Source organism: Melopsittacus undulatus, chromosome 7, assembly GCF_012275295.1.
Source record: "Melopsittacus undulatus isolate bMelUnd1 chromosome 7, bMelUnd1.mat.Z, whole genome shotgun sequence".
Lineage (NCBI taxonomy): Eukaryota > Metazoa > Chordata > Aves > Psittaciformes > Psittaculidae > Melopsittacus > Melopsittacus undulatus.
In genome coordinates, this window is record NC_047533.1 from 51,463,728 (window position 1) to 51,607,495 (window position 143,768).

General features: G+C 42.9%; 5 protein-coding genes across 6 annotated transcripts in view; 1 reads left to right on the forward strand and 4 right to left on the reverse strand.

Moving 5' to 3' along the window:
• Positions 1-2,981: 2,981 nt before the first annotated feature.
• DAPP1 (dual adaptor of phosphotyrosine and 3-phosphoinositides 1) lies at positions 2,982-25,126 on the forward strand. The gene is made up of 9 exons (XM_005148654.3): positions 2,982-3,101; positions 11,997-12,119; positions 13,650-13,783; positions 17,978-18,108; positions 20,193-20,240; positions 20,466-20,528; positions 22,350-22,435; positions 22,996-23,083; positions 23,545-25,126. The coding sequence occupies exons 1-9, from the start codon at positions 3,040-3,042 to the stop codon at positions 23,593-23,595; spliced, it is 786 nt and encodes a 261-aa protein (XP_005148711.1). The 5' UTR covers positions 2,982-3,039; the 3' UTR covers positions 23,596-25,126.
• Positions 25,127-26,053: 927 nt separating this feature from the next.
• LAMTOR3 (late endosomal/lysosomal adaptor, MAPK and MTOR activator 3) lies at positions 26,054-30,942 on the reverse strand. Of its 2 annotated transcripts, XM_034064683.1 has the most exons (7): positions 30,830-30,942; positions 30,562-30,609; positions 30,383-30,417; positions 29,655-29,713; positions 28,936-29,069; positions 27,804-27,867; positions 26,054-26,896 (listed from the first exon to the last, which is right to left on the reverse strand). In XM_034064683.1, exons 2-7 carry the CDS (start codon positions 30,568-30,570, stop codon positions 26,823-26,825), a joined length of 375 nt encoding a protein of 124 aa, XP_033920574.1. In that variant the 5' UTR covers positions 30,571-30,609; positions 30,830-30,942; the 3' UTR covers positions 26,054-26,822. The 2 variants fall into 2 exon arrangements, with proteins under 2 accessions (XP_033920574.1, XP_033920575.1); XM_034064684.1 differs by lacking the exon at positions 30,830-30,942 and having other exon boundaries at positions 30,562-30,692.
• A 2,229-nt stretch (positions 30,943-33,171) lies between these two features.
• DNAJB14 (DnaJ heat shock protein family (Hsp40) member B14) lies at positions 33,172-61,931 on the reverse strand. The gene is made up of 8 exons (XM_005148653.4): positions 61,598-61,931; positions 55,518-55,692; positions 44,312-44,457; positions 41,078-41,263; positions 40,574-40,668; positions 39,800-39,909; positions 39,269-39,441; positions 33,172-36,584 (listed from the first exon to the last, which is right to left on the reverse strand). The coding sequence occupies exons 1-8, from the start codon at positions 61,728-61,730 to the stop codon at positions 36,460-36,462; spliced, it is 1,143 nt and encodes a 380-aa protein (XP_005148710.1). The 5' UTR covers positions 61,731-61,931; the 3' UTR covers positions 33,172-36,459.
• A 1,503-nt stretch (positions 61,932-63,434) lies between these two features.
• H2AZ1 (H2A.Z variant histone 1) lies at positions 63,435-65,682 on the reverse strand. Its single transcript, XM_005148652.2, has 5 exons — positions 65,503-65,682; positions 64,993-65,070; positions 64,504-64,617; positions 63,974-64,103; positions 63,435-63,828 (listed from the first exon to the last, which is right to left on the reverse strand). The coding sequence occupies exons 1-5, from the start codon at positions 65,503-65,505 to the stop codon at positions 63,767-63,769; spliced, it is 387 nt and encodes a 128-aa protein (XP_005148709.1). The 5' UTR covers positions 65,506-65,682; the 3' UTR covers positions 63,435-63,766.
• Positions 65,683-108,245: 42,563 nt separating this feature from the next.
• Positions 108,246-143,768, reverse strand: part of EMCN (endomucin) — a 55,697-nt gene continuing 20,174 nt past the window's right edge. The window contains exons 3-12 of the mRNA XM_034065007.1: positions 143,389-143,490; positions 142,973-143,086; positions 135,976-136,122; positions 129,537-129,569; positions 126,445-126,510; positions 124,872-124,967; positions 123,142-123,166; positions 122,106-122,167; positions 111,187-111,249; positions 108,246-109,981 (exon numbers count right to left, since the gene is read on the reverse strand). Coding sequence (XP_033920898.1) covers positions 111,191-111,249; positions 122,106-122,167; positions 123,142-123,166; positions 124,872-124,967; positions 126,445-126,510; positions 129,537-129,569; positions 135,976-136,122; positions 142,973-143,086; positions 143,389-143,490 — 704 coding nt within the window. The 3' untranslated portion in view covers positions 108,246-109,981; positions 111,187-111,190. The remainder of the gene's footprint in view (positions 109,982-111,186; positions 111,250-122,105; positions 122,168-123,141; positions 123,167-124,871; positions 124,968-126,444; positions 126,511-129,536; positions 129,570-135,975; positions 136,123-142,972; positions 143,087-143,388; positions 143,491-143,768) is intronic.

The following is a 143,768-nucleotide window of genomic DNA, read 5'->3' on the forward strand; positions in this document are numbered from 1 at the left end:
ACTCTGTTGTACACAAAACATGTGTTCTGCAGGTGATCACTCTGCTCTAGGGGACACTCTCCTGCTGACTGCAGAGTGAAGCTGTAGGAGCTGGCCAGGGCTCTGCATCACAGTGTGCCTCCTGCTCAGTGCAGTGACAAACCCCATCCTGCAGCTCCAAACCCACAATGAGCTACAAACCCCATCCTGCAGCTCCAAACCCACAATGAGCTACAGCTTCATCTCAACCTGGCCCTCATCCCGATAGAGTTAACAAGGTCTTTGTGATGTTTCTATTCCTTTCCACTTCATTTGGAAGAAATCACTCCCTTTAGGTTTTGTTAGGGTGTTTAGCACCTATCTATAATCTATTTAGATTGTTAGAAGGTGAGGTAAGGCAGTAAAAGGAAAGAAAGTTTCAATTGTTTCCTGCCAAGTTCTGTCAAGTACCTGGAGTTATTTAATTACACTTTTGCAGCTATCATCTCTTCACAAGCTTTTTTAGTTGCATGGCTAACAAATTCTCCTTTATTACATTAATATAACTTGAAACTCAAGTACAAAATTACACCTATCTTAAAAACCAAAACAAAACAGAACAAAACTTTCAAATAGTTATAAGCAATTGTTCTGTAAAAACCTGAAAACCTGGAAGAACCATTAGAATCCTGGGACCTGACCACTTACAAGACACATGATATAATATCTTCTAGCGATGCCTCAATTTCTGGACAAACACAAGCACATTACTGTCTCCCTACAAGACAGCACCTGGTAGTCTGGGAGACCTGGCAGCTGCATTTATTGCACTTTAAAGACTGCTGGTAATTATGGCATTCTCTAATTACCTAGTGTGACACAGAAGATAAGGGATATTTTACATATGTATTGATTGTTATTGGCCTTCCCCTTCTCATTTTGATGGGCAGAATTTTTCTTCTGCTTATTCATGACCTGAATTTAAAACAATAGGGGCTTTGGTGTTTGGTTTGCTGTTGTGGTTTGGGTTTTTTCCATGAGATGGGGCAGTTATTCAAGCAACAATTCTAGACATTTTTTTCTTTTTAAGGGAATCACATTGCTTTATGGTAACTGACAGATGAGAGGAGATGGGAATTAAACAAAACTATCCACTGATTTTCAAAAAGGAGCCTTATTCTGCTGTTCCTTCGAGGATGCTTTATGCTCGCAGCGCTCCGCGCTGAGCAGCAAGCACTAGAGCACTGCTGCTCTCTACAGGTCTGCGCTGCACGGTACTCAAACCAGACACGAAACCCAAGTCCTGCGAAAGATTCGGGAAAGGGAAACCCTGACTCTTATGTTGGCTTTTGGGAAATGCAACCGGTCACTCTGAGCCTTTCCGTCCTGTAGCTCACGTGTGTAAAAAGCCCCAAATCAAGCTGCCTTCATAAAAGGGAAGGATGATCGGTGGTGCACGAGAGTACAATTTCTGCTTTTACTTTTTTTCCTGCAAGTGGGGAGGAAACGCTGCACCCTCAGGTGCAGGGTAAGAGGAACCATCTGCTCCCCGATGGGAACCCTCTCCCACCGCAATACGCTGGTGCACGAAACACGAGGCTAGGAGGGCTGGAAACCAGCTTTGACTCTGCAGTGCTGAACTTTAAAGACAATTTTTGATGCAATTAAATTTCACTAAAATTTGGCCGTGGCCCTTCCTTGTCTGGAATTTTCTTTGTTTTTCTTTCTCTGCTTTTTCTTCTGTAATCCACAGATTTTGTTAACTCCTTTTCTGCCCCTTTCACTAGCACAGACAAACACGATGACCTGGAGTGAGTTCAGCACTGCTGAAAACAAACAGAGCAGTCCTCATAACGGGAGGACAATAGTAAATGAATCTATCCAGCCAACATAAGCAAACCGTGAAGACATAAAAAGCACCTCTTTAACCAAAGGCTGTGGATTTCAGGATCAGGTTACCAGAGACAGTATCAGATCACAGGCTTTCAATAGAGGAAAAGGCAAATTCAGAGGGGTAAAAAAACCCAAACAAAACCAACCAACCAATCAACCAAAAAAGAATAAAAACCAAACAAAAAACCAAACCCGACAAAAACCCCAAACGACCAAACCCAGCTTATTTGGGAAATCTGTTATCTACAACTGAATATTGCTGCTGAGCTGAACAGCCAGGTACAGGAGCAAAGCACCTTGCATACAGGGAAAGCACAGTTAGAAGCTCAAACAGCAGGACAGTGTGATCTGACATATGGAAACTCGGTGAAGGTTTTTCTATCCGTGCGGCTAGAGAAGCTCATCAAAAACTGATTCCTCAGGACCAGAAGGAGCAGCAGGCTTTTAGCAAGCATGTTCTTAATGACTTAGCTCCACACGGAGCATGCCACTCATATCATTGCTTGGGAAAGAGCAAGTAACTGTTCCAGCTTCTTTAAATATCAGTTTTTCTGGAGACAACTTACTTTTGCTAGTGGGTGCCTGATGAAAACTTCAATATATGTGACTAGAAAATAGCATTATGCTATTTATTTATATCTTTTCACTGCCCCAGCAGCAGTACCACACTGCTGGGAGCTGTGCTCAGACGAGCAAGTGACAAACGCCGCAGGACTCTCCGGGTTGGGTGTGGGTACAGGATTTAACACCTCACATTTACAGAATAAATAGATTTCACCTTAATCCAGAAATCTCCACGGATTTCCTTACTGAGAACTCTGGCAATACAGAAGAGGAGCATCCATTGCAAGCGAAAAGTGAATGTACATAGAAGATTTCCAAATCTGAACTTCTGGGCTGTACAGCTTAAACTAATCAGAAGTATGGATTATTCTGGACATAAGGTATTTCCAGTACGGGAGAGACCAGGCGCCACTGGCTATGTGGGGGTTCTGGCTGCCCCTCCTGAGGTAAGAGTCGCTTCGGGTACCGGCTGGGACACTCCTTGTCGGCAAGGCGGGCCGGTCCCCGCCCGGGGAGGTACCGTCCGGCCGCCCCGCCCGTGCACTTCCTCAGCGGCCCGCGGAGGCGGCCGCGGCAGCCGTCGTGCCCCTGCGTGGGGCGCAGGCCAAGAGCCGCGGCGGGACCATGACCCAGAGCCGGGAACCGCGTCCCGCCGCGCCGGTAGACAAGGAGCTGGAGGCGCTGGGGTAAGCGGCCACAGGGGCGGGGCGGCGCGGCGGGGGCCCCTGCGCGAAATGGCGGTCCCCGCCCAACCTCGGGGGCGGCTGAGGGGCGCGGGGGTCCCTGCTTGAAATGGCGTCCGCCCGACGGGCACTGACAGGTGGCAGTTGAAGCTTCTTGACTTTGGTAGTGAGGTGAGGAGTAAGGTAAACTGGGGTTTGTTTTAACGAGCACGTCGGACGGCTCCGTGCATGGTGTGCAGCCTGTCAGAGGAGCTCAACGCCTCATCCCTGTGGTGTGGTTGAGAGGGCGGCAGGCTCTGCGACATTTAACCTCTGTCAGGAAGAGCGCAAGGTTGTGGCATGTCTCTTACCTGTGTCTGAAGGAGGCACCAGGCCTAGAGGTTGTCCTCAGAGCTGCCTGTCCTCCTCCAGCTGCAGACCTGCACCATCCCTTCGTCCATCCCCTTACAGCTTGGTCTGGAGGGCTGCCATCGCAGCCGCAGTACTGGGCCTGGGGAGGCAGCAAGCTGCCCCAGCGCACCTCGGGCTGGGGAGTGAGAGCAGTGGAACGGTTCACAGCCGTTATGAGGACGTCACCCTCACTCACAAACGAAACCCAAGGTGCAAAAAGAAAGGCTCATGGTTGCGACAGACCTCCTTCCCTGTCCGATGTGACTCGCCCGTGTTGCCTGCCAGTTAGTTTTGCTTCTATAGGAGGAAGGCTTGGGTTACGTTTTCACCAGCAGCATTGCTGTAGATGAGAAGAAACGCAAGCTGGAGGAACAGCATGGCTGGTACAGGGAGGGAAGGATCAGTGGCAGCAAAGTGGAGACAACACAGAGGGAAGGCCAGTGGAGACAAAGCAGAAAGGCTCTGGTGTCGCCTCTGCGTTCAGAAAGAATAGATGAAAAAAGTAAAGGTTTTTTGCTTCCTGAGTACTTATGGATGAGAACCAACTCATTTATTTCTGTGATTGACTTAGTGAAGAAATTGGGCTGCAACAATGAGACTTGAAATTACTATCTCCACACTGCTAACATTTTCCCATATTTAGAAGAACCTGTTAATGAAATGCCTGTTACTGAACAGATATAAAATGAAGTCACTTTACAGTGGGACCCAGATTAGTCATTATACACACTTCCTTTACATCTCTAAGATTATGCTCATCGTAAAATAGTATCTATAGGGGAAAGAAAAAAACAAAAAGAGTTGCAGCTCATGTGGGAAGCGGGATCCTCACTTGCCAGACTTTTATTAATTTCCACTATGTGGCTTGAGTTGATTTATGCCAGTAACCTGTGCCTATAAACAGACTTGCTGATTGGCAAGGAGTTTGCCCTCATAGATGATCTGTAGGACTGCAGCCTGATGTGGTGTCTGATGTGGTACCAGTGAGAAGAAAAAGCTACAAATACGCATTTCTTAAAGCTGTAGCTTTTTTATTTCCACTTTGGTGAAAAACCTAAACTTTTCACCCTACCACATTTGAGGGCAGTGTGTTAAGTGCACTAAAGGTAAATAGGCAATGCCAAGTCAAGATTCCCTTCATATCATTAAACAAAGCCCTTTTTACAGCTAATACTAAAGCCACTTTCCCCCCTTTCAAAGAGGAAAAAGAAGGCCTCACACCCTAAACATGCTAGTAGAATAGTCTTGAAGATCTCTTAAGGTAAATACTTTTTAAGCTGTGAGAAGTAGGTATGTGCTCTCCAACCATAACATTAAATTCTCAGCCATCACAAGGGTTTTTACCCTAAACTTAGTCTCCAGTGCTGTCATAGAGTTGAGTTCCCCTTACACTTGACAGAGTATCTAGCACAATCAAGACACAGTTCTGTTGAGGAATATCCATCATTGCCATCATAAAGATCATCAGAGACAAGGGTCACTCAAATGAAGAGCAACTTTGACATTCATGTCCCTTCGGGGGTGGGATTTGAATCAGGTTATTTTTGGGCTTCTGCTTTATTGTACAAGAATCAAAGAGGTTGGAGAAGGTTTGAAGAAGTGTGAAAAGGGAAGGACTTTACTTATAAGAGTGTTTGGGTAATGGGATATCCTCATAGTTTACCAGGTCATCTGGTCATCGAAATGGAAAGTTGACAGCAATAGAGATGGGTGTACAGCATAAATCCTATCTGTCTCACTGCTACGTTTGCAGGACCCGGTGCATGCTGGACTGTTCTAGATTAATGCTCCTGGAATTACACTGAGAATATTGGAGTGCATGAGAACAAAGCAGGAGGGGAGGGGGGTTTTAACATATACAAACTCCATATTTATGTTGCTCCTGCTCTAGAGATATCCCATCAGTCACAAAAATAAAGATCAATAAATGAGAATTAGCCATCCCTGTTACCATCAGGGACAATCACAGTCACTGACAGATCTAGGTATATCTACACCTGTTTGTCGGATTGATTTAGTTTCTCCAAAGCCTCAGTATTTGTAAAGATGGACTTCCTGATCTTTTACATCAGAACAAAAGAAAGCAGAAGTGATGTATTTGGCTTTTATTTAATTTAATTTTATTTTTACTATTTTGTCCAGTCTGGGGGAAGGTGATTGCTTGTATTTATTCAGAGAGTTCAGGAGGTCAAACAACCAAGAGTTCGAAGTGAGAATTTGGATTACTGTCAGCTTCATTGCCAAGATGTTTATAGGTGGAACTACATGCCTAATGAAACAGAAGAGCAAAATCAGAACATGTTGTTAAAAACATGCTAGTTCCTTCATTAACTTAAATCTGCCAAAATACTTAAAAGGGGGTACTGAAATTTATCAAAAGAGCCATAAGCATCTTGGCTTAAAGGAAAACGAAACAGATATTGTGACTCTTCTTTGAAGGTGTCTTTGGCTGTTCTTGGAGTCCACCACCCTTTGTGACTCTTCTTTGAAGGTGTCTTTGGCTGTTCTTGGAGTCCACCACCCTTTCTCCAGTTGCAGTTATTGCTGTTACTGCTTAAAGGACAGCCTGCACATTGCAGTGTGAAACTCCTGTGGCTGATCACGTATGATATGAGTCTGGGGAATTCCACATTGCGGTTTGTGTTACTTGCACAAGAGATGAGAATGTGGAATATCTTGTTATCTGAGTAATTACAGGCTGGTCTCATAACACAGCTTCTGTTCCAGCATAATAGCATAGCTTGGTGACACTGTTTGTCTTTTGGAGGTGAAGAAGAAACAAGTTTCTGTAGACTTTTTCCTTTTGCAGTCTGAGTATTCGTTGTCATCCCGTGCAGCACAGCTTTTATATTCCTCCAGCTTAAGGTTTGACAGTACCATGACAGATGGTATGTAAGACTGAGTGCTTAGTTTTAGTAACAGAAGATATATTGGGCTACAGACTTAGATCAGATGGTGATAAAATTGGGGAATTAAGGAACTTGTATGAATGGGACAGGGCAAATGGTCATTTTTTTTCCTTCATCTGTATTTCTAGTGTAAACAGGGCAAAATTACAACGGCTAAAAAGTAAGCAAAAGAAATGGGTGAAAATCAGAACAAAGGCAGTTGAGAGAAGGGGAAAGAGAAAATGGAAGTGAAAAGCAGAAGCCAAACTAGTGAAAGCCTGCAGTTAGATGAGATAAAATTTAGCGCTGGATACACTGATATTATTTCCTCTTATTTCTATTTTTAAATTATTTTTCCTACAAAGCAGCACCTTTGCATTCCAACAAAGTACTTTACATAGTTGTGTGATTAAGTATTTCAGTGTGACACATTGAAAGAATGTCTAAATAAGTACCACTTTCGGTTGTATGCCAGCTAGAACTTCTGTCTTACGATTCTTGCCCTTTTGTAGGTTCTCTAGAGCTCTGTCAACTCATGCACTATTAAAAACATTGCTAAAACTTCACTTTTACTGGTGTAAAAGAGTCCTTTTTTGCAACTTTGAGAAGGTGGGTAATGCTTCTAGGGTTTCGTATTAGGAAAGAAGTTAAAAGCAAACAAACCCCCCAAACTTGACAGATATGATCCGGAAGTTTGCTGAAATCCAGCATGCAGAGAACTGGGAGCTAGTAAGGCTATTTTGTAGAGTAATTTTTGGAGTGCAGGCAAGTGAAAAGCACTGTGTCCAGCCATAGGAGAACTCTGTGCTTTCCTGCTCACTCCATCAAGTAGTACTGTATTCTACACATTTCACCTAAGAATGGGAAGTGTAAGGAAATTCAACTTATGGTAGGAAATATATTTATAATATATTTATATATAATAATAATAATTTATAATAATAATAATAAAGTACAAAGCCTGGCAACATCTGCCATGACTAAAAAGGCAGCCCAGGGTAAATAAATGTTCTGAATAATACTGAAGTCCTACAGAGAGCAGACCTGGACTATCTCCCCACCAGTGTTGATCTCTGTTCCCTTTCGGAGGTGGACAAGAGAGAATTTGTTACACTGTGTTTCTGCTTTACTCCTGCAGCTCAGGCAGCCAAGGTGCTTTCCATGGGTACAGTTCCCCACCAAGGAGCACAGGAAGTATTTGACCTTCTATGGTAAGGGAGGGAGCTTCTGGGAAGGAATCAGACACAGCTGACTACTGAGAATCTCCTTCCTCCTTCAACAAAGGAACTTTGAATTGCCAGACTCTACAAAAGCAAACCAAGCATCCACAAAGTTTCTAACTCTGTCTAGCCTATATCTGAGAACATAATCTGATAACAATATGAAAATAAGTGTGACCTCTGTCTGCTGCATTTATCTGACAGCTGGGTGTGCCTCAGAGTTACTACACCAGACATTAAAACCAAATGGCAGTCAGAACTTCTAGCTGTTCTCTCTTCTGGCACTAGCTACCTTTCATTTTTATTAGGAAGAAAAGTGAATATTTCTGCTGGGTGGTACACAGTTTGCACATAAGGCTAGCTGAGAAGAGAATTATCCAAGTCATTTGACATTCATCCTTAGGTTAACCATGGGTGAGTGTTTGTATTCCTTGTGTATTCCAGTATTGTTAAAAAGTTAATCCACCTGATGCCAGCTACAGGTTTATTCACCAACCCCTATTTACACAGACAGAAATGTTTTGCAAAATATCCATCTAGTTTCTTTGTGTAAGGGCTGTCTGATCTGCAGGTAATGAAGTTTCATTAACATTTTTCTTTGAAACAACTTGGGTTGTAAAAGAAAAGAACAAGTGAACATTTTGAGGATGATGTTCTTACCTGAAGAGGGAGTTTCCCATCCCAAACATTGCTGTAATATGCTCCTGATCATCACCACTGTGTAGGGAGTTCTGGTCACTGCATTAACTACACAGAGATCTTAGTGCAAGAAGAGATTTTAACACAAGTACGTGTGTTGTGTAGTACTGATGATTAGCATAGCTGCAGTGGTATAGCCAGCAGGTACAGACATGGCTTGCACTGTGGCAACCACTAGCTTATCCTACTTGGGAACCCCACTGCTGACCAGGTGGGCAGACTCAGGGCAAGGCTGTGTGCTCTGATGAGTTTGGTTCCCTGGGGCGCTGCATGTTTCACTTCTCTCCCCTTTCTCTTAACAGCAATGTCAGTAAAGCCCTTCTTCGCTATCACCAGTGCAATCTGATGTAAAGGATAGGCTGATTTCTGAAATTGCTTTGTTTTCCAAAGAGAAGCAAAAGTAATCTCACTAGGGCTGAGTGCTTTCATGGTGCTTTTAAGTGCATCTTAAGACATGCTTTCATGGGCCCAGCAGACTCTTCCAATCCAAAGTGCAGGAAGACTAGCATGGTCCTTCAACAACATGCCCTGGCAACTCAAACAAGCTTACACGTATGGGGTAAGGAGATTTAATGTAACTTAGGACAAAGTTAAGGTAACAAGAATGAATAAATGACAGCAATTAAAAACTTGGAAACTGAGATCACTAGTCAAATTGATGATAAGGAACCCCAAAAAGGAGAGCATGCGGGCTTTTCCTTAGGAGAAATAAAGTAATTGGAACAGAAAAAACTCCCAGAAGTATGTATGCATTTGTGACAGGAAGGCATGGAAGGCCATGGGCACCCAGCAGAAGTGGCTCTGAAGCAAGGAGAGACTTTCCTCTGTTTTTCTACCTGTGTTACTTCAGAGAGATTAGAATAAGGAACCCCAGCCAATTTTCACAGTACTGGATTATTTTTATGATGAATACAAGGCTCTATAAGTTGAGTCAAATAAAGATAGCTTTTGGAAGGACCTTCAGAAACAACCCAGTATGCAAGATACGCACTATGGTTCAAAATTAAATAGTTAAGACAGTTTAGCTTTTTGAAGGACTAGCTTGGGGCTTCAAGCACTGATGAGTGTTTATAAAGCCTTTTGATCTGCTTAATTTCTTGTTTTAAGGTGGCAAGAAGGTACATACAGTATTATATTTTCTGTCAACAGTTTCCTCGTCCCCTAGGTTCTCAGAAGCACCAAAACCTAAGCTAAAGGAGACCTCCCTTTATGTGAAAGATTCCATGTTAGTTTACCTGCAGATTTCAAAGAACTTCCTGAAGGATGTTTTTCTGAACAAAACAAATAGAAGGATCCCCCCTCTGACAAGTACTTACATATAACTGAAGTGTATCTAGTAGTGTCTAACCACAGGGCTGTTTAGATTTCTTTTTAGTCTTACTTACTTGTTTTTGTGTCACCAGGCAGGTTGGACTGGGAGAGCAGTCTGTTTGCATAGGTATGTATTTGTTTAACCCCCTGCTGGTCTGGATGTAAATGCTGAATTTTCCACAGCATTTTTAAACCTTACCTGTGTTCCTGCAAATTTTGAGTGGCCATTTTCAGGGAAAAAAAAGAAAAAGCTATGCATAATACAGTCACTTTGGCACTAAAATCTGTATTCGTCTCACATCCAGTTCTACTTGTTAAGCTGATCGAGAAGAACATGGTAACATTTGAGTGGTTTTTGTCTGAGGCAACATATTTAGGCAAGAAGACTAATGCAACCTTGTCAGCAAATGTTTAAAACTGCACTTTAAAACAATATTTTCCCAGTAAAGTGGGGGGGATTTTGTTGATGGCTTTTGATTGGTTTAATATTCTTTTTCATAGTGGTAAAATTTCATTACTCACTGACTTTTTAGGTGTAATGAAAGAGTAGATTTAAACACAGCATTTTTTTAAACATGAGTGACTTGTATTTTAAAATTGTGGTAGAAGGTTTTTTGGACATAAGGTAACAGTACACTTCCAAGCAGCCTCAAACTGAATACACCTCCTTCATGAGCATGACAATTTACAGATTTTCTCTGTGTATGTTTCTTCTGTACATAAGTGAGAGAAATCGCGTTATAAAATTCCACCCAAAACACAGTGTTGTCCTCTCAGCCAAGTGTGATGAGGATCATATCAGCACGCACATCAGGACAGATCTGACCTTTAGCAGTTACTTACTTGGGCAGTTAATCCCAAAGCAGATTTTGGCTAACAGGTGTTTCAGAGGATGACACCTTCATGTTTAAATATTCATAATTTGATTTTACTATATAGGTGGTCCGCGGACCATTTTCTAGAGCCAAAGCATCTATACCCTGCCTGTTTGAGTTTCACATACATCTTGTCTTCTTCAGGTTTAATAATCTGGAGTCTGTCAAAAAGCAATTTATCGACCAGCTGGCCTTTCAAATAGGCAGCTCTCTAAATCAGTTAAAAACTTAGCACAAGGTGCCCAATTTAGTGGCAACTTATAATGACAAGATTAAGTATAAAGGAGAAAAAGTGTACAAGTACACCTTGTTTCAGGCTAAAGACTGCCCTGATACAAATGTCAGGAAGTGCTGTGATCACACTTCTGCTTTCAGTCAAACTCTATTTCTCTGGCTGAAATGGTAATAGAGTTTAACCATAATACTCTGGGCACACACAGTTTAAAAGGAAGGGAAAGGAGACTGGTCACTGTTCCGCATACAGACAAGGGGTGATGCTTGCACCCTGCAAAACTGTGCCCTGGGTAGAGTATCTCCTCCTCCTTCTGCACTAGAGGTTCTGGTGTGTGTCTATAACTACACAAATATCTTCACACAGCATGTCTTATGGGATAGCACTCCAGCCTCTTATATCTGTGGCTTTTTTTTTTTGTGTGTTCGGTCTTGGGATCATGTCTAATAAGATCCTTTTCTATTGAAAGGAATTGAGTGTTTCTGTTGTGAACCATTCTGGGTGCAAAGAAAGCCATAAACAATATTTCATGATCTTTGCAGGATTTTTTTCCTGTGATTTCCTTGTGGAATTTTTCATATGAAAACCCCAATGAGGTTAGTTTTAACTGATGGTAAATGAGGCAGCTGTTTAGGTCTAGTTTTCCTGCATAGCTCAGACCGTGTGTGGCTGAGCGGCAACAATGGTAAGATTTCCTAAATTTTCCCTCAAATTCTGTTAGTTGTTTTCCCTTCTTCTGTTTGTTCTTCCAAAAAGCTTATCCTTCAAATGAAATTTTAAGCTTAGGCACATTTGGTTAATCACCGATCTTAGTAGTGCAGATGGACTGAGTTGCAGGAAATAGAAAGTCTGGGAGGAGTTTAAGTGTTGCCTGTTTGCCCCAAAAGGGGAAGTATACCAGAGTGTGTATCTGTGTCAGGAAATACAGGTTCTGAAAATAGACAAAGGGTCTTGCATACCCCCCAAATTACATTCACCTTATCAGCATAGACCTGGCTAGTTTGTTGCTCACAAAAGGAGAATTTGCAAGGGTTTTTAGATTACTACAAACAGCAAAGTGTCAGGTTTTTGTATGCAGCTTTGTAGTTAACAAAAGGTAGTTCTCTGAGTGTGCTGAAAGGGGCACAGGTCTGTGTAACCTGCGTGTGCTTGTGAGAAGGGTGGTAACTCAGAATGGTAGCAATAACAGCTACAGTCCTTCCTCTAACTCAGCTCTGTAATGCAGCAGAAGCTGTCAGTTAAGAGCAGAGCAAATGATGCTTTAACCCCTTGTGTCTTCCCAGGTGGTATCATGATAATCTTACCCGGCATGCAGCAGAAGCACTGCTGCTTTCCAACGGGCAGGATGGAAGCTATCTCTTGAGGAAGAGTAATGAAAGGGAAGATCTGTACTCCCTCTCTGTAAGGTAGTGTATGGACCCAAGTGAATTTATCTCATGCCTCATAGCTAGCTGTTTTAAAATCTGCACTTACTCCCATGTTTGTTTGCTTGTCTCATGCATTGAGGTGACCTGCAGTTTTTTCCTAAGGCTCAAACTATTTTAATACATCTTCCTAATGGTGTAATCCTGCTGAATGACATTTTGTTAGAAAGAAAAAAAAACAGATTGGATTGGAAAATGGCACTTATTTTTACAAACTGTGAATTAGTCTTATTGACAAAAAGCATAATTCTGTGGATTTGCTGTAGATACTCAGTCTTCATGATAAAAACATATATGGCAGTTACAGGAGTTAAAGAAACAGCTTACGGGAGTAGAAAAGTTTTATGATGAGAACAGTAGCAAATGTATCAGTTAATGAGTGCTAAATTAGCCAGCTTTAAAAAGGAACTGGTAAATAGAGTACAATTCATTGCAACATTGTATTTCTTATGAAATTGAATGGAAAGATGAAAACCCTGTCATTGCAGAGGAGTCACAGCAGCTATTTGCTGTTGTGGGGCCTCTGTGCATGGCTTGCACGCACTGTGTCTCAGCTGACTGTAGCACAAAACATGCAGGAGGTCAACAGAGGAATGTTCTACGATATCATGAGTACTGTTCAAAGATAAATATTTGTTTAAATACCTGTTTGAAATTATAATATCCTGTGGAAGTGGCAATAAATAATGGAAAAGATGATATAAACCCCTTTCTTCACTATGTTTTCCATACATTTGCTCAATACAATTTCTCCTGAGACAAAATTTTCCCTGGACTATTTTGGATGCTAATAACATTAGCAGAAGTAACTTTTTCACAGGAGAGATACTTGCAGTAAGTGCTTTACTGTCTCCTGAAGTCAAAATAAGTGCCTATCCAGGAAGTGAGGCCTTGCAGACTTCTCTAAATATCATCAGCTTTCATAAACAAGTACTGTTACTTTCTGCACAGACAAAGGACCCTGGTTCATGTTTGACAGTGCCAACCATAGAGGAACTATTTGTCTCAGTACAGAGACAAAATAAACAAATAGGTATCTAAAGTTATTAAATCCCTATTTGGGTGCAGAAAGGAGGCAGCTGATTTTTGAAAGAGAAACAGGCGAGTTTCAATGAGGTTGGGATGCTACCTGCAAAGTGAGACACACACCAAGTAATATAGGTACACCATAAAGACTAAAGTCCAGTAAGGGAACAGTCAGAAGGCTGGAAACCTCATTTGTGAGTCTTTTTATTGATTGCTGCCAGAGTTAATTTAACTTCCTTTGCCTTTCTAGGCTTTCGTCATCTCACATCTGTAAAGCAACAACTGGATTTTTCTTAATAAATCTGAGTCTTAGCTATGTGGAGTGTTAGTGAGGGACAGTAATGATGGTAGCATTGCTGCTAGGACAGTAATTGTCAGCCTGTGATCTGGGCCAGATTTCCTGTAGTGGAAGCTGCTATTTAAGGGTTGCACATGCCAAATGCCTTCAGCATTTATGCATTGACAAATTTTCTTGTTTTATTTTAGGGGAAAAGATTCTGTCAAACACTTCCTTGTTGAACATACAGGAACTTCGTTCAAATTTGGATTTAATGAATTTTCTAGCTTGAAGGAATTAGTCATGCATTTTGCAAATCAGCCTTTAATTGGAAGCGAAACAGGTAAGGAGAGCATATATTGGCATGAGCACATTTGTAGTCATGCTTTGTATAGATTTAGGTAAAGGAACTTCCAGTGTCTTCAAACGTCTGTCAGGGAGCTTCCAATGTCTTCAGTGTCTATCAAATGAATCTCCTGCTGAAGTGTTCCTCTTCAGAGTTCATGACTCTGTTAACCACAGGTATCTTAGATGTTCCTCTTCAAAAACTCTTTCAAGTACTCTGAAGACAAACTACATGTAACTTTATGGCATTTTTGATAACCAGGGATGTGAGCTCCTTTTGATTTCTCAGAGCGAGAAGCAGCATTTCAGAATCTGCATGTACTGGGAGCAACAGAACCTTCTCAAAAAGGGAAAAACTAAAACAGGGTGTTTAGTGAAGAAATAAAAGTCCATCTACGAATTTGAAATCTGGGAAAAAGAATAAATGGGAAAAGGGATTTGAAATTTTTTAGCTATTACTCCACTGTTCTTCATCCAGGGAAGGAGTCTACAGTGATATGTGCCTCTTTCCTTTAGGGAGTGTGGCCTCTATTACCTCTCCCTTTCTGTCTACTGTGGATCAGCCTGTAGTGTTGTTTTTTGTTTTTAAGAAAAAGAGGGAGAAAAGCAGAGGCTTCTTTAGCAGCCAACATGCCATCTAAATTAAGTTGAAAGATAAATCTTGATTCCCACAAGTGAGTTGAACACTACCAGACCAGAATTCACACAGAAGCAGATGCTTATTATAATGATGATGCCAGTTTCAGGTTTAGCTTCAAATGCAGGAATTAGAAAAGGGTCAGTACAAGTTAGTTCCAAAAGCTTCAGTACCCTGTGTATAAAGTGTATGTAAATACCTCATAGAGTAGTACTAATTATATAGACGAGACACAAGTTAAGTGATAGTTGGCAAGTGCAATAACTGTAATAGGTCACACACTGCACTAAGTGCAACATTCTTATAACTCAAGCATTAAATTCAAGGGTTGATTTGCCTTTTTTGTTTTTCCCTGCAAGAAAAATGCACTCAATATAGAATTTGTATCTTTCAAAGCATTCTCTTTTGAAACTACTTTTAAGAGTGGTTCAAATACAAATACAAAGTTCCCACTTGTATTTTTTGTGCCAGTGAGCACAAAGACATGCAGCATACAGGCTTAACCCTGTAAAGGTTTCAGATTACATATAAAACTTGTATTTCCCCATTCCTTCACTGCGTGCATTACAGACTTCAGTGATCAAGGCATTGGTGTTGGGTGATCCCTATGGGCAGGATCACCACTGCTGAATCATGGGCTCACTTGTTGCCTTAAAGATCTCTAATCACATTCAACTGTCTCTGTAAAACCTCTTTAATTTGGATGTGCTACAGAATGAGAAAAGTCATTTGAACATCACATCAAGAAGCCTTCCACCTTACCTTACCATGGATAGCAGTAGAGAGGAAGAGAGACTTAGCATTCAGGCAATGTTCCTTCAAACAGAGGTGTCCAAGGTCTCGTGGGTGGTAGCAAATTTATACTGAAATGGAGGTAGAGGTTCATCAGAGCCCACTCTAAGCCAAGTGTCAGTGTGGCAGAATGGCTGACTCAACACAGGGTCACACAGAAGGTTGGCAGAAGGGCCAGCAGTAGGGTCTGCCATTCAGTGAAAGGCAGTAAGCCACCTGTAGCTCAGGTATTAGTAGAAAGTAGTTGGACCAGTTTTTCTTTTTCCTTGTTATACTTACAAACAATTTTCTATAAAAAAAACCTGTGAGAGCAGGAATGAAAGAGTGAAGCAGGATAGCATTTTTCATCTCCTCCTTGCTTACAGAAGAGATTTTTCAAGGCAGAGACCCATGAGATAGAATACATAATGGTTTCCACTATCTCCAGTTTAAGTTTGTGTCAGTGGAGCTAGTTTAGCCTCTGAGGAGGCACACCAGACTCTCATTGATTGGTACTTGAACATACAGGCCTGTACCCTGCAAAATAGTCCATGGAGTACAGTGGTTCTTTTGTACTGGGTCACCTGCAGGTTTGTGCTTTGGGCCAAACAAACCTTGTCTTCCCACAGCTTCATTCACCATTCCAAATTGCTACATGGACTCACATCTATTTTTCTGCAGTGTAATGTATCCATTTCCTTGTGAACTACAGATAAGTAAAAGGAAATTGTGTTCTGTGAGATGGCTTGCTGAACAGGCAAGCTTTTAAAGCAATATACTATCATATTTCTGCATTTCCGTCTTTATTCAAAGTGACATGGTTAACATAATATTTTTACTTGTTTGCTTTGTCAATTTTTACCTAAATTATTTTGAAAGCATATAAAAATGCTTTATTATTTAAAATAATTAAAAATATTTAAATAAAATAATTAAAACCCCCAAACATTTTTATTAAAAAATAATAAAGTCATTACCCAGACAAAAAAATAAAGTCACTTGAACCTAAATTTCTAACAATGGGACTCATTTTAAATCTTCCTTAGAAATAGGTATCACACACAAACATGCAAGAAGAATCTTGCCACAGTGCAACTTTTACTATTCCTTTTACTATTCCTTTTATACTTCTACCAGATGATGCTGTACAAGTATCTTTTGTGGAGAAAACAGATGGTGAACTTTTTAGAAAACAAATATTGTATAAAATGTTAAATCAGTCCTCCTGGTTCTGCAGCAGGGCTCTTTTATCCAGGGTATAGAGATGATGGTACTCTGATTCTATGGAACAGCTTAAGAGTAGTTTCTGTAGACTGGTAACAGGTGTATTCTCAATTTGATTTTAAATGATAAAGCAATGTTTTTTGTAAGGCCAGAGAGAATGAAACAGATTTTGACTTTTCACCTACTACAAGTTGAATATACCACATTTGCATAGACCACCTGTGCCTGTGAACAGATTTCAGTTGATTACTTCAAGTACAGTTTTCCCCACTTCCGTTTGTAGCCCTTTCCATTGCAAAATATACTTTATTTCATTTTTAGATTACTCAATCACTTGTAGATTTCAAGTCCAAGTTCTTATGAATTCTAGCATCCTTCCTCTTTAAGAGCTGACAATATCAGCATAAGATGCAGATGGAGCAGCACTTGGTACGCTCTGACATTAAAGAGTGAGATTAGATGGTGTAGCAGTTACTTTTTTAAGGAGACTGTTCACTACTGCGTATAGTTTGATAGATTCACTATTGAGAATGCAGCTTTTTACAGGGACTGTGCAGTAAACATGACCTTATTTGGCAACAAAGAATGGCTATAATAATAAAGTTACTATCTAAACCAGTTAACAACAATGCTAATGTGGGCTTACTGTTAGGAAGTCTCTATCCAAAGGTCTGACAGATGAAGGAATGTATGCAGCAAGCAGTGGGTTGTTGGCAAAACCAGGGTAACTGTGATGGCCTCCTATCTAGTCTAGCATCCTGCCTACCCACCCACGCAGCTAGCCTCCTGTGCAGTAAGGGAATTTAATGTGTCAAGTGATTCCCTGCAAGAAGTAGTAAGGTTAAAGGTTGTAAAAAGGTACCATGTATTTACAGTTTTCACAGTTGCATGTAAAGAGGCGTGATAATGTCTGTAGTCACATCCTCCTGAAAGCAGTGAAAGTGCAGGCCATGTGTAGATAAGCATTTCAGCTGTAACTGTGAAATTGTGTTGCAGTTTGATCTATATTACCTAGTTGCTGCTACCATTACCATGTACTGCAGAGTAACTGCTGCTTAGGAGAAGTGAAGAGGTTTTTCAGTCTTGCTTTCAGAGATGTAAGGATAAATAGACTCTCACTGTACAGGGAGGAGGGAATGGATTTAGGCATGGTCCAGTTGTCCAAGGTGTCAAGGACTCTGGGCCACACAAGACAGCTGAGGAAGTGAGACTGGGCAAGTGAATCCAGGAAATGCCCCTCTGCGCTTTGGATGGGTGGATTATTGTAGAAAATACCCCTCACAAAGTCTTAATCATTCAGATGATGGATGGTGGAAATATTTGTCTGGTTTTACGAGTATGGGAGAGTCATTTATAGCATCTGATTGTGTTCTCAAATCGGTGTGGCCTGAGTCCATTCCCATTACAGGAAGTATTGCGTAAATCTTAGGGAAGTTACTAGTTCTTATGCATTTTTTAATTTGGGAAAAGATAAAGTTAATCATTCCTCAAACAGGGAGCTATTGCCAGTTATTTTCTAAGACTGTCTTGCCAGATGACTCCTGCTCTTTTTCTCTCCAGGAACCTTAATTGTATTGAAGCATCCCTACCCACGGGAAGTAGAAGAACCTTCCATTTATGAGTCTGTCCGAGTTCACACAGCCATGCAGACAGGAAGGACAGAAAGTGACCTTGTTCCAAATGCTCCTTCAGTAAGTTGTGTTCAGTAAGAGGGGTGCTTCTCCTGGCCTGAGTTTCATATGATTTTTGGAGTGAGCTATGGAATAACACTGGTAGTTCATCCCTTCATAGGCTTGTAGATACAGGACATTTTTGTTGACCAAGGCAAAACAAACACAGACTCGATAAGTACAGTCCCCTGACAGCTAAAGCCTTTTAGACCTGTCACTGAGATTTTCAGTGAGAAAACACTGTCTACAGTTGACCTAGATAATAAGTCTGACCATCCAAACAAAGAATATATGAAAGGTTTTCATTCCCCTGTTACCTTCCTTTTAGAATGCCAACTTAGCAGCAACTAACTTTATCAGGAATTAAAACCAAAACCAAACCAACCCAACCCACACCACACAAAACAAACACACCACTTCTCACATCTTTCTGACAACACTCATTAGGCTGTATGCAACAGTACACACACCAGGTTGCACAGTAAGCCCTCGATTTGCCCAGCATCCTTTACAGACAGTGGGAAGTCTCTTTCCTCTCCCAGGTGAGAAGAATATGCCAAATAGCAGATTAAAGTAACAGTTAGGGGATTTACCACATTTTGTCTCACTCAGTGAATATGAGGATTAGAGGACAGGAAACAGTCCTGACAGATGTAAACTAATTACTACATGTTATTTTTGCAGGCTTCTTTGTTTCTTAGAATTATTTTGTCCAGTTAGCAATATACAGCCTCCTTCTTAACCAGGAGGAAGAAAAGAGCATCTCTGACTCTTCAAGTCAATTAAAAAGGAACCTTTTGAAAAAAGTATTCAAGAGATGTGCAAGACAGGCAGGGACATATGTGGAAAAGGAAACCCAAAACTGGAGCTCAGTACAAACAAGTTAATCAGGTTATCTAATATGCGGATAGGTACATTACTCGAAAGAGGTATTTTTTGTCATCTTCACACTTGGATTTTATTATTTTAGAATCACCTTGTCTTAAAGCAGGAAGACAGTCTGTATTCTGACTTCTGACAGTCTGTATTCACAGACTTAAACCCAGAAAAGAGGGGTTTGACGGAAGAGCCTCCACCCTTTCAGTCCTACTAGTTCTGAGCACAGTAAAGACCTATATCATGTTAAAAGCTATGCCTTACTGGTGTGAGGAACAAAAGAGCATCTTCATATCTACTTGGGCCACCAAATTCTGAGATATGTGACTCACTTGGACATTAATATAGACTTTAAATGCCTAGTAACTCATATCTAAGTGAGAGAAGTGGTTTCCAGAACAATATTTCTCACAGCTGAGGAAAGTATTTTAGTTACATACTATATTTTTTGGGGAAAAGAGGAAGAGTTACATTAATACAGGTCAGTGAAGTTAATGGAAGAATCACTTCTGATGTATCTCACAACCAGCTGTTCATGGCCGAGTTCCACTTTAACCTCCAAAGAAACGTGACTTCCACATGCAGCCAGTAAAAAGGCAGTATTTTTCCAAGAGCAAGTAGTAACTAGCTTGGCAAGAATTTGTTTTCTAGAGGTGTGCAGTCTCACAAGTAGGCCCCTACACAGAGTTTTAGTATCGGAGAAGTCATAAGGTCCCAGCATCACTCATGGTGGCAGAGAAACAGTTCAAAAAATAAGTTTTCAATAACATATTGAATGTATCAGGTTTTTCCTGTCAAGCATGTGGCTGGCTGAGAGAATGCCCAAGTAAAACACATCAGGAGTGATTTTTGTGGATAATTTCACTCTCAGCTAAACCCCAGGTACTTCTGGTTACAAGACCTACTGAGGCAACCGTCTAACTTTGCCAAATAAACTGTAACTGCAACTGTTTTGCAGTGTTTGGCTGAGAAGATGCAGGGCAGAAGCTTGCTGAAGGAGGCATGGTCTAAGAGATTGCCTTTAGAGCTAGCACAGGCCTGTGTTTAACCTAGCTGTGGATCCAGCCCTGTGCAGGGAGCACAGGAGTGAGGACAGGGCAAGTGGCCATGGGAAGTTTCCCCAAGGACAGGCTGCTTTTCCTTGTTCCAGACATAGGCAGAGAGATGAATGTGGGAAATTAAATGAGAGTGTAGTCTCTAACTCCAATCCCTTCCTTGTTCCTTCACAGCTTGGTACAAAAGAAGGATATTTGATAAAACAAGGCAAAATAGTCAAGGTAAGGAAAAGCTCTTACTCCTTGTTTGCACTCTACAGTCACCCACAGAACCTGGAGACAGTGTGGAGCTGAAATTAGCTCCATGTGCATTCCGCTGCAGAGAGCAACAACAAAGCATGACTGTGAACTAGAGCAAGTCAAAGCTTTAAAGCTTTTTCTTTCCTAAGATGCATTACACTCAATTCTCACAAGACAGTTACTATCTATCCCTTCTTGATCTTTCAGAATTGGAAGACAAGGTGGTTTACACTGCATAGGAATGAACTTAAGTATTTCAAAGACCAGACAGTAAGTAACAAATGCCAGTTCTACTCTTAAAACCTCTTTAGAGGCAGCTGCAGCCTCCTCATATCTCTGGCTTCTTGCATCTGTGTCAAAGCTTCCCATACTGTCAGAGAGGTCAGACCTCTCAAATTAACTTAAGACATCTTGCTGATGACTTCAACAAGTGAAAGCAAGTTTTACAGCTGGAAAACATTTACTGTGCTCTGCAGGCTTACCTACTAGTTAGAGCTGTTATTTACAGTGCATTTTTGGTTGCTTTGTTCAGAGGATTTTGAGCTACCAGCCCAACATGGTTTTCATGGGTAGCTTTGACACAAAACCTGGCAGACAGTATATTAAAATATTTCTGCAAATACTGAGTATATTTTGCACTCCTTGCTTTCATCCTTCTATTTCGAGTGTACCTAGAAAGCCACTGGTTTAAAAACGTCCTCCTTTCTAGCACTCTCACCCCAATTAAGCTGCTGCAGCTGGGAAAAAGAGTTGCATTTGCAGTTCCATTCCATTCTTAAACTGAGTAAAAATAAGAGATACCACTTAGAGTTTCTCCACCCTTACAGTATCTCCTTCATAAACACAGCCTCTGCACCTTTGCCAAGCCCTGTTTAAAGCATCTCACAGATTTTAGCACAACAGCAGACATAACTCCTGCTCACCAAACATTACCATTTATAAATAGCTATATGTTTACAGGGCCTTCCATCAGTTTTCATTTCAGTTTAAGCCAACTTCCGTTAAGTTTCCAGGATAACATTTCAAAGTGCAGCACTCAAAATGCTTGAGTAGCCTTTGTGACTTACCAGGCAAGAAAGTGTCTTTGTCAGGAACATGGCCTCCTCCCAGGCAGCAGCTCCTGTGTCTCCTGGCACTGCCATTTGCTGTGGGGTTGCAGATACCTACAGGTGAGCAACTTGCTGCAGGCCCTGGGATGGCATTTGCTAGCACACCTTAGCAAAAGGGGCTTGCTTCTAGTATAGTGTATAACAGCCACTGAGCCAGAGGAAAGCACAAGGAAAGGTGAGAAAGCAACGGACACCTCCATACACCTGATGAAGAGCCATGGGAAGAGCTAAAGGCATTTGGGTAGAGGGCAACCTCTTCTACTACTTCAGCTGCCTGGGGACATGGCTTATTAGTGGACTTGGCAGTGCTAGATTAACAGTTGGGCAGTCTTAAAGGTTGTTTCCAACCTAAATGATTCTATAACAGTGTAAGGCCAAACAAAATAAGGAAGAACTCTTACACCTAGGAAGGATGAAATCCATAAGGGAGATGGTTTATAGTTACACACAGCCTACATACCTGTACCTGAGCACTGCTAGGTCAGTACTAAGAAACCTCAACATACACACAGTAGTCATACAGCCAAACCCCTCACCTCTGCTGCAAGCACCACCTTAACATTACTTCTGCATTTCTCCCTGCCCAGATTCATCCTTTTAAAGCATTTAGGAGTTAATGATATCTCCAACAGCTGCTAAGACCAGTGACCATCCCCTTGTCTCTGTTAACTGCAGCTGGGAGTGATATCAGATTTGCTGCTGTGTCAGTTACATTATAATGCATCAACCAAACCTTAAGCAGTCTGCATTTAGCTGACACTTTTCTGCAGTAGTGACCTCTGTTGTTTGTTTAGATCTGAACTATGTGGGGTTTTTTATATTGAGCTCAATTCCTGTGATGTTATGTTAGTTTGAGTTGTGTTATTCCTATGCCTGGAAAAACCTAGCATGCTTGTAAAGGTCATGGTGTACTGAAGATGAACCAGCTAGCCTTATTGTCTGCTTCCACACATTCCCATTCTAAAATGATTCTATTTTCAAGGCCACAGAACCGATTCGGGCACTTGACTTAACTGAATGCTCAGCTGTGCAATTTGACTATTCCCAGGAAAGAGTCAATTGTTTCTGGTAAGTTGCTGTACTCCTTCCACCTTGATGGAAAGGTCAGAATAACCAGGGAAGTTTGAAATGTGACAGCTGGGTGCTTCTGAAAGCTCCCTGTCCCGCTATGACCCGGCTCTTTCTCTAATTCAAGAATCTGTTTCTGTCAGCCAGCCCCTGTCAGTCCTGCATGGCTTTGCCACATTACCACTGGAAAAAGCTTTCTTTTTCTTGGCAAGGAGGAAGGGCTCATGTGCAGTGGGCATTTCATTTCCCAGTTCTGTGAGCACGTATAATCATCACATAGACCCATGGAACTTAGGTAGGGGCCAGTTCCCAGGTCAGACATTGCTACCAGTCACACCCAAATGGGGGACTTTTGTCCTTATGGGCCTGGGGCAGCATCTCCTCCAGCTGTAAAGAACTGTAAACAGTTCTTGGCTAACATCCCTCCTGGTGACTGCATGGGAGCACAGCCTCCCCACCCTGTCTAAACTGCTGGTGCAGGCCAGCTGGGTTCAGTTTTAGGAAGAACTTACCAGTAGTTCTAGCAATTTAACAAATGGCCTATAATTGTTTACTTACAGTTTAGTGTTCCCGCTAAGGACATACTACCTGTGTGCAAAAACCGGAGTAGAAGCTGACGAGTGGATTAAAATACTGCGATGGAAACTGGTAAGATGATGTGCAGGTTGCAGTACACCTCAGGCAGCAGTACCCTTGGTACTGCAATCATAAACCCTCAGGATGGTAGCATCCAAGCACTACAGCCCTCAGTATCTGCAAGAAGTGAGTACTTGTTCCCATTTCCAGGCCACCTAGGCTGGGATATGTAGTTTTTGCATAATGTGTATGCCTCCAAACCCACCTAGCTATTTTGGGATGCACTCTTAACACACCTACTCATTAGGAAGAAGAAATTACTTCCATCTTTAAGGATGTCATTGTGTGTATGGTAAACAATATGGAGCATTAGCACAGACCGCTTGTGTTGGGTCATGAAGGGAGCAAGGAGAAGACACTGTAAAAGCTTTGAAAGCATCACTTCCTTAATAATACCAGTATTTGGGTTGGTCATACTCATGTACATCCACATGCATGCAGGCAAACAGTAACAAGTCATATTTCTGTTCTAGTCACAGATACGGAAGCAACTGGAGCAGCGTAACGCCACCCTCAGCTCTTAGCTGCACCTCTCCTGCTTCCTTCCATTGGCAGGAACTGCCTCCTGGGCAAGGAAAGGCATTGCTTACAAGAGGACAGTTTCACATCTCCATTACTCATGGTGGGCACACATGTGTCTGTGTACTCACATGGGGATACTTGCATCCAGCTCTGTGCACAGCAGACTCCTACAGCTGAGTGCTCTCAGGCCATTGAGTCACATGTGGAGACAGCGGCAAAATCAGTGCATTGGTTTGATGTGCATGGTGTGTGCCTGTAACACTCTTAAACAGCTCTTCACTAATCACAGAGGTAGTCACTGTTGAAAACCTCTGTGGTTATTCAGAGCACTCTTGGTAATTTGTTGCAAGCACCATAACAACTTTCCATTAGCAGCACATTCTGTAACCTTGAGCCAGTTATTTAAAACCAATCCTTTCTGGAAACATTAATTACTTCTTTAGCAGGATCTGCTCAGGCTCTAAACCAAAAGAAAAATGACAGAGGTAGTTCCATTGTTGTAAATAGTATCTATATTACAATCCAGAGAATATTTCAAGGTGATGGATGAGTAAACACTTAGTTCTGGTCAAATCTCTTTTTGAGTTACATTTGTACCCCAGTGATGGCTACAAGGTACTATTTGTTTCAGACAGCATCATCCACAGGTAACAGTAGGCAGCAGCACGCAAACACACTTCCAAACTGGGGTTATGAGGAACAGGCACACTTAAAGCAGCTGCTGTGGGACCCTAAAGATGGTGACAGGGCTCTGCAGAAGGCTTTGCCTGTGGCATCTGCCAGCGCTGTGAGTAGCATCATGAGTTGGGCCCCCAACAGCCCTCCTTGGGAATGGGCTGGATTTTATATGTTTTCCTCAGGCAGAGAACTCAAAATGAGGTTCTTTGCAGAATTACAGTTCTGCACTTAGTTCAGAACGGCAGCTTAGCTCAGAACTAAGCGCTGCTTTGTATTAAACAAAAAGCACCACATATACTAAAAATAGAAATTTAGAAGAATCAATCTTCTGTAATAAACTGATGTAAATTCCTATCTACATTTTGAAAGACTCACATGAATTCAATAGTTGCGGCTGCCTAGAGTCAGGAAGTGGAAGCCTCATTCTATGGTGCTGTAGTCAAAATAGCTGTTACATTGTGAAAGCAAAGTTCGACATGCTGGAGGGTCCCAAGAGCAGCTTGGCCTGACCTCAGAACTGACCCAGCAGCAAGATGAGACCCCCTGGACAATCCTGCTCCCCCTGGAGGGCTGGGGAAGGAGGGGCCCATGTACCTGTGCAATAGTCAAGTATCTGCTGGAACAGCATATGCAAACCTCTCCTATCCATGCAAATGCTGTGGGCACAGGGCTTGGTATTGCTCACGCAGCAGGTCAGTGTTCAACAGATGCCTCTAATGTGAGAAGGCTGAAGAGGGGAAAAACAGACTGGAAGAAGAAAGAAAGTACCAATTTGGAGATAGAAATAGCATTTTATTTCAACTTAGAAATGAAAAATATTTGTGAATATTTTTATACAGACTGTTTTCTGAATAAAACATCATTATAAAACTACCAAAGGTCTTCTGTATTCATGCACTGTGGTGTTAAAGCCATGTCCTCCTTTTCCCCTTCAAGAAGCAGTCTAACAAACAGGCATTTCCCGTTCAGTTGAACAGCCTGGATGAGTTGGTGGAAGAGAGGCAGCGTGAGGGGAAGAGAGGGACAATATTCTCCAACAGCATCACTGTTCTGTGACAACAGCTTGGAAAGGAAGCCTGAAGTATATCCCCAAAAGCAGCCTTCCCCTTGTCACACCAAAGGGCTGTGTTACAAAGTATTGAAGACAGTTCAGCACATGGTGTCATGAACTAAAGCCAGTGGTAGAAATGAGGCTGGCAGGCCTAGGAAACATCAAGAGGAGGCCTTAGGTGGAATGCAAATGCTTTTTGCCACAAATATGCACAGACACCCTGGGGCTCAGTTTCCAACTGGTTCTGTGAGAACCAGTGACAGAGAGCTCCCACCAAGAGCTCAGTTTAAATGGAAAAGGGGTTGACCAACAACTTTCGATTTCCAAGAGAGCTTTGAGCCAAAGATTCCCAGTCCTCATTTCCAGCACAGCTGCTCTCCCCATCCTGCCTGATGCTGAATGTGGGCAAGATGTGAACAAGGGGCAGTGACACCCCCTTTCCCAGCCTGAGGCAGAGACCTGCCAAGAGCTCACACTTTGTGCTTGGGTTCAGTGCTACAAGCCTACACCGCAGCCATCACAACGGGGGACACAGGAGGGAATAAAGGGGAGGACTGACCCCAGTGATAGGATCTCTGCATTGGCATAGGATTCTGTATCCTGATCACCCAGCCCAGAGACACGCTGGTTAGTTTTCAGGCTCTAAACTCCTGGGTTTTGTACATTCCCAGTGACAGAAAAGCCGATGTGCTGTGGAGTATTATGGTGCGACAGAAGACTGGACCAGGCTCTGTCATTTAAAAATACTGTATTTATTTATATGTATTTACTTAGGAAACCTAGGGGTAAATGAGCCGAGAGTCGCCAGTGATGAACCCACACAAAGACTATGAGACGAGATCTTCACAACTATATTACACAAAAACCCCATGAAGAAAAATGAGACATTGTTCAGGTGCTTTTATCTGGGCATCAGGAAAACCCCTGAGGCAACAGCTTTCACAGAAATAGCTTTCTTCTCGATGGAAGCAGGATGCAGCTAGCATCCAGATTAGTAGCATTCCCTTGCCAAAAGTCTCACCCCTGTGAGAAAGCTGGGATATTTATTGATTGTACCAACATCACGGCTACTAGTAAACTTGCTCTCACAGTAACTCCTTCAACCACAACTCTGATAACACTGTACAACCAATCTGCCTTCCAACACATAGTAGGACACACCCCAATACCTGCCTGGTTTCCTGTAAAGCAAGAGATCTGTGGATCTGTGGGTTGCTCATGTGAGCCAGTGGCATCAGGCCGATCTGGCAGAGCTAAACTCCATGGGAGCTATTTTGGTGGTCTCTTCAGTACTGCACGATACAAGAAGCATGGCCTAAAGTAACATCCACCTACAACACACTAGTAGATCATTTCAGATTCAGTACTATGTACAATTTACTCTTACTTAGTATACTAAGGAGCTGTGGTATTTCTTCTGAGGTGTGTTATTTAACTGAGGATTATTGAATCTGTCCACTGGGCTGCAGAGGGATGCTGCACTCCGGCTGTACCATCAGGCTAAGAAACTTCAACAACCTGCCTCAGTTCTTCAAACAGGGGTGCGAGCTCCTTCTCTAGACTTAGAATCAGCCCTGGAAAGAGAGGAGAGACACAACAAACATCCCATCAAACCACATAACTGAGAAGCTTCTCGGCAAACATCACCACTCCCTTACCTCCCAAGTCACAGACAGCATGCTCCAAAACACAAAACCTTTCACTTGGGCTGATCACTCCATGGGAACAACAGGGGCACACCCCATGCAGCACAGCTCTCCTGTCCTGCTGCTGGCCTCTACTGTTGCCTCCCTGCTTCCCACAGCTGCCAAAGCCCAAGCAGCTGCACAAGGATTCAATCCCTTTGGCTCACACTCATAAGCCAATGCCCTCATGAGCAAGGCTTGGAGGACTCCCCACCCCACACAACTGAGGGGATGAAGCTACATATGTTACTGCAGAACCCAGTTTGGAAGAGACTGAACAACTGGCTTGTACAGCACAAGCACTACTGATGCAGTGAACATGCTCACACAGCAAGGGTAAGGCTAACCACAGGAGAACTTGTGCTTCTAAATGAACAACTTCAACAAGTCACTTAAAAAGCTATGCATTTTTACTCACACCTTTCATAGAATCACAGAAAGTTTTGGGTTGGAAAGGGCCTTAAAGCTCACCCAGTTCCAACCCCCTGCCATGGGCAGGGACACCTTCCACTAGAGCAGGTTGCTTCAAAGCCCAGTTCAACCTGGCCTTGAACACTGCCAGGGATGGGGCAGCCACAGCTTCTCTGGGCAACCTGTGCCAGGGCCTCAGCACTGTCATAATGAAGAATTTCTTCCTTGTATCTAATCTAAATCTCTCCTTTACAATATGCTGACAAAATTCATAGCAGGAGCAAAGTTAATATACATCAAAGTAAATTCAGGTGATTTGGTTTTAATCATTTAAACATCTGGGCCTTAAAATACCACCATATTTAAAGTACACACGAAGACATACCGGTATTGGCATTGCTGCTAGCAATGAAGCTTACTACCAAAGGCAAGCGGTTGAACTGCACCACCTGGAAGGAGAGAGAACAGTTTTCAGTCAGCAGCTAAGCATGTTGCATGTTGGAGCTCTGACACTTAATACTATCTGAAACAAGCAGCCTCCTCAGCTGAAAACACCAACAGAACTTACACCATGGTACCAGGAGCTCAAAGCCTGGCACTTCCCTTCTCCCCATGCTCTACAGTGTTATCCACCACACTCTCCACAGGGAGCATGAAAGCATTTTTAATTGGTTTAAAATACTGTTCTGTGTACAGCAGTATCTCTACTTCCATTAACAGGGAACTGGAACCTTGAGCACATGAAGCTAGTCACATCAAGAGAATCAAAGGAATGCACTCGACATATGTAAACTAACTCATTCACCATTTTCCAAATGGGCCAGGGTAAGCAGCTGGCCAGTTTACTGCAGTCATAATAAACAGCTCTGAAGACCACTAGGACCTGAGAAGGAGCAGAAACTTGGTAGGGGATGGATTTCAGGACACAAATAACCAGCTTGTAAAAAAAAATGAGAGTGGCATTTCCAAGCTTTCTTATCTCTGAATCACTCTGGCAACAAGATTAGCTATGAAGCAGACTGCATGTGCTTATTAGTTTAGGTATCACTAATTATAAATAAATATTGTTTGTGAAAGAGGATTTAAACCCTTCACAACAGATTGAAGGCTACAGGAGCAGCACCTGCTCCAAATTCCTGACCCCCACCTCTTCAGAAAACTTCACCATTTTCAATCAGGACATCTCAGTTTTGAGTAATACAGGAGAAGCCGAACAAATGGTGGGACAGTTTAGGCTCTGACATTAAGCAGTGTGAGAAATAACATGCAAATTACTTAAAGAGCAGCGAAGTCGAAGTCTGGCAGTGTTTAAACAACCCCCTCTCCCTTGCTAGTGTAGAATCATAAAACGGCTTGGGTTGGAAAAGACCTAAGACCATCCAGTTCCAACCCCCTGCCATGGGCAGGGACACCTTCCACTAGACCAGGCTGCTCAAGGCACTGTCCAACCTGGCCTTGAAAATGTAATGCAGGAGCAGCCTAGGTCACCAAGAACAAACCACACTGAGGTGACTCACCTGGTACGTATTGTAATAGCAGATGATACTTTTGTTTTTAGACAGTCCCAGTTTACTGCCCTGATCTGTGGCAAGGGCAAAGGTGGACAGAAAGCCTGGTCGCAGCGCATGTTCTGGAGCATTATCATTGGCAACTGGAACAAAACAAGACAATTCTTATCACTACAAGGTATGTCTGACTGCATCTCAAGGAGCTAGCTGGCTCAGTCCTCCACTAGAAGTACATCTGATACTGGGAAACATATAACATATCTGATTGTGCTTCCACAATGAGTAGAGGACAATCTTCATCACTTAATATTCAGTACACCATCAGTGCTCCCTATACCCAAGGAACAGGCTTTTCCTTCCCTACATGCAGCTTGTGCTGATGTTATTTGGTTGTGTCCCCCCTGCTGCATGTGCTCATTCCAGCCCTTGAGCTGAGGGAATCTCTGTGGCCTGCAATTACTGAGGCCACAAAGGACCAATTTAAAGAGGTACATAATCAACTACTGAACTGGAAGCCCAATTTAATTCTTTAATTAAAGAAATTAATTTTTATTAAAATTAATTTTATTTATATATATTATATATATATTTATATATATTTATTTATTAAAATTAATTAATAAATTTGGATACTCAGGTACTGGGCACAACCAGGGCAGATTCTGATGTGCTGCTCCACCCTCTGCTGTTCAGTCACGGCATGGGCTGCAGGGAGAAGGTGGAGTTACCTTTAATAACAGGCACTCCGTCTCTGTCTGAAACCACAATCGCATGAAGACCTTCAACGCTGCGAAAAAATGAAGAGATACCATCTTAAAAACAGACTAGTTAGTAGTAAAGATCTTGTTTTCCCTGAACAAACACACAAGGAAGGGGGAAATATGGGAAAGACTGGCACTTTCACTAATGCAGTGTTCCATGGAAAGGGGCTTTTTCTGCATAGTGCAGGTGGGCTCTTGGAGCAGCAAACCAAGAAATATGAAATTAAACGACTAAAAATTCCATGGGACTCCGAGCAACTGGCACTTCCCAAGAGGACCGGTACAACTAACCGAGTTCCCTTAGGCAGGCAGGAGCCTTTTGGTGGTGCCGTCGCCCAGCGAGCACCAATGTCACCCGGCCTCAGACCTGCAGCTGTAGCAAACCTGTCTGACGCTGCCAGTAACCGGTAATTTCGGAGAAGGGAGCTGTCAAGGGTTAGGCAACCGAGTCACGAGGAATGGCTTTTCCATCCACCCCTGGCCCGGGCTGGCCGAGCACACCCCACCGCTTCCCAAAGAGCGAGTGGAAGGCGAAGCTCTCTTCATCCCACCTCACTTGAGGGGCCCAGAGCGTTTACCAGAGCGGCTGTCCCCCTGCCACAGGAGGCACGGTGCGGATGATCGCCTCCCTAAAGCAGAAGCGACCCCGCCGCCAGCCCGTGCTCCGCAGAGCCCGCCGCGCCCCCCGCAGTTACCTCGGCAGCTTCTTGTACAGGAACCTCTTCAGGTCCTGCGGGCAGAGACGGGGCCGCACGTTACTGGTGTCCGCGGAACGCCGCGCTCCGCGCCAGGCCCCGCCACCGCCACCTCCCCCTCCCCGGCCTCCCGCCGCGCCGCAGCCCGCGCCCCAACCACCTCCCGGAGCCGCACTTACGTCGGCCATGGCTGGGGCCCTGCCGGCGCTGCCGCCACCTCCGCGGGCCTGCGAGACGAGAGGGCGCCGGTCACCCACCTCGAAGGAGGGGAGCGGCGCGCGGGCGGGCGCGCCCCCACCCTGAGGCCCGGCCGTCTGCCCCCCCCCGCCCCCCCCGCCTTGGTAGAAACCGCCCCCACCCGCCCCGCGAAGGGAGAGCGGTTGGGCCGAGACCACAGCCGCGCCCCGGGGGTGGGATGGAGGCGCTGCCCTCCCCTCCCTGCCACACCTGTGTGCGCGACCAGCGCTGCTGCTACCCCTGCAGCCGCCGCTTCCCCTTTAAGCTGCTGTCACATGACGGCGCCTCAGCCCTCGCGAACCCGGAAGCGCTTCTCGCCGGCTCTGCACCTCCTGCGCAGGCGCAGTGGGTCAGTGGGGCGGAGAAGTAGAGGGTGGGAGTTGGGAGCTCTTGGCGTTGTGGTGGCCGTGGATGCTCCTTGATATTGGATGTAGTCCATTGAGCCGCCCGCCTGCAGGCTGATAATGTAACAGCTAAAGCGACGAAATAGATCAGGTTCATCCAGCACAAGCGCGGGAGGCCTGTCAGACTGACTATATCACACTCCCACCAACCCGCCAAGGCAAGCGCCGTGTGCTTACCATGGTGGAAGCAACCATTGGATGGCTAGAAGTATACGCTGTGCCCCACGCCACTGCCCGGAACACTATCCTGGGCCTTGGGAAACAGATTTTGTGGCGACATGGCACCCCAGAGAGAATTGAGTCAGACAACAGAACTCATTTCTGGAACATGGAAATTTCTTATAGACACTTGGTCCAAAGAGCATGGCATTGAGTGGGTATATCACATCCCCTACCATGCACCAGCTGCTGGGAAAATCAGACAGTACAGTGGGCTATTGAAAACTACACTGAGAGCAATGGGTGGGGGAACTTTCAAGCATTGGGATACACACTTACCAAAGGCCATCTGGTTGGTCAACACCAGAGGATCTGCCAACAGGGCTGGCACAGCCCAGACAGAACTTTCACATACTGCAGAGGGGGACAAAGTTCCTGTGGTGCACGTGAAGAATTTGCTGGGGAAGACAGTCTGGGTTATTCCTGCTTCAGGTAAAGGCAAACCCACTCATGGGCTGCTTTTGCTCAAGGACCTGGATATACTTGGTGGGTAATGCGGCAAGATGGGAAAGTCCAATGTATACCTCAACGTATAATTCTGGGTGAAAATAGCCCACGAATTATACTCTGTGGTGCCGATTGCTATGCAACACTGTATACTATCACCCCTATGGTGGCTATATACCCATCACTGCACTGTCTCCATCACTTCAGATTCAAGGATCTGAACCTGACTTCCTTTGGAATGCCCTGTCAAGGGTATTACCGTAAAAATCGTACTGATTAATCAGGACTAGCGTCAGTGTGCAACAATGCAACACCACCTCTCCTGCCCTGAAAGGCAGTTAAAACAGATGAACTTAATGGTCATTTTACAGAGATGGTCCATAGACTAGGGAAATGACACCTGTTTGTGTGTGTGTATCAAAAGATAGGAAAGGTGATGGTGTATTGGAAAGTGTGGGACCTGGGCATGATGCAAATGGTATAGAATAAGGGGTGGATACTGTCCTGATTTTGGCTGGGATAGTGTTAATTTTCTTCCTAGCGTGTGGTGCAGTGCTGTGCTCTGGCTTCAGCCTGAGAACAATGCTGATAACACACCAATGTTTTAGTTGTTGCCAAATAGTGCTTACTTTACATCAAGGACTTCTCATTTTCCCATGCTCTGCTAGTGAGGAGGGGCATAGGAAGCCAGCAGGGAGCACAGCCAGGACCCAGCCTGGCCAAAGGAATATTCCACACCATACCACGTCATGCTTGGTACAGAAACTGGGGGGGAGTTGGCTGGGAGACACAGGCCGGGCATCAGTCACCTGATGGTGAGCAACTGTATAGTGCATCAATTGCCTGTTTTGGGGTTTATTCCTCTTTTTGTTGGCTTCCTTTTCATTATAGTTACATTCTTATAATCATATTTTGTTTCCATCCTTAAACTGTTATTTGAACCCAACATGTTTTCCCTTTTTTCCATTTCCCCCCCATCACACCAGGGTGTGTGTGTGTGTGTGAGCAAGTGGCTGTGTGGTACTTAGTTGTCATCTAGGGTTAAACCACAACAAATGGTGTATTTCTTTCCTGTATTTATTACATTTGTATTATGCTCTTGATCACATGCCAAAAATGGCACAGAATCTGACATTTGTTACATGGTATTCTTTCTCCAGGTTTACAAAGGAGCATGGGGAAAGCAGTGCCCAGAGATGAGCAGCACTTCCAAGGTCATACTGAGTTGTTAGTAGACAGGGGATACACCACTGGGGCTTACAACTGCCAGGAATCATGATGACCAAAGTCCCTCTGGTGAAATTGACCGCACTCTGTTAACCCAATAGAGACAACTGGGAAACCAGGACTTTTAGCAGTTACAGCTTCAGGAATTTGTGTAGTAACTGCTTTTTTTTTTTTTTAAACCAAAATATTTGCTTTCACTATTACATTTTCCATCTGCTCTCTTTGACCGATTACAGGAAGAAAGAGTAACAACTGTTTAGTGGATGAATGGAATTTATAGAACAAACAACCTTAGAAAACATATTCTTGCCCTCTCATTTTAATCCTTTTACAGCATTCATTACAAAATTACATTAAAAATGTACATAATTTAAAGTTGTCTCTACTGCCTATTTAAATGCATCTGTTACATTTTAGTGCTATAATGTCCTACTTGTCTTGCAAACTTGTAAAAGAATCAAGACTTTAAAAAAAGGTAAAAAAAAAGTAAAATTAAATCAAATTTAATCTTATTTTACCTGAACAGTTAGAGAACTTGTAGGGAAATGTTCAACAGATGTGAACACTGAACACACTTGTGACTCAGGATGCTCCATAAATAAAACACAGACTGATCGCTATAATCTCCCTTTCTCATTACGGTATGTCAGAGTCATGCCAAAAGTCTTCACTTTCTGCAGGACTTTCCTGCTTGCCCTTGTACAGGAGAAATCAAAAACCCATGCATGTGCTATCTTTAATTCTAGATTAAATATACAGGTAATGTGTAAGTAGAGTAAGGAGTTAATTCTCGGTAGCTAGAAAAGTTCAGGGATTTTTAGTCAGACTGTTCAAAATCAGTTTTGTTTTTCCCCTTTCTTTATGATACCTTAGTTTAATGAGAACTTCACCTTCTGAAGAAAGGTCAAATGAAGATACCCAAGTACTCCACTCTCTTCAGCTGGCATCGTGCTCATAAGAAATTCCATTCTGAAATGTTCAGCAGATTCCTCCTTTTTCATTTTCTAAAGAAAAAAACCTTTAGACTTGAGAAAACAGTAACAATCATGAGGACAGAAACACCTATGTGGAATATTGGAAGAACATTTGCAGGTCAGGTTTAGAGCAGGTTAAACATTATGCTATGGGAAATAACAGTATCCTTTGACATGTCACTGCATATTTCAAAGCGTGCCACATTCAATCTTTTAAATACTAAGTAACTTCCCTGAAAATGGCAATTGCAGTAGGTAATCCAATGAGATGTAGCCATCCGAGTCTTGCTTTTAAAGTACTGGGACACCTGAGCTGCCACAGCCACTGCATCATTCTGGTTTGCTGAGGTACCTACTGATAGTAATCTAACCAGCCTAACACAGCCTAATATTCATCCATTCACCTGCTTCTCAGCTGCAGCAGGAGCAGGGCAGACATAACCCACCCAATTACTACACAATGCTAACAGCATTTCTTTACTCTGACTTCACTGTTCTGATATTTGATGTGTGTGTGGCATATCTGAACTAAAAGATCACTCTGCAAGCTCACACTCACCTGTGAATGGGAAGGCCCGAGTACCTATTAAAGCTTTTGAAATGATTTTCTTCTACTAAGAAGACACAGGAGTACCAGCACGTACTTCGATAGTTTTCATTAGTATAATTACAATACATTCTGGACAGTTACAAAATCTGGGGAATGACGTTTTCTCCATATATTTCTATTGCAGACTTCAAACATGTGTGTGCCTTTCCATTACTTCTGCATGGTTTTCTTACAATCTTAGTAAGGACAGTACAGCAACCCTTTTATTTTCCCATTTTTTAGTGGCTGTTAGTTCTGCTTTGTACCTCAGGCTTTCATGTCCACCCTGAATGCTGGTTTATCTGCTTACTTAAAAGCCTGCAGCTACTCCCTCTCATTTTACACCAATTCAACATTTCCAGTGGGACAGGTAGAAAAGGTATATATGCAAAATGATTTCTGGGTCACTTAGAGCAATAGCATTTAGTGTATCTCTAAAGTCAAGTCCTGCTCTGGATCAGGAGGAATTCCAATGAAGGCAGTCAAGTATTTAAACTTTCAGTTCAGAAAGAGAACTTGGCTCCACATAAACCGACAGCATTGCTCAGACATAGCAGTTTTCTCAGACAAAAAATACTGCCCTTATTAAGAGCCACCTGGCATTCTGGAATACAAGAAAGATTCTCCTGCACAGCCCTGTTAAAATGTAAAAACATCAGCTACTGAACCTAAAAACAGTTTCAACGTGCTTTTGATAAACTTCAAGTACATTGTACTTAGCTGCTTCAAAACACCTCTTTGCATCAGCAGGTGTGGCTACATATAGTTTCCACGTACAGACCAAATGGTACGTTTGCTCACGTCTAGGAAGTCTGTTCAGCAACATTCTGGTCCAGAAAAATGCATACTCTGCCTCTTCTGCCCCAGGACAAGCAATATGGCTCTGACCATAGGAGCCTACTGCAAGCTAGCAAAGCATTTAAATAGTTGGCGGAAGTGTTGAAAGGCACATAGCTTGTCCTTAGCAATGTTTCCCTGTTCTATTTGTGGTACCATTGAGGAATCAGTGTTGGGACCTAGCTTGAAATAAAAAAGAGTAAGAAAATGGAAGCCTGCCAGGAAAAAAAATAGGTTGCCTTTTCTTTTTCTAATTATTTTTTTTAGCTTTAAGATTTTACTATTGCATGTTTTCCTCTACCTTTCCAGTGAAAATTCAGGAAGCTGTGGATGCATGTTAACCATATGCATGGATTTACTACTACTGGAATACCAAATGGTAGAGCTGCTGTAAACTGCTGCAAGTACTAAAAGCAATGCTTATAATGGCCTGTACAGCGTTTGCAAATACTTACTTGGAAAAGAGATTAGTGTAGTTCTTAGGTTTCTCAGCATTGCTTAGAAACACTAAAAAACTACAACAGCTAACTGCTACTCTACACCAGATCAATGTACCCCAACAGATATTTCGGAATATATGCCATTATATTTAAAAATACCAAGTTCCTCTAAGCTGGTAAACCTAGAAGATTTTACATAGAGTTAAGAGATAAAATATTAAAAATTCTTGTTTCAACTCCACACACTTGACATCTGAATAGGAGTGATGTAATCGTACTATTTATTCCATCAGTGAGACAAAATGTTGTATGGAACTAAATTTCTGAGATTTTTTAAATAGAAAGTCATTTAACTCGTATATACACAAAGTGTTCTTTCCACAGATATTTACATGGCAAATATGTTAGAGGAGAACCACTATGACTAAGTCTCTACAAGTATAGCATCCTTTCTGAGCTATTCTCTCTGCTGAAAGAATTCACAGAAGCTTGGAAGTAAAATCTAGACAATTAAAGTTACCTATATTTCACAGTAGGTAAAGAAGCCATTAAATGATATTTCAGCATAAGGTTTCTGGAAACAGCTACACAGTAGAGTTTTACATCCACCCCTCTTTTCCAGCATTCATGGTGAAACTAATCTCTTCTTAATTTACAAGAGACAGAACGGCATACGTAAAAGATGGATGTAGATAAGTGTAGTTCATCCTCCTCGATAGAGGCTGGTCAGCCGTTCTAGTTCTTTGCAGTTGTCCATGGACATGGAGTCTGCTTTCCTTCGGAGACGGTCATCTCGATACACTTTTGCTGCATAAAGTAAGTCTGTTTCTTTGAGGAAAAGAGAGAAAAGTTTTTTTCAGGTTTTAACCTGAAAACCTTGCACACAATACATTCCTTCTCAAAGCTGTGTAAAACACCTTGTGTTTAATCCTTGCCCTTTTCTCCTTCTGTCTATTCTGACTACACCACCCCAACAGCACTGCTACAGCTTCCCTTTGCTGGGCCTTCACAAGCATTTCATCTTGAGTAGAGAAAGTGGTAACAGCCTTCTAGCACCTGCGCATTTCATACAGCAGTATCTGATTAAAAAAACAACAACAAAAAAATCCCCTACTACTTCTTCAGACCTCATAAAACAATACAGATACAGGCCACACTCAGTGATCTTGCATATTATTGACAGCTCTGGTGTCTTCCCTGTGTCCAAGAATCCATTCTCAATGTTAAGCCCATTACTTCAGCTGATGCTGCTTCAGAATACCAGTGTTCAGAGGTATTAATAAAAGAACACTCTGTATTATACTGGTGTTCAATAGCTTGACATTGTTAAGCATTTTAATTGTATAAAATCTTTTTCAACCCTTCAACTCACACTGGATTAGCAAAGCTTTCTTAAATGTCAATCAGTGCTGGAAAGATCTTAACTGTCAAGGAGATCCAACACACAACAGCTATTTTAAAGTCGTAAACCCACAAAATCAGCTGTTTCTATAAATAGAGAAAATCTATTAGGAGCCTCTTACCCAAAATCAATTTGGGTAGTTTTCACAACCTGAGAAATTGCAAGTAGCAAACAACATGACAGTCACCACCTTTAGGTAATTTTTCTTCTTTATACTACGGTCAGATGCTTCTGTAGTCATCACATTTTTCCCTGTAAATATGCATATTATACAGAAGAGTGGGCCTCTCTGCATTGTCCGGGGCTGTTAATGCTTAAAAATGTAAGCATGTCAAGAATAAAGGCTGAAAAATTGGAAAGGTATTCCTTCTTTTCTTTCCCTTCACAGGTGGAAACTGTACATCAACTAAACCTTTTCAAAGATATTCACGCAGTAAATACATTACAGGAGACACAAATGTAACATGCCAGTAAATCTAAGTGTAATGACTAGGTCAGTGAAAGCAAACTATACTTCCAGATCCACACTCTGCTGTAAAAATGTACAAATCATATGTCCTCTTTTTATTTTTTTTGTGCTGGATTATATCTTTTTTTGTTTGTTAACAACCATGTCTCATTTTTGTTAACTATTTTATTATAAGACTACCAATCATTCATCTAGCAACCACCTGGAGATGAAAAACAAAGTATTTGTTTCATGAAAAGTGAACATATTCAAACATTTCAAGATGCTCAAAGGACAATCTAGTTGGAAAAATACAAGTTTTTGGTATTTACTTATGAATTATACCTAAAGCTCTCTAATGATTTCCTGTGTTTGAAAAACCTGGAAAAAATTATTCTCACCAAATCTAGCAGTCTGGGAAATAATCCAAAGTGTTTCCTCCAAAGCACTGGTGTTTCTCTTGCATACATGTGACCCATCAGCACAGTTTTCTGCCCAGCAGGTCTTTCCTGGGTACAACTTGTAAAACTGTAGAGATTTACTTGTGCATAAGCAGCATGTACTCATGAGCAAGGAGCGTAAAATCTCCAGGAAGCATTGGGCCTGCTACGTATGGGCAATGCAATTTGTATTTGTGTACATACAGGCTGAGTGTCCAGAATGCATGTGGTCTTGTTCATGTGACTAGCTCTGATGCCAGGTTGTCTTTTACAACTGGGAGAAACTGAAGGGCCATCTCTGCTGAAAGGAGTGGCATGACTGGACTGCAGAGAGTGAAGTTGTGCAGGAACATGATTTCACTCAAAGAAGAGCATTCTGTTTGATTCTGGTCAGTTTACTGACAATTCATGAATGAGTTTATCCAGTAAGTTATTACTGAGAATTACTGCCTGAAAAGTTGAAACCATCTGGTTTTAACATTGACATAATTTTAGCAGCACTGCTCTCATAGAGCATGAAAAGCTCATTAAATGAGCACAGATAATAGAATAACAGATTAAAACTGATGATGAAATCAATACTATTCAATGCTATTCAGAATTCTTATGCTTTAACACTGAATTCTAGGCTTCTGAAAGAAAATATCTCCTTGTATACTATTAAATTAGATTAGAAAACTAGATGGTAAACTAAAAAACAAACAACCCAAACCAAAACCCAACCATTTTAAGGTCTGATATAGCCAAGGTACCAAGTCCAGGGGGGAAAATTATTCAGCACTGGCAAAACATTAATCACTGATTTGCAGCTTATAAAGTTTAACAGGACACACTGTATGTCCTCGGTCACTGTGAAAAGCGGTGTTTGTATGTACTGTGGTTCCTCCTCCAGAAACATTTATGTAGGTGTTTCCTGTCCTTAGAGCAATTTCTTTCTCATTATCAATTCACTGTAGTCTTTAATCTTCTGAGGAACAGTCACAGATAATAGAGTAGCAAGTTAAAATTGCTGGTGATCTGCAGATGGTTGTTAGGTCACTGAGTAAAGCACAAAAAATAAATGACACTGGGGACCCTTTTAGAAGTGAGAAACAGTAGGGAACTTTATGCTTGCTTTCTCATTAAAACATTTTAATAATACAAGCACTTCATTCTTGCCTGAGGCAATAATTTCTTACAGTAATGCATGATTTCATGAAAATACACATATTGCCAAACTTACTTTGTTGCCTCTCCTTCCAACAGTTATTACGAATATTGGACACATAATCCTCTTCCACACTCTTTTCCACTTTCTGTAATGACTCTCCTTTGTATTCATTTTTAAAGTCCTTGTTGACATAATAAATGACATGCAAGTTTTCTGTCTGCATTTTTATGGTCTGCCCTGTGCTTCTGCAAAAAAGGAGGGATTGGGGAGAAAGAGACTAGATGCTTATTTTATGGGTTTTTACACCACAAGTAACAGATTTTTTACAATATTGCTATTATAGAAGAAGAGCACGTTACTGAATTTGTGATTTCAAGACAAGTAAAGAAATGAACAGCTGCATAATTTGCCAGAGAATAAAAATTACTACATTTACCTGACCATAAAGGTTCTGCTGCTTAAACCCTTGATCTTGAAAAAGCCACATGAGTAAGACTCTTGCTTCTTGTTTAATGGAAGGCTCTCTAAAATGCTTCTAAGTGGGAGAGGCTGATTACAATATCCTCTCTCTGTTTTAAGCTAATGTAATTGAGCATTACTTACGATCTTGGGTATAAGGCGTAAGGAGGGTTAGATACCATCAACTGGCTCAACAAGGAGACAAGGATCAGTACAATAATAGGCATCAGCTGAATGAACATAGAGAAACCTCCCTAAGGAACAAAAGAGATTCAGGTGTTTCATGAAACAGCATCATGTAAACAGATTTGACAAGATTTAATGCTAAGCGTGACTTTCTGCTTTAAACATTAAAAATTGCTAGGCAAACTACAGCTGCAAACACTCTATTGTTATCTTAACTTTCTGATGCATACACAATATTCACAGAGTGCTCAGGCTGCAAGAATTCATGGGTTAGCTTGTAGCCACAAACAGTTACCAAATGAATAGCTCGATTCAGTTACATTCTATGCAATGATTTGGTCTCATCTATACAGTTGTATGTAATTACATAGGACTATATATAATTTGTATTGATGAATATCGAGCCTTAAGTTCAATTCATACCTCAGCCTAAATAAATGTTTAAATGTAGTCAAGGATTAGTGACCAGAACTAGTGGCATACTTAGGCTAATACCACCAGTCACTAGAAAGATAGTGACATACAACAACAGATTTACAAAACCAGGCTATTATCTTCTCAGATTTGCATGTCTATTTACATTAAGTAGTACAACCTGCCAAAGTTTTAAAATAGATAACTGGCAAGCACAGATTCTCTACAATACAGAGCTCCTCTGCAATCACATCACTGAAAGTGAGTACCAGCAAATTTTACAATCCATAGTTTAAAGTCAATGGTGCTTAAACATACATCACCCCTCTCTTCCTCCCTCTCATGTCCACTCTGACGATGTTGATTAGGGTGACTGTAGCCAGCACGACCATTAGAAAATGAATGTACACTACCTAAGGAAAGAAATACCCATACTTAAATCATGTAAAAAACCCAAAAACTATTTAGAGGTCAATACACAAGCATCAACATAAACCACTTATCATTGCTGCACAGTGGCACATAATATAGCTTTAAGATATCTTACAACTTCAAAGTGGTTTAAAATAAATATTTTAAGCTCTAAGACAATTGATTTTCTTATTTCATGTACTGCAGAATCACCATAGTAACCCCAAAGAACAGAATTTGCATTCTGGAGATTTAGCAACACTTAGGGGAAAAACAAACTGTGATGCAGATTAAAGAATTGAGGTTGTAGGCAGGCTAGAGTAATGTTACTGTTTTACAGTATCACAAACTCCAATGCCACTCTGGGGAGTGCCACTGTATCCCAATGATTATACTGATATATACAAATACCTGTTGGAAAGGCCCCTCCAAAAAACATGTTGAATAGATCCTCTGGGGTAATATCTGCCTCACAGCCTCTATGGAAGTTGAATCTGCCGTTGCTAGGGTGATTGCATGTTTGCTCCTCGCTGCCTGTAAGGTCATACTGCTTTCGCTTTTCTGGATTACTCAGCACAGCATACGCGTTTCCAATTTCTGAAACAAGGAATAAAAGACAACTCCCATAAATGAAAGATAAGAGCGATTCCAGCATGAAAATTGCAATTTCAAAGTCAGGAATAGGCAGAGAATTATGTCTTTTACAGTATGTTACAAATCAACTATAGTAGAACAAGGTTCAGAAACATCTCTACTTTTCTTAGCATAGCTTCCACAGTTTCCCACCAACGCCATTCAAAGCCTTTTATCCTGTTGAACTAGGCAGAAGGCAGGAGAGCTTTGTTTCTTTTTCTAGGGGAACACCTACACTTGTGGAAATGTTCTTGCTCACTGCAATTACTAAAAAAGTATCCTGCATTACAATGAGAGCTTTAAAGCTGGGTAACTGCAAAGTTCAGTTTGCTCTAGCAGCCTAGCTTAAAAATATCATGGACTCAGTAGGTTTTCTTTGGTTTCCTTTGGTAAGTGGTGACTTTTCTGAATGCATCAACTTTATTATCTACAAGAGTATTAATGTATTTTTCTGTGTTCTTAAAATATTTTACGAATTACATTAATAACACAACATTTTGCATGATGTAACATACATGCCTGGCAGGAACATGTGTTCTCCTAAGGTTGTCAGTATGATCTCGACTTTTGCAGCGCCTGGCCTGGATGCATGTCCCAATTTATGCTACATTATCACAAATGGGCAACTTCAACTTTGACAGTTGAAAAGGAAAACTGAGTTAGGTGAGCACGGACAGAATCAGTGTGAAAAACCACAAGCTCTGATGGCTTTACAAGCTTTAACCCTAGTTGCTGTGCACAGACATACAGCTCTTGCAGACTGAAGGAAATTCTCTGTTGGCACTCAATGAACAATCTTCACTCAGTAGTCTCTTCATTAAACCTTTCTGCTTTCCTGTCTCCTCTCTCTTCCAGGCTGCTCCAACAAAGGGCTTCTTTTGCAGCCAACCAACACAAGGCACAGGGATTGGTTTTCAGTGTTGAAACGCCATCAAGTCATCAAAATTTTCTGAGAGGTGCAGCACTACAACCTCAACACGTGCAAATAAGGACTATGACTTTGCATAATTACTGTTTTCAACATTATCCAATTGGGAGAAAAAAAGGAAGTTAATGAATCTTAACTATGTGCCTTTTAAGATGCCTTTAGAAATAATATTAGTAATTCCTCTAAATGGAGGAGAAAACACAAAGAAATTAAGCTTGGTAATGTACACTGAGAGCATGATATACACTACTGACACCAAATATTGCTGCAGGGTTCCTCTTGTATCCTCTATTCAGCACAAAGATAAAATTGGTAGTAAAAATCTATATTTTCCCAAGAGTTAAGAATTTAGGGAGACATAAATATGGTGACTGCAGCTAAAGAGAAGACAGCATACTGTCACAGACTATTTGTTATTTGGTTTTAATTAATTAATGATAATTCTCAACAGATGTGATTCAAAGATAATTTTCTTTAAATAAAAGACTTTAAAAAAATAATAAAAAAAAATCCAAACCCCAAACCCCCTAACTGCTCAAAAGTTTCAAAAGAAAGATTTCTGATGAAGTTGGTAAAAGAGATTCCAAGAGATTAAAAGTGAATCCAAGAGATTAAAAGTGATTATATTTGCACAAACTTCTTAATCTGAAATGCACTCTCAGGGAGACCGCTCAATATAAGAGATGAGCTGTACTATGTAGCTTAAGATCTAAGTACCTTGCCTAACATCAAACTCTGTTCTCTAATGTGGCCTTTCCTTAAAACAATGCATTATTATGAAATAATAGCTATTATTGCGAAACTCCTTTTTTCAGCTGGATGTTAGAAACTCATCAGACACATTGAAAGGCAAACTAAACAATAAATTTACTCAGCCATACAAAAAAGATTACAATCATTTCGAAGCAAGAAAAATGCCAAGTTATTTTTAGTCAACAAGACTCCCTACAAAATGTTTTGTTCATTTACTCATTTAGTTAAGAACCAGAAAATGAAATTAAGCTGAAGACATCACACTTGTAAAAAGCGCTAATATTAAACAAAAGATTAAATAATAAGAAACTGATTTCTAACATTTCAAAGGTTATTTAAAATACTATTAACAAAGAAGAATTATTTTACTTGTAGGGCTGGAGTCAATTTTATAACACTTTTTATTTTAGATAAAGCCATCATGTAGCTGCATTAAAATAATCATTAACCATCAACTTTCCTGCTATATTCTGTCCAATTGCCATCTGGAATTGTTAATATATTATAATTACCTCTTAAATTACTTCTGTGTCAGAAGTCTTACCCAGCAGGATTTTTGTTTCTTTTTTTTTTCCCTTCCCAAATTTAAATCTGTTTTGTTTTTTCAAATGTCTGCATGTAAACCTTGCACAGGAAAAAAATAAAATAGATGTACCACAATCATACTATTTGTTTATGCATGATCATTTCTCACACATTCACATTTTTCTTCATCTATGCCTGAGATGAAAATGTACTTTGCCTTAACAAGCTTTTCCTCAGCAATTTCCCTTGTGCAGGGCTAAGATCAGGTCAAGTCAGACTAAATTTTACCTAAAATAGTCAAAGGCAACTGTTAATTAGGCCACGTTTGAACCCAAGTGTTTCTCTGTGGAAAAAGTAGTAAAACTAAATACAAACAAGGAGTTTTAAGGAAAAGGTAACAATGTGGCATGTGAATCAGTAAAACCTGCATTTTGCTGTCAGATATTGCTTTGCTTTTTTTCAGGTTCAAGTAAAGATTTAAGATAGTAAGATATGATTGACTACATTAAGTCAACAACAGTAAAAAAGTGCAAGGGGTTTCACAGATCAAGTATTCACTCACTGTATCTGACAATCTCCTGAAATCGAACCCTACTGCAGAAGCCCACATAATTTATCTATACTTCTAGGCATATGTTAGGACAATAAAGATGAAGTATGTTCTTGGATAAAAATGTCAGTTTAATATTAGGTACGGAACACCACACTGACAATTTTGCAAAGACAAGAGGCCAATGCAGATGAATTTCTGTTCAGCTGACACAGTTTAATCACAAAAGAAATCTGAAGTAAAAAAGGGGTTTTACTTTTAAAAGCCTCTGTTGCTCCAGGTGCATCGTTTTTGTCTGGGTGGAATTTCAAGGCAAGTTTTCTATAAGCCTTCTTTAGATCTTCTTCACCCGCATCCTTTGACACCCCAAGGACTTCATAATAGTTTTTGCATTTCTTTATACTGCAAAAGAAAATGAAGTAAAACATTGTAAACAAAAATCCATTATATGTCTCACTTTCAATATAAAATCTATTTAAAAATCCACTCCAGAAACAAAGAATGGCATTTTTCATAATAAACTCATGGAGCACAACAAATGATCATACTCAAAATTACTTACTATGTACATTTATTTTACTACTTCTACTATAGAATGACTAGAGTTGTAAGAAATTGTTCCAGTTTGCAATTACTGTAGCATTTCCTCATCCCCAATTTATTTGAATATTGATGTTCATAATGCATAAAATGAAGATTCCATATTTATTTGCAGAGCTAGTGGGTAAGAAGGCCTGTTATGACTGTCAACAGCAAATGTTCTCTGGTATGCATGACTTAAAACAAAACAAACAATACCTCCCTTTCTCCAAATAAAAGTCAAGTAACACGATTCAAGCATTCACTTTTAAGGGAAACAAGGCATATGAGAATACCTCTGCTGCTGGGAATGCACCTGGATCTTAACAAGCTTTCTGTAAGTATTTATGTAAGTTCACAGAAACAATAACAGCTTCAGCAATTGCAAATTCATCTTATCTCATATGTTCAATGCAGCTTTATTCAAACACTGAAATATTCTTCCTGTAGGCTGTCTCACCCAGACAGGAAAAGCAAAACCTGGAAATGATGTAATGATTTGGTAGGCTTTACAATACCCAGAAGAGAGAAAGAGCAGTTACAGAGGGCAGAGAGAACATTAATTCTATGTGGGCAGGAAGAACTGACCAAATCAATAAATACAGTTTAAACCTAACTAAGTTACTCAGATAAGGATTCAGAAAATATGGCCAAATCACAAACTTGTATTGCAGAAATGAGACACATTAACATTTGGTGCATACCAAAAGAGAAGGCTCATCCAAGCAAGAAATATAAATTACACCCATAAATACTTTAAAAGCTTTGTGTGAGTCTCTTCATATGGCTGTAACTGTGTCCAGATTCTCTTAAATACATGTATTTCTACATAAATATGGGTTTAGTGTTGCAAAGACTATACACAGGGCAGCCAAGCAGAAAAAGGGGGAAGTAAGCCTCTGGCATTTTCATGAAAGAAGAATGGGTACCCTGTAATTAAGGGAATGCTAGCATCAGAAGTACAACTACATCGTTGTGTGTGGTCCTTCATAGTTCACAGATTGATCAAATCAAGTTTCATGTGAGGGATCTCTTTTCCTGCATTCAAATAACACAAACTTTTGTGGAAGTCTTGGTGTAATGCTCACAAGAGTGCTTCATTGAATGCATGCAGGCAGCTGCCAACACAAATATCCAGTCACATAAATACAGTTCATTATATTGAACTAACATTTAATAAGTTCAGGAAGCTGATAAAGATAACTAAGAAGAACACATCACCAATAAAGAATAGAAAGAAAACAAATTATACTATGAGTACTAGAAACTTTTGTTTGTTCATTTGTTCATTCATTCACAAGAAGAAAAAACTTTGGTACTGTACAGAACCCTTCATCCTTAGCTTCAAGACCTAGATTACTTATGAACTGTAGCAAGAAAATACATTTTTATTTAAAGTGTAACACTATCGAATTAACTTTTATTTCAAGAAACTGTTATCTCGGCATCCCATCTAAGTTCTTCTTTTCAGTAATTCAGTATCTGAATTACCTTTTGTGTACCAGACTCTTCAGAACTTTGGTTGACATAAAATTACGCAGTGAGTCAACAATGTTTAGCAAAGTTACTTTATTAGCAGTAAAACTGCAGTGAACATCTGTTCAAGTGTTTTAACACCCTGCATTCTCAACAACTTTTTCCCCAAATAGTGTATGGCCATTTTTTCATGGAAATAACACACACCTCCCCCCGCCCCAGATCCAAACATGAAAGCATACTTCTTTGCAGAACCTATATGCAATTATTTCACAACTTTAGGATGCAGAGAGGAGAAAAGTGAAAAAAAAAAAATCCAAGAAATGCCAACCTGTTTTCCAACCCCCCAAAACTCACTTTGGCTTTCTCCCATTCACAACCAGTGAAAATCCCACAGTGGGAAACCCCTACTGGAAAAGCAGGAATGGTCAGAATATGTTCAAGTCAGTGTGTGACCAGCTTCTGACACCACAGTCTGCCTAGAGCCAGTGTATCAAACCAGAGCTACTGTTGGTGAGTAATCTTGATGAGAAAGCATAGGGAGAAACCTGCCGTGTGGGTCAGATGGCGCTTGCTCCTCAAAGGGATAAATGCTATCACCCTCCATGCAACAGCTATCCTGAGTCTGCTTCACAAATGAGCTATTTCTCACCGAGAAACAAGCATTCAGTTAAGGTATAACGTATCTCAATTGTCTCTTAGCAAGTCTTTGCTGGTGACTGCTTTGTTAAACAAGACAATCTACAAGTACACAAGCATCACCATTCTAAAGTGTCCGATTTCATATGAAGGTACAATTCAATATTTCAAGCTCATCTTATATCAAATCACCCTCATACCCTGACCTGCTACCCTAGGCTAAATGGCCAGGCTCAAACAAACCTTTGTTAATTTGTGACAGCCACCCCTTCTATTCTCCCTTGTGTGTTCCTGTCAGGATGGGCACACTCACAGCAACACTGCCTGCAGCAGACCTGTAACTGATCTTCCAGATCATTTACACTGCCCTCCTTTCTACCGCACAGGATCAACACAGAGATACTTAACCCCTGTTCACTGTTTAGCCTGTTGTCATCTTCAGATCTCAGCCAAGTGAGTGCTGGCTCTAACAATCCTCAGCTGCAAACGTAAGCTGCTAGTACTTTGTTGAATAGCCTGAGAAGCACTGCTGCATGTGACATTATGACAAATCATGTGGAATATGCATATATGTGTGGTAATTTTGCAGAGTTTAGCAGGACTTTGGATTAGGCAGATCAAGCTTTAAAACTGGAATATATTAAATGATTATATAAATATACAGGGGCCAAAACCCCTACCTAAGCTTAGAATTCTCTGCAGTGACCCTGTGCTATGAAGCTCTTGCGACACTCTGCTATTAGACAAATGTTTTATAACCATTGTTTTGCTATTTCAAGGCAAAAGGCATCTGGACTGTAAGTAGCTAGTACTTAGTTAATACAAAGTTTCCTACAGAGAAGGAGTTAGTGACTTCTGCTAGGAGGTCCCTTACTGAGCACAATTCAGGGCCACCATTACAGGGTAATGGCTCGCTTTTTCAGACAAGTCCATGTGAGTTCTGCACCAAAACTTGTATGGCAGCAACTCTGCACTAAGGATGATGGGACAACCAAAGATGTTTAGAAGGTACTTTTCAATTCAAATTATCAGTGTTTGTGATGAGCTTCTGAGAGGCAAAACTAACACAATACAAACTCAACTTGGTCAGTCTGTTTACAGTAGGACAACTGCATGGGATCACGAGGTCAATCCAGGTCTTACGTGTGCTGTGCAGTCACCATGCTTCTCAAACACTGTTGGCACACACAGCCCACCCCATCAGGGCCTGCCATGCCACATACCCCCTTCACCTTAAAGAGATGAGTATCATGGGCTTCACACAGAGACTCTCAAAGACTTAAGCCCTCTTCCCGCTAACTGCCACTGTCCTGATAATAAATTTCTCTCCAGCTGTTGGAAGCTACTGCCAACCTGACTCTTGTCCCCCAGCAGAAGCAGGCCTTTTTGGACATATTCCCCAACGCTTGTCTCCAGTAAACTCCAGACATCTGACAACCATCACACTGCCAGAATTCCTCACCTGGAGCATCAAACAGTCCTGTGGAGATCTGTCACAGAAGGACAGATGGACAGAAAGAACCATCCCTTTCACACTTATCTTCTATTGCTGGCTACACAACATTGGCCAGCAGAGGCTGGAAAAGATGAAAACCAGTGGAGGCTTTGGAAGTCTGACCATTGATGTTACTTATGGCTTTAACTGCACCTGAACCCCCTGTCCTGCAGCACTCTAAGCATGTACAACTAACTTTCTGAAAGCTGCATTTCAAATTGTTGCTTGCTTGCTTTTGCTGTACTTAAGGCACTATAGTCCCTAGTGCTAATTTTCTTGCACATGCACACTTCTCCATACTAATGTTTCTTTTTAAACTTGCAATTTACCTATCACTTGCTTATTGACTGCCCCTTTTGTACTGAACTGGGTTTTGGGGTTTTTTGTTATTTCTGGCTTATTTGGTGTTTTCACTGTTAATGTATTTGAGGTTTTGTTTTTTTGTGAATTGCGTTTCTTGTGTTTTTCATTCCTGGTTGGATCACTTCTGCATCTGAATTACTATCAATTTCTTTTGTTTGGCTAATTTCTGTCCTTGCTGAATTTTAGTCCCCTGCCAGCACCTTGGCACTGCCCTTCTGGTTAACAGATTTGCTGGCTGATTTAGGAGGGCATGTTGCTGGATGTTCCTGAAATAATACCTGGCTTTTACAGAATAAACTTCTCAAACACCATGAGTGAAAGTGATGGCTAACATTCACCCACAATCTGCTGACAGGGGAGTCTTGCTGTGACTTGCAAAGCTCCACTATGTCAACTTGCAGCTGACAAGCCACCTGCAGTAGAACTGGTCAGCCAGTCAGACCATAGCAAGAGCCAGCTCTGCCTGACGCTGGCTTGTTCCTCATACTCTGATGGCTGAAGGCAGAGGAAGCCCTCCAGGAACTGAAATGCCTGCTCTCACCTGCAGAAATTCTGCAGCTACCACCACTGGCTCTCTTGTGACTACAAAATTATGTGATCCTACTGCTGTGCTTCTTGTTTCACTTTTCAAATCTACAATTCAGATTAGGTCAGCATCGACAGCTTCTATCAGATTAACAAAACCCACTAGAGATGCTTGCATTACTGTATCAAATACCTGCAGTGACGTGTGATCACTAAGTTTTAGTAGGACTAGGTATTCTGAAGGGCCTTCCAAAGCTTTTGTCTATAAACACAAGGGTGGACAAAAAGACAAATACTTCAACCACTATCTCCAAAAGCTTGCAATGGGAGCCACAATTATTTCTCCCAATAGTAATCTGAACTGAGCAGCACAATGAGCAGCAATGTGAATGTTTGTAACAAAGGACTGAGCAAGAGGAAGCTACACTGACTTCTGATCCCAGACGAGCAGAAAACCACAGTAAAATGCAGACCGATTTCTACATGGGTCAAGTTTCCAGTAATGCCAGAGGGCCTGATGCAAATGGCATCTTACAGCTGAATTGAGAATGTGCCAGTCACAGTTTGGATGATGTAAGTGTGGTCTGCAAAAAGTGCTCTAGATTGGGAAGTGGAGGTCACAGTCTTGTCAAGGAACTCAAGCTGGTACCAACATCTCCTTAGTTTCTGTAATGAATGCACCAGAAGCTTCAGATCTCTGTTTTACTGACAGATTTGACACCACATGAGGGTGCTTGTCTTAGTACCTTGCTCTTGAATGTACCTGGTCAGTTTGTTACTCCTGTGTGCATTTCATGAAATACTCAAGGCTGAGCTTCTATCAGCACACACTTCTCCACATTTTGTTTAAGCTTTTATTTTACCTATAAAATGCATAGCTTGAAGGCAGGACCTTTCTGAAGAAGTTCGCCGTATCTTCTGTGCCACTCGTCCATGACAGGCTCTATGACTGTGATTTCTACCTTGACTTTCTCAACCACTCAAATGGCTATTTCAAAAATTCACAGCAGTGCTAGAGCATAATTAGAGGCACACCCTGATTTCTTTTTTGGTTTGGGGTGTTTTTTCTCTCAATTTTAGCATATGTTTTGCTGAATTCACAGAAGTCTCAGCAGAAGGTCTGCAAAAAGTCAGTCACACAAATTCCTTCCAGTCTGATCCATGCAACGTATAGAAACCATTTTTTGTTTACTCCATAAATTCGAATCAAGATGACCTCACTTGGAGTACTGTGTGCAGTTCTGGTGTCCTCAACATAGAAAGGACATGGTACTGTTAGAACAAGTCCAGAGGAGGCCACGAGGATGATCAGGGGACTGGAGCACCTCCCATATGAAGACAGGCTGAGAAAGTTGGGGCTGTTCAGCCTGGAGAAGAGAAGGCTGCATGGAGACCTCATAGCAGCCTTCCAGTATCTGAAGGGGGCCTACAGGGATGCTGGGGAGGGACTATTTATTAGGGACTGTAGTGATAGGACAAGGGGTAACGGGTTGAAACTTAAACAGCAGAGGTTTAGACTGGATATAAGGAAGAAATTCTTTACTGTTAGGGGAGTGAGGTACTGGAATGGGTTGCCCAGGGAGGTTGTGAATGCTCCATTCCTGGCGGTGTTCAAGACCAGGCTGGATGAAGCCTTGAGTGATATGGTTTAGTGTAAGGTGTCCCTGCCCATGGCAGGGGGGTTGGAACTAGATGATCCAATCCTAACTATTGGTCCTTTCCAATCCTAGCTATTCTATGATTCTATGGTGATTATGCTCAACCATTATTGGATGACATTTAATCCTCCTTTACAGGGTTCCTATAGAACTCATGGCTCTATTAATCTGTTTTGGTTCTAGCTCAAAGATCCAAACAAAACTATTCATTCTGAGAGGCAGGCACTGGCAGGGCAGGAAAAGCAGTATTCCACTAGTTTTCACAAAACAGCAATCCAGCTTCATCATAGTACTAATGGCAATTATCTTTTAGATGTCAAAAAGGTAATATGGAACATATGATACAGATTATTTACTAAAAAGGAGACATCAGACACCATATGAATTTTAAGATCGTTTAAAGGAAGACTTTATAAAGTGTATGACCTGTATATGTGCCTGAATTTATTTTTAATCATGTAGGAGACAATAGATAATACACACTTCAAAGGATAAAAAGAAATGGGAAAGATTAATACACAGCAGGGAAATGTTCATTTTTTTAACATCATGCTAGTCCACAAAAAGGGTCTGCACATGTGGTGTGAGTAGGCAGAGATGAACAGAATTTGTCTGAAAGTATGAAGAACTCTGATAACTATAATTCTGATCAGCACTTCATTTGTTTTAAGTGAACTAGAAGAAAAAGTTTTCTTTCTTACACAAATGTTTCATTTCTTTATCTCAGCAAAAGATGCCAATAACCTACATCAAATAGTGAAGGAATTGCTTTAAAGCAAAGATCTCAGAATACAAAGCAAGTTCTCCCTTTTTTGTTGTGCACATGATGCATTCAAGTTTCTGTTGCTCAGACAGCTTTCAATAACCTAGTGACTCCTGGGGCACTAACTCTAAAAAAGACTTAAGTCTACTGTGGGTCCTAACATATTTCTGCTAGTCTCCTGTCAATATCTCTGATATGCAGGTCACTTAAAGTGTTAATGCAACTTGATCCAGCCCCCAGTGACAAGATAAACATCTTTAAGAAAAAAATGCACATACTACAGATGGTATTTTCAAAGCATTTCAATTCCGAAGTAACAAAGTGGTCTGGGGAATCTCATGCTTCAAATTGTCACACTGAAATAGTGCACATCGTTTCCACAAAGAACAGAGCATCACCCAGCACTTATGCAATCAGTGGAAAGATATTGCATCTTATGCTTTTCCCAGTCGAGCCACTTGTTTGCAAGCTCATGTAATGCTCCACAGCAGTATTACAGTAGCTTGCTAGTGATCAACATCCCCTGTGTATGTGCCAAAAATAAAACCAGCACAGAGGTGCTTGGTTGTTCTCATACCTACTCACATTACTAGAGTAACCCTGATGAAAATTAATGCAGTTACATCAGTTACTGTTCTAAGCATGTCTTCACTATGCTTAAACCTATTGTCACAAGCAAATTCAACAGAGCTAGACAATTCCAGTTGTTCTATGATTCTATGATTCTAACAATAATCAGTGATCCAAGTGAGAGAGAGCTGAGAGTCTGTCCCCATGTCCAGCTGCTCACTGAAGCTTATACAGAAAAAGCATTGAAAATGGCATGTGTAGTTAAATCAGGAATGCTTTCTCTCAGTCTATATTCCATTATTAACAGAACCAGAATCGTAGAGGGAAGGATACTTGAGGATAATGACCACTTTTTGAATCATAAGCATACAAAACAACTGTTTGACAGAGTCAAATGCATGACAAAATATAGAATTTATTAAAAAATTAAGATTTCCTACTTTGCTATCTAGAAATTTCTTTCCTTACAGGGGAAAAAAATAAATCAAGCATGAAATACTATTTAAAACCAACCCTTCACACACATTTCTTTACCTACTTCAAAGGTGCCCTGGTTTCAGCTGGGGAAGAATTATTTTTCTTCCTAGTAGCTGATGCAGTGCTGTGTTTTTTGGATTTAGTCTGAGAACAATGCTGGTAACACACCAAGGTTTTAGTTGTTGCCAAGTAGCGCTTACCCTGATCAAGGACGTTTCAGTCTCTCATGCTCTACCAGTGAGAAGGTGTACAAGAAGCTGGGAGGGAACACAGCCTGACCTGAACTAACCAAAGGGGTATTCCATACCACAGCACATCATGCCCAGTATATAAAACATGAGATTTGGACAGGAGGGACAGGATCAGTCAGCTAGTGGTGAGTGACTGTACTGTGCGTCAGTTGTTCTTGAGTTTTCATTCTTCTCTTTCTGTTATCTTCCTTTTCATACAATTATTAGAATAGTATTATTATTACATTTTATTTCAATTATTAAACTGCTCTTATCTCAACCCATGGGGTTTACCTTTTTTCCCCTTTGATTCTCCTCCCTATCCCACCTGGGAGGCAGAGGGATGAGTGAGTGGCTGCATGCTACTTAGCTGCCGGCAGGGGTTAAGCCATAACAAAACATCTGAAAACCATTCCACAGTGATATGGCAGAAGCATATGGTGGTGACAAGCTCTGCTCTCTGAAGAACACCCTCCCCAGAGAGGCATGTTTCATTTAATTGCAAAAGTCTGGGGCCTGACTAAAGCAATAACATATACAGCCTGTCATGTTTCCAACTAGAAAGCTCATTCTCGCTGTGGTTTAAACATAAGCTTTCCCTCAGTTATCATCACTACATGTGCTGTATTTTTCCATTAAATTTTAGCCCACTGTTTGAATTTAATCCTGTTCTCCTTGGCAAGGCGCACGCGTTTGTTAATTCTTAACCATAAATTTTCTAAGTGGTGTGTTGATGTCACTCACTGACAACATGACAAACGTTTCTAAACTTCCAACAAGAACTGGAGACTTGCTCTGTTGATCACTGCAAACCTAACCCAAAATTCAGTCCCTCTCCAAAGGTTTATAAGCTGCTATTAGGTATATAGCACCATTCAAGGATAGTAGCATCATTCAAGCGAAGGTCAAGATTTTGGTTTAACAGCTGATTTTTAAGTTGGATGTAAAACAGAAATAAATATGCGTTGTTATGTAAGCTATTACAATTGCTCAACTGAAATATCTGGGTAGATTTTAAACCCCAAAATTGAATATTCACAAAGCAGCTTGTTGAAATAGGTATTAAGAACCAATGTTGCATCAAGATTATCCTTAATGTGTAACTTCCGCAAATGCCCTTAACTCTGGTTCTGATCTCAGCAAACTGGATTAATTTTATCTGGTACCTAGTGAACTCCTTCAAGGAAGCAATACCCAGCACCATGAAAGTATACTGGGGGAAAAATTCGCTTGACAGCATCATTTTACTCAAGACAAGCTAGACAACACACTTTCTGTTACAACAGAGAAACAAAAAAAAGCAGAACTTGGAGAAAGTCTGATGTCAAAGCAGACTGCAGCTCAGATGGGCATGTCACAGGTGAGTGAATCCTTCCAGGGATACAGCCTTCCTTGTAGCACCTTTCTGAGACTATGTTACATGTCTTAATTTGATCTAAGCCTCATTTTGCAGAGGACTTATTTCTGGGTATTGTATCTCACACTCATGTGCACACACACACACACACACACACACATTTTGCATTCATTTTAACAGTTAGACTTTGAAGGTGGCCAAAAACTACATGCTTATTCAGGTTTTACTTTACATGTGTCACAAAGGGCAATAACATTAATCAAACAGAGAGGATGGTAAATGAAAAACTCTAGTAAGTAATAACACCAAGTGTATAGCCATGCCAGAGACACTGCTTTCTACCTGCCCAAATGCAGAGCTGCAGTATCAACAAAGGAAAGCTACTTTTTTTCCCTCACTGTTAGCACAGCTGAACACATTATTGAACTTCAGAAAAAGATCCCAAGATGGTATCAACTGCAACATACATTTCACATGCATACAAAAAAACAGTCACTATTTTACATTTTGCACAACAGTTCATCCAATCTACGCAAATTAGGAGATAAGGACATTTTGATCTCCCTTCTTTGAGCTCTCTTGAAAATAGCTAGAGTAGGCTTACAGGAAAATACAAATGGGTTTTGATGTGTGCAATGTTAGAGTGGCTGTATACCTATTTCTTTAGCAGAAATCAGAGCAGATATCAATCCATGTTTTTCTCACTCCTACAGCCAACAAGTGTGTAATGATAACATGACTTAAGAGTTATTTGCCTCAGAAGGACATTTCTATTTATCCTTCTTTCTTTTTGCACATCCTCCTTTCCTGATGTCACCCAATCTTAATACTATCATGCTACATGAAGTCTAGACAGAGTTTATATAATGCAACTTTAGACTGTGGGCTTCAGTGGTTCTCAGGTTGTTGCACTTCCAGAATGAAATAGTTTTAACACTCATCTAAGACCAGCTTGTCCAGAAAATAAACATTAAGAGTGAGCACGTATATTGAGCATAAAAATATTCAAGAACAGAAACACTGTCCTGATATTTTCATCACTTCTCCCACTTACTATTAGATCAATTTACTATTTTGAGTATTATCTTTATATAAAGTAACCTTGGTGGTTTAAAAGGAAGAGTATAATTTTTCTCACAGAAAATGACAATGTCTCATACTGTGTTTAACTGCAGCACAACCCTCCTCTTCCTTTTAGGCACAGCTCAGTACTAGTAACCCCTCTCAGCTAAGCTTGATTTTTTTATTGCTTCTTTAGATGCTAGAGCTGAAAGCTAAGTACATAATACACAGAATGAAAAAGCAGTGATGTATTTAAGCAAGGCCATACCTGTATACTCCATCCATTTGGTCTGCAGTGCAGTTTTTTCCACTTTCACCTGCAGAAGATGCATTGTTCTCCTTCATGTTATTGGGCTTACTTTGGTCATTGTTACTGGCTGGTTTTTGGCAGTAAGCACCTCCCCCAGCAGTACTTCCATTCTTCGTAATAGCTTCCAACAAAACTATAAAACAACAGTATATCATAGTATCATTACAGACATTAGAGATTAAGTTAGGGCTTTCGAGTATCTTAAAGGGGAGCCCCACAATTATAAAAGACTAGCTGCTACAACCTACTTTCTTAATGCTCATCACTTTGCACCATAAACCTTTCCGAAGCCAGTCTAGCAACACCTTTTCATGCAGAACTATGAAAAAAATATTTCAAAATTAGTGACTGGACTCCCCTCCACCTCTGCCAAGGTAATTTAATACTGTAAAAAAATTTGTCCAGGTCCTTCATTTCTAGATGGGTTTTAGAGGCACTGAACCCATGCTTTGGGGTGAAAATACCAGAATACCTGAATAAGCAACTGAGGAATATTATTCCTCAGTAAATAGGAACTAATCTAACACTCTAAAGAACCTGCAAATTATTCCATACAGATACCAACCTCACCTCCAGCACATTTCAGTTGCTACATACATACGTATTTGTAATGTAAGCCATTGGTGGCCACAAACCGATGCTCTATATCCCTTCCAGGCAACACCAACTGAAATCCAAGCTACTGTTAAAGTGCCACAGGTAAGTCAGCACCAGCCAGCTACCCCCAGCTCCAATACCTGAATCTTGAAAATCAGCATGCTTTTGCTAGATCCTCTTTGAAATCTTCTTTCCTCCCATGTTCCAACAAGTCTCAAGTCTAGCAATTTAATAAATCAGCATACTCTAAGTCTTCTTTTTCTTTCTGGATATAAGCATGTATCTTGGAAGTATCTGTCTTACCAATAAATCAGAAAGAGTACCATTCTAACCTAAGGGACTGCACATAAAGCATGATGTAGATCAAAGACTATTAAACAGTCTATCTTTCCTGACAAGAGATCCCTTCAGAGCAAGATGACAAACTACACAGTCCAAGTTTGTTTCATAAACTGGGAGTTACTACCTGCAGGAAAAAAATGCCCTAATAAAAATTCCCCCAAAAAAGTCCCACTCACTGTGAAAGCATGTTATAGTTTTATTGTTATAAAAATATTTCCTTTTAGAAACTAGTGAGATGAACCCTGAAGGATTTTCTCTTAAAACTAATCTTAAAATGTCTCCTTTGACTAGCAAGGTCTCTCCTGGAGCAGCAGAAAACTGGGATCATACACATCATAGCTTGTATCTCCCAGAAGCACAGGAAAGAGAAGAAAGCAGAGCTATGTTTAAAAGGAAAACCACCACTTCCCTGAGATGGTCTCTTTAAAACTCTTTCATTGTTTGTTTTTATTTATTAATTCACTTACTACCCACTGGCCACAGCAGCCTGACGTACCATGGCTGAATAGCTACACCCGGACTAAACAAGGAGTCAGTTGACTTGAGTGCCAGCCCTGCGCTCACACCTGCCTCTGCAAGACTCACCAGTTGATCAGATCAGGCTTTTTACTACAAAAATAAAGAAACAATTAACATTTAGATGCCAAGTTGTATACTGAGGGGATGTTTTCACTGAAAATGAAGTGAGGTTCTTGAAAACAGGAAAGCTATAGTGGCATTATGGATTGTAACTGAAGCAGTTATCCGAATATGTGCAATAGTTCATTCTAATATCGTCTGTTACGGTATTTTAGGTTCTGCAAGAAATGAAGGAAGAACTCCAACAAGGTGACTGTGTCTGCAGACTAAGAAGTAATCAAGAAGAGAGATTTGCACAGACAGTGCCCTGAGAATGAAGCTTTTTCTGTCTGAATGTGCCTTTTTTTTTCTATCCTGTGATGTTTGGTATTTAATAATAGTATCACGTGGGATCATATTGAACATGTGACCCTGACTTACCCTCTAGCAAAACTGTCAAGTAAGTGTTATTTCAAATCCTGCCTTTATATTGGCTTTGCTTTAGAAATTCCCCATCCCTACAGTAATGCTCATACCAAATCAGTAAGAGATAATGGTAGAAACACAGGTATAGACAATGGTTTGCATTTTTAACACCCAATGTCTCTTCACAGCATGTTTAGCTGGTCTTTTCATTAATTAGTTTAGCTGCACTACACTTTCAACATCACTGCTTCCTAATCACCTCGGAGCTCTCATCCACACAATGGAGCTTCACTGCTGAGAGGACAATGCAGCATGCTTGCAAAAAAATAATAAAAAAAATCAAAACCTTAAGTGTTAACTTTTAAAATAGCAGGACACAGAATATACAAACATGCTATTGTTCTACACTGAAAAAGAAAACCATACAAACGGTCTGGGGCCATTGTTTTCTTCAAATAAAAGATACAGTTCAGATATTCAGAAACATTGTTTTGACTCTTCTGTGAACTGCTGGTGGTAAAACCACTGCTGGAACTGCAGTCCTAGCAGTGTGTTAAAGAAAACTTTCACTGTGCATTTAGGTGTTTAAAACTAGGACATACAAGGAACCAAAGACTTATTTTGTTAGCAGGTAAGACAACGAATCTTATCTCCAGTGTGTCTGAAGGCTCTCTTGTGTGTACTGTTACCTGCTGCTGAATGAAAGATCCTTGCACTGCATTTGATTCCATTATGCATTGAACATGACCCCCACTTTGACTAATGGAAGAACCATTTAATTCAGAATTCGTACTAATGCAGCAGCCTGAAAAACTAAGCTCACATACTCCTACAGAGTTTGGGCTTTAAAAGCAGTATCAGAAATAGTCCAAGAAAATTTTCAGCAGCACTGAAAAATAAAGTTGTCCTTCATATAATTTTCTGCTTTCAACTCCAAACAGAATGACACCTAAGCTTAAAAAGATCTTCTCCTTTATTATCTTTAAATCAATTCTTACTTTTTTATCCAGTCAAACAACTAGTTTCCACTCAGTTGCAAGATGGATCATTAGCAAAACCCATAATCAAGCAATGTTTTGAATTGTAAAACAATTTTCTAGCAAAGTGACATCAACATGACCACTGCTACTATGAAGTCATTAGCTAAATATCATTAAATAAGCACTGACCTTACATTACACTATTAAAGCCTTAAAATAGCACTGCTGCAGTCAGCGTATTTCAGACAGAAGCTTTGTTTAGCAAACTAAACTACACTGATAACTGAACTAGTGCTGAACACACTAAATGCAAATGCCACCAAAACCAAACCACACATGGTATTGTTTTAGAGACAACAGTTAAAACCTACTCTCTGTCCTTTTATAACCTGCCATAACATCAGGAGGAAAAAGCATCAGTAAAAGATTCAGTGCTACCATTCTCTCTGCTTTTATCACTGATGGAAGATCAGTTGTGAAAGGGTGGGCAATTGTTCTCAAAGTGATATTAAAAGGTACAACATATGAAGGATCTGTGACTTTGGTGAGAAATTGGTATGAACTACCTTCTAACACATACCCCAGAGAGAAAGTAAGCAAGTGCAGTGACAACTGGGGCTGCACCATACTGTCCTATCACCATACAACTCCAAAACATTATGACTGTAAATTAAGAATCTGTGTTAGAACCAAAACCTTAATTGTTTCCTTCTCCCTGGTATATGCTATGACACATTTTTAATTATCTGAATCATGAAATATTGTTTCCTTTCTCCACTGCTTAATTTATCTAAAACCCAACAGTGATATAAGAAAACAGTAATTTCATTTTCTCTTAGTCAGTGTAAAATGCCAGTTCTAATTTATTGCACACCTTCCAGTGTGGAAAAGAGGACATTCTGTGTCCTTGCAGCTTACTGGACTTTTAACAGGGCTATTTAAGTGCCTCGGGAACTTGGGGGTGGGGAATCAATGAGTTGGTATTGTTCTGGGAGGAAATGGGATGAGTTGAAAAGAACTATCAACCTCCACAGCTAGAAAACTGAAGCACAAGTTTACAGAATCCCCTAATTTCTAAGTACCCAGTTCAAATCAGGCCTAGGGCCTGCTTTTTTTTTTTCAGTGGTATTAGGGCATCTGCAATTCTCATTAGCTTCAGATGGAGCTTTAAATGCCCACCAGTTCCATAAACCAGGCCCTTGTTTCAAGCTGAATATCTGAAAAATGAAGCACAATTAGGCATCACTAATGGAAACTGAGTGAAGTGACTTAACGTCAGAGAAATACTGTGAAGCATCTAGTTTCAGTACACAGTTCCCCAGATTATAGTCTACTACCTTAACCACAAGGCCATCTTCTCACCAGATGTACACCTCATTTGTGACACACTTTGCTAATAACCACAGTGAATAAAACAAGTGTCCTACAGACAATAGCCTAATTAGCTATCTATTTCTTGCACTGAATACTTTACAATAGTGGTTATGTAGAAGCAGCCCCACTTAAAAGGAAAAAAAAAACAAAACAACCGACAAACACAAATGCTCAAAACATAAATCAGTTGGAGATTTTTCTTTCTGGAAAAATCCAGAAAACTACTGTAACTCTTATCTTGGAGGTATAAAATGATAAAGCTATGTGAAGCAAACACAGCTATTCGCTGTCTTTGGTGGAAGAAGCTGGATTGAAAGCCTTGGCCTTCCTGCCTCCTGCTTCCAAAAAGCTGAAATTATTTCCACGCATATCATCTTCTCAAGCAGCAGAAATTTAGGGGAATGTAGCACACTTCTGCTTGGTTTTCTTTCAGAAAGGTATGTAATGTGGCAAGAACATAAACAGTACCATGGTCTTGATCTAAAGGAATGGTTACCTTCCTCCAGGTGATTTACCAGCAACATCCATCCTGTCTTGCAGGAGAGAAAAAGACACCCCAAAAATCTATACTACAAAAAACAAAAGCACCCATGAGACTTTTGTTTATTGTCTGCATAGAAGTAGTTGGGAGATAAAGGTCAGAAAACGCTCCACTGAATCTGCTCACCTAACTTAAAGGCTTTACTACAGAATAAAATACAGCAAAGAACACTTCCAGCCAGAATTTCACCCCAAAGACATGTTCCAAAAATAGTAAATGCTGAGGCCTTTAGGTCATTATAGAGCAATGAGTCTGTCGTGTTCCTTCCATGGTGTAGACAATGAGAACCAGAAGGCAACAAGTCACTGCTGCATTCAAAGGACTTTCGAGCTGAGTTCTGACACTATGTAACAGAACTCCAAGACAAGTAACAGCTTTGTATACACTGAAATCCTGCTACTGTTCCTTTTAAAAAATAATTTCTAAAAACCTTTTGCTAGGCAGATAATCATGTGTCAAGTTTCAGCACAGAAGTGCCTGGAGAGCCAATAAAGTCATGGGGGGGGGAGCCACCTATCCCATTTTCTCTAGGTAAGTTGAATGTGTGCACAATTCCTACGTAGTTACTGTACAACGAGAAACGAAACAAGAAGTAAACGAGAGGATGAAGACATGCCCAGTCTGGAGCTGCAGTTCTTACTGCAAACCGTTAGCTAGGATTAATTCACAGTGACAGAAGAGACGCCAGCCTAGCCTGTCTCGGACCGGGGCCTGAGCTGTCCTGCTGTTCATCGGGTTTAAACAGAGTCTACGTGGCTATGCTAATATTGATGGCCAAAGGGAGAGGGGAATGCATGCGAGGGCTTGGGCAGGCCCAGAACGAGCCCTTTTGGCGAGGAGGGAGCTAGCCCCAGTTTCCCCCCCCCCCCCCCCCCACCGCCGCCGCCTGACGCCAGAGCCGTGCATTAGCGGTGGAAATCCACCTGCCCTGAGCGCTCCTCCCGGGCACGTTAAGCACCACTTCAGCCTTTTTCCCCAAGCCTGAGCCCCCAGCCCAGGCTGCTCTGGGGACAGCGCCGGCCACGCACAGAGGACGCGCGTGAAGGGTCCCCTCGCCTCAGCCTTAGGTGGCTGCCGCGCAGGTTAACGTCTCCCTAGGGTGAGGAGACACCCTCCATCCCCCTCCCTCCTGCCGTCGCTGCAGTTCCCCCTCCTCCCGGTGGAACAGGGCAGCGGGAGAGGGGAGGAGGGGCGGCCGCGAAAACAGGGCCGAGCTTCACCTCGGGCCGTCTCAGTCGGGTACAGCTTCTGGGCCTTGCCGAGGAAGCGGAGAGCACGGTCACGGTTGCCGGCCTCCAACGCCTCCCGCGCGATCCCGATGCACTTCTCGGCCTCGTCCCGGTTCCCCTCCATCGGCTTTTCCTTCCGCCGCCTCCGCCCGCCGCAGCGCAGAGAGAAGGGGCCTGAAGCCAGAGCGGAGCCGGGCGGAGCAGAGAAAAGAGAGGAGCGGAGAGGGCAGGAGTGCGGGCGGGGACTCCCCTCACTCCGCAAGGCTCATCCCGCCGCGCCACTCCGCGCCGGCGGTACCCGCAGCCCCAGCGCGGCGCTCGGCCCCGGCAGCCAGCCCGGCCCGCCGCCTGCTTCCGGGACGCTACCGCGCATGCGCCTCCTCGCGAGCTCGGGGGCTCCCCGCCCGTCCCACCGTCGGCCCCGGGGCCCTATCAGGAGCCCTATGGAGCATCTACGCTGCAGCCAGCAGCAGGCTTATCCTTGTCGGGAGCGCTGTCGCCCATCCGCACGTCTGCGGGGCCCCACTGCTGCCCGGCCGCAGCCTGCGGGAGCCGTCTAGGATGGAAAAGTACCGGGCGGGTGGCCGTGGACTATCGCTGCACTGCGGCCTAGGGAGCACAGCACCGCCGGTCTGCTGCAGCCTTTGTGGAGCCCGAGAGCTGTAGTTCTTTAATTACCTATGCTTGAAGGGGCCAGCTAGCACCTTGTAACGGCTGCCTATTATTAGCAACATCAATCACACCCGTTGCTGCAATGAAAGCATTCGAGCGCTGCCCCAGTGAAGCACCACAGCTCCAGGGGACAAATGCAGCTAATATGTCTAACCAAGACCTGCAATCTAGGTCAACACTTTTCAGCTACAGTGCTGCAGCATAGAGTATTACTTGAAAGGGGTTAGGGAAGCAATATAACCTGTTTAGCATCCTCATTTTAAGTATTTTACTGCTGGAAGAGCAGTTGTGGAAAGCAGAGCTTGCTGCCCTCAGGTACAGGAGCTGTTCTCTACAGCACCTCTTGCCCCATAAAAAGGATGAGGTTTTCCCCACTGCAGTCACATGCAGACCCTCTCTGTGAGAACTGGATTTACAGAGAGCTGGAGAACCTACAGATGTGTCCACCCCCCTTTATTCTACTGCTATGATGGATGCTACTGTATAGCAGAAACCATGACTTCAACACACCCTCCTTAAACTTTAGCCCCATAGTTTAAACACTCACCACTAGCAGGTGCTCCAAACAGCAACCACGCGCTTTCCAGCTCAGACTGCAGTAGAGGTAAAGCTGACCTGTGGGAAATGCCACACCAGGACAGAGCTATTTGCTTCCCTGGGAGCAGGTTTTGGACTCTGCCTCAAAGTTTATATGAGCCAGGAAGGGCTGCTGCAGTACAGCCTTTGCTTTTATGCATGTCTCTCTATGGTTTTCTACAAGAAATAGTGCGAGAAGTCCAGCTCTACCATAAAGAACATCAGCTGAAGTTGAGGATTTTCACCATCCATCCAGCTTACCTTCTTCCCCCTCCATGACAAAGCTCTTCACTATGCAGGCTGGCATCAAGTAAACTGGCCTTAAAGTAGCATCAACCTGACATCTGCCCTACTAGAGGCACTTCTTACTCTGCACAGCAGGCTCAGCTGGCAATAGTGTAACTTGGCAGGATGAAACCTGGGTGCCTTCCACTGAATGGCATTTCCCAAGTGCAACATTCCAGGACTGTTTCCACACCCAAAGTACAGCTGCCAGGACCACCAGAGTTGCATATTCTTCAAGCAACTCAGAGCTGTGTAGTTGAGACCAAGTATTTTTCAGTTAGTGGACAAGAGACAGGTCTTGACATAACATTTATTGAATATTTCCACTCTAGTGGATGAAAAGTCTGTACAAAACCAAACATTTCCTTTACTTAAACCAATCTATAACCAGTCAGCTCAATCAGAACTCACTACAAATACAATAGCTTCTTTGAAGCCATGGTAACACTTAAATACGGTTAAGACTTCAATGCAGAAATTTGGTTTGTTAGAGAGCTCAAGGGAGCTTCAGTTTTCAAAGTTACAAAAAGGCAAAATTGTGTTTCACAGATACAGTCCACTGGAATCACCAACACTGGACAATTAAGTACTTAAGAGTCCTGAGATAACAAGGAATCCTGGTATCCTTTAGACAGTTTTCTGTTGTCCTTTCTTTCCAATGAGAGACTTATGGATATGCGGTATTACACCTAAGAAACAGTAACAATTGAGACCATGTTATTTCTCAGTTTTCCTAAACTCTGCTCTTCAAGCAAGCAACAGCATTAACCAACCTCTAGATTGGTAAGAGGTCTTGCCACCCAACCCATCACAAACAGCAAGAGATTTACATACCACCACCAGCAATTGTTGCCTTAATGAGAGAATCCAATTCCTCATCTCCTCTAATCGCAAGCTGCAAGTGGCGGGGAGTGATACGTTTTACCTTCAAGTCTTTGGATGCATTTCCTGCCAGCTCCAGAACCTGAGGACAAGACAACTTTAAACTCAGTTACACAAACCAAAGTGAGAGCAACTGCATGGCCAAGTACACTGGCAAGACCACCAAGATGGCAAACAATGCCTTTTTCAAAAGGGTTCCTCCTTTAGAGCTCTGCATTTAGTTTTCCAAGAATAGACTAAGCTTTACAACAGACACAAGTATACTGGCACAATTTGTAGAATACTTCACCCTTCCATCTTTCCTGCAAGTCAGTGATTTGAGCTTCAAGAAATGCAGCACAAGGTTTAAGTGCATCCACTTAAGACTGTCTCAAAGCAAGGAGTTCATAGCCCAGTCCAAACTGGCAAAAACACAGGAGGCTCTGATCATTATGCCATTTTGGAGTTGACCAACTTGCTTGCATCCACTGCAGGAACCTTACCTCAGCTGTCAAGTACTCCAGGATTGCAGCACTATACACAGCAGCTGTGGCTCCTACACGTCCATGGCTGGTAGTCCTAGACTTCAGATGCCTATGGATGCGGCCAACAGGGAACTGGAAAATAACAGAAGTATGAACAGGCTATGACAAAGAAGACAGAAAAAGAAAACCACATGCTGGGCAACAGAACCCTAGTGGCAGAAGTACAGGCTACACTTGAGAATCCAACTTAGGACACGGTATGCCAAGTTTACATCACAATTCTAACCACTAACAGTACAACCACAACGAAGTTTTCTTCCCTCCTGGACAGATCTGTAAAATATCTAAAAATAAGCCAAACCAGACATCAACCTCAAGGATTAAACAGACCCTCACACCATTACGGACAACCAAGAGACAGACTGTAGAAGTCTCACATGGTACAACCAACCAAGACACGGAAGGCTGATCTGACTTTCCCTAATGCATGCCCCAGTCCCTGCTCACCTGCAGTCCAGCCCGCTGAGAACGGGACACTGCTTTGGTCTTGGTCTTTCCAGAGTCCTTCCCAGCTTTACCACCAGCCTGGCAACGAGAAGAGGCCTGTAAAAACGGCTGCGCCAACCCCACTATCCCCATTTCCCCCGAGGAACCATACCTGACGGCACCACCTTACCGCGCATGCGCGCCCCTCCTCCTCTCTCTCCCCCTCCCACTCCGTCCTTCTCCACCGCGGGGAAGGACGCGCGCCACCAAGGCGCGTGCGCGTCGCCCGCTACACCTAGCGGCAGACGGCCTCCCGGGCGCATGCGCAGCTGCCACTCCCTCTCCCCGGCGCCACCAGTGCGCGTGAGACCCCCCCACTTTCGCCTCCCCCCCTCCCGCCCGCGCTCCCCTCCGTCGCACGCACTCCCACCTCACACCAAAGGGCGCAATGAACCTTGATCCCTGTCCCTTCTTCTACATCCCCCCTCCCACACTAGCGCGGCCCGCTCGGGTGGTCCCGCGGCTCCTCACCATCGCGAACCAGAGGGCAGGGCAGCGCCGCGCAGGGGCTGATAGAAGACGAGAGCGTCCCTCACTGACGGAGCCCGAGCGACAACAGTGACCTACCCCGACCCGCCGCGATTCAAACTGCGCCCGCTCCCGCCTTCCCCCGGCGCTTTATAACCGCCTAGCGTCCCTGCATCCGGGTACCACAGCCTCGCCTCTAGCCAATCGCTGCGGGCAGGGGCGGGCTGCTCTCCCCAGCGACAACCAATGGCGATGCGGGGTGGTGCCAGTCTGGTGGTGCGGAGTGCGCCAAAGGCCCCGCCTCTATTTAAAGGGACAGGCGTCTCGGGAAGTGAGGGGGTTTGATTCCCGGGGGGAAGGGGGGGATGTGTGCGCAAGAGACTATCGAGGTTGTCTGCTCAGCGCTTCCTCAAACTCCGGCCACCCTTCGCCGTTATTTCGGGGAGATGGAGGCACAGACCCTGCAGGTCCCGACATAGGAAGCTCCCCCGCTGCGGCGGTGCTGCCTGGGTTGGCATGGGGCGCTCCCCACTGAGGAGCCTGCCGCCAGCGATCGGGGCATTGGGGGGGGGAGCTTTCGAGCGTGCGGGGCGGCAGGGTCCCTTCACGAGTCTCCGGCAGCGGGTCTTGCCCTCTGAGAGCTGGAGTCTGATGGAAATGAAATAGAATAAAAACCGCGTGTACCTGGAGGGGGCCGCGGCCCTGCCCGCAGGCCGCAGTACTGGCCTTCAGCCAGCCGCTCCTGCCGAGCCACCACTCGCTTCCCCCAAACTGAGGCGTGAGACCCCGGCTCTACCGGCCTCGCCACGCCCAGGAAGGGGAGAGAACCGTCTATCTGCTGGGATCAGCAGTGGGAAGCGTGGTTGCGTGCAGGCTTCGAGCGACCCAAGGCATTTGTGAGGGGTTGTTTATTGCTGGGTGCCATTCCTTGCACCTAGCCTTGCTCTGTCTATCCTTCTACTCCTCTTGATGTAGATTCACTTTTAACTTTATTGGGGAAGGTTGAAACCTTCCCCAGTAAATTGACTTAGTGCACAAAGCATCTCAGAAGCAGCCTCAAGGAGATTACATCCCGGTCTCGGGATGAGGAGCTATTGCACTGCATTAGCGAAGACACGAGGCTGCCCAGTGCCGTTTAAGGGTGAAGTTGCAATTACTCTTCATGGTGCTGGGGGTGGGGAAGTGCCGGCGTGGCCAACAACTCCACACGGCTGCACTGGTTTTTATTTTTGCCTCCGTGTTATGCAAGAGACACATGATTAGCAAGGGCAGCTCTGCCTCAGACCCATTTGTCTCGGTGGATATTTAACACACTATCGGTAAAATCTGTTCATCACGAAGCTGGTTCCAACTGTAACATTTAATTAATGCAGGGCAGATGTCCTTAGCTTGAGCACTTCAAATCCCTGCCTGTATTTCCCTGAAATGAAGCCCCACATGGCATTTTCAATACAGCATCATTATTTCTACTTAAGAATAAAGTAGCCTATATATTTAACCTCAGTTGACCCACCTCGTTCAACTCCAAAAAAGTAGCAATTCATTGTACTCCTCCTTACCATTCATTGTAACTTCTCTGTTATCTGTGAGATACCCCATTCATCTGTGAGTATGCAATATGCTCAGGGAGAAACTCTGGCCCTTCAATGGCTGAGTACCTCTTTAGTAGTAAAACTCTGTCACGCAATTTACCAATCTAATCACAAAACTACCACTCAGTAGGCATTCATGTATGTATTTCTCTGATATCAAAGGGTCCTAAGCATGATGAGTACTCTTACAGACAGACATTTAGCGGGAAATAGAGCTGAGGGCATAAAGTTTTCGTGAGGATACTCTCCTTACCATACCTTTCCCACTTTCTTCAGGTCTGCAACAAGCAAAATAGAGTGCCAAGATGGGAGGGTATGTGCTTGTCCCTAGAGCTGCCCTTCAAGGTCTTTCCAGCTGTTCACTGAAATAGGAAGGATTTAAAACTTTGTGTCTCTTCTGCTCCTAAAGCTGACCCCAAATATTTGGTGTCCTGCTTACAAAAGAGCTTTTGCTCCAGCCTCCAGGAAGCCTAAGGCCACGTCATCAATGCCTTCAACACTAGAGCTTCAGTTTGTACATTTTGCCCTAGCTTCAGGGAGACCTGCTTCCAGGCACATAGAGAGTGAGGCAGGACTAGACTGAGAACAGACACTCCTACATGCAGGAATCTGGTGGTTTGTTTTTATGTAACTGTCTGGTGGCTCTATTTGAAGCATTAGTTGTTTATGCTTTCCTTCAGTGAACAAAAAGATAATAGAGTTTGGATTTATTTTTTTACAGTTTAAAAGTAAAACTCAAGGTTTTACAGAAGCCTGTTGAAGTTAAGATTTCATTAATCTTGCCATTTAAAAAAAATATTTCTATCCAAAATACTTACAGCAAGGACCCATTTTGGTTATTTTTCCTACAGGGAAGAGAAGCCAAACTGCAGGTTACAGGCTCTCTGGGGACAGCATTTGAGATGTAGGAGGAGAAAACCGGTTTTTTTTTTTCTCCCTGATTTCTGTCCACAGAAGGGCTAGGAAGTGAAACAGAAAGGCCTCGTGTCAGGTGAAGATAGTCCCTGCCACAGAAGTTCCTTGCTTCCCACACAAGCTTCCCCAACAGCTTGCTTTGCCTGCATGCTTTCAGCTACTCATGGCTCCCTACACCTGGGAGGTTAGGCAAGGCAGTCTAACACTGAAGGTTATGCTAATGCAAGGATGTATATTTACCAAACAGATCATGTCAGGTAGGGTACATGAAACTAGCCCCAGATCATCCTACGCTAGCTAACAAGCTTCTAAGAAGCACAACCTGCCCCCTGATATTTAAAGAGAGAAATTTAACTTAGGAACACCAGGAACAACCCCAACCCCAAAGGAACTTCAGATGCAGCTGTAAGCACAAATAACCTCAATCCCACCAAGGGAGTACTTACCACCACAGTCACCCTAATGAAACCAGTACCCCAAGCCTACCCCCAAGTGTCTTATTCAGTTTTTATAATGTAACCACCTCATGGGAGAGAAGAAAGACACACATCAAGGGACTCAGAGCAGAGTAATTGGCTTTTATTGGTCCAGTTAACGTTAATAGGTCCTTTTAAGGTGAAAAACTCCTCTAAAAGGAAAGGTTATGGGGAACCCGGTGAGGGAAGACTCAGTCATGCAGTGTGTCTAGAAGGGGAATTGCTGATACTTGTGCAATAGTGTTCATGCCCTGTTGTCTCAGTGCTGAGGTGTGCTGGGGCATCTTTTTATTATCTCTGAAGGCCAAAGGGGGAAGAGCTTTGCATATTTTACCCAGCCCTTGTGTATTAGTATTAAGTTTTTCTGATGCACCTTATTACAAGATATATTTGTACTAAACCATTGTCTGTGTTACGTATTCTGTGACTGACCTCCTCTTGCTGTAGAGCATCACACACAATCCAGCAGACAAGCTGCTGATATGGTGCCCTGGACAGCAGGCGCTTCACACCTACCCTGTGAAGCTGGATGGCTGTGCTGGTGGTATGTAGGCCAGCTCTAACTGAGTGCTGTGTCTAGCTGTAGCAGGATTTGTGCAGGTCCTCACTGAGAGGCAGTCAGCTCTGCAGCAGGAGCTACTGGGTAAAGATTACCTCACATTTGGAGCAGAGAGTTGTAGCTAAGGACATTTGATCACCTGGCTATGTTCTCAGGGCATGTTTTTCAACATGTGTTAGGAGCACTGGGATGTAGTGCCACTAGCCTTTCTACTCTGTCTACTACTTAATACAATTTCCGTGGAGACTAACACTAATTTTCACTTGCCTCCAAAATATAGAGATTCTGTAAGGCAGGGACCATTTCTCACCCCTCACTATTAGGTTATGAACACAGTATTATTTGGTCTCTCACAAAGTTTTAGTTTCTGCAGAAGTGGCAGTGATCATCTTCCATTAGTAGACTAATGGATGAATCGTTTCCAGAAAGCTCTTTGTATCGCATCCCTCAGGGAACTTTGCAGTTTCTGGATCCTGAACAAGTTTATGTGGGAGCTAGATGCCTAGGTGCTTAGCCCTGCCATGATATTCCTGGGATACAAGTTTGAGTATCTGGGGAACTTTAAAGCCACACAGGAGAAGGCATTTGAGGAATTTAACTTTTTAGGTGACAGTTACTCAGAGATAGCTTAATTTTTAGTATGCTGGTTTTAGTCAGAGGTTTTAGTGTGTCTAAATTTGACCTAACACCCCCTTAGGTGAGTAATTTAGTTTGCTGGGTTTTTAAGTTTGTAATCACCACTTATGTTCATTTAGGCTCTGTTTTTTGTGGTGAGATCAGTTACAAATGGCTTGTATTTGCCCCTGGGGTCCTCTCCCTTTGCAGAGAGCTTCCCTGCTGCCCTTTTGCAGGACCTCTATCAAATAACAGGATTCTGCTCAGTTGGATCTCTCTGCTGGCTGCTGTGTTTGGCTTCAGGAAAATCATACCCTCTCTGGTTTCATGGTTGTGTTGTATGCAGTGACGAATGGATGCAACTGTTCGGTTTAACAGATACTTTTATTAATCTGATATCTGGAAACAGCTTTGCATGTCTCTCTAATAGATCTGCAGAGAACATTTGCTTACTGATTTCAGAGAGTCTTGGATTGCCCTCATATCTATGGTGGTGTTCTCACAGAATCGTACATTTTTGTATCAGCTATTAATAGTGTCATAATGTCTAGTCTGAATAGATTTTTATCTTGTTCCTGTTTAGCCAGCTGTGAAAAGAAACTATAGCTAGTTAGGCAAAATGAAACAAGAGTCTGTCAGAGATAGTGCTAGCCAGAACGTCTTACCCTCATCCTTCCTATCATCTAATGCAGAAACTTACCTTTCCCCACTCTCTTGTTGTTGCTATATACCTAAGTCCTCCCTCTTCGCCCTATTTGAGCTCCATTTAGGATAGTAACTGAAGTAATATTTACACAGTTTTGTGTGGTGCTATAAAGCCATATGCTTTATAGTTGGAGTACCTGCTCCAACTGCGTTCAAGTTGAGGAACTCTTGGGGTGGATCTGTTTTGCCATGTGATACCTCTGCCCAGAGGCCACTGTGACTAAACAAGCTTGTACCAGTTGTAGCATTTGGTTATACTAATCTCTTTTCCTAAGAAAGCAACCTGGAAAAAACTTTTGGGCTAATTGCTTTTTATTTCACTATCACTCCCAGACTAAGCCTGCATTGTAAACAGTCTACATCTGATGTAGTGATGGCACTGTCTTTGATTTGAACGGGTAGGGTGCTATGAGCATGTCTTATTTCAGTTCATTCTGTCAATAATATGCATAACATAATTCTTTCAATAAGTGTGTGCTTCTTCAGTCAGTCTGCTTACTAAAAGGTTTAAGTTAATTTGGAACAAAGAGGAGCAGACATTAAAAATCAAATGAGGGAAGACGAACCCAGTGTTTCACATCTGGCTTTCAGTGCAATCCTTTGAAAAGAAAATACTTTCTTCTCTTTGTGGGACTTCAGTCTAGTCACCAGCTCTCCCAAACAGTGACTTTGTTCTATTAACTCTTCACACCCACAGCCACCCATTCTTCTTCCAGCACTTGACAGCTACCTTTCAATCGATGTGGAGTATCTGAGCGCTTCTATCCCTGACCATGCCAATGCACCAAGGAGGGAAAGAAACGGTGTTATTAGAGAAATCCTTTATGTGAAAAAAGAAACGTGACAAAAGTAGTGTTTGCCTGAATGTGGCCAGTTCCATGTTTTCAGTTAAAATACTCCTTTGCAGGAGCTGGAAGTGATTCTTCACAACTTGTTTCATGAAGATGAAAGGGAAAATAGAAATGCTATCTGCCCCTTGGAAGAACAGAGAGAAAATTCACTGGGGTTCTTGCTCTTTCCTTGCCAAAGTTATTGCAGGTAGCAATGGCATAGTCCTCAATTAATAACTCATAATTAATAATAACATGTTCTTGGGTTTAATCCTCTGTAACAAAGAACTGCAAGTACTGAGAAAAGTACCAATTTCACTGAGCTAGTCAAGGTATCAGTACGAATATAAATATTACCAATATGCCTTTATAACAGTGATAAGAATAACTCAGGAGCTCACTTCTGCCAGAGTTTGGGATTGCAGCTATGGGGTGTCTTATTCCCAAAAAGAATGATTGCTTGAGAGGTTGTTTTTTTTTTTATTTTTTATTGGTTGGTTTTTTCCCCTTTATCTTTAAATTCTAATAATTGTAGCTAAAAAAAAAAAGAAAAAAGGGCATCTTTCACCATCTTTCATCTTTTCCTTGCTCCTTGCTGCAGTGAAGATCCTTCTCTTCTGATCTGGGTTTGTTTTGGAAATCTCTAAGTTATTTTAGTTTCCTTATTGCAGAGGTTTGCACTTGGAAGCAGTTGATCCTGCAGTACAACTGTTAATGTCCAATTAAATTTCATATACTGTGAAAATGGTTTGCTCTTTGACCAGAAGCATGAAGATAGATCTCTTCAACCTTAACGGGCCTGTGATTGAACAAATAGAACTGGCCCAATGGTGGCAGCATAACATAAGAAATAAAAGATGACAGTATGAAAGGTTTCCTCTTCAGTAAGGTTTTTAGGCTGAGTCATCACCACCAAAGAGGTATCCTTGTTCCTTGGGCATGGGGTTGCCTTTAAAACCAAAGCACAGCACTTATCCTGTTGTAAAATTGGAAAACATTTTATCTGTTACTGTCAGGCAGTCAGGCAAGATGAATGCTTCACATGGGAGGGAAGGACCTCATCTGATGGCCATCCAGTTAAGGTCCTCTGCTAGAACTTCAGAGTTGGAAAGGTAAGATGCATTAGGGATCTTGTGTTAAGGAGAGATGTTTTCTTAGATGTGAAAGCAAAATGGGATTTTGTGTCTGAAAGTCACTAGGTGGAGTTACTGCAGATGAACAGAAGTGTGTTTATACAGCTATGAAATGACTATCAAACAAATAAACTCTTTTCTAGCTTAAAAAAAAAATAAAATCCCATCCTGTTGAATTCTTTGGGGCTTCTGCATGTTCTGATAATTTCTTGATTATACATCATTGCACCACTTCTAATTTTCTCACCTGGGGTTGGGCCTGTGTGTTCTTGTGTTTGTCCAAAATCCAACAAATCAGCCCCCACGTGCCCATGGACGTCATTCAATTGAGGTAAGATACTGAACATTTGTAGCACAGAGAATTTACGAATGTGTGAACACTAAAAACAGAAACAAAACCACATCAGTGGTTTGAAAGGGTTTTGGCAGGAGCATCTTCTTCTTTTCTATGACTCTGAGAGGGGATGCATATCCATCCCTCTTATCTTGGTGAAGCAGCTGGGCTACTGCAACCACAAATCAGGAGCAAAACTAAGAGATGGTGACAGGGAAGCCTTTGTCCAGCCAGTGGCAGTGCCAGTTGAGACAGGGAGCAGACCAGGTTAAAATAAGGCGCTCAGACCTCCTGTAGGAGGGAGAGATGCGGGACAGGAAGCCTGCAGTGTGGCAGCGACGAGAGGAAAGAAGCAGTGCTGATACCTGCCGGGCAAATCCTTCTCCAGGGAGTGGGAACTCCCATTCCCCCAGCTTGGTGTGGAGCAGATGGGAGGTAAGTGTGGGATGGGCTCAGGGTGGGAGCACTGGCACTGGGGTGTCTGGGCACACCAGGATGCAATGCTGGCTCCTTGAAGCCAAGGTGGGTCAAAGCCACAGGGAGCTGTTTGCACACAGTAGCCTCTCAAATATGAGTCTTGCAATGCCTTTCTCAGCACCATGACCTTGCCCAGATGTGGTTGCAATGTCACCAGAACCTCTGCAGAGTCCCACCAGCATGGAGAATACAACGCAGGACTCAACCATATTGTTGGAATGCAGACTTTGGGAAGTGGGGACTTTTACTAGTGCACAGTAATGTGGCATCTGCCAGCACAATCGTTATGGGTGGGATTTTTAGGCATCCCCCTTGATCACCGTTTTGATCCTGATTATTTGGCTTTGGCACATGGGTGATGGTGCAGGCAAGATGCCAAAGCTGCTCCAGGAAACTTAATATGCGTATGCATATTAAATACTCATACGCAGGCTGCTTTGACTCCCTAACTGCTTGTTCAGCATAGCTCAATCCATACCTCTGGGCTTCCTCTTGCTTTAGAGCAGCCCCAATGATACAAGGTCTGAAACATGCAAAGCAGTTTCAGAATGAGTCACTATAGAAGAGAAGGGTGGAATGAACAACCGGGTCCATCAGCAAAGATGGTTTCAGGCCAGCAGTCCACTTCCCTCCCCTGCATGGGGCAATGCAACAAGCCCTCCACATTCATGCATTTGAGGCAGACTAATGCTTATTGCTCAGCTTGGATGTCTGAGGAGCTCTTGGTTTGGGGACTGCTGGTACACTGTGCTTTCAGTCCCTGGTGCTGGCCTTTGAAAGATCTTACTTGCTGCATCTGACAGTGGCTACACAAGTGCAAAAGTAAAAGCCTCTCTGCAAAACCCAGCTTGGGGCAAAAAGCAGACATCCAGCAGCTCCTGGACCACCCATCTTGCGGGAGCCAGACACAGTGTCACCACAGCAGTGAGGGCAGGGGCTGCCAGCAACAGATGTCTGATCATCACAGACATAGCCATGGAGAGGTAATGTCCCACAGGGAGCATTCACACCAGGATGTAGACCCATGACAGTGGTGTATGGTCATAGCCTGGCTGTAGAGGTTTCCCCTGTGACCTATAGCACCTTTCCCACCAATTTCTCTCCCCCTTTCATTTAGAAACAGACTGTAATTTGCTGTTATATGTACTAGGTGCAGCAGATCTGCTATAGAAACAGCTGCTCCCAAAACCCACATTTCTCACTCCTTTCCTGAGTCTTCAGGTAGCCTCGCATAGAGCATAAAGATGCCACCAATGTGAGCATCTTTCAGTTCCCAAAGCTGCACTCATAAAAACACCAGCAGCATTGTGCACCCTATCTCCTGTAACCTTCTGTAACATTCCCTGACATATTCCAGCCCCAGCCACTGCAAAAGTGACAAAATAGCACAGTGACAGCATTAGGCAGCACATGGTCACTGTGTGAAACGAGTCTCTTACTCAGCAGCCTTTGCTCTGCTTCAGAAATGCTGCCCTTCACCAGAGGTCTGCATTCAGCTTTGCCTGAGCTGGACCTTATCATCAGCCATGTCTCCAGCAAAAAGCACTTACTATATTTCTAGCCATCATAATCTTTTTCAGAAGTATCATTTCCTCATCTTAAATGAGAGCAAAAGCATTCAGCACTAACCAGATTGATCTGTGAATTGTACTTCCTCTTGAACTTGCTATTGGCTTACAGGGATTTACATACCCATCAGTGCTTTCAGGCTCCACAGGTCCCCGTTGCATTACAAGAGAGCTATTTTTTGTTAAAACATCTGGGAATCATTCCTGTTTAAGCAATGGCATTGTATGGGCTAAATTTTGGGATCCTTAAGCAGAACATCAAGTCTTTCCTACATCCCTAAGCTCATCAACCAGGAAATCAAACATAGGGCATTTGCATGTCATTATTGCTTACTTATTTTATCTGCTTAGCCTAATTAGCTAACTAGGCTCATTCAGTCCTCAGCATTCAGTAATCCTTGTTAGAGATGGGCTTGAACTATGACCTGGGTTCCAATTAGGAGATAACAAGCTCTTGGCAACCTGTTGCCTCCTGTGGTTGCTTCAGCTGATTGTGATGTGTGTGGGTGCAGGAGCCCCCACCAGCACCACACCACCTCTGCCCTCCAGCTCTACACACAGCTGAGAAGCAGATCAGGACCTAAATCTGCCTTTTGCTTGGTAATAGTCTGCACATACAACATGTGCCATACCCCCCAGTGAAGGGGAGTTGGCTTTTGCACTCATATGTATCAGTCACATCAAACCACCTATAGCAGCCAGAGGAGCCCTTGGCTGTTAAAGCTTTTGTGTTTTGTCATCCTTTTCAGCTGCTTCTTGTTCTCTTGGCTCATTCCAAGCATGGCATGGTGACAAACCTACATACACACTATAGCCACTATTCACAAGTATCTGTAGCAATAAATTATGGCCAGATGAAAAAGTGCTTCTTCTATGACAGCCGTGGTCACCTGGCTGGGCCTCAGGTCTTGTTTCCTACTTGGCCATTGAAATGGGGATGTTTGTGTCTGCTCTGGTCCTGCATCTGCAAGAGGGGGACAGTGGTGAGCAGAGAGCCTGCAGGCTCTTCAGCACATCCCTGTGAACATCAGACCCAAGCACAGGGTCACACTGAGAAACCTGTTCATCACTTCCCTCTGGTGTTGTTTTCAAAGACCCATGTCTTCATTCCACAATTGTACCTGACCTCCATCTCCCTAGGCAATAGGAAAGAGTTTTACCTTCTGTAGTGCTGGTGCCATTGGTGAGATGTGCTGTTTTCCCCTATGGGGAGGCAAAGGGCTTTGGTAAATTGCAAGGGCAGGAGGCTTTGTGTAGGACTTCTACAGCCTTTTCCTAACCCTGCTCTTCTTTCCCCAGTCAGGGATCTCTGACCCTGCCAAGATGCAGTTGATCCTCTCACTGGAAGCTAATAGCTAGCTCACTGAATGAAGAAAATACGATTTGGCACCAGAAAGCAAACAGTCCAATTCTGGTCTCCCATCTTTGTTTCCCTCCTGGTGCAGTACATCAGACTTTTTGCTGATTTATACCTTGGATTGAAGAAGTGTTTCAGATCCAAGGTTATTCTCCTTTCAGGTGTGGATGTTGGTGATGTGTCCTCACTGTAACACAGAGTGAAAAAGGGATGTTCACAAAAGAGTGTTCACATCTGTATGGCGATGCTGCAGTTGGCAATGGGCAGCAGGGGACTTGAGGACCTGGCTGCCCAGGGAATGAAGCTCCTTCTGACAAGCCTCCTTGATGAATTGCCTGTAAAAACCTGGTGGCACCTTATGATTTTTTCTTTTTCTTCAAGAGGATCACTAGAACATGAAATGATTGTAATTTCCTTTGCTGAGCAAAGGAAAGCAGAGCTTAAAAGGGGATATAACTCAGGTCAGCTGCTTGCTGAAGTTGGCGGTGGTGCTTTTTCTGCTGGCTTCAGTGGATGCTGGAACCAGCTCTATCAAAGGCAACTTTGATTTTCTGTAGTTGTGTGAATCTTTCTCCCATTTCTCTGTGGGGAATAGCTTCAGGAGGCTTCAGAGCTCGGATTAAATCTTTGCTGAAGCTGGTCCTCAGCTTCTTTTTCTCCTTGCATCACAACTGCTCCTCTCTTCTACAGTTGGCAGCTGTAATCACTGCTGGCCTCCTCCTGCTCTACATCCCACTGTGCTATGAGGACTTCCATTTCCATGTAGCTCATGTGTACGCTCGGCTGGGGTACCCCAATGCCCAGCACATCCTGGGACAGAGGTACTTGCAAGGTAATATTTCTGAAGCTGTGGCTAACTTGCTGCTAGCATATGCATGGGTATAAGCCAGAAGCACAATGTGGCTCTGCGCTGTGTGGTACACCACCACACTGCTGGGTTTCAGGCATTGTACTTTATATTCTAACTGTAACTTTGCTCCTTGTCTCATACCCAGGAGCTGGAGTGGAAAAAAACGAGGTCATGGCTATGCACTGGTTCAGGTGAGGTGCAAAAAACCCCCAAACCCAACTCCTGCCATGGGAAATTGCCTTCTCCTGGGGAAAGGCTACTGTGATGAGGGGGGAGGAAATAGAGCTGGCAGTGCTTTGAGGAGAGACCTGTGCTGAGCTGTCCTGTGCTGGGTGAGGGAGCTGTGTGGGGCAGCAGCAGGGGGACCAGGAGATCCTGACTTTTCACTGGGGGTCAGATGCTTTACTTTGCTTTCCCCATCTGCTATTACTGCTTCTTTAATCAGCATGAGGAAAGTAAGTATATTGGTGGTGAGAGTGCAGAAGGTTGCTGGTGCTGCTGTACAGCCTTTTGGGGAGGCTTGAGCCACAGAGTCAGCCACAGGGAGAAATGCTCAGGCACAGGAGGGGAGAGGGCTAGGAGCTGATGAGACAACGTAAAACCAAACTACAGCAGCGTATTCATTTCCTGCTCTCAGCACATGCTCTCAAGAGGTTTCTGCCACGTAAGCAAGACAGCCATGCCCAGCGTGAGCATTTGCTGTGGTACCTGCTGTGGTTACAGTTGTGGTGGGAGCCTGGGCTTGCATCCTCCTGCTCCTGCTGAGAAACAGGAAGGATGAAGGATGTGGAAAGTTACTGCGCCACCCAGAAAGTGAGAGGAGAGGTGGGGCATGCTAGATGTTTCCTCTGTGCCTGCTCAAGGTGTACAACAGCATCAAGCTGCGGGAGTTTCAGGGCTGAAACTTCAGTGTGCCTTTGACAGTAGAAGTTGTGAACCAAGAAGGTGTCTTTAAGGACATCCATGTTAGACAAATGCTCAAACTTTGGTATGTTTCTGAATAAGGATGTTTCCCAAATCAGAGCCTGAAAATTTTAACGGGGTTGCATTTCAGGACACTGATTTATACATGTCTTTTTCCTTCTTTGCTCTTACCTTGCTTCAGAACATTCAAACTCAGGTTTTCTTCTTCTGTTCTTTCTCTTACCACTTTCTTTGCTCCTGTCTTCTCCCATGTAGGCGGGCTGCGGGGCAGGGCCATCCCCACTCCTCCTTCAACCTGGCTGTGGGGGCACTCAGAAATATGACTGTGGCACTTGAAGAAGGGTAACCTGAACTATTCCTCTTCCTTTCCATTACAGCTGCATTCCTAGCTCCTCCTGGGGAGGAGGGAAACCTAGTGCTGTAGGTACTCCATACATGAAGCTATTCCAGCATTTCTGATGCCTTCTCCTTATGTTGTCAGTAATGCAGCCCTGTCTGTGGCAAGCAAACTCAAAGACCAAACAGTTGGCCCAATGAAATTTTAAGAATTAGGTGACATGGTACCTAAAATACCTGTGGTCTGATTACATATGCATTTCCATTGGTGGTTTCCGAGCTGAGGCAAGGGAGAAGACCCATACTGGTATATAGAGAGATATTGAAGCCATATGTAAATTTTCTGCTGCAAAGACCTGTCTTTCTTTTTTGGGGAGCCTCCTTTTACTCTTCTTCCTGTCCAGTGAGGTCAGTGAGAAGTTCCCAGCAAGGCCCATAGCCAAAGAAAACTTGCCCTGTGCTTTGTATGAGCGTGGTGACTCATCCTGAGGCTAAGTGACGCTAAAACAACCAATGGGTTCCCATCATGGTGAAACACAGACTTTTTGTTGTTTGTTTCTTAATTGTTTTATTTTTTTTATATTTACTCCATGTATTAAAATTGAGGTTGAAGGGAGCAGTCTTAAGCTAACTGAGACTAAGAAAACCCAGTGTCTGTGCAAACCCTTGAGTCAAAGCCATGGCGTTTCATTTCAATCTCTGCTGCACATCATGTGAAGAAGCAGACTCACGTACTGAGTGGTAAAACCAGTATGTCTTTCAAGAGCTCCAAATGCATCTCTACTAAGACAAAAAAATCACCAAGCCCAAAACATACATACTCAGACCACAAGGAAAACCAGACAGAAAACCAGATCATTCACAGATGCTTTCAGACCCAGTAGCTGTGGTACTCTTATAAAAGCCTGGGTAAATAAAATTTAGCAAGAGATTAATCAAACCTCCTCCTAGCTTTTCCTGATGAAGGTTTCATGTCCTTCAGGGAAGTGGAGAAACTCCTCAGTGTGGCAGCAGCCCATGGGCTCCAAGAAGCTCAACAGCTTTTGGAACACATCCTCAAGAGCAGAAACCTTCCCTGAACAACTCCTGCAACACTGATGCTTGTCCAGCCTTGCTGCCTTCTGCACTTAGCAACCCCACTTTCTCCTTGCTGAGGGTCTCGCCTTCAGGCATTTGAGTCATTCATTGGACGTTACATCTGCTTTGCACTGCATCTCTGTGGTCAGATCTGTGCAACGATGTGTTTCGGTTCCTTCTTATTTTGCTTCCTGTCTCACCACTTCTGAACAGCACTGGAAAGGTGGGGTGGAGGAGACAGAGAGCCTTCAGAGTTACAATGGTGATGGGCATACAAATGACACTGAAAAAGCACCACTAGTGTCACACCAACAGATCCAATAATACTAAATTAGATCCAAATATTGATTTGAGCTCAATGCGATGTTGCTTGTGCATTTGTGCCTTGTGGATTTCATGCTCTGCTTATGCATTGCAATAAGTGATCACAACTGAGGCTTTATCACTGTAAATCAGCATGACATGCATGCATGATGTAATTCATAATAGAAATAACAGTGATTTAATATAAAATATAAATAATGCCCTCACTTAATAGCTATTGTTCTTTACCAACGTTACCACTGCCATGCCAGTTTCAGGGAAAAGTAATTCAATTTAATGGAAACTGCCTTCATTTTCAGGGTGGTCTCAGTTTAAAACCACAGTGGGAGCAGTTGCATTTCACGGGAAGTGCACTCACTAAACAAGATCCATAGCATTCTGTAAGCAATAAAACTGTTTCCCAGGGCTGCTTTTGTTGGTGTGCAATCTCTTTTGTTTTCTTACCATAATTATCCATCTCACTTGTTGCATCACATGAGGCTCTGTGCTTCCACTGACTGCAAAGGGCCACACTGGTGAGCCCAAGACCCAGGGGCTGCTGCTGAGGGAGCAAATGGGACTACAAGCCCATGGCAGAGGCCAGGCTTTGGTTTCCAATAATTTCTTATGCACTGTGATTTATAGACAAAAGCATGGAGGGTTTTGCTTAGGCTCCTATGTCTGCATCCTGTTGTGGGTGAGAGCCTCACCATCTTTTTAGGGCAATGCTGGCAACCCCTGTGGGGCACCCCCCAGGCACAACATGCCAGCACACAGCACCCTGAGGGCCTGTTAACAGATGTTAAGCAAGGGATGGTCAGGCTTTGCCTCTGCGCTGCCTGGCTGTCAGCTCCTTGGGGCCAGCTCTGCTTCTTGCTCCCAAGAGGAGAGGACAGAGCAGAGGAGACCTGGGGCTGGATGTCCTCCTGCCTCCCCCATCTTGTTCCTGGCACCCCCTGCTGCAGACCGGTGCTGTCTGTTGGCAGTGCAGCTGCCTGCTCCCCCTGCCTGCTTTCCTCCTCTCTCTTTCCCTTCTGCGCTCCCTCCTACGCATCCCTTTATTAAACCTGGTACCACAAGACCCACAGCAGAGCAAAGCACCAGGCGAGTTTCTCTCTTCCCTCCCCCTCAAGCAGAAAAGCAAGACAGTATTTGCCAATTCCAAAAGGAGCTTATTTCCATGGCCTCTGCAGCGGCTGTGGACTGGGGCCTTGAGCCAGGGCCCTTCACAGGAGGAGATTATTTCCCTTGACATGAGGCTAACACTGCATCATGTCTCATACCTTCTTTTTTTCTTATGCAGTAAAAACACATGAGCTGTAACTCCTGATTTGGGAACTAGACCTATGCTATATGTCACATATATAGAGACACACACCAGTTAAGTGCACTGGGCATCCTTTCCAGGGCTGTGGTACCCTCCTTTTTGTGCCTGCGAATAGGAAACCTTGTATTTAACCCCACAAACCAGCATTCACGAGACTAATGGTGTGAGGAGCTGTCCCAAAATCCCCACTGAAATCCGGACCCATGGTGTCTGCTGCCGCCTCTCCTCTACCCCCAAGTCATACTCCTTGCTTTCTCCACCCTCCCTACCCACGGCGGCCAGTGTCAGAGGGGTATACAAGCACGGTCAGGGAGAGCTGTACCAACCTATTGCCCCCAGAAATAGGTGATGGCTGAATTCACACCCCTTTCCCATTGCCATCGGCTCCAGGATGATGCTGTTAGCTGCCCAGGTGCAGTGTATGGCACTATCCTAGCAAGCACCATGTGTACTAACCTGGGTATTTGAGTAGGGAATATCCTGAGGCCCCAGTGAGCATGGTCATCGTATTTCCCTGGACCTTTTTCTGTCCCCCCATCAAAGCAAGTGAGGTAGGTTTGTGTGGACTGATTGATTTTCCCACCTGAACCTTGTCATTACCGTGCAGCAAAATGGGCACTGACACTGACTGTGAGACTTCTCAGCTACGAGGCAACAAGTCAGCCTACATATTCATGCTGCCTTCACTTCAATGGCAAGGTGTAACATCAGCACGTTACTAATTTTGCCTGTTCTTTTGTTCACTTTCTCAGAAAAATCTCATTTGGAATATGACGTTTTCTCTTTATCTCAGCTGTAACTTCCTTCACATGGTCTGATACAAGAGGAGACCAGCCATCCAGTGCTTTCCACATGAATGTCTCCCATCCTAAGTGCTGTCTGTACAATTTCCCCTGCATTTCCTTTCAGTCCAATCCCACAAAACATGTTTTTGCAGTTGATGGCCGTGGGTACGCGCATTCTCATTCCTCCTTCCTTTTGTCCCTTTTCCTTCACCAACCTGCCTCGCCAGGGCTATGCCAGTTCCCAGTGGATGCAGACACCCCCTCCCCTCCCAGCAGACAACCCCCAGTTGTGGGGCACTGGTTCCATGTGGTGCCGGCTGGACCTCCCTGGCAGCTGCCAGCCCTCTCCTCCTTGGCACTGCCTGAACACAAGCAATTAGAAGGATTTTCTTTCCCAAAACACAGCTCTAATTATAATCTAATTCAGCTTATTTGAAGTACATTTTGGTAGCATTTCCACTATGCAAATATCAATTTATTATCCTCACATTATGTTTTGACTACAGTTTTGTTGCTAATTGGAGGCAATTTAACTGCTTTAAAAAACCCCATCCTTGCCTCTCCATGCACCCTTACTTCCTTGCAAACCACCCAGAACAAGACATGTAGCACAGAGTCAATGATGAAAACCTGCAGTTATCAGCTCCATTTTCATCACTCTAATTGACTTTCATTATGTTAGAAGCCACTTAGAAAGCACAGATATTTCTGATTTAGTTGGGTTTGGGGATGGAGGTGTGAAAGAGAAGAGGGTGACTTACTCCGACTGCATTTCTAACATTTTTCTGCCTAAACTTCGGGTGGGTTTGGTGTGGCCACCCACTCCAAGTAACCAGCCGTGCTGTTGGATTTGGCTGTGGAGGAAAAAGTAGAATGATGTTAATGCTGGTCTGGGAAAGATGACACATTTCTGTGATAAGAGGGAGGAAAGCTGACCCCAGGGATTAGGGATAAACCCCTCCCTAAACCAGGCTGCAGTATTTATGTGTCCTGCTTGGCTCCAGGAAAACTGGGGCAAAACTCCATGAAGGCAGCTGTTCCCATCAGGCCTGGCTGAGTGCAATAGGGGGACTATGGGTTTTGGTCATGGAGGCTGTCCAGCTGGGTGTGGGCCTTAAAAGCTGGGCAGCAGAGATTTTGGGGGGGGGAAAGAAGCGAGGGAAGGCGTGTGGGAATAGGGACCAGGCCGTGGGAGTTTATGTAGGGTTGAGCGCCTGCCTATCTGTCACTGATGTCCTTAAAAATCCCCACAGGATTATTTCTCCCAGTGCCTTTTGCAGCAATCATGACTTCTAACTACTTTTATTCTGCAGACTTTTCCATTGGGCAAGGTAGATGTGTCTGTGATGCTACCATTGTTCAGGGTATGAAGGGATCTTACACACTACAGAGGTGTCAGAAAGTATCTCCAGGGGTGTCCCTATTTGACATGGCTGCTGTGTTTTCTGACTGTAAAAATGTTGTTTTACCAAAATTGTTGAGGAGCTCTCAGAGCTTCCCAGAAAGATGACTTTTCTTTTGGCAGGGGGAAGAGAGCGTTACTGCCTGTAATGAAAGCCCATTGGAACGATCAAACCCATAGACGGCTAAAGAAGCTGTGCAGCTCCGGCTTTGAAGCATGTGCTTCAGCAGCAGATGAAGCCCATTAGGGGTCCCCAGTGGACTTTCAAAAGCTTTGTAGGGAGAAAAAGAAAACCACAAAAACCTGAATCCTGCCTGAATTTCTCTATAATATAAATCCCAATACCCCACCCACCCACTTACCAGGCGAGCTCTGTTGATACCAGGGGCGAAACAACAGCATTCATGCTCTGATGTAAAGCGAAGACAGCAGCTGCCACACTGTGCCTACAGAAACCTGGGGCTCTAGAGAGGGCCTTTTCTTCCTGCCCAAAGTCAAGGTTCAGAGCTTTCTGTTGTGTTTTGTTCTTAATTGCAAGTGCTGTTGCAGTGCGAAGGGTTCTTTTTGTTTTGCTGCTTCTCCCCCCCTTTAATTTATTTTCCTAAGGAGACATTATCTTTTATTTGCAGGGCAAATTCAGTGTTCCTGTAATGGAGACTTAATGGCTATGAGCAGGCATAGGGGAAGCTCTGCCGCACGGTGCCAGACTTCCTCTGGCTGGTGAGAAGCCAGGCTATTCTCATTGGAGCTGGATTAGGCAGCTTATTTGCACTTGTACCTGTCAGATATCTTAAGCGTGTCCCGAGTCCCACTGCACAAAATGCCAGGGGTCCTTCACTGGTGCCACAATGGGAGCATGGCTCAACCTCTTGTTCAGCCACGTGAGGAGGTGGGTGCAAGAACAAACCACTGGTGTCTATTCTGGATAGAAGCTAGCGAAGCTCTTCCCAGCCAAGCTCAGCACTGGTGGTACTGTGAACAGTGCCCCTTCTTTCCTTATCACTCCAGTGAAAGATCAGTGAACGTACCAGGCCAGCATATTGCCAAACCCCAGAAGACCTCACTGCTGCCCAAGGCTGTTCAGTAGGCAGGGTCAGGCAATTTCAGAGCATCATACACAGATCCCACAAGATCAGCATTTTGTGAAAGGCACAGGGCCTTACAAAAGGCCTCCACATATTGAGAACCCTGCTTAAAGCCCCTGGGTATGGCACTGGTATAGCTCAGGGCACTGGGAAAGGAGGAGATTTTACTTGCAGCACGGACAGCTTCAAGAAAGCTGTTCTGCTATGTATCCCACTACTGAATAGCAGCACTTTAAATTAAGGAGACCCCCAGAAAGGGGAGACATGGATGAATTTGTCTTCCTGAGGTAAAATGAGTGCTTTGAAACAAATGTCCAATAAGAGCCTGACAGCACTTTAAAGGGCTGTCATTTCACTGTCCCACAGCTGACAGCTCTGTAATTCAGCTCGTGGATGTTATTACGTACGATAACCCACGTTGCTTCCCCTCATAGACTAAAAAGGGATGAGTACTGTAATATTGTATCTTCAGTGTATTAAGAATTCCTTAATGCAAGATGAACACTGCATTTTTGCTTGGTCAGCGTTCTACATGGTGCGCTTTCTGGCAGCTGCTCCCAGCAGGGTTTAGGACCTTTTGCAAACACCATCTCTGCCACACAGTGGATAGTGCTGGAATAGAGCTTAGCAACCCATCCACTTTGTTTGCAAACCCATTTTTTAATAATGAAGTGTCAGAGCCCTGAAACTACTGAAGGACATCCAGAGGCTGGATGCAGTGGTATTAAAGGTGGGTATCAGCCCTCACAGTCAGCCTGTGAATAACCCCTCAGCACAAGGCTGAGCGGTGCTGTGGTGAAGAGGATGCCAGCAGTGTGGTGTTAGTCCCAGCACAGCATCACATCCCCACAATACAAACCCAGTCTTATAGCCACAGCTTAGAAGAAAGGTGGTGATGAAGAGTGAATCAGTTTGTAGAGTGAGCAGCCTCCCTTAAAAATCAGCAATCCCAGTGCCTATTCTTATTTTTGCTATGGGCTGCCATCCAAATACCCACATGTCCCTGCCCAGAGGAGGTCATCCAGTTTCAAGGTTACCATTAAGATGGGATGAGAAGGAAGGAATTGGAGGAGATGCAGGAGCAGCCATAGCAGTGACTTCTCACGAATGACATGCCATCGAGGTTTCTGTAAGATGAGCTCTAGGTTTGTAAGCTACAAAGCTCTGAGTGTTGTGTTGACGCAATCAGGATAAAAGTGGTGCCTTAAATTTTTGTTTTCATCAGCATTAATTTTTCATACTTCAGTCAATCAGAACTTAATACACAAAACTGGATCACATCCCAATAGCAGCTTCTAATTCCTGTGAAAAGTTCCCCAATTGTCCAAAATCATAACTGTGAAAATATTCCATGCTTACACAAGTCATTACCCAAATGCATGTGATCCTGGTCCTCCACTGAAACGCACTCAAAACTCCACCAATTTCACTGGCCGGGGAAGAACCAAGGAGAGGCAGCATGCACTATATAAAGATTTCCAACATGAGAACTGTCTCCCAGAGTGATCCAAGCGTGTCTCTATCCTCCTTTTTGGGGAATTATGCCAATATTTCATGGACTATAAATGTAAATCCTTACAGAAAGCCATGATCCTATTTGTTATTTTTCTGCCTTAAGCCTAATAAAAGAAAAGAGGCAGGAAGAGCTACAAAAGTAAGAGACCTTAAGAGATCTATGCAGCAGCAAGGCATGACCATAAAGCAAGACCATGGTGTGTCCTGCGTCAGGAGCCTTCATTTTGTGTTGTGAGACTCCAAGGAGCTGGAACAGAGGCAGAACCACAAGTGTGGAAAATAAGAGCCATATAAAACACCATGTCCATGAGATGAGAGCACCTTCCTGCATTGTATCAGTCATTGCTTTGGCAAGATGGCTCCAAGCAGGAGAGCGCGTTATCAGTAACGGAGCAGAAGACAAATGATGTTTGCAATACCTCATCACACCGAGGGCTAACAGCACAGTAAAACATCAATGTGGCATTATTAGCTCCAAGACATAACTGCGTGTCAAATTGCGCGGCGCCTGCTAAGGATTAAGCATCTCAATAAAGTCATCCCCTTACACAAAGTCACTACAGCAGTCATTACCAACCGCACCACTGAAAAGCAGCACAAGATACAGCAAGCTAAAGCAGCAGTGCTGCAGCAGCAGCTAGCCTTGGGGATAAGGATTTCCCCACTGGGAGCACTGGGCTCCTTACTGCAAGGAACTTTTATTCTCCTTGAGTTGCTCCAACAGCTTGAGTCCAGAGTTCACAGCACTTTATAAACCTCCAAGACAAAATAAAAGTCCATCCTCAGAGGATGGTGTTATAATCCTATTAAGCCAGACAGTGTCATGTATGGGGTGAGGAGCCAACAGTACTAGTCTTACACAGTGAAGAGGCAACTTGCAGGGAAGGACCTGATGGCATTTGGGGTGCTTGAAATCAGATGCCCCCTTAAAGACCAGCTGTATGTGTTGGTTAGGCAGAAGTCCTGCTAAACTCCCCAGGAAAACAAGCCATGCACAAGGCACACAGCTTGTCCTGGAACATCGCAATTGAGCCATCCTTGGCCGAGCGCCAGGCATGATGAAGAGATATTTAATTGATTTTGAGATGGAAGCCAAACATGAGATCCAGAATAGCTCTGAGTGCTGCCTGTGTACTCACACATTGCTGCTGGCCCACAGTCCTCACAAGTACACTCCTGGCTCCAGCACTGGCTGGATCTGCTATGGACCTTTTTGTGAATCTGATTTTCCTTCCCCAAAATCACAGTAGTCAGTGAGAAGCACTGGTTATGTACGTCAGCTGTCACATCAGCTACAATGAGGGGGCAAACTGCTGAATTTACTGTCTGCACATGCATCACGTGTGTGCAGGCAGATGCATGTACCTATTGCTGAAAGTTTCACTGGGACGTGGATGCTTTTCCCTGTTGAGGAGCAACATACACGAGAAACCTCAGGTTCCCATCACCTGAGTGAGCTGATGGAAACCAAGCACTCGGGATCTGAAAAATCCATCCCTGCACTCTCCCCTGCCACGAGTGACTGAGCTTGCTGTATGCCCTTAAGAAGGTCAGCTCCAAAGTTTTCCGGTTGATCATTTTCCCTAGTAGCCCCATCCATAGAGGCAGTCCCAGTCCTGCCCTATCGGTCATATTTTCACTGCCAACCATAGAGATGACTTCCCAAAATGCTGCTTTATAATTGTGTGGACCCAGCATTGCATCTTAGTGATATAAACACAACTCTATTTCTCATGCATCTGAGGTTTATCCTTTTCGAAGAGCACTGTGGGATGGAGAGGCTGCCGGATTGAGACCTGGAGAAAGCCCCAGCACAGGGAGAAAGAAACAAGACCTTCAACATGGGAAAAGGTAAACTGTAGCTCTTTTCCCACATGTTTACTATGCTTGCCTTCAATATGGGGTTCATAAGAGGCATTGAAATACAGCCACGTTATAGCTCAAAGTAAGTCCAGGAAGGGAATGAAGTTGTGCCTTAGGAAAAGGAAAATGCCTGGATGCAGGCTGAAAACTGGAGGCGAAATTATCCCACGGCTGGGGTACAGCAGCTGGTGGCATTCAGAAGAATTAGATGAATTGGGATGAAAGCCTCCACCTTTTGCTACCACACAGCCAATGCTTCTCCCCATAAAGTGACCGTTTAATTAAGGAGTCAGCTCAACAAAATTAGAACAAATGCTGCCAGAGCTCAAGGCTGACCAGATACCTTTTGCTGCCAATTTTCCTCCAAAATGAATAGCTGGCCATCATGGTCTCCGCTGTGGCTGGCTCTTGCCTGGCTCTCCTCCATTTGCCACTCACATCGGCATGGCTGACTGCCTTAAAAAGAGCAAATCAGCCAGTTTCCCCCTCTCCCATATGACTCATCCAGCACAATGCTGGTTGATCCTTATTTGTTTCACAAAATGCCTGTGTGCTGGTGTCCAAGTTATCACCAACAGGGTGTTTATGAAATACTTTAGGCAAAATGTCAGTGGCTTTGCCCAACCTCTGATAAATATCTGCTTCAGATGAACTGAATCCAGCAGGCTTTGCCCCAGAGTCCCAATACAGTAATGCACTTAAGTCCATGCTTAAATTATTTCCTATTAAATGATATTATAAAGTGGGATGAACAACTAAGCTGGGGCCTTGGGTCTCTGGCATATTCAGTAATTGCCAGGCTGTTTGCCCGAAGCCTGGGCAAACAAAACTGTGTTAGCAAGCCTAACATAACTCACTTCTCTAGAAGCAGGGGTAAAACCCAGGTGCACCCATTTTCCTTCTTGTATGAGGTGGGAACCAGATCAGTAAGTAGTTTCCTGAATCCATTTGCAGGATATGGTTTAGGTTGTTTTTTTTTTTTTTTCCCTACATGTAACAGTTGGAAAACTGTAGAATGGAAATCCTCTTGTGGATGCTCCAGCATTTAGAGAAAGCTGACTAAAATGTATTCCCATCACCCAAAGGGTAAGTGCTTGGCTTAGGGAAAGTGCAGAGGGGTGGAGGACAGGCTCCATGGCCACCAAGGACCAGCACACCATTGTCAGTGCTAGCAGAGTCAAACAGGGTACTTTCCTGAACACCTTTACAACTGGCTGTGCAACGGGAGCAAGTTCAAACCCCATGTTCAGAGACTGTCAGGTTTGCAGTCTGATAGTCTGTAAGTCCCACTGAATAGCTAATAAAATTCAAACCAAAGAACAGACTCCTGTTCGTTAAGTAAATATGGTGCTGCTGCAATGTGTTTCTATGCAAACTTTGCTGGAGCAGTGACAAGTTGTCACTCAGATGTGAGTACAACGATCCCACAGATCGCTGGGTGTTTTGCCCATATATAATGATAGCACCTACCTTTGCTGTCCTCATGCTCACTTATAGAAATGGCTTGCCTGGAAGTTGGCAAATACTCAGCTATCCAGCAGTATCAGCCCATCACTACCTTATAAATGGGTAGCTCACATTGTGCAAAATTTATTTTCAGCTATTTCGTCTGCATTTATCTTGTCTCCTGAGCATGGGAATTTGCATCTCTCTCTATGCCTCACCATCATAGCTCTAGCAGTCCAGTCACCTGGACAAATAGTGGGAGCACACTGCAGCAGATGAGCAGAGCTAAATCCATCCCCAGCAGCATCTGGTGTAAACTCCTCCTGGAAACTCCTCTCAGAGCTTTCTCGATCTGACTTATTAAGTCTAAAAAACCATGGTCCCCCTATGCCTGCTTCAGCACTAACACTAAACAGGGACAGTCCTCACAAGCAGCAGGTCTGCGCAGTGACTCACTACAGAAGGACCTGGGAATTTTGGGAGCTGCCCTGATGCAATCAGATTAAATAATCCTTGTGAGATTTAAACATCTTAAAATCATTATGGACACATAAACATCAGAGATCAACAATACATCCACTGATATCCTGTTGCCTCCTCCTAGATAACAAAAAGGGCAGTTTTCAATGTAACAGGAGCCCAGTGTGCAGCTGGGGTGGCAGCAGCATGTATGAATGAGATACACTTCCTATAGCATATTGCAGGAACCATTATTAGATTTTCATAATTCCCAGCTGTGTATGTCCCCCTGCAGCCCTGTGACTCCCGTCCCTGCTCTAGGAGGCCAGAGAGGATGAACAACAGCCATCAGTGCCTTGGCCCTTGCCATGGGAGACACACACAATTTGCTCTGACCACCAACTGCAGCCCATGGCAAAACACATCCATTTTTTTTTTCCTTAGGTGAAGGAACAGACTCCCAAAGGGTTTATCTTTCCTTTTATTTTGTATTTATTCAGTAAAGAGGCGGAGGGTACTTGTGCTGGTGAGAGCAAGGGGAAGCAGATTAAGGTGGAGGGTAAGACAGCAGGAGACTAAATTTTCTAAGCCTCAGCAGACATCACTAAGGTGATTACAATGATGCCTCCCCTCACTAAGTGCAACAGCACATCTACAGAATGGGAAGAATCTTTAGACTATCTACCTTTGAATAAAAGGTGCTGAATGAAGCCTGTGCTTTTTACTGCTCCCTAAAACCCAGCCTGAATGTGTAATTTAAGCAAGTCAGAGGATGATGTTAATGCCCATGGCCATGAAGACAGCGCCTGGCTGCCCAACAGCCCATGCTTTCTGGCAACAGAAATCCAGACTGTGTCTGTAAAGGTGACACAGCAATGACTGAAACTGCAGAAGGGCTTTGGCCACAGGCAAGGGGAGGGTATCCAAACATGTATTGCATCTGCTGCTGCTGCTAGTCCTAAACCCACCAGCCCCTGCCCATGAGTCATGCCTTTATGTGACCTCAATGGGTTTTGCTGTGCTATTTCTTGGTGTTGCAGGAGTTGCTTACAAGACCTGGGCATCCCATCGTGCTGAAAACCAGCCCTTTGCCTTCCATTCCTGCCCTGCTGCTTGGGGAAGCACAAGCTTCCACAAGGTGTGACCATAGCTTGGCCTTGCTGACACCACTGTCCTGATTTGTTTGTAGGGGTTTTGGTTGGTTTTGGGGTTAGTTTTTTTTTTTGGTTATACATAGGCAAGGAAACATTCAACCTACAGTAGGTATCAAGGGAAAAGTTTCTTTAAGACTGTAGGTCTAAAGAAGAAGTGATAAGGAGGAAGGGAAAGATAAGTGCACACTGTGGTTTTCTTGCACACACATCCTGTTGAAGTCACATTATTTAGACGGTGTTTAAACTCCCCTGATGTGAAGCATTCTGTTGTCTCATATTAGGTTCCTGACTCATGAGTGGGGCCAAGACCTGCTTTAGGAATAGAAGAATACAATGACACTGAAATACCCGTGTGGTATTTACAGATTAGGGAAAGAGAAAAGACTTTAGTGCCTGGTGCTGCCTGAACCTCAGTGGAAACATGGGGAAGTGGCACAATGTGTGGGGGACAGAGAGCTGGCTTTGCTTACTTCATGGGGACAAATGTCCCGCATGGCACACCTTGTCTTTCCACTCATCCCTCTTGCTATCCTCATACAATTCAGGATGTCAAGCAACATATACAAATACCTCAAGCCTAGATAATCAGTGCCCAGATTGCACTTGAAATGTTTGAAGAATCACCCCTACCTATAGGATCGAGGAGCATGGTATCTCAGGTGTTCAGTTCCCTTATTGAAGATGAAACAGCCTTCCCAGTATCCCAGCCAGCCATGGGGCTGCATCACAGAAAGCCCTTGTCATCAGTGATGCAATTATTCTTCATGCACATTGGACTGAGCTCTTTCAAACCTTTTTCTTTCACATTAATGATCTTCTGGAGGAGGTGGGGGTAGGGAGAGTAAAGGAAATGGAGCTTACCAACCTGAGGTCCCACAGACTGACATGGTATCTCGAGTGACGGGAGCAGTAGGGAGATGCAACCTGTATGTTCTCCATCTGCATGAGCATCCCCTTGCCTCAGCCACCTCCACTGTGAGGCTTGTGTAGAAAATGGGTAATGGGAAGCTGGCATCTTCAGTGAGAGCTGCTGGCCTTGCATCACGCAGGTCTGCATGCTTGGAGAGGTGAAGCGCATTGCAGAGACATCTGGATCCAAACTCACCTTGGAAAGCCAGGATGAAAAAAATTGCAATTTAATAAATTTAATAAATCTTATATTTAAAAGCTGCTGGGATGTTTTTTTTTTGTGGGTTCTTTTTTTTTTTTACTTGTTTGTTTTGTTTTTTTCCCATGTCTGGGAAGAATACTACCTGTGTTGAAGCTGGGAGGACGCAGCACCAGAGTTGGTGCTGCAGTGCAGTGCAGCGCAGCTCTCTCCAGTGCATATGGTACCAAACACCTTTTTTTCTTCCCAGAATCTGTCTCACTTGATTCATGGGGTGGCTTTACAGGGATTGAAGACTAAACTTGCCAGGGGTCTGCAAAAGGCTGTTGTGATTGTGCAGATACTCACCTTTCAGCACAAGTCATCTGTTCACATGCAACATCTGTCAGAGGCATCAGCAACTGACACATCCACACCTTCTTTCCCATGAGTACATCTGGTGAAGGACCTCTGCAAGCAAATCCCTTTTGTTTCCTTCTTTCTGGTGCCCCATGGGCAAGGACCACCATATCTTACTCTCTCAAGAGAATGAGGAAATCAATTTGGGCTGAAGAAGTAGATGGAGGGCTGCTACATCCCAGTAGCCAGCTCAAATGACAGGATTTGTTTCTCACTTCACAACATGCAGGTGCGTCATACTGGTTTCTGCTCTCCCATACCATGCATGCTAATGTACTTCAGAGTGAAGAAGGCTCATCCAAGCTTACCATCACTCTGATAGCTGCAGTCTTCACAATCTCAAGTAATTACCATTGCCAAGGGCTTCTAAGAGCTCAGCATGAGGACTGCCAAAGCCACGGTGCTACACAGCAGTCCTCCTCCCCTCCAAACCCTCTCTGATGGGCTTTTGTGTGTCTGACCCCAAGCACTGCCAGGGGAATGGGGAGGATGAGGTTGATTCCCAATACCTGGTAAAGAGCTTCAACATCCTTTCTTCTGCTTTGAGGCTGTAGCACTAAGGCACTGTTTTGTCCTGTTTGTTGCAGCATGTCGCAATTCCACCATTCATGGAGCGGCTCATTAAGGGAGGAGTTGTGGTTCCCGCTGACTGGGGCTATGATGCACATCCTTGATGGCAAGCAGGATTTCACATTGCAGATAACCTACACTGGAAACCAAAACCGTAACCTTTAGTCTCAACACAGACTATCTCATTTCTTGTATCTAAGGGTAGGGCTATGCCAGCAAACAACTGCCATTGTGAAACTAGAAGGATGAGGATGGTGGAGGAGGTTAGCAACACATGACAGTGCAGGAGATCCAACCTCTGCAAGAGGTACCACACTTGAAGACACTGCTCAGCATTAAAACCATTGTGAGTGCAAAACTCACTTGCACTTGGGGAAATAGGACATTTTTGTGTAGCTTGAACTGCGGCTTAGCTGTGACTCTTTCCCAGCAGGAAAAACCAAAAGGAAATTGACAGATAATTCAAAAACTGAAGAGAGAAATAAAAGCAGCCACCAGCCTGGGTGTTGGGACTGAACTGCTATCTTGAGCTGCTAACAGAGAAGCTCCAGGGAGGCTCTGGGAAAAGCCTGTAGGGGAAAGGCCAAATTACTGTTACTCCCTGGTGAAGCTGACGGATGGATGCCAAGGGCAAAGCCACAGGCTTCCATCCTGCTTCAGGAGCTGCCTTGCACTTAGTCAGGTCCCTGAGCTGTGCCAGGGCAAGCTGTAGGGTAAGGGAAACCCACCCTGAGGGCATCCCTCTGACACTGCCTCCCCAGCACTGTGTCCCTCCATCCCCAGGAAGCACCACATTACAGGTTTGCAGAGCCCTCCCACTGCCACCAGCACAGTATGCTGAAGCTAACCCATCTCTGAAGTATGCTTTATTGAGCTGCGCTTCATCTGATTAAACTAATTATTACACCAGGCTTAATGAAGTCATTTGCCTCTTCACTTTATTATGGCCATTATTAAGTATTTACCTTCTCTAGGTGCAAGAGGTTCACCTGGAAAGTCCACAGCTTGTGTGAAGTGAAGGCTGTAGCTGGTGCTGAGAGTATCCCTGTGCCAGCCCTGAGATGTAGGCAGGGGCTGTGCTATTGTGGGCAAGACTGTCATCGTCCTGGGTGTAGTGCTCAGGATCCATCTGCACACATTTCCACAGTGTCCTGCTGGAATAACTGCAGCCACTAAGCAGTAAAACCACTTTCAGGAGAAAAAAAAATGAAGAGTCCATGGGGATTCACAACTGTATTACAAAGAAATGAGCTCCCTCCCAGAAAATAATGTTGAAAGTTATACATTTTTAGGAAAATAAACATTTGTTTTACCTGCCTCTTGGAAAGAGTGGAAAAAAGAAATTTTTAGGCAAACAATTACATTACTATTTACATAAAACATATGTAGGTATTTGCTCTACAATGTGTCAGGTGAAGAATGAATAGGCTGTAGCCACCAATAAAACAGAATACCAGAGATGAATGCCAAAAATCCTGCTAAGTGTCCTGGCCTAGCACAGACCCAGGACAGGGAAGAGGCCACCCTGCTGCTATCCCCTTGGAAATGGTTTATGTTAGGAGGGGGTTCTCTCCTCAGTGAAGCCTCTGTGGACAGAGCCAGGCGGAGCAGCTCACCTAATCACAAGCATGGGTTTGCTTCTCTTGAATTGAAAACCAGCTTTGCCACCAGCTCAGCCATAGCCACGTGGAGCACGATGCTCCTGTTACTTATGTTATAGTTTTTAAAGGCAACCACAGTGATTTACTTGTGATTTACTGCCAACAGCAGTCTGCCAAGTTTCCATGCATGACTGTGGTCCTGGGAACAGCAGCGATGGGCAAAAAGACCCAAGGAATCAAAGCTGGGAGGTTGTACCTTGTTTTGTTTAATTTGCTTGTTTATGTGGTGGTGTTTTGTTGTTCTTTTATTAACAAAACTTCTGAATTTGTGGCCAAATCACCTGCATACAGCAGCAAACCTGAACCCCTCTCTCCACATCACTGGGCTCAGGGTATGCAGCTAGTTGTGATGAAAAGTGAGCTTTCAGGAGGCCTTGTTTATCTAATGCTTTCCTCTCTAAGAACAAAAAACATTTCTGATGTTCTGCTGGAGTCTGTTGAAGTATTTAAGAGGTTGAAGTCATCGACCACAGTTTCTGTCAGTACATTCAAAGCAGGTTATGGTCTTTCTGTATGAAGTGTTGCACTGCTGAATTATGACAGATGCTGATACCTTTGGGAGCAATAAAAATAACTCCAGTATGCAACAGAAAATGAATTATAATTCACAATAATTCTTGGTAGAAAACATACATTTTTAATTATAATCATAACCACTTTTGATTCTGAGATAAAAGTGGTTACCATAGTGACCCAATCCTTAAAGATAATTTTGCCCAGCGCTGTATGAAATGCTGTGTGATACCTGCCTTCACAGAAAGCAGCTTACAGAATCAGTTTTCCAAGTGTTAGGCCTTGGGTATGAAAAAGCAATGTAGGCTACATGGAAAAATTGCTCCCTTTTGGTTCTGTCTCAGGAGCCCTATACACACATTTACCTGCAAGTACCCTCACAGACGTTGTCTCGGATTTGGTGCAAGCTACCAATCTTGCTCAGCTTTCAAGCCCATGTAGAGTCTGCAGAATTGCAAACCCCTGTTGAGAATCAGAAAAAATAGAGAGAGGAAAATCAGAGACATGTTTGTCCTGCAGAACAAGCCATCCACTGCTGCCTGCCATCAGGGGGTTAAAAAATCCCTGGGTTTACATACTTTGAACTGTCTTAATATGTATTTCTGCAATAGGCCATTTACCACTACTTCTGTGTGAAGATTTAGGGATCTAAAACATACTCTGGGAAGTTACATACTCTGAAGGGGAAACATACTCTGAAGTTACAATATTGCTATAGTCAAGCAAAGGCATGTTTTGATGCACAAAGTGAAATGCAATCCTCAGTGAGACTAGTACAAATTACTAGTCAATAATATAATCTTCTGGGGACTTCTTTTGGTAATCCCTGTGTATCTCCCTGTACCCCTCATGTGGATTTAGACAGACTGGTCTGCATGATTGCATTGGGAATTCTCCCTGACCCAAGCCATGGGGAATCTGGGTGTCATGCTCCCTCCCGTCAATAACCAACCATGTGTTCTTGGCAGTAGTGAGGGTGATGCAGCCCTCTTTCACTTGGGTCCCTCAGTAGCGAAACCAACTTACCTGTTGGCAGGCCCCTGAGGACAGTCACAGCCATAGTCATGGGGCTCAAGGACTGGGCTAGTCACTGGGTCTCTGCTGCCTCATGGACTCCAGTTGCTTGCCTACAAACAGCTTGAAATCATTTTGGTTATTGAAGATAGTGAATCAGGGGGAGGCAGCACTGACCCAACTGGGGTGGAAAGTGAAATATTCTCATGTCACTGTGAGTTTCTTGCCATCAGTGATAGCCCTGCAACAGGCTACTTTGCTATGCAACGTTACATTTACCCTTCTTTAATTACTTTATGACACTTTCTCTGACCCCCAGGGTACCCCTGATTTAGGAGCATACGAAGGTGACAACCCCTGGTTAGTGAACCATGGGCTTCTCACTTTCTGAAGTGTTTTCTCCTGCCAAAAAGATCTCGCTGAACCTTAGCCACCATATGAAAACCCTGAATGCTGTAGCTGCAGGTGATTAATGTACCAAGCCAGCTCAATCTGGGTTTATTTTAGTCTGTTACTTTTAATTAACCTCTTACTTCTGGAAATTAACAGATGCAAACTTCTTCCCAAAACAGTATGAGGAGGTGGTGTTCCAGAGGTGTTACACTTTGCTTCAAAAGCTGTCCCTCATGGGAGGAGATAAAACAGGTATGTGGCCTTTTCAGCTTCCCTGTAAAGTGCAGAGAAGATGCAGGAGGGTTTTCTCCTTCCCACCACTGAGTGATGAATATTTCCAATGGTGTCTTTAATTACAAATTGTTGGCCCTTACAATAAGCGTCTCCCAGTCCCCTGCTGTGATTGTCAAGCAGCGATGAGGAAGATCAAGCCTGATCACCTTGAAATGCCCGACTTACTAAAATCTGTCCCTCCTTTTCCGCAGTGCTCCCTCCTCCTTTGCTCCTGATACCACACTCCTGCTTGAAGCCACCCAGTCTTGCCCCAAAATACAAGCGGAGCTGAGTCCTCTTGGCCAACCTCAGATGTCTCTGGAGTGTGCATGGACTGAGTCCCGGCTTTAACACCTGGGATGTTTCAAACTCCAGTAAATCCATTTGTGCTTTGTCTCAGCTGATGCCTTTTTGCTTTCCAAACATGTTGGGTCCAAAGGGCAGAGGTTTGGGTAAGAAAAATCCTAAAGGAGATTTGATGCTTGGTATAAAAATCCTAAGGTGCTAGGGCAATTCCATGTATATATTTAATACATGAATAATTAAGTACCTCATAGCAGTCTCCAGGCACTGAATACGAGAAATGAAGGATGTGAATATGACAACTGAAATGAGCCTTCGCTTCAGTTCCCAGATACAGGACTGAAGAAAATGTCAGAGTCATCACCACCCATCCTTAAACACTCAATATTCTGCCAATTGACTAAAAGCAATGGGAGCAGTAACAGAGACATTTGTAACAAATGATCCTCCCCATGTACAGCATGAGCTGAAAATATCCTTTAACTGGATGAATCCTCCCCACACCCAACAGCACAGACCAAGGGCTGAGGAGCATCCCTGCATCTCACAGGGCTGAGACAGGGTCACTGCCACCCTCAGGAGCCACAGCCCATCCCCCTGAGCGCAGGTCTGGTGGCAGATGGTGAGAAGGTAAACTGAACTTCAGCTTTATCTTAATTACACTTTGTTTTCACTGCACCACCTCTTAATCCACACCCCATTTCATAGCAGAGCAGGGCCTTGGGAGGAAGGAAAGGTGCTGCCCCAGGAGCAGAGCAAGCCTTGTCCCTGTTGTGAAACATGGGCAGAGGAACAGCTGAACAGCTGAAGTCTTCAGAGACTCGAAATAAGGATTTAAACTGTTAGCTTTTCTGCAGTTAGGGAAAAAACAAAAAATCAAACTCTTCAATTTCCTTTTAATTGCTATTTACTAGGGATAAAATTAAAGCAGTCTCACTTAAATCAGCTAAAACACTCTGAGAGAGTTCTCAGCAACAAGCTAACATACAGGAGGGGTGATAAGGATGGGTTTCCTTTTTTGTTTTTAAGGGGTTTGGGGCTGGTTTTTTTTTTTGTTTTGTTTGTTTGTTTGTTTGTTTGTTTTTTTCAGTTACCAAACTAAAATCTGCATGTTCATAAAGCATGAGCTCTTCCACAAGCCAAATCCTTACCCTGAGGCCAGGACTGCCAGCTCCTGTGAAGATTCTTCCCTTCTAAAAAGCCTGTAAGCTTAAGGGCAATCACAAGAATACAGCCATATAAACTGGTGCTCAACACTTAAGGCTGAAAAACAGAGGAAACTTTAATTACTGGAGCAAAGACCTTAAGCAACATGTCAGTGAGCACACCTTCACTGTTATCATTATCATTGCTATCATCTTCCATCACCATATACCTTTCCCACAGAAAACACAAGTTGTTTCCAGAGGGAGTGAGGGTCCGTCAGCAGCTGCCAGACCCAGGGTGCTGATGTGGGCTGGCAGAAAGCATCCCTGTCAGTCACAGAGAGGTACATGGCACTTCAACAGCCGGCAGCATCTACCTGTCCATCGTTTTGGAAGAAAGCACTATGATGAAAGCACAGGTCTTGCCACTGCTGAAACACCCTTCCCTGGTGGGAACCCTGCATATGTCCCCAGTACCACCCTGATAACACCCCTCAGCACAGCTCACATGTCCCACAGCAGGGGGAAAGCTGCTGCCTCTTCAGAGCTGTTTTACCCATTAAACTCCTGCTGTGGCTCCCAAAAGCACCTGCAGGTTTATGTGCCTCTTGGTCCAGCTGTGAGACAAGCTGAAGTAGTAGCCCCTCTACCTTGCCACTCCAGCAGCATCCAGATGCTCTCTGGGATGGTGAGAAAAACTGTTCACATGAGTTGCTCAAGCAGGGAACACAGCTGGGGGAATAAAAATAAAAGAAAGGAATTGTAGATATTCCTTTCTCAGTAAGGATCCTGCTTCCAGAAGACAGGCAAAGTCGTATTTCCTTTTCAACCAAGAGCGCAGCAAAAACTCCAGCTTAAAATGAAATTAATTTCACACCCATGAGACAGCTGTGGTGTGAAACGCAGGTTGAGAGCTACTTCCTCAGAGCATCTCCCAGGTGAAACGGCATAAGAAAAAATAAAACAACAAAGCCCCACCAACAAACAGTTGGGTGGAAACAAGACAGCAAACTCTCGTAGGGAAGGAAAGCAAAAGATGAATTCATTATGGTTTAGGTTAGCATGTTATTGTGAATACAGATAACTGTTACCTAGCTCATTTCACATCTGTGTTATGAGGAAACTATGGTGAAATGGATGAAAGTAATGCTTTAATCAAACCCTATTGTCTTTGGAAGATTATCTGCACGGCAGTAGGTTTATAAATGGCTGTTAGGGAACAGAAATGGTTTCTTTGTGTACAGAAAAGCTCAGTGTGCCTGGCTGAAATTCTCAGTTAAGGGAGTTCAGCTCCTATAATCACACATCTGCTCCACTCTCTCTGCCCCAGGGCTGAACTTCATTAACACTTCGGGCTGTATCCCTTCTTCCACAGCAAGGCATCAAATCCCTCTGGAAAAACTGAGACCTCTTGATGAGTCTTTTCACCATCATGTTCCTATCCAGAACTAACTCAAGGCAAATTCAAAGCCCTCCCTTCCCTCCTCCACATCTGCTGAATAAACAGCCTGAAAAGGTAACATCTCCATCCTCCTGCAGTAGGATTTTCAGGCAGGTACAAGCTTTTTTCCAAGGGAGATTGAGGTTCAGAGTGAGGGCTGTGCTTGCAGAGCTGGAAGCCCTTGTGGTCTGAACACCATCCAGCAGCTCAGGAACCAGCTGACGTCCTGGGTGAAGACAGAGGATGGATATCTCTTCCCACAGGAATGATACTTTTTTCTTTTCTTTTTTTTTTTTCTTATAAGCAGGTTTAGAGATCTCTTAAGAGAGCACATTCAGGATACTGTTGTTATTTCTGATTGCAGACCCAGAGCAATGGGCCTGCTTGCAGATAAACAGCTCACTGAGCAATGCATTAACTCCTGTGTTTTGTTGTACACCATGTTAGAAGGAACTTTGGATTCCTTCACAGATGTGCTGGCAGAAGGTTGCCTTCCACTTAAGCCTAAGCCTAACCTTGAGGCTTTGATGGAAGTGAATGCAGACAGAAACACAGTTAGCAGCTCCTGCCCAGGAGGATGGCCAGCACAGCAAAAGCTGTTCCCATTTTGGAGCTATCTCCAAGGCTGCTTGGCACAGAAACCAGGCCTGGAAAATCACTGCTGTGGGTTCATCAGCACACTGGGCTGCTCACTGGTCCTCCCTGCTTTGTGGTGCCTCATGGAAACCACGCTTGCTACTTGCACTCCAGCATCACACCAGTGTTAGGGTGGCAAACAAGGGAGGGTTGTGCCACTCTGCTGCTTTTGCAAAGGCTAATGGAATTCCTTGCTGGTGTTTCCTCTCAATGAGAGCGTATGTGCTAGGCATCCCCATTGTTCATGTTGTAGAGTCTTTTCTAATGACCTGCAGGAGCAGCTCATGGGCCAGGAGAACCTGAATTCACCTACCTGCAACACCAACCAAACCAAACAGCACTGTTTTTACAGCCCTGCACAGCCAACAGTACATACAGTGATATGAATGTCAACCTTCTGATGGTCTCTGCCTGCAAAGATGAAATACTGCTGGCAGCACAGGCAGTGCATGACAAAGGGCAAAGATTGTTATGCTTCCTTGTTAAAGTCTCACAAAGTAATAGTCAAGAGGGATGTGAGTTGTTGAAGTATCTGTCCTGGTTTGAGCAGTAGCACTAATTTTTTCAGCTGCCATCCATACCTTGAAGGCATTTCGAGGAAGCTGTACAGCAGGTAGCTGGAAGCAATGCTGGCTACAGTCAGAGAAACAGCTGTTGTTCCTGCAGTGTGGTGGAACAAAGGCAAGAAGCTGTTGGGCTGTTGAGTGTCTAGAAATCTGCTTGGGTTTGGTACAGAAAAGACACCCCAGTGTAACCAGAGGTGATGTTCTTGTGGAGCATTACCTTCCTATGCAGGTATTAAAGTCCATTATGAAAAGGCCAAACCAGCTTTTGCTTCGTAACGTTCTGCTGGGGTCCCACATGAGCCCAGCGCTCCCTGTATGGGTGCGAATATGTGTGGGACACTGAGCTGCTTTTGTACTGCTCCTTCTGCAGGGGAAGTTCATGTCCATTTCCCAGAGCACAAAGCTAAACCGCTTCAGCTTTCCTAATGACCTGAGCTCCCCTGCTGCACCAGCTTCAGTGCCAGCACCCAGGCCTGTGCCTTGCTGCCAGCACGCCATTGCTGGGAGCCAGTCTGGTCTGTGATAAAACCACTGTGGTGCCGTGTCCTCCCTCCCCACCGCCTGCTGGGAAACAGCAGGGTGGCTGGTCTGTGACTGTCAAAAATAAAAGCAGAGGTTACTGAACCCAAATCCTTTGTGCCGTGATTCAGAGGCTGGCCAGAGGAACTGCTAACATGGCAAGACAGTGATAGCTAAACTCCTTTTGAGGGTAAAAGAGAGCAGAAAGGGGCAGGCAAGGCACAGTATCCATTTAACCCAGATCATCATGACCCATCCTACTTTGTCTGAAGTTCTCCTGTTTCCAGCACCCTCCTGCACATTTGCAGAAGCAAAGGCAATGCCTCAACAAGAGTTGCATCAGAACCACACCAAAAATGCCAGCAGCTAAACCCAGATACACATAGCAAATAAATACCAGGGTCCCCACACAGTGCACTTCTGCGCTGTGGGACCCATACTCTCTCCCTGTAGTGCCTCTTTGTCTCTGGGCTCATTTTAGCAGGGAAGTCAATGCCATATTTTCCAGTTAAACCAGCCCAGGACTGCCTCATGTCCTGGTAACCTCTTTATCTGTATGAAGTGTCTGAGGTTAATTTTCTCCCTTACATACCTGGTATTTTGTGTCACTTCAGAGTATTGCTTAACACAACACACATAATTAAGAAAATTAACCTGTCCAAGAGCTGAGAGCTGACATGCTGCAGGCTCACCTGTCAGGGGCTTTGGGCTATCGTTACCAAATGACACAGGGACATGCTTTCTCAATGCAGGTGCACAGAGGCTGTCAGAAACCACTTCATTATTAGCTCTCTCAAAGGCGAGGGAAGACTTGCACCAGAAGGTTGCCCTGTTTCTCTGGCACTTTGTTACGTTGTGCTGGAAATTGCAAATCAGCTTAACAAAAAATAGTCCAGTTTTAATTAATACGGGAGATGAGCACAAATGGCACAGGAGCTTCTTGGTGGTGTGGGTCTTATCTCATATTGGTTCTTGCCTCAGCAAACAGGGCACTGATGATTGGAGGTGGTGAGAGGCAGCTCAGGCAGGTGATGCAACAAGTTTGTCTGCCAAGTATTTCTGGTAAGACCTCTGCTGGCAAATAGCATCAGGTGAGATGCTATTGCCCCACCATGTGGGGTGAGCCATTTGGAGGGGAAAAGCTAACATTATCCCAATATTATCCTCCAAAAGATGGCCAGCAGTTGTAACATCCCTTGATTTCCATTTCACTTGCAGGACTTCAGGACTGAAATGTGTTTTCCTGGGCATTAAACCTGCCAAGCAAAGCAGGAGCAGGTTTAATATTACATGTGCCTTGGTGAGCTGCTGCCCCTGTTCACACCACAGACACACACCATGCTTTGGCAGTGTAATGTGCTTGTGCTCTCATTTCCCCCCTCCTCAGTAACACAGGGATACTATCACTAATATTCAATTACAAAGCAGACTCAGGTATTAAGGTGCTGCATTTGCAAGGGAGCTTTGAAAGCCTAGAAATTGTTTTATCCATAATAGTTAGGGTTTTGTCTTCCCTGAACACCAGCTCGAGTACCTGGAACTCTCACACCAGTAATCATGTCCATTAATTTTTCCTTAGTTTGCTCCATCAGGTATCCTGTTTATATTCTACACTAATTCCTGCTGTTTCCAAAACCCTTGGGCAGAATAGCTAATTTTATATGTCAGACACAGCTCTGGAAAATAAAAACCATATGCGCCTAATGAGTGAGGCTCAGCTATAGTTAGTGCATTGCCTTTGAATTGCAGCTGAATCCTAATGATCATGTTCCCAAAACTGGCTCAGTAAGCCAGCTGGATAGGTGATCTCATTTAATGAAAAAAGGAATATTTAAAATCAAATATTTCTGGATCGAGAAGTCGCCTTCCTCCTGCAATCCACAGCAACCCTCTGAAAGGTGTGGTTTGTCACATAAGTCTTTTGCAAGGGCAAGAAAACAGGGGTCCTTCTCTCCCCTTTGCAAATCACACCTCTGCCTTGCAAGCCTCCTGCCCTTCTGTCCTTCTGAGGGGCTGAGATATTATCAGATGACCTGGTGTAGCTCAGGAAAACACATCAGGCCACAGGCTCTGGTTTTATTCTACCAGAGGATGCACGAGTATGTAAATACACACCCATTTGCCCCAAGGCAACCCTGCTGACTATTTATGTGTCAGGATTTCTCCTCTTCCTTTTAACAATCTGTGTAAGGACAGAAAGCTGAGTGTGTGGTCAGATTGTCATGTACCTGACCCAGTCCTGCTGTGCCGAGATGGCCGGCAGTGAGTAAAGCCACCTTGAGAAAGGCAGGACTCTATTTCCCAGCCTACAAATGGCACTGAGATGACTTCTGTGCAGGTTTCTTCATCCTCCAAGCAGTGCATGGTTCAGATCCCACCTGCAGGCACAGGGAAACTGTTTCTTGGAAACTTCAAAGGCCCAGACCAGTGAGACAGTGCATTTGCACTGTTCATTAATCAAAAGCCATCCCGTACCTTTGCTCCTAAGACTGCTTGAAGGAGGAGATGAACTCCCTGCCCCCTGCTGCTCCTTCAACATTGCTCCACTTTGAGGAACAGAAATCTACCGCCTTCCTTCCCTCTGCCATGCTCCTTCACATGCGACTGCTTCAAGCCAGCAAAGCTTCAAAAACTACTAAAATGCTTTTTAAAATAAGTTTAAAAAACAATGAGCTTTGGGAAATCATTTGAAGGGCAAACGCCGTTCCAGATTGCATCCCTTACAGGTTTCAAGGCTGGGTACAATAAGCAAACAGTTGGGCTTCAAACTTTTAACATCAAGTTTAAAATGGAGCCTTTAACTGTATTTTGTAAGCACAGACCTGGGTGATAGCTGTGTGGAGAGGGCCAGATGGTGCCTGTCCCGCATAGCTCTTCTAGGTATGTACACAGATGCTTTCACAGCTGTGCAAGGGCAGTGAGTACAGCCTGGAGAGGTGCAGGTGCCTCCTCCCTTGTAGTGCTGTGATTTATTCAAAGAGGGCAAAGGCGGAGCAGCCGAAAGCAGCAGCACCTCTCTAAAGAGAAGAAACACAGCTACAGGATGATAACAGTTTTTTTCCCTGACCTGCTGTAGTTGCTCAGTGAGACACACCACCCCTATGCACCAGGGACCAGGCACAGAGATGTGCTCAAATACTGCACAACCCCCCAGCAAAACCCTCCTCCTAGTGCTCAGCCTTCCTGCTTCTGAGCTAGCAGCCAAGCCTGAGCACATCCAGCTTTCTGGAGGATAGAAGACATCCCAAAGCCTCCATATCCAAGATGAAGGTGCAAACCAGCCCCAGCAATAAGAAACCTACCTGGGAGGGAGGGAGGGAGGAGAGAATAGGGATGAATTTCCTTGGTGATCACACAGTGGCAGCACCTGAAAGAAATTGTTGGGGTGATAGGAACACATGTGCCTCAGGGTCAGCTCCCCTGTGGGGTGCTTCTCCTAGCCCCTTTACCAAGCACACTATTGTCACAAGAGCGTGAAACCTTGCTGTGGCTTATAAAGCCCCCAGCTTTATCAACACAAAAGGAGCAGCCTGGTTCCAGGTCCCATTTTACCTCCATCTCCTGGAGGTCCAGGCCAGGCTCCTCAAGCAGAGTGTTAAACACCATAATGTTAAATCATCACTGTCCATGTCTGCAGATAATGCCCACAGATTTTGGGATGCAAGAGAGGGACCTGGGAAGGATGCAGGAAGCAAGCCCATGGAGTTCAGGATAGCTGAGCTGCCATGGGCAGCTACACTGAGTCTGTACCTACAGGTTGCTTTCCTTCCCAATCCTGCTGCGAGCAGGGGCTCTGGCTAAATTGGGGAGAGCATTTACAGCTTCCTGCAGCTCACCTTTGGGATTTGACCTGCATGTCCGGGCAGCCCCAGTGCTCAGCCCTCTCTGTGCAGAGCAGCTGTATGTACCTGCAATCACCTGCCCTTTGCATTGTGTGTGTGTTTCATTTAACAGAAGAGAGCTGTTAAATCCCAGGTGAAATGCCTCCCTGTAATCACTTTTCTGATAGCAGCAGCTCCTTGCCGAGCTCCCTGGCACCAAGTCTTTGGGAAGGTGTGTGTGGGGTTCATGAAAATAAGACTGAAAGTACCTGAGTGTGATCAAAGTGCCTGGCTTGGGGTGCATCCTGACCCACAGCAAACAATCTGAGAGCTGAAGGTCGGAGACAGTTTTGTCTCTCCCTTGGGCTTTCCTTGGGATGGATGCAAGTAGCAGAGTTAAGCTCTGGCTCTGAACTCCCCCCAGCTGTGCTGGTTTCATTTGCCATACCCTTCCTCATGCTTCCTCCTCACTTCACCAGCTAAATTCAGGCAAGGGGCTCGTATGCATAAAACCTGTCGAAAATAAAACTTACAAGAGCTAGAAGAGGCTTGAAGTGCAAAGCCGGCAGCCCCTGAAGAGCTGCAGGGACCATCCAATCCATCTGGTGCTCCTGAGTGCACAGCAAACAGGCTTTTGACCAGTTCATACCATGGCGCATGCGAAACGCTCAATTATGGTTGCTTAGAAAAGCCAGATGATCTCCTGGAGCCGGGGACTGACAGCCAGGCCGTCTCCGCAGCGTTCTGCACGGCTGAGTTTGTGCTGGCTTATTCTGTGCTGCTCCGTGCTGCCTGTAATTGCATTGCATTTTAATTGTTTAGCATCGTCAGAACTTCAGCCCCGGGGGCAGCGGAGGTGGTGAGAACTCAACACATCAAATTGCTACCCAAAGAGCAAGCAGACAAAAAGCAGAGTGGGGAGGGAGAGGGGGAGACAAATGAGCCACATTCATTAGAAGAATAGCAACCCTGACCCGGGGAAGTGTCCTACTGATTTAATAAGAAAGCTGAAAGTTGTTAATAATAATGAAGAGCACAATAACACAGTTCCTTTTCTATCAGAAAGCACTTCATCTGGAAAGAATTAATGTGCTGTGGAAAGCAGAGATGGAAACCAGCAAAGTGCTCCTTGCCCACACAGCCCTGCTTTCCCTTCCAGCTTTATTGAGTGGGTTGTTGGTGGGGATGAGTGCTGTAGTGGCACTGTTTAGTGCTGTTCCCTTGAGTGTTGTGATGTGGCCCCAAAATCTGGCATCTCCACCACAGAAGCCCTGCCATGAGAGGCAGTGAGGCACGCTTCCCCACAAGCAGGCTTGCCTTTCACCCACAAGATGCTGCAGGTTCAAATTCCTAGGGCAGGTTTTGAAGGAAAGAACCCTTTGCAGGCTGTCCCATTCCCAGCTGTAGCACTGCAGTAGCTTTGACCTCAAATGTCAGACTCTGTGCAGAACCTGGAGCTGCTAAATGACCTTAGGATACAACAGATCTTTCCAGGGAACACATATGCAATGTGGAAGCCACAGGAGGAAGAGTGGCAGGCTGCTTGTGGGTCTTTCTCCTGGCAACCTGCAAAGCCATGGGCGGATGAGATCTCAGAATCATAGAATGGTTTGGGTTGGAAGAGACCTTTAAAGGTCATCGAGTTCAACCCTCAAGATGAAGGCAAACAGAGACATCAACAGGCATAGCTGGCACTGCCAGCAATGAAGATGCTGGTGGTAGCAGAGAAGTTTCTGTCCTCGGCCACAGTGCAGTCTGGTAGGGAAGTGCCTCTGCCTCAGGTCTTCACCCAGGGGAGTGTGCACGGTAGACACAAAGGAGCTGAGAAGATCCTTCAGCTGTCTATGCTGACTATTCTGAAGGTATTGGCATTTCACGTCAGCTGCATTCACCAGGGTTAATTAAAGCCTGTGTCTTATAGATTGCCCTCAGCCATAAACTGAAAAGCTGCCTCAGTTGGCAATCAATAGAGTAACCTTTAAGCTCATTTATTTTATTAGATATAGAGTCCTAATTTGAAGAGATTGAGGAACCATAATTAATGGTGTCAGAGAGGTCCTGAGATGTATGTTTAAAGCTTCCCAAGGAAATCACTTTGCCCATAGGTGCAGTGCTGGAATTGCCTGGTGCACCAGAGCACAGCAGTGAGGCTGGGGATGCTCCAGTGGGTGAGCCCGAGGAAACAGTCTAGCACCACAGAAATCCAACAGCAATTAAATAACCAGCACACTGTACTTCTCCCTCACCCCAAAACAGAACGGCAGGCTGTGAACAGCAGCATTGCCACCAAGGGGCACAGCAGAAAAGCCAGATTCTAGGGTCAGCAGACGGCTGCTGGCAACTGAGGTGTTGCAGAGATGCTGCAAACACCATCCCCATCCCAAGCCAGAGAGACTTAAGTGCTTTGTGCCTCTCTTTGAGTCTACTGTATGCTGGTGTGCAGTGAAATGGTTTTTCCCTCTTCAGTGGGGTGGATTCACTCCAAAACTACAAAAGCCTTTGAGGGTTTTGGAAGGTGCAGTATTTGGACCAGGTGTTGCTTCCTGTTGCAGCAGCCTGCCATGGGCAGTGCGGCTTTCCCACATCGAGCTGATGGCCCCAAGGAATATATTTTATTTGAACACCTTTATGAGCAGTGCCATAAGTAGCTGGTGCCAAAAGGTCTGTCTTCCTAGCATTTAATCTAAATCTACCCTCTTTCATCTTGAAGACATTATCCCTTGTCCTGATCAAATAGTGATAATAATGATAATGATCAAAGTAGAAGCTTTTTTCTAGTATTTATTTTCTTATGTGAGTCAAACAAGGTGCTTGATTCAGCATCTTAGAATAGAAAGCCAAAAAGCCAATAGTCAACACACTGTACCATACCTGTTTTTTTGCTTGGTTGGTTGTTTTCTTTAGTGCCCACTCTCACAAGCCAGACACTTTGAGACACATTTCCCAGCCTTCCAATAAGAGCTGGGTTGTCTGCCATGTCCCTTGTCATGAAGAGCCCACACATCTTCCCCTATTTTGTTCTTCAGTCTTCCACTACCAAGATTTGCAACAAGCCCTGCTCTCTCCCCATCAACTCCTGTAACAAGGAGGAGATTTCTGTATTCTACCTGCCTTCTGCACTGTCTCATGCTCCCCCTGCCACCACCATGCCCAGAATATCCAATGGCTGCTCTCTAGGCTCACTGTAAAGAGCTCAGCTCACTCTGTGCTACAGGAATGGACAGTAATGAACGATAGTTGTATTGGATATGGGTAATTAATTGCATTTCTACAAAGAGAAAAAGAAGAGCCACTTAATAAAGAGAATAACTTTTAATAGGCAATTAATTTTTTCTTTCCCTTGGCACATCGTGGTAATTTCAGAACAAATTTTGCACAAACATATCTATATATATTTCACAATCTTTGTTTTTATGGGTTTTTTTGTTTGTTTTTCTGGTGTCCTTCCAGTGTGATGCAACATGCTACAAATGACTTTTTTGATTTTTGCTATCAACATGAAAATCCACAATGATTGCTTTTTTTCATAGGAAACTTCAGCAGTCAGGAATCTGAATAGTTGTAGATGCCAACTTGTGTATTTTAGATGGCCTGACCTCCTCAAAGTAGGCATCCAAGACTCCTCTGCTCCTGAGCAACCCAAGTGATCCAGGAATACCTGAATGAACCACATAAATTCAGCTGCAGCATGAGGACACTTGCTGGTTCCCCATCCTTCATAGAGCTTCATCTAAAGTTTCTCTTGGAGCCACTAAGACAGAGGATTATTAGACCCATCAAAGTGGAAATCAGAGCAACCGTCAAGCACAGGGAAATGAACACTTTTCAGCTTTGTGTATAAACATGGAATAACAAATCTGCTCAATCTCTTACCACACTGCCAGGTAGGCTTTATTATTTCAGAAAGGGGAATTGAAGAGAGAAGTTCCTCAAAAGCATTGGATCACAGGCATCAAAACTTAGATCATTGTCCTGGCTCTTGGTCCTGCACTTACACTACCAGTTATCTTCTTTCCATTTGCCTATTGAACAATAGAGTTTTGGCATACTACCAGAGTCAGTGGATGAAGATTAAGCAGATGCTCACAGTAATATAATTTTCAAACATTTATAGTTTTAGAAAAGTAGGATACATGCAGGTAGAAGCACTACTTGATATTTTTGAATTGCCAGCTCAGTACAAATTAAAGGAGTCTGTAATTAGCGCTTGAAACACTCTTCAAACTTCCAGAACTATTAAAAAACCGGCAGGAATCCCATGCATTACTCAGAACAGGGGGGAGAATGTTCATCTGTAAAACTGCTTATCTTGCTGGTCCCTATCGTGCACCCCAGGCTATATAGGAGTCATATTTATAGCACACATAACACAATTAGCCAAGGAACAGGTGAAAATAGACTATGCTGCCTGCTACATTACAAGGATCATACTCAGTAATTTACAGAGCTTCAAAGCACCTCAGTGCAAGGTATATTTCCCCCTTCACAGAATAAAGCACGCACTTCAGCATTTCACTCAGGCATCCCATCCTGTAAACATTTATGACAAACAAAATGTGTGCTACAGTGAGGAGTCTCATGGAAATCACTGAACTAATTTTCATAGTGGCAATTTGCCCAGTACTGCTTCAAGGGTCAGGCCCTGTTTGTAGTTTGCTACATACAATTGAAAGAACCCTATCTCCATAAGAAGTTCAACAAAGTATGCTAACATATTTCTTCCTGTATGTGCAGAAAACATTTTTAGTAACTGCTATGCAAACACCACCAGATTTTTACATTCCCTTCAACCTTCTTGAAAGTTTTCCTGCTTTTAGTATATATGAAAACAATAAATACACGATATACCAGTTATTAAGCCATCAAAAAATTACGTGTCATTCCAGAATGAAAAAGAGGCACTTGAGATTTAGCAGTCAAGAGCTGGTCATTAATGCAAATGTCCTGCACGGTAAAAAGCTTCAGCTGCTCCACATTTCCTGCAACTTTGGTGAGATGTTCCTGCATATTGTGATAAACAAGGTTGCTTCACTCTGAAACGACAATGGTATCTCAAGTTTATTATTCCAGGTAAGGTTGTTCAGGAAGAGTAAACTGAAATAAGGAGTAAATCCACTGTCTGGGACGTTGTTCTGCATCTGCAAAAACAGAACCACCTCTGAGTTTTCAGTAATGCAGGCAAAACTGCACTCTGCTGCTCTAGTTCAAGGGACAAACAAGGTTATTTTGTCCTTACTGTTGGCATCAGGAAAGCTCCTTTTGTACATCCTGGGGGAAATGAGGACAGGCCAAAACCATTCAAACTTGCTTTGCAAAAGGATCTCTCCACATTTCTGGTTAACCAGATCTCTCTCAGCAGAAGGCAATGGACGTGTTCTGGAGGAGCTTCATCTTACAACAGTGGTGGAAGGCTTGTCAATGTTTGAGTCCAGCATAGCTGCCTCTGTCTAGTCTATCTCACATACGCTGTGACACCCAGTTCCTGAGGCCTTTCTTCTCCTCTACCTCCCTAAACTACCCTGGTCACACAGGCATTTCCCACAGCCACTTCCTTCTCCCACTGTCAGCAAATGATCCCATTTGCCCACAGATGAGAGAAGCAGCTCCATAAGAGTGGAGATTGTGGTGCCTGAGAAAGCTTCATACATGAAGGCCCACATCACAAACCGTGGGTTTCAGAGGAGCTTGGAGAGAGTCTCTGCCCTCACACATACTGCCCAACACTTGCCAGTTTTGCATGTTAGCCACAAAGGATTTCAAGCCATAATAAAATACCTCAATGAAAGTGCTTGCTTTTGCATGATGTGGAGCAGACACAGATTTGTCATGAAACCAAAGGAGCTGAACTCTTCTGGATATCATGTTCCTTTTTTTTTATAGGCAGCACTCTTTAAAAGTCTCTTACTTCTCACACAAACAAAATGAATATTCACCTAGGAAATTACAGTCAGAAATGCTGAGCGGCTAAAGCCAAATGCTATGCCTATAAAAATCTTCCTCAGTGAGGTTGCAGCTTCTTCAGTCCCTCCATTTACCTGGCACTCTCTTTGTGATGCTGTGTTCAAGCTAAACTTTGTTTAAGCTGTTGCTCCTTGAGGATGCTGCCAGCTGAAGTCATTGCTGGTTTTGTTTTGCATTTTTAACCCTTTTGTTTAGTTACATGGCACAATACTGAAATTGTTAGTGAGATTAACAAACACTAATGTTGCAAGACATAAGACAAAAGCCATAAGCTTACGTGTTTATTGTTGAGATGTGAAGAGTTGCCGAGTTTTATTCTTCCCATGAGATGAGTGCTCGCCTAAGAAACAGAAAATACATTTGCATCAGTTAAACATGCAAAGACAAAAGGACAAATGAGGCCCGCATCACTGACACACCACTGACCACTGCACAAATCGGCAGTCTCCTTGTCAGAGTGACTTAACCAGCAAAAACTGTCCACAAAATAGATTTTTACTACTCCCTCTGTGGTTTATAGCTTATTTTCCCTATGATTTGCTCTCATAGGGTGGGTTACTGCCACAAAGTATTTCCAAGGCAGGTCACAAGGGCTTAGAAAAGGCATCAGACTTTAGTTAATGTCTAACTATGATTAGGACATTAAATTATAAAGAGATACAACTATAAAATTATTTTCTGCTGATATCACTGACAGCAGCTCAGTTCCTCCAGAGAAGGAAAATGAACTTTTAACATGTTCAGTCAGGGATTACAGACAGGTCTCACTCCTCCTTCCCTGGAGAACCAGAGCTGCTACCAGCAGGTATAGGCAGAAAAATAAGCCTCCAGATGAGAATGTGTTTACAGTTTTCCTGTTTCCAAATGTGTGTCCAGGAACAGCAGCGGAGTTTCCTTCTGGCAGAGATCCATACATGAACAGGGAATGGTATCCCCAGACTGGACAGAGCCCCGTGGAAACAGGGAGATGAGAGTCTAGTAAAAGCAACTGGATAAAAACTTGCATATGATCTATCGCCTGGGGTTAAAAACTGTAATATAAATTAGGATTATAATAAATTCACTGATTAGGCATTTAAATAATTAGCACTCAAATTAAATAGTTGTGCCCCTGAAGAAAATAGCAGAGACTCATCAGTGGTTTTCACATAGCTTTTCCTGGCAGCAAAAAAAGAGAGCTCTTTGATTTTCAGAGATGAGTAGGAAACCGTCTCTAATGGTGTTCAGTGAGAAACACTGAAAATCATTCAACAATAAGGTGCTGGAATGGTGTTCACTTCTGTCGTGGTTTAAGTGCTGAACCCAAGACAACTTCCCAAGTGTTCAATTTTGGATACAATTATTAAAAAACATTATAAATTTTTGCTAAGTTAGAGCTTCAGAAGTTCTGGTGATAAATTTCATCTAGAGAAAAGGAAAACACAAGTCTCCTGTAGACAACCAATGAAACATTTCAACAAGATTTATACAGTTTTGGTAGGTGAAAAGCTTTTGTTAGGTAAAAATCTTGTTTTGAAAAGCTAAAATAAGGTGAACCAGTTCAAATATTGTAGAGTTTTGGACCAACAAAGTAATGAGATTTTCAGGAACACTATTTTAAAATTTATTATTTATTTCTTCCTTTATTATTTCTTCCTTCCTCACTTTTTTACTTTCCTTGTTCAATATAAAGAAACAGAAGATTCAATAGGGCATCAAAGGGAGAAATTGGCAAGATTGTTTAGAAAAGGGGTAGGAGAAATTAACTGAGAAATATATTATCATGCAGAAGATAATATTCAATAGTTGTAATAAATATCAATACTTTGTTATCAATTCTACTCTCAGCTCGCTGCTCTGCCTACGCTAGAAGTTAGACAGACTTACATGGAAGACTGATATTTCACACCATAGGAAAACACCATGTCTAAGGAGAGGCTCCAGAGCCAGCCTAGCTCCCTGGATGATGTCCCATTTATGTCAATAGGCTTTGGATCAGAGTATGAGGTGGGTGAGGCAGCGCTGGTTCCAGGTGGCAGACTGCTTGAGTGGTACCTGCTGGCAGTGGTGTATGGGACAGGAGTGGTGAATTTGCCTTATTGCAGACCCTAAGCACACAGACACTCACATGCACTGTCTGATTTCCTGGTGCTACACACATAATCCCTGGAAAGAGTGAACTGTTGCAGACTATTGCTGGGGTCAATGTCCCCCTGTAATATCAGTGACTGTCTGATGACGGCTCAATGCAGGCAGAGATGCTCTGTGTTGCTTTGCCATTGTGCTCCCAACAGGGCAGGAGCCTGCTAGAATTCTGAAACAAAGCCAAGTTATTGCTACCCCATGGTTGCAAATATGTCTGAAGATATTTGCTTTATAGGGTCTATGATTGTTAGTGCCAACTAACACTTCAGTGATAAAGAGAGAATGATTATATACTGGAGAAGAAATGGTCACACAGATGCTGTCTGTTCAAGAGAAACAAGGGTAACACGAGGTTTTAGATACAGAGCTGCAGGACATCTTGAGACTGAGGTATCTAGAACAATTTTGGAGTCTAATGGCTCAGCAGTTTGATGCTGTACTAAATGTCTAGGTGCAACACAGAGACAATAAAGAAGAATATTTGGGTTAGTTGCAAATGGGAAGACATTTTTATTGATCTCAGAATAGCCTTAACTGACAGAACTAAATTCTGAGACTGTAAAAAACCAAACTTGCCCCCAAATCATCACCCACTAAAAACGATGGATTAGACCTTACTTCTTATAAGGGAAATGAAAAACAAATACTTGTGTTTAGTATTTTGTTTGATGATATTTTAATCAACTGAAGAACTTATTTCACATTGGAGAATAAACACAGTGCCATGGCAGTGCTCAACCGGTCTAGATAGATTGCCTGTTTTGAAGTCTTGTCACAGGTATAGTTATGCAGAATATATATCAACAAGAGTAAAACTGTTGGACAACAACATCAATGAAAAATTGGCTTTTGTTGATTCTGGATTATGCATTTAGGAGAGGATGACAGAAATTCTAGTCTTGTTCACTGGGAGATGAAAGGTATCAGGAGAGACTTAAGAGCTTCTCATAATACAGTTATACAGCATCTTGCATAAGCTATTGGTTGATCCAATTTGATAGATGCTATGGCAATACTTTTCTGATAATGGGTTGAAAATTCATTGCATGTTTGTCTACTTTGATAAATACATGGGTGAACTGCTAAAGTGGGAGCCTAAGGGAGCTGGAAAGAAGTATTTGGTGCAGTTAACAAAGCACTGTCAACTGCACAGCTGCACAGAATCACAGAATCACAGCTGTCAACTGCACAGCTGCAAGTGCAACGAGACCCCCTTTACCTGTGGTCCTGCCTCGTGACACCTCTCCTGATGGAGGAGGAGTTGTGGGCTCAGATAGACTGGCAGAGGGCAGTGAGAAGCCAACCTCATATATATCATGCACTTCTATAAAAACTGAAAGAAATGATGTACAGTTTGAGAAAGACGCCTTAGGCAAAATATCTGGAAAATGAAATTAGACTGACACTGACATTGAAGTTTTAGCTGTCAAGCATATTCTTTCACTAAACATTTTACACTCCAATGGTGCACCTGTTGGTTGAGTTTTGTCTGAAATTGAATTGTAAACACAAAAGCATAGGCACCAGGAGGCCTCTAAACATTACTGTCATATAATACAGACAGATCTCTAGTTAAACTGTCCAATGTATTGCAGCAGGGGGCTGTGATGCCACAGGGGATAAAACAAATTCATGGAAGAGCCACTGAGAGCTATGAAACACCTTTACTCAGGACATCTCCAAGCCACAGACTGCTGGAAGGTTATGGCAGAGGCCACATTACTGGACTCCTTCCTTATTTGCTATCCTTTCCTTCAGATCTTGCACTAGCTGCCCTCAGTAAGAGGATCTGGGGCTACATAGACCCAGGATCTGAGGAGGTACTGCTGGCTTAGATCTTAGCTTCTTAGCTTCAATGTTAAAAGAGAAGGTGCTCTAGCAAATACCAAAATACAGCAATGGTCTTTCATATGCACAGCTTTTCATACGGCACCCCTCAAACACTTCTGCCAAGACCTTGATCACCAGCTCATCTAAGTAAATTAGCGGTCTAGGCACTGGGTCCAAGCCAATACACACTGCGTACATCCTTCTCTAAAACGCAGTCATGCTTAAAAAGCATGAGGATGAGGAAGATGTAATAAGAAAAATTTCGTATTCAGGACTCCTGATCCTTCAACATACTTAAGTGCATGGGAAGTAGACTGAATAGACAGATCCTGAGGGCTCTTCAAAGTTAAATGTTAACCAGGAAAGTAATAGCATTACACTGAAAATGCACGTTTTTCTTCCTAATTAAAATGTCACTTGTGCAGTATTCGGTTTGATTTTTCACTTCCACAAATATACTTGTTTCTGACTATTAGTGTTGCATCCTGATGCCAGTATTTGTGAATAAGTAATGGGCACATATTATAATATTATGTAGCTGAAATTACAGATTATATAAAATCAATTTCGAATCTCTGAAACAAATGTTTCTTTGTGTCATCTTTGTGGAAGGCTGTTGTATTAATCTCACTATAATTTCCTCTTCCCTCTTCTATTTGATTCAAAATCTGAACATATTATTCAGAATACACATACACTGCAGAACATGTTGATATGAAAGAGAGCTAATAGGTCATGTCACTATGAGTACAGAAAGTTTTCCACCTGGGCAAAGCCCAGGAAAAGCAAAATATTAGAAAAGCTGGAAGAAAAAGGATATAAAAAATAGTCTTTGGCATAAAAAATAGGTTGTACTGTATCCCAGGTTATACTGTCTGTAATGAAAGAAAAAATGAGCTGCACTGCTATTTCACTGTAATATCTGCTGCTGAGAAATTGATCATAAGTGGCAATCTAGTTTAGAGCAAAGGATTAAAGCAAGTTTTTCATAAAATATGATTGCAGAAGCCTATTTTTTATAAAAGTATAAAACTATCTCTACAGACACAGACATCTAAATGTCTAGTTTTACCATGCTCAACTGAAAGAAAGAGGGCTGCATTACAGATGCTGGAGAACAGCATTGTGTGGGACTCAGCAGCTGAATGCACTGGGTGGGTTTGGTATGTGCCACTGGTCCAGCATCTGTGATGTGCTACAGCAGCACTCCCCTGCCACACACTTCACCTATGCCCCTGCAAACCGGTCGTCACCACTGTCAGCAGGACAGAAGGATCTGTACAATTCACCATGGCAGAGGGAGAACATATGGGTGGGTTCAGGTGAAGGATAGGAAGGCAATTGCTGCTGAACTGCTAGCAAAAGGTGGCAAGTGGCTCCCCCACCATCAGAACATCTCAGAAAGCTGCAGGCTGGAAAGTTAACAGACACTCCACAGATGAAAACATCAGCTGACCCTCAGCAGTCTCTGACTGTAAGAGACTACTTTAAAAACCCCTTGCAAATACACACACATCACAAACTGAATTAGAAATATAGAAGGAAACATATGTTATTTAATGCTTTTGACTACAATTTGGCCCAAAAGTCTCAGCTGGAAATATGTGCAGGTGAGTAAACACAAACAGAATCCAGCCATGAGCTACAGAAAGCTGAGAAAGTTTATTCTTCAGTTTCTGTGAAGAAAGAAATTACAACTTCAGGCCATTATACAAAACAAAGTTAAAAAAAAAACTAGAGTATCAGAAACGAGAAAGAGTTGGAAAGGGAAGCAGGTGCTTCTATCTGTTGGAAGGGGACCCTTTTCTATTGAAGCAGCTTCTAGTTTTTTCACCTGCAGGGAAAAGAAATAAGACACTGAAAGCACAGCTCATAACAGGAAAAAGTAATAATCAATATCACATCCTCACATTAGTAGGAACACCTGCTCTTACCACTTCTAAACAAGCAGCATGCCTGCTGACTGCTCATTGCTGACCTGCATTGCTTTTTTGCAGGGTAGGAGGCAAGGGAATTTTCAGTGCCAGAGTGCCTCACCTAGAAACTCAGCTTCTCCACCTGCTCCTAGAGGCATCCACCTGGATCCTAGACAAAATAAGAGACAGATGAAAGTACCAACACATGCTGAGAAACCACATGGCCCACTGTGGAACCATGCCCCCTGCCAGGGGTAAATTTCCCTGGGTTGGGCCCCATAATGAGGTAAACCCCAAAGATTTCTTACCTTCTTAAATGCCACAGTCCATGCTCAGCTGTGCTCAGCATAATAGAAACTGAGGAGGAATGGTTCTCTGACCAGCTCCAGATTTGTCCTGTTGTACCACAGCCATATCTATGGTTTGATGTGTGAGGCAGAACAGTTTCGGCATTTGGAGATTCATGGAAAGTGGTGATGAAGATATTTTCATTCAACCATGTCATTTAACAATACTACAGGATTTTCCAGGTTCAAAGCCTAGCACTGCAGTGGGCTGTCTCATTAGGTGCTGAACTTCTTGTATATCCCAATGACTGAGGTAAGTTTTTGTGCTGAATGAGAACAAGGTTTTTTTCCTCTCTTCTGGGATGGTTTCAGTGCTTAGTCACTACATATAATACAGTCACTGGCCTCTGGTGTTGAAGGCTAGGAATCATCAAAGCCTTTAGACAGAAGCCTTTGGAAATTCAGGAGGTCTGGGGCAATGCTGCAGGCACAAAACAGGGTCATCTCAAAAGTGGCTGAAGTTATGGGGTCCAATTATTCTATGCCACAAACAGACACTTCTTCAAGGTAGGTAGCTCTTGTGCAAGCGATGCACACAAGGAATGTTATGAAAATCTACAGGCAGGAGGTACATCCAGTAGAAGAAGCAGGTAACAGCTCTAAGGTTGTTATCACTAGTAACCACCAGCAGCTTTTGGAAGAGATGTGGAGCACACAGGAATGCTGGTTATTCTACATCCTTGCTTCATATTGTTTTGTACTGCACTGCCATCTGAGAGCGCTTGTAGATATTGACAGATCCATTTCTACAGTGTGATTACAATAAACTAAGGGTATTTTACATGTGACATGTCAGATGTCTCCTCAAATATCCATGTTTACCTGCTACATTTTCACAGCTTTGTTTAGTTAGCAGTGCTTGAATTTTCATTTGTGTGCACAGTGGGTGTCTCAGGAAGCCCTAATGCAGACATTTACTATAGACCTTTCTCCAGCCACCTTCCATTCCAGGTGCCTCACCAAAATCTGAGCCCATCAGCTTTGACACATTTAATATCCTTCAAACAAATTCAGGGCAGAACAGACAATACCACTACAAGCCAAATAAAGTCATATCCTACCCTGTTGTCTGAAAGAGCACACACTGGTTAGAAGACATGCCCTAATGAATCGGCTAGTGCTTAAGGTGCCAGGATTATACCTAACAGCTCTGAAGTATTGTGTCACCTGCACATTTATATGAAACTTTATACTGAATATTGAACTAGTGTGCTGCTACTATAAAGGCCTTTTATACATTTTCCCTGCTCTAGAATGGGCACTCCAGGCAATGGCCATAAAGGAATTTTTCACATCATTACCCAGGTATCAGTATTTCTATCACACATCATTTATCTGCATGGAGTAACCTTACCTCAATTTCTATTCGGGCCTTTCTGTTACTGAGGAATTTCTATCCTTCAGCATTTCATGAATCCTAAAAGGTGTTCAATACCTTTGCTGGTTTTCAGTGAAACATGCGTGAGCCCTTACGGAAAAAGTTAGAGATGTTTTCAAGATAGGTCATGCTTTACCATTACTATCACAGATGATAGCATTCATCTCTGAGCCATCAAGTAAAACCCTCCATCTTATATTCTTGGGAAACATATCTACTACTGACAAGCTGAACATGCAGTTCTGTGGGATATATTGAATCCCAAATAAGAAATATTTTTCCTGGTAGGTATTCCATAGCTCCCTATTGCAGAAGACCTTTTAGTCTTCCTGTGAAGGGACAACCTAAATATACCTGTACATTCAACATGGAATGGCTGCAGTAAGTCCTGCATTTGTACATTAGTGTAAAATGAGACGAATCAGTATCCTGAGCATTTTTATCCAAGCTGAGTTTTCATGTAAAATGCAAGTACAGGCACCTATTTTGCATCAGGTGTTAAAGTTCACTGGTGAAGTACATGAAATATTCAAGGTGTTTAGTGTTGCCCATCTGTTTTTTTACTTTACATCAATCCTCAGCCAGCTGTGCCTCACAGGCCACAGCCATCAGAAAAGCTATTTTTCTAAGATGAGTTTTTAAAAATGAGAATATTAAAGCTCAGTTTTACCCAGTGTTCTTGATGATACTGCTCCATTTAAAATCATAACATTAGTCCAGGTTTAATTGAGCGCTGCTCTTTTCCTGTACTCCTTCACATTAATGGTAGGTGTTTGAAATACTGTTCTTGATTAAATTTAATTCAGCTGTGCTTCTGAAAAAGGAGTCTTTCGTTTTTTTCTTTCAATTCATAGTCAGAACCTAATTTTAGAAGCCCTAAAATAGGATCATTCAGTAGTCAATGGACCTGAATAGGTCAGCTCATTTCAGTTCAAGACACATGTCTAAGGCAGAAGGGATAAATAGCCCTCTGGACGCATACATCTCTTTCAACTGTCTATGTGCAGCTGGCTTAGTTTTTAGATAGATAAAATAAGTCAAGATAAAACTTCCCATATCCTTTGATCAAGACATATCATGCACAACACTGACACAGGGTTTTTCTAGGTTGCCTGCTTGAGCACATTGTAGGTCATATCTTTTTGTTTATATGTTTTTACATAGTTTTAACACAACTATATAATCTTATAATATAGGATAATAAAGGAATAAAAAGTAAAAATAAAAGAAAAAATAATGTATACTTCTAATAAAGCTTAATTTGAATACAAGTCAAAGCAGAACTTTGTGGTATGTATGCTTCACCATAGGCAGCTGAGCAGGCTATCGATAGTGAGAGGATAATGTAGATCTATCTGTAAGGTTAAGGCTGCTCTTAAGAATCTTCTAGATTTAGTCAAACCTTTTGTAATTTTGTTGGTGTGTACAATCAGAGGTGGCTACAACACAAATTTCTATGCAGCTGGACAATTAATTCATCCTTATTTGAGCTGGATTTTATGTGTCTAAAAAGGAAAAGGAAGAATGCATATAAAGAAGTTTTTTGCAGTGCAGTTGTTTTCAGTTGAGGGACCACGATTCAGACATTTCTCAAGTTCTATCTGTACTGTAAGAAACACTTGCTTTCATGCTCGAGCTTTTAATACAACAAGTAAATCTCATTCAAATGGGCAGGCATCCTAACACACTCAAAAATACCAGTATGAGTGACAAATATTTCTGTAAGAAAGCAGGCCCTGCTTTCAGAGTGCTTTTAATTTAAGCAGTAACATGTCTAAAATCCTGGAGAAAAACAGGACTTCCATTCCTGTGAAAGCATGTTTCATTTTGAAACACACAAAAATGTAAGAATTAAAGAGAAAATGGTAGCTAGTTTAAATATGAATTGTATTAATGAGAAGAGGGCAAGAATCTTGCCTTCTAAGTGGTTATGACTCATACCTTCCAATTATAGCACGCATACATCATACTTCAGTAAAAAAAGAATATCAGGCATCCTCTGGATGGAAGACATTCAGATACTTGGTGAACCAGAAGCTGATTAACAGGCATCAGATCTCATCTTGTGAAAAAGAAACCAAAGCCGAAACAGTGAGCCTGAGTCTTTTCTCATTTATCCTGCTGCTGCCAATGAAGTTATTTTGTTGCTGAAACCAGTGAGGGAAGAATCAATGAAGAAATGTCTATCAATTCAGCATCTGACCTCATCCAGCTTTCAAAAAAAACCCAATGATTTTAAATGAAAACATACATGCAACTTCATACTCCTTAAAATAAAGCTAAAAGTCCATTCCCAAAGACATAAAAAACCCCCCTAAAAAGTCCCAAATCACAAAGCTCTGAAGTGCAGTCATTTAAGTACCAAAGTACAGTTAGTGAAGTGCCAAAGCCTAGTTTGCATTTGCTCAACAGCTGTGAGGCAGAATGATGTACCTTGCAATGGAGCAGGCCCTTCTCCCCCTCTAGCCTCCTAGCACATCGCTCTGTGTCGGCAAGGCTGCTGGAAGCATAACTATGGTTTGTGGCAAGGGCTGCCAGAGAAGCCCTGTGGGTCTCCTGGATCACACGAAAGCTTCTGGGAGCTGCAGAAAAGGCTGGAGAGTGCAGATGGTGTTTCTCCAGCAAGTAGAGGATACTTCAGATTAAGTGCTGTGTTTCAATAGGCTTCCCAAGAATTCAGAGAAAAAGGGAGAGCAGCTATCAGGCAACCTCTGAAATGTCAGGCGGGGAAATAGATGGACAAAAAAGCATAAAGTATGAGGCTGTTTTTCCTGGGGTCTTTCTTAGATGAGGCAAGAGCAAGAGAGCAAAGGTGGGACCTAGATGGCTGAGGAAGCAATGGATGGAGGGGACAAGTTTCAGCACAAGTAGCTCTGCCATGAGAGGTGTTTGTTTGTTTGCTTGGTTGGTTTTAGATAGTGGGAATCATATTAGCCAGAATTTTATTCTGCCTCAGTCTTATTTTGCACTACTCTGTTTCCTGCAGAATGTAAAACTGCATCCATCTCTTTGCTTATATGGATGAGATTTTGCTTTCTTTTGTGCATGTAATCCATAACCTCTGTTCCTTTAGACTTTATTACCACATATTTTGTAAGAAACTGCATCACTGAAGCACAGGACAAAGGAATTTGCAATGAGAGTATGATTTTGAATGCAAAGGGTGGCTGGGTACAGGGCTGACTGAACACTGCTGACACCAACTCCACCTGAGCCCTGTTTACATACACCGCTGACTCCCAAAACTTTTGGCCCCTGGGATCAGTCCCCAAACTCCCCTGTTTATCCAGATCTAGCTGATAAATATCACGATCGGAGTTACTCCTGAACATGTCAAGCTGTTGATCACTTTCAACCAATGATTTTAAAGATAGATTTTTCCTAAACCAGTCATACTTATCATTTCCAGGTACAGATACCACACACAGTGAAGCTGCACTGCTGCTCTGCAGTCTGGGAGTTTGTACTGTAGAAGAATTGTTTGCAGTGATTTTGATCTGACAGACACTGAAGATGGTCTTGCTATTGGAAATGACACTGCAAACTGTTCTTCTCTGGGCTCAGAGAAGGAGATAGACACACACATGGAGGAAACACTCACCAGTCTCAGAAGAAGTGGTCTTCACAGAAAGAAGTTTCACTCCTTCTTTATCTGACTGGGCTCTGTTGAAGTCAGAAAACAATTAAGCAGAGAGCGTGCATGTTGGTCAGGCAAACAAAATTCCAAGATTATGATCTGGAGGAGGCAGTACCTGTGCCAGTCTGTACTGGCAGGCTTGAAATGGGCTTTGCATGGGGCTATGTGTAAGTTGTTGTGGTGGAAAACACCATACACAGAAATGTCTGAAAACACCTTCCTCTTAAAATAGGCAATAAATCGAGTTGCGTGACTCTGGGTTCACTCTAGCACTTCACAGAAGTGCACCTCTGTCTATACAAGGCTTTTGGTGATGTTGAGTTGCAAGAAGGGTCACTTTAGATGTCCAGGGAATCAGGGCTAGCAAGTAAATCAGCAGGCCAAATGTTGCTTTTGGACATACAAAACATAGAGGCCACAGCCAGACTCAATGGCCTCTAGTATATATCTTGTAATGATTATTTCTCAGTTTCATTCTTCTCAAACTCCTTAGCCAATACTGTTTTAACTAAGCCTCTAAAAATGGACTAGTGGAGAGAATATCACAGAGTAGCATGAAATAATAGGAGAGAAGAGAAAAAGAAAGAGAAAAGCAAGAATAAGAAACATTAAAGAGAGAGAAAACATGAACAAAAGAAGGGTGATGAGAAAGGATGGGAAAAAAAAATAAATCAATGATGCAGAGACTCAAATAGAAGAGAAAGACTAGGCCAATGGGCCTGTGGCATAGCATAAACCATTTCTCCGTTTCAAAAGATCCCCTGGAAAACAATCAAGAGCCATCACATTTCTATACGTGCTGGAACAGATGCTTATCATGCATACTAGTGTACAATAACTGCAAGTGCATCACTTTCAACAGGATATTTCTCCTTGGGGTAGCAACTACTTATTACGTTTAAACAGAGGAAGATCAAAGCAAATCTCATGCAGAATCTGCTGCAATCACAAGTGCCCCATGAGAAATCTCAAAGCAATGAAAAGACAGGATTCAACTTACTGTTCAGTGCTGTTCTCTTGTCTCTCTGGAAGAAGGAAAAAGTTAATATATTTTTGACTGCTGGAGCTCACTTAAGTAAACAGCTATTGCAGTTGCTAGCAGAAGGCTTAGCTGTGATTTTGCATTATTGCATTAAGAACATTAACACAATTGACCAGCTTGAATTGTAATTACTTTTCTAGTTCATCTTCCCAAAAGATAACCATGTCGTCCATGAAAGTGAACTGATATTGCCCAAATCAATACTTCTGGAAACTAAAGAAAGTGATATGTGACTTGTGCAAGAGCACAGCAGGAGCACGATTTTCCCTGCAGCTCCCAGATCCCCAGGTATCTGGCACAGAGAAGGTGAGTATGCAATGGCTCTCCAGTATGTAACAACTAAGCTAAGGGAGACAGGAAGAGGAAAGTGAAGGAACAAGCTGCCAGGCTGTATGCTCTGAGGGGTTTAACCTGGCATGACATCTGAGAGCAGAGCCTGTCTGCCTCATCAATGAGGAACAGGTTTCTCCCCAAAATGAATCATACACTGAAAGTATTTTATTCTTATGTGCAAGTGTGTGCAGATGGATGGGGCCAGGGGGTTACATCGGATACACAGAGCCAATTCTAGCCCCATGATACTGGGCACAGGACTCTCCATCTGTGGAGGAAGCACACTGGATAGGCCCGGGCAAATCCTACGGGAAGCACCACAGATATCTATCTACTCTAACTTCCAAATGCATTTGCCAGTACCATGCCTGCTGGCATTTGCGCACAGGGGAGGCTGGCAAGGAAATGTTCCTAACCTCATACCTTTACCTCTTGACTCCAAATATTCAGTAATTTCCTAAGCAGGAATCACACCTTCCTCTGTTTATCTGGGACTGGTTTTCCATGTCATTGGCTAAATTGGCTGCGACATGCTGTTAGCCTTGGTCTACAGCTTCAACACCCTGCTGTGATTTTATATTTCCAAGTCCCAGTGATTTCACAGTTGAAAATCTGCACCGGTCTCCTAACTCATGCCAATTCACAGGGAGAAATAAAACACAGTCTGGATTCAGAGCTGGGTGTTCACTTAATGGAGAATTACACTTGCCTGTGGCCTACTCAGGCAACTTTTGGAAACATTTGGCAAATGAAAATATATCCTGTTATCTGAAGTATTTTGTGGACAGCAGGGAAACATACTGGTTTTAGCTGCTCTGTCAAAATGTTTCTGAAAACACTTTTTGCTGATTTTGTTCCCGTGTACATTATGCTGTAACTGGAAAACTTTACTTAGATGTAGTGCATAAGTGAGTATGAGTGTATATAGCAGGTATTTCCTAAAAGAAAGCATTAATATTCCTTTGCCTGTATCTAGAACAGAGATAAAATAAATATAGTGATTTTGTTAAACAATATCTCCAAACTTAGTTTTCACTGTCTTTTTCTACCTGATTGATTGTGTTAGCACAGCTGTTTGTTAGCTCTCCGTAGCTGCAAAGGCACGAACAAAAAGATTTGCAGCATTATATATTCTCCAAAAATCAGAGACATGTTTGCTCCCTCTGTTCTTCCTACTGATTTTGAAAATGAAGTGTTATTTTCCTACTTTAAGCAAAATACTTTGAAATATAAGAAGCTTTCCTATCAGACTACTCCAACATCTATGGCTAAGGTAGTCTAAAAAGACCCCAGAGATCTTTAACAATAAAAAGCATATTGATCTTTTTCCCCTTCAGAGAAAGCAAGCCAAATACCTGGAGTTTTCTTCTGGCATATTCTGTACAAAGACACCAGGGAGAAGACAGAGAGGGTAATAACTATCAAGGTGATGACGACTGGCAAGATAACGCCTGCAAAAGAACAACAACATAATTTTGCCTGCTGCCCCTGGCTTGCATTGTCTCCATGTACAGACACTTAGACGCACAAAGGTGAGAGGCACCAGCTCCGCTTCATCAGACATTACTGGCTTCTCTGGAGCGAGGTAACCTACTCGTTCATGTTATTCCTCCCACACCCACTGAGCCTCAGGCTTATAGCCTTTGTGGAGGGGAATTTAGGCGCTTTCCTTCCCCCAGCCTTAGTCCTTCCCTGACACTTAACAGTGCTCTGTAGAACTAACACCATAATCTCCATCAAAGTATTCACAATTCACCCCCAGTGTTGACAGCCCCCAAAAGTTTTGCAAAACAGTCATGTTTCAGGAATAAATTTTTGATACATGCAATTTATTTTTTTCCTCTTTTTTGAAAACGAGACTCATCCAAAATTCAGCAACTGAAGTGATTATTTCTCTTTTAATGTTGTACACCCAGAAAGACACTGAGGAGTTACATAACTCAATAACATTCCCCACAGCACTTACAACCAGGGATAAAAAATGCAAGATCTCCTTTTTAAATGAGGACATTTCTTTCCTTTTATTATTTCCCACCATCTGCCATTTCCTGACAGGTGTTTCCCAGCCAAGAAGCAAAAAGGAAAGAATTATGTAATGAGGAGAAGCTTTCATGGGGAAATACATAAGCCCAGTTTCTCCCCATTTATCGTTTTGCTGGCAGTGGTTGGCTGCATTTAAATGTAGCCTAAGCCATGTGCTGAGAGAGGCTGGGTCTGAATTCCCACAACCTTCCACAGCATCAGCTATCTTCAATGGCTTTTGATGCAATTAATATTTAATATTCATACATATATGCGTGTGTGTGCATCTGCAGAACTTGAGGGAGAATCCTGAGAAAGGTTTACAGTAGAAAAACATCAAACATGTTTTGCTAAGCCAGTACTTTGGGTAGGAAATCGCAGATCTGCAGCAACATTCTTGCCCTAGAGATGCATAATATTAAAATAAAAGATTAAGTAACATGCATCAAACATCAAGAGCTTGAAGAGTCTGCAGAAGACTCCCTCCTAGTCCTTCTCTCCCGTGACCATATCAGCAGTATATTTTAATAGTACATTCATAACAACATATTCATATAATATGTATTCAGAATGGGATATAACAGCATTTCCACGAGTTTTCCCTGGGTTTTCTCTCACAGTGGATGACTCTGTTCACAATTTTTCCCCAGTTTTATCGCTTTGAATCAGTCCTGGGAAATAACTGTGCTGCTCTCCAGTGAGAGTTTTGTCAACTTGTTAAGCTCTGCTTCTCTTTGAGAGAATTTTTGTAGCAGGCAGTTAAATTGGGTTTGTAATAGGGTCTACAGCTGGTAAGGCTGAAAATAAAACTGCCAGCTTAATTTCTCCACTACCCCAATCACTCATGGAAAGCCAAACTGATTGACTGAAAACTCCAAAGCTGGACAATAAAATAGGAACACTCACTAGAATAGTGGTTGTCACTCCCTGTCCCTTTCTTGTTTTCAGGAGTGCTTTCAGGACTGTAAAAACCTAGATTTGCAAAAGAAATATAATCTTTCAGGTTTACATGTAATTGCCAGAACTCCCCAGACAACTTCTCCTGAAAAACTGCCCTCCCCAAGTAACTTTGTATCCCCAGTTCTGGAACCATTTGGTGCTCCAGATCTAAAATTCTTCTAATACCACCTGGGTAACTCAGCAAGGGGAGTGGAAAAGTTTATCTAGTATGGCCTAGAAGAAACACACTTTTCATGGATGCAGTCTTCCCTAGGATCATCTGCTTGTCCATTTACAGGTTATAAGCAACCTTTTCTCACTTTTAGGAGTTTAAGGTAATGTTCAACATTAGAGGAAAACTTTTGACATGCAAACAAACAAGCAAGAGAGTGAAAATTAGACCTGCCTCCAGAAGAAGAAAGACCAAAATTTTCCATTGCTAATTAAAAAACACACGTGCTAATAGTAGGTGAAGTGGTCCAAAGAGGCGCAACATTAGCAGCTATTGATTTTCTTGAGATTTGAGTGCTATAAGGGGATATGTGTGCTTTCTCTCTTGCATTTGAGGATAGCAATGACTGTCGGGAGCTTCTGGGGCATTTTTTAGGACAGGGTTTAAAGGAATGCAATTCTACCTTCAGGTGCTAATCTGAATTTGAGTCAGACATCAACAAACTGAAATATTTACCACCTTCTTGGATACAGTCTGTGAAAAAGTAATCACTGAACTTCCACAGAGAAAAAAACTACCAACCTTGGTGCTTCCTTAGTGACACTATACAGGACACAGGATTTTATCCCATATGGGACAGAAGCTTGAGTAGACATGCGCTTACTGCTGTGGAAGAAGCCAACCCTGGGTAGTAGTCCTGGGGTAACAGCTGACCTTGGTGATCTTAAAGGTCTTTTCCAACCTAGCTGATTCTATGATTCTATGACTAGCTGGACAACTGTAGCACAAGGCAACCATTTCCATTTCCCATTTAAGTATCAGAAAAGGCTCCCAAGCAAAGGTGCCTGGGGAAGGTAGGGAAGATGGTCTTTTAAGATGAGGTCCTAGTAGAGAGTATATCTCTGTATGTAAATAGTGAGAACATGATAGTGGCCATTGAGGTTTTGTTGCAGGCTCTGATTCACCACCCAGGTACCCACTCATACCATGCACCTATAGGGATGCATGGTTTCCCTTCCAAAGAACAGAAGGCAGCTGAAATTGTTGTGTGGAAACTAAGAAATTAACTGAGGCATTGGAACTAATTTCTCAGAGCCATTTTGAGGGCTAGAATGCAATTTTGTTCTGCTAAGTCTCTGAATGACATGTCCCTACCTTTTCAGAAGCTTTTGTATAGGCAATACTTGTAATTCTAAACCACTGAATTAGAGTAACAAGCAAGGTTTGTTTGTCCCTGACATATAGGATTCCTTCCTCCTTGCTACACTGATTTTAAACTCAGGCCCACTATCAAGAAATGTGTTGGTGATTGCTTTTCCTCCACTACTCTCCTTTTGCCTATATTCCCATTCTCACACCGTAGGAGTTTGTTTAGATTTGTAAAAGTAAGTTGTCTGACACAAGAGAAGCAAAGGTGAGAACAATGAGGGTCCAGTTTCTCCACTGGTTATGCCAGTATACTGTTTTTTTCAGGTAACTAGGACCTAAGTAGTCTTACTTAAAAATTTATGTGGGTTGACTGGTAGTGCGAAGGTAAAGATTTGAGCACTGTGTTTTCATTTCTGTTCCGATGTTGTGCAGCTGTGTGAATTTTGGGCAGATTATTTAGTGTCTCTATTTCCTTTCCTTCCTCCCTTTCCCCCCCACCTTCATTTGTCTGGCCAGAGACTGAAGCCTCCTGGGGAAAAATGATCACTTACTGTGTGTTTGTGTGATGCCTTAACAATAGAGCCACAGCTGAGGCATTCTGATGCTACAGTGTAGGAAACAATCATTGCCTGAGACTTTCATCTCTGAAAAATTGCTGTGTTTCTTTAAAACAGAAGTTGTCTCTCCTGTGGTGCCTGTCTGCTGAGGGGTGATAATGTAAGGATGGAAACTGTGAACCATCATCAAGTGACAGAAATAATTCTTCTGAATGCGTAATTCCATGTGATTGCTTTGGATTTCCCAGGGAAATACTACTGCCCTTTTCACTACCTTACCTGATATACTACATGATACACAGAGCAAGCAGGCAATTATCACAGCCGTGAGTTATCCTGGATACTGACTGAAAATGTCAACAGAAACAAATGACACTGAAAACCACGAACGTGTATCCCTGCATTTGTGCAGTATCTCTATAGGACAAAAACAGGATTCAAATCCATTGGTTATTTTCCTTGTTCTCTTTTAAATGACCAAGATGTGAGTAATGCAGGAAATAAAATCCATAGGTTAGCGTATTAACTGCTTGAAATAAGACATGTAATAGCATGGATTAAGGAATTAAAACCTTTAACTCAGTTAACCCTTTTCTTACAAGCCAGCCCATCCTGTCTACTTTCTCTGAATCTGGAAAGTGAGTCTGGAAGATATTTTCCAGCTATAAAATGATCTGGGATCAGAATAACAGTTAACTGGAGTAATATATACATCATGGTAACACAAGAGACAAGCTTTTGCTGGCAGCAGCAGCAAGAACTGCAGGGAGAAGTACAGAAGGGACTGTTTCCTGATAAGCACAGAGAAAGGAAAAGAGGACAATACAGGTTCACAAGCACAGGAAACTCTTGCCTTACCCTGGGAGCTACTGCCTCTAACTACAGGACGAGGAATGAGAGCCACTGACAAGAACAAGCTCCTTGGTAAACACTCTATTTATATCAGTTTCCCATGGCATCATGAAATATGCTAGACCTGATATTTCTTTTGTGCTCCCACCCTGTTTTCTTTTCAGTATCTGCTAGTCCAACAATGGCATTCAGCTGAAAGCACAGCAAAGTTATGCATTGCTACAAGTTGAACATCATTCCTCTGCTTCTCTGTACTACATTTCAGGCTGCCCCCCTCCCACCCTACACCAGCCTTTTTCACACAGAGCAAACTCTTCTGTTGCTCTTACTTGTTGATTGTGTTGTTGAGCTCACGTGAAGGCCTGCAATAAAACAGAAGGAACAGGTTTGTTAGTATCTGTTTTAGATGCCCAGAGTCTTCACATCATACAAACTGACAGGCCCTTGCAACATGCTCAGTAAACCCACAAGCTATGATGCCCCAAAACTGGCAGTCTGACATTGTTCCCAAGCCTAGAAAGTCTGAGCTGTGAAAGTCTACAGACATCCCTTCGAGATGAGAGCAGAATCCAAAGTCCAGCCTATGCTAGGTTGTTATTCTGCTCAAGAGAAGAAAATCCTGCATTAACTGAGAACATTCTTAAGAAATTCCTCTTGCCAAAACCAGCCAAGCATCTGGGAGTGAATAGCTGGCATTTAAGTGACAAATAAGCATTTTAATAAAAGAAATTCAAATGCCTAATTGAGACGTATCTTCAGTTGTCACAGAAGCCTTTAAAAATGAATCTTCATTAACTATCTTGGTGCTTTTGGCTAACAGGCTACCAAGCAGTAGGAGTAAAAGACACTGGTAATGAGGAAGAAATGGACCTTGCAAAGTGCACGATGCTTACTGGCCCACTCCTGGCAGCTTTCCCCGGCCACTTCACAAGGTTTTGGTGCAGAACACGTTTTTATTTGTTAACCTTTTGTTAGTATGCTGCTGCTTTTGTGCGTCTAGACTATAGCAGGCTTGGAAATTAAGGCGGCTGTGAATACTTCACATTTGGAGGCTAGCCATAGGCAACCATCACTCCCAGAGTGATTTTTATTACTTTGCATTAAATCTCTCCTGCAATCACTCTACAGTCAAAGGGAGCCGGGCACCTAACTCACCCGTGTCTTTGAGAATAGACACCTGCGTGAACTGGCAGCAAAACATTTATCTGTTTGCACAAGACAGACTGCCTCTTGCCAGGGACGAGTGACTGGCTCTCTGCCCACCTGGTGAGGCCTCTCACACTGGATTACTGGAGCTACCATGGAAAAAAATCCTTCAGGCACTACATCCTCAGCAATCATTAATTATTTTGAGGGATAAATCACAGCGTTTGGTCACCTTCCTGTAGTCTGGAAGGCACCATAAACCCCCCCTTGCTGGGTCTTTTCAGGGTTCACTGCCGCCACAGCACCTGTAGGAAATGTGGAGCATCTGACCTAATCCCAGGAGCTCCCTGGGAGGACATAACCCACCAGCACATCCTCTGTGTCCCAGCTGTGCCAGTCTGAGAGAGCGCAGACGGAGTGGCATGAAGGCAGCTGTAAATCCAGGCAGGCATAAGGCCTCTCCCCTGAGTGCCTAGGACTTTAGTGCTGCTCCTCTTCCATCTGGGGTCCCAGGGGAGTACAGATCCACTTGTACACCACTGCTGCACTTTTCTGTGCTCTGGACTGATGCTTTGCACAGACAGCTCCTACTACTGGAGCTGTACTACAAATGAAACACATCATTCTATTGCTGTTAATGTACTCTCTGAAAACCAGAATGGCTGCTCTTGTTTTTCATCCTCTCTACACCCAATTAAAAACATAGATCACTTGAGCCACCAGGGTGCAAATAACCACTTTTGCTAATGGTATATGGGACAGAGCTTTAATGGCATTATAATCACGAACATGCGTGAAAAGCACATTCAGATTGAAAAGCCAAGTACTCAAAAGTCAGCAGTAAGAGCTCTGCTTGAGCATACTAAATGTGAGCAATGCCAAGTACTCCGAAGGTATACAGTTATCTTATCCTGGCTTCCTAAGATCCAGAGCAGACATTTTTCCTAAGCTTTTAATCATGTCATCAATCCGTTTGCAAAAAGCAATGTCACCTTATGCAGAAAGGATCTCTGTAATGATTCATTAAGCAATGTTTATAGCATGTTTGAGTAACGTTAGCAACAAGGGCCAAGGAAAAGCTTTCGGGAAATTAATAACTCTCCTGTCAAAGGAGGTTTGGAGTGACGCACAGTACAGAATGCAGCAGGACACATGGCTGGTGTTAAGGAAACATCCAAATAAGATATGATTGCTTGTCACCCAAATACTGCCATTCCTTAAGCCTATAAGGAATGGGATCCCACGGCAAAAAGTACCATGAGGTCACACCACAATGGTTGAACACGCAAACTATAAAGTCCTGTGTGTGCATATTCCTGGAGAAAGGCAGAAGACCTTGTCAAGTCTTACAAATGGATCACTTCTCTATGAAACTTCAGACCTTGTCTCCCCAGTCTGATGGAATTTGAGCTTGCCCAAGAACTCCTCACCTGTCAAGACTGTAACATAATTATACATTCACCCTTAACTTCACTCATGCAAACAAAGTGAACCACCTTGGCTCAGATTAGAGCAAATAAATGGATAGAAAAAGCATGTTAAGCCGAAGATGATACTGAAGTCTATCCCAAAGAATTAAGGTTGGTCAAAGCTGTATGCAGGCGACAGTAGCTCTGTGAACAGGAAGGGTTGGGTGATCTGCAGTTCAGTATCTGCAGGCACAACCAAAACCACACTGCTATCCTAGCCAGACCTCATCACTGCAATAAAACCAGACAGCAGTGATGATCCCAGATAGAAAACATGTTATTTTTTAAAGACAGCACACATCTACAGATGCTAACACTACAAGCATCTTTCCCAAAGGCATCTCACCCAGATCCTGCTAGAGCATGGAAAATTAAACAGGAAAAATCTCCTGCCCTCCTCTCTCTCCTGCATCTCCAGTATGCAAGCAAAGCGCCAGCTCACCCTCTGTTCAGAGATTGCTCAGCCTTGCCACACAAACAAAGCTGTGCTTATCGGAGCAGTTCAGCAGGTGCTTTCAGTTTGCATTTTCTAAATTACCATCCAGTGCCCTTTCTGCTGGTGGGGTCACATGCTGCTGTTCTACAGAAAGAGAAGGACAGAACGAAAGGCAGCATTTTGCTTAACTAACATAGCTACCATAGTTGTAGCTGCCTGTTCAGAGCTTATCACATCCTCTGGGGCTGTGAGTTAGGGGGCAGATGCTCTGCATAAACAATCTGGGAAGATTTCCAGATTCATCATGAGAAGTGAGGTGTGCAACACTGGCTATGCTGAGTCCTCCATGTGCGATAAGGAGGACAAGGATAACAAATTTGGCACATAACGGTGGTTTGATTTGAAAATACCTGCCTGAGCCAGTTCAGCACTGGTTAGAAGCTTGACAGATGGAGAAAGAGACCAATAGCTAACCTCTCCCCACTCTGTTCTCCAATGACTGCAACCTAAGCAGCTTGGATGCCCCGCAGTTTGCTGCTTCTGTTTTTGGAGGGCAGCCACATGAAACTGTATTCACTGGCAAAACAAACGAATAAATTTGGCTGATTACTCAGAGGGGATACCACAGTATAAATCAAAGCAATCAAAGCAAAATTAAGAACTTTAAAGAACCCCTCCTTGCCCTGACTGTGCTATAGAGTGAGTGCGTTATCTGAGGCTTTGCTGTATTTTCCATCTCCCAGCCACTTTGATTTTTGTGTAGGACTCTTTGTGAAGAAGCTGAAGATACAGTGGGATTTTTTTACCTAATATCATTGTCCAGTGTTCCTACACAGTTTGCTTACAGAAGGAGTCAAACCCGCCTTGTCTTACTCATAAGAATTTTTCTGAGGGAAATGCATCCCACGAATCAAGTGAGTAGGATTTATAACTGGAGGAGTGCAATAAAGATATCAATAGATGCAGCAGGTTGATTCATCTGACAGTTTATTATAATAGATCATTTGATCTTACCACCCTGCTGGGTGAACTTCAGCTCATTGTGCTCTATGGCTTTTGTTTAGGTCACAGAAAAAAAAGCTACAACACTTGCAGTGCCTTGGATGTAGTTAGACACTGGCTGATCCATTAAATCTTCAAGTTTTTGTTAATTGAACAAAAGGAGAAAATTAAATATTAGCAAGCAAGCCTCCTTGGAGGTGGAGCATGAGTAGGAGGTATATTACACATGACAGCCAAAGTTAGAGAAATGTATGTGTCAACAGCAAGCATGCAGGTTGCTCTCTTTGCTGCAAACAATCCCTATTGCCTTCTCTAGCTTTGGTGAACACTACGCAGTCCCTCCTCCGTGGTTGGTGATTTCAATCCTTAATACAGCACGCAATAGTGCTCTCTGATGTTTCTCCAAGTTGTTTCCTAGGCTCCCCCACTCATTTCAGTCCCTCTCCAGCTTTCTGTGGCACTCCTCCCACACCCTTATCTTTTGATATGTCTGATTGGAAATTTCTCTTCAAAATGTGCTTTATTTCTTCAGCAAAATGATATTTTTTTATAAAGATGGAAAATGGTCTCTAAACTATATATATTCTTTTGCATCGAGGTTAGCCAGCTGGATTATTTTGGTTGAGCATATCAGATAAAACCACTCTGCTTTGGACCAATATCACATTAATTTGTTTTCCCCTGAGCTCCCATGCAGAAGCTGTGTCTGGGGTGCCTTTGGCTTACAAGCTCTGCTGTCCCTTATGGGCTACAGTACCAGCCCCGCTGCTCCTACCAGACTCTGAGCTAGCGAACACAAGGTGTTCAGCTCCTATATAAGCTTCTGAATGAAATTCCAAAGAGCTGGGAAGAAATAATCTAATGGCTATGACAGAGTCAGCATTTCTTCTAATGTCAGCACAGGATGAAACAACTGGCTTCATGCTTGCATTGCTTTAAAAGTTATTAGGGTATAGCACAGCATATGGCTTCCCTTGGCCCTGAGTGATTTCACATAGGGGAATAAATCTGTTTAGAGGGAATCATAACTTATTTTTCTGAAAGTTTTTAATGTATACAGAGAATAATGAAGCAAACGTGGTCTAAATGTGCACCCATTTGAGATAAGCTACCAAACTCATCAGGGTGAGTAATGGTATTTCTTGCATATTTAAGCTGAAAGAAAGAAGCAAGGAGCTGGTGAGGAGACAGGAAAGTATAAATGTGGAAATCCTGGTGCAGGAGGAGGTGACTTTGAAATGACAGTTTTACGGGAACTCAGAGTGCTGGCTATGCCAAGCACCTAGGCCGATCCCCCACCTGGATAGATGTGCCTTTCTCAGCCAGGCATCTTGGGTGCTTCCTGAGCTCAAGAAGATTTAGTGGTTTTAGAGCAAGATGAGCTGGGTAAGATGATGACTTCCACAAACTGACCCAAGGAAAGTTGTGAAACTTTCTGGGGAAATTTTAAATGTAAAATGTAATTATACAAACAATGTAAAATGTAATTCAATATGTGTGATCCATACCCAGATATGTATTACAATTTCATTTTAACCTGGAAGATTTACCTGTGTGAGAGAGCCTTTAATTAAAAATGCTGTAATTTACTGCTTTTATCACGGTCTACTAATGATAAGGTTTCCATATCATACATGTCTGCCAAAAGACACAAAACCTAACAGGATAATCACTACAGTTCACAGTATATGCATTATGGAGCATAGGCTTACTGAAAAAATAGTGAAGAATCCTCTCTAAATCAGTGACCTTGGATTAAACATTAAAAATACCCATTCAACTTCCTTAAAATGTTTATTATTATAACATCTTTTTGCATGTTTCCAAGTGCTTTAGTGCATACTGGGAATATGACGTTACTCCACTTTTAAATCCAGCACTATCCTCTATGAGTTAAAAATCACAGTACATGTGCAAGCTTATCTCCCACAAACACAATCCAGAGGTTGTAAAAAGACTTGTATCCCTTGAGGGATGTTAAACATGAATAATATTTGGGATATGCAAACAAAGTGAGCATCCTCATTGGATTTATACACGTGTAGCTGAAAGTAAATATTGAGTGAAGACTCAAGAGACCTTAAGAAAACCTGAATAAGTGGGTCTTCAAAATCTGGGAAAGTTTAGCCAGCTAGAAGATTAATAAATGATTGCTCTTATGACTTGGCATCTACACTATGTTGTTTAGTGGACAAATACATCAACACACCCCCAGGAAAACAATGTAACAAGACTGGAGTTGGGAAAGATTAATATCTTTTTGACTTTGCGTGTGACCATGTTGTACTTTGAACAATGTCACTTAGTTGGTAATATGCATTAACTTGCCCTCCAGATTTATTAACAATTGTAAAAATTATAGCTGTTTTCTCCTTTGTCTCCTTTGCTTTGCAGCCAGAGAATTTATCTTAATGACCTCCTCTGGCAGCCAAAGCTACACAGTGACCACATACAGCATATATAAAGATCACTATTACCTTTAGTAATTTATATCCTCCTGTAATGACACTGAGTATCCCAACTGAATGTTTTGAAATTCACCCATCACTCATCTTAATTTCATAGCTAGATGAGATAGCCACAGTGTACGCTACATTAATAAAGAGGTGGCCCTCATTCCAGGACAATGCACAGCACATGAAGAAAAGATTCAAAATGATTTGCATCTTTTTACTGCTTGCATAGGAAAATAGAGTGTATGTTTTCAAGACTTACCTGAGGTTCCAGGAGCAGAAGTGGTTTTTTGTAGAGAGGTTGTAGACGAAAAGGACCACCCCTCAGTGGATGAAGAAGGCCATCCCTTAGTGGATGAAGCATCTGAACTCTCATTTTGTGCCAACTGTGTTCCATTTGCTTGTGTAGCTGGAAACGAGACAGATATTCAGGCAAGATACACTTCTATAAGCATTGTTTTAGATCTTGGACCATCCCTCAGACAAAAGTTCACACCATCATAGAAGAGACTTAAGGTTAGCTTCTGGTAACTGCTTGCCAAGTGATGAACCATTCCTATAGAGTTGTTACTATTGGCATAGCTGAGGCATCTTTAAACCACATCCTAGCATCAGAAAGAGCCTCACACCTGTGCAGAAGACAGCCTAGATCTCTGACTAGGAAGCCCTGAATGACTAGACAGTATTGCATCAAAAGCAACATGAGCAGAAGAGAGTAGCCTGCTTACTTCCCTCTATCGTTCACCTTCATTTTAAACAAAATAAATAAAAAGTAAGCTTCAGCCATAACTGTCACATAATGCAATAGTGTAAAAAGTTTAAGGGTTTGTAATTAAGTGCAGAGTTAATTACTTCATTCTGTGCTGTTAAGACCTAGAAAATAATATATCCCTGAATATTAATGTGTGAGAAATTAAAGTGTCTTATTTCTGCTCTCACACAGTCAATAGATGATCAAGGCCACCTTTGTTACAAGATTTCCAGCCCAAGGTGAGTCCAAGATTGAGCCTGTGGAACTGAAGTTCATCAAATGACAACAAGAAAGAATGTAAGCTGCTCCAGTACAGCTGATAATTCCTATGTCTATGCTCAAACCTCAGCATAACAGACAGTGCATACTGAATAAAACATAGGGGTGCCCAAGAGTAACCTTATACTTCCTTTCTGGTATAAATCAGAGATGTGACTGAGCTGTAAAGTGTTTTCGGTGCCTCTTCATATGAATTTCAAGCACTAGAACTAGAACAACTTCACGACATGTTTTAGCACAACGAGTGCAACATCATGCACATGAAACATCTGAATCTTGAGGGACGCTTCATCGCATGCTTTATTCAGAAACTCTGATTACCAGTTTGGCCCTTCAAAGAACCCTTTTTTCAGGGGAAAAAACTCTCAGTGCCCAGAGCTTCCTATTCTACCACGACACGCCTTTAACTTGGCCTTTCACTTCCCCTCTTGTTAATGAAGTGTAATACCTTGGAAAGGCAAGCTTCAATAAATCAATGAGCTAAGAAAGAATGAGTTGAAGTCACTGGAGTCAGGGGATTCATACAACATTGGGAACTGAGAGGAGACGGACAGCCGAGGATGGTATCTTTGAAGGCTGAGGCATGAAAGAAAACCACACCAAAAATTATGCAGAACAAACTTAAATGTCTAAAACTTCCATTGGAATTCTAGTGATGAAAAGCATAATTTCACTGTCAGATCCCTCCAGAAACCTCAGCATTGTACCTCTTCAATATGCAAGTCTAATTTTCACTAGAGATTAATGAGGTGGAGTGTAAATAGCTCCTCTACCTCATGTTTTTACTATGGTATAATGCAAGGATCCAAGAACTTTAATAATTCCTGCATTCTCATCATAGAAGTCTTGAGTGAATCTTTAAAAGCAAACTTCTTCCACTTTTGTTTCTTACTGTGGTTGCTTCAGACTCACATTTTAAATGTTTAAAAATGTTTAAATTTTAATCTCAGAGCAATTTAGAGAAAAGCAAAAAACCTGAAGAACCTCCCTCTCCCTTTAGGATGCATGTGCTTGTAACAGCAACAACAGCAAGCATCTTCTGGCTCTCCTATAAGAAATTAGTAAAAGCTTGCATGTGAGAATGGAAAGTAAGGCAGACTAACCAAATGCCTTAATGTGCAGAGACATTTGAACACAAATATGCTTTGTGAACACTGCAAAACAATCAGTTTGTGGGAGAGATGAGGAGGGAGGCAGCCAGTTGCCTTGTAACCCCACAGAGAGCTGTTTTCCCATGGGGATCACACGTTCTAAGCGTCCTATCAGTCCTGGCAGCAGCCCAGCCCTTGGTGCTCCTCTTGTGTTTGGGAGCTGTGAGAACAGATTGTTCTTGGGAACATGGGCTGTATGCTGGATATGCCTCTGCAGGGGATTGAGAAGGGAGGGATGCTAGCATTTCCTTTTTTTGTTTTTAATTCAGCCTGGGTGAGATTCTTCCTGCTACTCAGATAGCACCTTTACCTAGGGCTCAGTGTGAAGGTTATTGCATTTATTTCAGTAGACTGCAGAGCAAGCTCTGTGTGATCGATGTTGAGGGGTGAAGTAGAGGTGTAAAAGTCTGCATGTCAGTTTTGCACATTTTCCAAGATGAAAAAAACAACCTCAATTCCACTGTACTACCCTAAGATTAAATCCTAGCAACCCAATTCTCTGTTGACTTGTGGCTTTTAAGCAGCTTCCAAGCCTTACGCCTAATACACAGCACAGACTCTACCATCAACACACTTAGGAGGTTGAATTCTGTGCCAAAAGCCTATGGGAACAGAAGCATCCAAATTCAGCTATCCCTCATGTATGCAATGGAAGCGCTGACAGAGCAGTATGCCTGCTAGAAATCTGCCTTTCTGATAAATCCCATAACTCATATCTATGCAAGGTTTAATTTGATCTCAGCAGGAGGAGACAGCGCAAGTCCTTACTGTGGTGCCCATGCTCTGCGCGGGAGCAGGCGGGGGACTCTGCGCGGGCACACAGTGACTCAGTTCTGCCATCCCCACTGACACATCGCTGCAGTAATTCATCACGCTTAGCTCAGCCAGCTGCAGCAGAGATTTCTGCCTGCCTGGCAGGGGGAGGCCTGGGCTCACAGAAAAGCAAACCCAGTGGAGAAGGGCGGCTCTGCTGCTGCAAAAGCACTTGCATCATTGGTTAATGGGTTTGTTGTCAACAGCTGATTATGAATAAAAATGGTAAAGCCGTAAAGATTGTAAAATAGCTGTCCAAATGAGGATGGTTGCTGCAGAAGCAGAACTCCCTGGTCGTGATGCAGCTCTCCCTGCTGATATTTTGATAGGATAAATGACAGTATGTTAACACGTATTTGTCAAAGGGATAATCAACAACAGCGAATCTGAAACGGCTCTCAAAGCTGCTGCCTGAGCCTCAGGTATTTCCTTACATTTTGTGCTCTGAAACCCCTTTATTTTCTTTAACCATCTGTAATTCCACACAACCTCACTTGATCTTAGCATGATTTTCTACTTAGTGTACGCATAATACACATATATTTTGGCATTTCCCAACAGTACTTTAAATTTGCTTTACAGCAGACTGTTACCTAACGAACTTAAACATCACAAGATGCTTCAAGTAAGCAGCACATACTCTGCATATAGTCTATGCACTGCAAAGAATATTCACATCTGTATGTGTGTTAAGACCTTACTTGGCCAATGAATGAATCAAGGAAACACCTTACAGGGAAGAAGGAACTGCACCCAAACCACATTACAATACCAGCATGAGTGCTTTGTTAATGGAAGACTAAACTTTCTCCCTTGAGCTCCTATCTTTAGCATAAACAAACATATAGGCCTCACCCCTGTAATGAGTAACCTGAGAAACCACTTGTATTGTGTGCATTCATGAAAGCTTTGAAAAAACCCAGTGTAGCAAACCCAATGTAACACGTCCATTTAGAAGAATGAAAAGCAGTGAGGGAGGTAAGCAAGCAGATTTCAGCCCATAGCTGAGTGCGTCTGCTGTCTGCCAGCTTTACATTTTCTGGTAAACAAAAAACCCAAAGTATTTGAAAATATTTGTTTTTAAACATTTCTCTGCCTGCCATGTCTCAGCAGCCAGCTATACTCAGTGTTTACCTACAGCATGTGGAAATGATCTGAGAGCAATATATGTTACCATAACACTCTTGTGGTAGTTTTACTGAAGTAATTACCTACAGTATGATGAAAAGAGAAAAAAGTATCTCTTCCACTCTTTCCTTTTCCCACTTCTTAATATTTAATATTTCATTGCACCATGATGTATCATCATTCAGGAGAGTGACATGAGATAAAACAGAAACACAACAGCCAAAGATCTACTCTTGCAATTTAACACCTTGAGCACTGACCTTGCATAAAATGCTTGTTCCATATCCAAGGGAGGAAGAACATAATCTTTTGTTGCATTTCATTTTGTATTCTTGTTGATAACTCTTGAGACTCCCAGGATATGAAATCCTGATTGCAGATGCAACTTGCTGTAGTGTGGCACCATATAAATTCTTGTTTTGGGACCTGAACTGCACAAATGAGCTCACTTTCTAAATAAATATGAACTCCTGGATTTGACCCCTTTATTAATAAATTAGGAGATTAAAGAGACAAGTTTTATTGCTTGTCTTCCAATATAATAAACAGGGTAAGAGGGCAAAAAGGAAGAGATTGTTCTTATTGCCTGCAGAGGAAAAAAATACTGAGGATTTAAAAAAGAAAATAGACAAAGTCGTTTGCATGATTTCACAGCATATGGAGCACTGGGGGCTTTTCCTGAATCTATAATAAAAGGTGACAGCAGCCACAGAAATTGCAGCAGAGACAGGAAGCCCTGTCAAATCTCTGCTGTGTGAATGCAATCATTTACTGAAGCTTTTAGCAGGGACTGAAGCAGAGAAAGCAATTATCTCCATTGCAAAACAGAGTTGCTGGCTTTTTATTGAAAATCAGGCGTAGTAAAGTAAATTTTGAAGTGTCATAAAGGCACCACCAATTTCTGCCTCAATCCCATATGGCCAGCCCAAAAAATGGGGAGAAGTGAGTGCTAGTGAAAAAGAGAGTAGACAACCTTCATCTCCTGTCCATTTTGGAGAGCAAATATCTCAATATGCCTGTGCTTGATTCAGGGAATACAACTCTCCCAAGCCCTCTGCTACTGCTGGGGACACAGGCAGGGAATAGGAGGATGCAGTGAAGGCAATGGAGCCTTGCCATGCCAATACGTCAGTTAGAAACGGAGAGATGGCTGTAGCCAGCAGCCAGAGGGGTTGAGGGGTCTATGGCTTTTTGCAAGGGCTAGCCCCATCTGAACAGTCCCTGTACCATGCCTGTTCCCAGACCTTGTGCCCTGTCCCACTTGTTTGTGCTGAAACCAAGGTTATGACTTTCTTGAAAGGTAGACCAGGAGTCTGCCTTAAAACCCACTAGAATGGATTTTCACATACACAGTTTTTCCAAATACTACTTAGCATTGAAAGAAAATACAGTTCTAATGTCTTTTTTCATTTTCCTTTTAAGAAACTGGAGTGAGAGGCAGGTTAGCCCTGGTTTTGTGTTCATTTATCACCATTTTTTATCACAAGTTTTAGTGGTTTGGGGGGCAGGTTTTAGCTTAAATAAGGAAATTTAAAAACAAATAACAACCCAAGAAACTAGGGGAATTCCAGCTGGTGGAAAAAGAACATAAGAGGAAGGGAAAGAAAGCGTGTTTTGTGAAAAACCTTGCACCCAGGCCTAGGGGTACCTCCAGCACCATCATACCCCCAGCACCAGTGTTTTGGAGCATTAGTGCAGAGCAGTGGCTGGAGCTAAGCTGTACTGGCAGACATGCCTTTCCTTGTTAGCTTTCCCTCCTCTGCTGGGAGCTCTACCTGTCAGCAAGGTTTAGTTCCAGGCAGCTGTGCCACTCTGGTACCCACAAGCCAAAGAACCTCTGCGAAACTGAAAGGACTAGGAACTGCATTCTTAATGTGATGTGCCGTGCTGCAGGCTTTTGACAGGCTCAGAGTGTCACAAATGAAGGCTTAAAAAGATTCTCTGTGGCCTTCAGTATCACTTCAGCAGCCTGTGCATCGGCCAGACTGTGTTCTGTGACTCACTGATACTGGCATTTAAAAGCCAAGCCAAAACCAGAAAGACTTCAGGCTGATAATCAGACTACTCCTTACACCAAGCACAGTGGGAAAGCTGCATCAGACGATGTAACTGCTAACTGAAAGGGTGATTACTCTCCAGGCAGTTTAGCATGCTCAGGTCAGTGAGGGGTGGCTTTAAAGGAAAATCTGCACAAAGACAGCATGAAAACCATTTTATAGAACTCCCTTTTTAGGTGAGGAAACCAAAGGAAAAGAAGTCAAGTTCTAATAACTTGTGACAGTTCAGAGCACTGTAAATATCAATTCCAAGTACAGGTGTACCACTGACTGCTGAGTTAAATATCTCAAGTAGTTATTTTTAATTTTTTGAGTCAATTAGGTATACAAATGGAATATTTCTAAACTGTGGTTCAGCAAAAGACTTGAGCAAATATTTTCAGTGCAGTTCAGAGGCAAAATAAAGGGAAACTGAATTTCACCTGAAGTTTACTGAGCTCATTTTGGATGTTAACATAATTGGTTAAATTAATCCAGCTACTTACTGGATCTTTTTGTTTTTTTAATTTTCTTTTTCTAGAATCCAATCTGATGTGCTGGGCAGGCACACATTATTCTGAAGATTCATGGGGATACATTCCTGAGATTGATGCAGGGTAATTAGTATCACTTCTCTGCTTTCAGTACTGTGACTCATAATAATACAGAACATAAGGAACTGTAGCATTGTAACATACATAAGACAAAAAAACCAAAGGGGGCTGTTCTGACACCACTCTGCTGACAGGGAATCACTTATTTTTTAGGAAATACTTATAAAAAAATGGAACCTAGCCACATAAGAAAATAAAAAAATTAAACCCCTTCCAAATACATCTCAACTACAGGGAGATTAAAATCCTGTGTGATGGCTTCAGGACACTTCCACTGCAAATCAAAGGTATAATATTCTTCGTATAAGATTCTAGGACGTGATTCTTTAAAGATAAATAGTATGGTAGGATGAATAGTTCTGCTTTACCAAACCTTCAAATCCGTAACTGAAACTACCCTTTTTTACCTCTTTTTATTGCTCCATACTGTTTTACAGAGATGTAGTGTACAATGAATCAGAAAGGGCACAATGAAATTATCACTTACTGTTTGTTGTGCTGTCACTTTTATATGCTGCTGTAGTGGTCACTTTTACTGGTGGTTGTGTTGTTGCAACTTGTGTTATTTGTTGTGTAGCAGTAGCTGCAGAAGGCGCAGAGCCTAATGAAGAAACAGCATTCAAATTATTTCCTCATTTTTATATACATACATATGCAGACACACAAAACACACCTATGCCTTGCTTGCAGACTAGCTTTAAATTATTAAAAAATATGTAATTTAAATTGAAGATCTACAGAAACAGGGCTCCATTCACTGCAGAGAAAGCCACTCTGTGTCCCATAGGTGGGTTACCCCACTGAAGACAAGCCTAAGATAACGCAGTTACAAAATCCTGCTGCTTGTTTCCTGAATGAATACTGGAACAGCATCAACAATTAGCTTAAAGAATTTTCACTTACTACTTGCGATAGGCTCATCTGTAGCTCTGATTGCAGTTGTTGTCAGCACTGATGCTTGAAATGCTGTTGCTTGTGAAGTTGATGCAGTTAAAGCTTCTGTTACTACAAGAAAGGCATTCATATCTTTAATGATTTATTTTGCCATGCATAAATAAACATCACAGAATCACAGAATCCCAAGGGTTGGAAGGGACCTCGAAAGATCATCTAGTCCAACCCCCGTGCAAGAGCAGGGTAACCTAGAGTACATCACACAGGAACTTGTCCAGGTGGGCCTTGAGTATATCCAGTGTAGGAGACTCCACAACCTCCCTGGGCAACCTGTTCCAGTGCTCTGTCACTCTTACAGTAAAGAAGTTCTTCCTGATGTTAACGTGGAA

Coding starts and splice junctions, on each gene's coding strand:
- DAPP1 (XM_005148654.3), top strand. CDS start 3,040: ATGACCCAGAGCCGGGAACCGCGTCCCGCCGCGCCGGTAGACAAGGAG. Junction 12,120..13,649: donor CTGTACTCCCTCTCTGTAAG/GTAGTGTATGGA, acceptor GTTTTATTTTAG/GGGAAAAGATTCTGTCAAAC. Junction 13,784..17,977: donor TTTAATTGGAAGCGAAACAG/GTAAGGAGAGCA, acceptor TTTTCTCTCCAG/GAACCTTAATTGTATTGAAG.
- LAMTOR3 (XM_034064683.1), bottom strand. Junction 29,714..30,382: donor CTGTACAAGAAGCTGCCGAG/GTAACTGCGGGG, acceptor ATTTTTTCGCAG/CGTTGAAGGTCTTCATGCGA. Junction 29,070..29,654: donor CGGAGTGCCTGTTATTAAAG/GTAACTCCACCT, acceptor GTTTTGTTCCAG/TTGCCAATGATAATGCTCCA.
- DNAJB14 (XM_005148653.4), bottom strand. CDS start 61,730: ATGGAGGGGAACCGGGACGAGGCCGAGAAGTGCATCGGGATCGCGCGG. Junction 39,442..39,799: donor TACGCCTTATACCCAAGATC/GTAAGTAATGCT, acceptor CCTTTTTTGCAG/AAGCACAGGGCAGACCATAA. Junction 36,585..39,268: donor TTGGAAGGAGAGGCAACAAA/GTAAGTTTGGCA, acceptor TTTTCCTCAAAG/AAACAGACTTACTTTATGCA.
- H2AZ1 (XM_005148652.2), bottom strand. Junction 64,104..64,503: donor TGGAGTACTTGACAGCTGAG/GTAAGGTTCCTG, acceptor TCTTGTCCTCAG/GTTCTGGAGCTGGCAGGAAA. Junction 63,829..63,973: donor GGCAACAATTGCTGGTGGTG/GTATGTAAATCT, acceptor ACTGTTTCTTAG/GTGTAATACCGCATATCCAT.